Below are 144,179 nucleotides of genomic sequence, written 5' to 3'. Positions count from 1 at the left end.
AACCCTGTAAAACGCTAAAGACGATGAGTAAGTGAGGTATCGCATATTTATATTAGAATTTTAGATAAACATCAGACATCTTAAAAGTTGTTTTGATTCATGAACATGCGAAAGAGTTCTTTGATCTATGCAAGAAATAGTTTTTATTCTTACTTATTTTTGCTGATGCAAAAAATTATCTGATTCATGAGCTAAAAGCTATGATTCGATCATCTTTTTTTTTTTTTTTTTTTTTTTTACCCCAGCTAAAACTAAGGGCAAAAGCTCTTAAAAGCTCATAACTCTCGTATGCTCAGCCCTGTGCTTAGATTGAATTCGTCTTTGCTTGTAAATCAGTTTTGAAACTGTCAAATTAAGTAATGTAACTGTAAGAAAGCATCAAAAGCTGCCTCAGAATTGATAATATACATCATACAACACATACCCTTAGGGAATCATTTTTCAGTCACAGAAATATAGGCTTTTTTTTTTTTTTTTTAGTTTTTTTTCTGTCTACAGTACATGCAGAAGTCCAGGCAACAAAAAATGTGCAACACAGAAGTGCACACAGTGTATTATCCTCATGGTGTAATGAAACAGGGAACATTTTACACATAGATACACTAAATATTCAATATGCAGTTCCCAAAACTCTCTTTGTTCCAGTGGTAATCTTACCCGGATACTGTACCTAGGAACTGCTGCTGTAATCATAAAGCCGTCTATTTCTGTGCCTCCCCAAGGACTGCTCGAATATACTGTAGTTGCATACCGAACAAAGTTACCGTAGTACTTTATTCTACCGTACCAGTGTACTGTGATCATTTGCAAACTGGTTTCACTCAGAAGACGATGGATTCCCTTGTCAGTCTAGTTCCTTCAGTGGGTCCTGGGACTGCCCGGTTGCCTTTAGGTAAAAAAAAATAAAATAAAATAAGAATTAAATAAAAAAATATTTTTTGATAGGATCATAAATCACTGTTTTTAAAAAGTATGCATACACATTTATATTTTTATCAGATAAAAAGAAACACCTGCTAAATACAATTTCATGCCATTATGAAGTGTTTATAACTATTTTTTAAATCAAATCTTTCATTGATCTTAATTGTTATTTAGATAAAACTTGGCCAGATTTTACATGAAAAGACATAAACCTGAAAAAGTGTATTATTCTAAAATATTATTTAATTATTAGACAGTATAACACTGAAAAATTGACATTTTTGTGCATATATAAAACCATCTCTACAAAACAGGTAAAGTTAGCAAATTAAAATTTTTAGGCAAGCAAGATTTACTTCCATGTTGCATAAATATCAAAAGTAGCTTCTTTGGCACACACATTTTGTGTATTATATATGTAACATAAAAATAATAATAATAATAAAATCAGCACCAATACTGTGTTTAGGTCGTGTAATATGATGTGTCCAGCAGAACAAATGTAAGAAACTTATACTTAACTTATACTTAAATATCTAGTTTATTTGCTAATTATATATTTTAAGATTGTAACATAAAAAAACTCCATGAATACTCCAAGTGGTTAGTGGTTTTGCGGCTAATTGATCAAATGTGGTCATGTGATTATTGTTGCTACGTCTGATTGGTGAAACAGTCATGCGGTAGATCCACTGGTAGTGATGGGAAGTTTAAATCATTTTAGTGACTCAGTTCTTTAAATCTCGTTCATCAAAATGAACGAACCTTTTTATGAGTCATTTAGTTCATTTCGTTCTTTTGATAAGAAATTAAATAAAATGTTGCATTTTCAATAAACAGACCCCCAATACATCTACTGTACATACACAAATTTTGGCCATAGTTTCAGTAATGAAAATATTACAATGCTGTTAAGGACATATTATATATAAACAGAATGAGTAGCTCACCTCTCATATCTTCCAGTCTGAGTCGTTTGTTGTTTTGAATCTATTGCACCGCATAGTGTCTATGGGAGTCACTTTCTGTTTCTGTACATAATCTCCAGAGGTTTTTGCGATGATTTGCACATGCGTGCCCAGTAGAAAATGAACGAATCACTTTACGAGACTACTCGTTCTTCTGAGTCATGTTAAGGATTCGTTTAAAAAGTTGCATTTCTCTGGCAAAAATAAAGAGTATCTAAAGTGTCGAATAAATGGTAAGAAAAGTTACAAGTCAAGTATTATTATTTTTAAGATATAGGTTTTTATAAAATACTCTCAATATTCTCAATGCAGTTTTTTTTACCAGGCAAAACTTTAGGGCAGATTTTGTTGAAGGGGAAAAAAAAAAAATCCAATTCAGAAGTAAGCATACTGACAGATGTTTGCTAGTGTTGCTCATTTCAGACACCCAGGATGTCCTTCTCGGAGTAGTCAGTTCCATAATTCTGTTCACTGAATAAAAGAGAGATTTATATTGAAATATTGTGATCATATCGACATGCCCTGTCAAACAGGCACATGGCGAACCACCACACGTCCAACAAAATGCCTTACAGCATTTTTAATAGTGCTTAAAATATCAAAGAGAAGCCCAAATCAAGTTGTTGCTTTGGAAAACCGGTTATGTCAGGAGCATTTGATGTTTTATTTATAACAGAATGTAAGTAGCAGATTAGCATTAAAAGTCTTGGGAACTGCAGACTATAATGACACACTCTAAAGATTAAAGTAAAAAAAACTGCAGAGATTAAAGGAAAAAACCTGGACCCTGACGCACATTAAATTAGTTGATAATGAGATATGTGTGATGTTGCTTAAAAGTGTGTTGGTTGTACTGCAGAAAGAAGTATTTTTTTTTACCAATTAAAATTTTGCTGAGTCTTGCAGTCTTATACTAAGACATATTAGATATTGACTATTTGATATATTTTTACTTGAGTGGTGTTTTTTGCAGTGTGCAAACTTTTTTTTTATAAAGTTTGTGATTGTCTACAGTACCAAGCTGAAGTAGCACAATTAAAATAATTTACGGAAAAATAACTTTTAGCTCCAAAGAACAAAAAGAGCTTCTTTTCTCACTTTCTATTTTCCAGCAGTTTAATGTCAACTTAATGAGAGCCCTGATGTCATTAGGAAAAATGTCATCTTAGCAAGTGGAAATATCTTGCATATAGTTGTGGTGTTCTAGCATTTCCGATTACAGTCTAAATTGATATTAAATTGTTAAAAAATATTTCTAGAAGCATTTGCACCGAATCAACCAGCAAAGACTCATTGATAGGCATGATGACATTTATGCCGGCATTAGAACGAAAGTTAAGTGTTAGCATCCTGATCGAGCATACTGTTAAAAGGTAAATTATGACAGACTACAATAACTGGGTAAAGAGCTGCTGATTGTTATCTTTAGGTAGATAAAGATGATATAATAACTAAATTGCACTAGCTATATCCGCAGATTGCCAAGTTCAGTTGCCGGTAATGTAAGAAACCATTATCCAAAATGAAAATAGAGCTGCCAGAGATTTTATGTATGTAAACATTGGCTAAGAATTTCATTATATAATGCATCTTAACTTGTTAAAATCTTACATTTGAATTTTAAAGTTTACTTTTACCTTAATACTTTTATCTTAATAATTAATACATTCATTTTAAGCTACTGATTTGTGCTGCTCAGGGTCATGGTGGATCCAGAGCCTGCCATGGAAATGCTTGGCAAATAGAGAGATACAGTACGGAATATGAGCAAAAATATCAGAATATGTTTTTTTTTAAGTTAAGCTTATTTAAAATGCCAACAGAGTTTTCTCTCTTAAAATTTTCCATATTTTGCAATGTGTCATACATATCTTAAAATAGATTTATATCTTTTTATTTCTCATCATTCTACACACGATGCTGCATTGTGTTTTGTTAATTTATAACAAATAATAATTAAAATATCCCATTTACGTAAGTACAGTATTGCCCAAGGGTTTCTCATCTGCCATACACGTCCATTGCCCAAACCCCAGCCACTTGTCTCTAGCCCGGTTAAAACGGAATTGTCGCGTCAGGAAGCGCATCCGACATAAAATTTGTGTGTATATTGCATGGTCTGCTGTGGCGACCCCTAAACAGGAACAACCAAAAGACTAACAGCAACATAAGCATTCAGACCCATTATAGTTGGTTAAAGAGCCTTGGGCAGCAATGACAGCCTCAAGTCTGCTAGTGAATGATGCTACATGCCTGGCACACCTTTCCTCCATCCAGTCCTGATCTCAGCCACAAGCCAATTCAACATTTGGGCCATTAAAGCAGTTCCTAGGACGCCTGCGTTTCAGATGTGAAGCATGTCGAGCTTAACCAGTTTGGATAGGCAACTCAAGTTTACCGCCATTTTTAGGTCTGTCCACAGATGTTACGTTTGAAAAGTTCCACTGGAACACTATATAAATTTAGTATATACACATCTGTAACAATAGCAAAGCTACATTTCCCCCGTTAGTTTAAATGTGGTAACCTGTAGCTGTTTATTTGCGCTAATAAGCATGCTTTCAGTACACACAGCACCGCCACATCTTTTATGGTAAAACCACTTTACGAATCTAAAAGGAGAACTGCGGTTTCAGTGCAATACATCTTTATCAGTTGGAAATTGGAAGTGCTACACTGTACACTTAATAAAAGTAAGTGTAGCTTTTATATATTGATTTTATGTCTGATATAAAATAAGGTTGTAAATGTATTTAATAGTATTTATGGAGTTTAATACAAATATACCATTTTGACCATTATTTTTAATATATATATATATTTTTGGTGCAACTTCCACCTTTTATTTAAGTGAAAATTATTCCCTTAATTTAAATATGTTGATTCTCCAGTGTAGTAAAAGATTCTTCTACATTTTTTTTAGATCATAGAGCACAGACCATTTTAGGCCATATTTTCCAACCTGTTAAAATATTCATTAAATCATGTTAAATCCTCCTTTAATAGTATGTTTAAAATAAAAAATCAAAGGATCAAAGGTGTTCTTCCTATTTCTTATGCCTGTAACTGTGTTCTGCACATTCAGCATCAGTAAATGTTACATCATTATTAGAAATAAAAAAAAAAACTCTACGCGAACCGTTCTTTTATTTTTACTTACTTTTATGCCTTTTTTTTAGTAACAAGTTTATTCTGGGTGGCACGGTGGCTAAGTGGTAAACAAACAAAGGTTTGATTCCCACCTCGGGATCTGTGTGGATGAAGTTTTCATGCACACCCCCGTCTCCCTGTGCTTGGTGGGCTTGTTCTGGGTACTATGATTTCCTCTGACAGACCAAAGACATGCAGATTAGGCTTACTGGCATTCCCAAGTGTGTGTGCTCTGCGATGGATTGGTATCCCGTCCAGAGTGTCCCCTGCCTCATGCCCTCCTGGGATAGATTCCAAGCCCAATGCAACCCTGTATACAGGATAAAGCGGTATACACAATGAGAAGGGAACTTTATCCTGATGAGATTGAGCTGGATCAGGTTTCAAGAACACTGACTGATGCACCCTTAGTAGCATGCCAGTCCATTACAGGGCATCATGCATGTGCACTGTCACACATTCGTTCAGCCTAGATACAGTATGATCAGTCTACCTATGTGTTTTTGGACAAAGGAACGACGCTTGAAAATGCAGAGGTAACTAAAAAAGATGAGAAGAAAACACACACAGAGTGAGGCATCTCACAGACAGTAACCTGAGCTCAAGATCAAACCTGTGCCCTTGGAGCTGTGAGAAAGCAAAGCTATCTATTGCACCATCATTGTTGTGAGGATATTAAAACAGAATATATGATGTGTGCCCACTTTTATTCTTTTCTAAAGCCTTGACTTATATCTATCATAGTTCCTATGATGCCTGTTATATTTAATGTCTCTAACTCTCTCTCTCACACACACACACACACACACGCTGCGTATGCCAAGTGTTTACCAGTGTCACAGTCCATTAAGTCCTGGAGGCCACTGACTAAGCGATTGGCAGATACGCTTTTCTGACTTAAGGCGAGGATGCTGTTAATGACACAGTCCATTTCTGGTCTGGTGATTAAAAATAAATAAATAAATAAATAAAGTAAAATGAAATAAAATAAACAAGATGCGTTTCTCATCTAATGTGAAGCGTGACTGGAATGCAAACCAGGTGTAACTTCATAAAACATTTGCTGTGCCTTAGTACAAGCATAAAAGTTAACATTTTTAACATTTTCTCTTCTACATAGCGGATCTCATTTGTAGACTTGTAAGTATTAAGAGATTCAACTGCATGGAATGATGTTCCATATATCCTGCTCGCTTTTATAACATCAATTAAATCACTATTTTAAAGAACTTTCAATTTGTTATAAATCAAAAAAGCTTTATCTGGCCTGTCCTGCTGCGCTCATTGGATGTGGAGATAATGAGAATGCGTGACAAACTCAGTGTTCTCATTAGAATTCTGTCTACATGAGGACATTTGTCTTGATAATATACTATATACAGTACTAAGGCACTGTGAGTGAATTAATTGATGAGAGAGGGGGGAGGATAAAGTTATAGTAAGCTATGGTAACTTTATAACCGTGATGAGCAGAAAAGAATCCCATAATGCACAGCAAGCTGTATGTGAATGAGCTACAACAGCAGAATGTTCTCGGATACTTCTGTAAATCTCTGAGTTATATGTCGCATCTTGCTGTCGTCGAACAGACATTGCACTTCTTCTTCTTGCTACAAAGGGATCCTTTTGCAGCCATAGTTGTTTGTTTACGGCAATAGAGTCGAATAGTTATTATATCCTCTTTTAAGTCCCATGCCCTGCCTATTGTTTCCTGGACCACCTCCACAAGCCGTCCTGGGATCGGTTCCCGAGCGCTGACCGATTGTGTTCTTACTGACCGAAATCAGCTGGACTCAGGGCCGAGTGTTCCCGGACCTCAGTGTGAAAGCGCCTTTATGTTCCCAATTTTGTCAGGCAAGCAGTAACTTGACACTGCAATGGCTACAATGATCTGATGAATCATAATCTCTGCTGCAGCAGCTAGAGGTTTGCATCGGGTATTCGGTGTCAACAGCAGAATTCCATGGATCCGACCTGCCTTGTGCAGGTTGTTTGTGGTGGTGTAATGGTGTGGTGGAGGTTTTCCTCGCACACACCGGGCACATTAATAAAAATCGAGCCTCATTTGGATGCGACAGCTTGGCTGAGAATTGTTGCTGGTCTCGTGCATCTCATTATTTAAGGATTTCCTGGAGAAAGTTGCAAATGTAAAGCTTAAACCATCCTAAACGCTCATGAGGGTGAAGTCATACCGCATTAATGCAATGAAACACTCATTAGGAGCTGTGCGCGAACCAACAATGTAATACATTCTGACAGATTAAGTGATTTATTTCTGTAATGTGGACAATGCAGTTGTTTAGGATAATACCAATTCTGTCAACATTTTACAACTAGTTATGACAAATATGGAAACAATTGGCTGAATTCATCTTTTAGTGCGAGTTGCAGTCATTGTTTTTTAATTAGGATTTAAGATTATGATTAATGATAATGAAGGAACATTTCGAATGAACTGAAGCACATTTTTGTTTTGTTTTTTACCTATGGATTATTTTATCCAATTTTATTATTATTTAAGGGTGTTCAAGTCAAACCGGGACTTGTGATGCCTGTTCTCCCAAATGAAGATGTAAAACCTCAAAACATTTACAGACAACCACAAGCGCAGTGCGGTGATGAGACTCTTAGCCGCAGTAAAACATTCAAATGGTGCAAACATTTTTTAAAGAATGCTATATGAATAGTTAAAGTGACTCGAAGCTCACTTCAGTCGTTCCTGTGAACATTAAGTGAGGAGAATCTGCCTGCGGGAACTGTACACACAATCATTCACAAACACCACTTGAAGTAACTTGTATGGGAGTGATTGTCACATCCCGTATACAGTCCTAACCTCAGCTATAAGCAATTTTAACATTTGGGCCATTGAAGGAGTTCCATGACATGATGCAAGCAATCTGATCATGGCTCTGGGCATGCTGTAAAAACTTTCTACCTTGATGGTATCCAAGCACTAGTGAAACTCTGTTATAAGTACATTAGTATAGCAGGGGATTACCGGTTTGACTTGAACACCACATGTATTTAATGTAGTGAAATGACATACACAGACTTATAATATTTAAATACTCGAGTGTGCATTTCATACAGTATGTGGTACATGAATGTTACCGCGTTGCTTTGGATAAACTAGCATACACATATTGGTTTTATCTCATTCTGTTCTTTTTAAGTGTTTCTTGTGTTTGTTTTTAGAGCCTGGTTTGCAAAAAAATCTTGGATCATCTTAACAAACAGAAGGATAGTATTTAGTGAGATGTTCTACTGTACATTAAACAGTGCTCTCTAGCACAATCGCTGTGAAGAATAGTACTGCGTGCTTTACACAGGAGTCTGTGGGTGTTCAGAGCGACTAGCGTGTATCCTTCTGTTTTGCATGCATATGCAGAAAGAGCAAGAGAGTAAGTAAATGAGGCTAGGCTAGACATTTTGAAGTGGCTCCGGAAGTGTGTGTATGTGTGTAAGTGTGTGCATACTTGATTGCTGAGAATGACTGACGGCTGATATAATTAGCTTGGAGTGAGAACACCTGCAATCCTCAAGATTGCAGTCGTTCTGTAAAAGTCAACAGGGCATCATCGCTGTAATCCGGCCAAAGACTCCGGGATGCTATAAAAGACGCTGCACTTTCGGCTACGATGTATAGTACTGTACGACTCGTAAAGTAATATTCCTTGCCGCATTCAGAATTTTGCCTTAAAGTGCACAAGGTTGTATCTAAGGCCTGTTAAATTGCTCAAAGTATTCAGGAGTTAAAAGCATCTGAGCAGTAATGAGACTAAAATGTTTAACTGTTACAGACGGTGCGAGCATAGCAGTTATACAACAGCATGTGCTTAGATAACAGCTGTGAAAATCATAGAGGTAGCATCATCCGTTTCTCTGAAACAGTAATGTCTTTTATTTATTTTTAGCCGCAGTACTGTTTTCTTGTTAGAAAAAAAATTATTCGTATGTATAGGTCGTTATAGAAGTGAAAATGTGAACATGAACTGCATGCTGCAATAGATAATTGGTCTCGTGGTGTTAAAACAAGTGGCTGCCTATAAATAACCTAATATTCATTTTGACATATTGCAAAATAGAAAAAGATGTTAGACCTCAACTTTAAACCTGGGTAGGATTGGAATTTAGGTAATATATATACCGTACTATGCAAAAGTCTTGAGCAACTGCCATTTCTTCCTATTATGATCCCAAAAAGACAGCCTTTCTTGTATTTTTTTATTGTAGTCTACAGGAATAGTTCCCCCACAACACTTTTTTGGCTCTCATTTTCAGCCCAGTCCCTGTACCTGAGCAGATTTAGATCTGTCAGGTTGGATACACACCTTGAAGGAACTTGCAAAATAACGCCAGCATGATTATTACATTATTTTGACATTTTACTTTGATTATGATTAATGAAGCAATATTTTGTTTGGAGTTTTTTTTTCTTGCTTGTTGCCCTTATAGTTCACTGACATGCTTTGTACTAACCATGTGCTAAACTACGGGTGACCGTATTAACACAGTTAAAATAATAATAACAACAATAATAATAATAATAATAATAATAATTGATGTGGGCTAGGTGGATTAGAAGTTCTAAACGTAGGTTTTGATTCATTTTTGATTAACTGCCCTAATGCAGAATATTCTTGTTAAGTTCTTTTATATTCTTAGATCTGTAAACATACAGTAGACTGAATAGCAGCAGAAATCCTGGACAAATTAGGTCAAGTTTAGTCACATAAGAGTTAGTTATGGCAACAATAAGTGTATTATGGGCCAAAAGTGGCTCATTGGTAAACAGCCGGTCTTTAACGGGTTTTTTTTATTATTATTTTTTTTTAATGGCATTTTAAATGTGGGCCAACACCATCCCAAATGCAACCAGTGTTTGTGTGGCATTTCAATTTTGGGATGAAAATGTCCCAGCTGTACACTCTGCTCTGAAATACAGTCTCATCAAGCCAGTGTTTTTGCAGCCAGATTGGGATATAGATGGGCCCAGATGAATGAGTAAGCAGGGGTCATTATTGAACGTCACTCATTTGCTATCAAGGGTTCACGTCCAGAGACCAAGCATGCAGAACTCAGTTTTGTTTTGTTTTTTTGTCATTTTTGTGTTGGCTTTTGTGCCAGTTTAAAGCCATTATCTTGTTGAAAGATCAAAGTTTTAACCTTACCTCCATCACATGATTCCAGCTGCAGCCCCTTTGATGTTTTGTGAAATTCTGGTGCTGTAATGCATTCATGCAACCTTAAGAAACTTTAAAAAGTGTTGCCTCGTCTGAGATCCTCTCTGCGCAATGCTGATTTCATGTGTTCATATGACGACTGTGGGTTGGTTATATTAATTCTGGAGTTGACTCAATAATGGACTGACAAAAATAATCAATAAAAAGGTCCTTACAGTTAATTAAGCATATAAGCAAAAGTTTTTGTTTTTTTTGTGTGTGTGTGTGTGTGTGTGTGTGCGTGTGTGAGCAGGACCAGGTGTTGTCCCTCTGTTTCTAAGCACTGTGAAGGTGAGCGCTGTCCTCCCACGCTTGTTTCTTCTGAGGAAAGCTCATTATCTTCATACTCCTTCCAATAAAACACAGGTTCTCAGCAGTACTGACACCGCTCGTCTGTTAGGAAAGCACTCCCGATATACAGAGATAGACTTGCACATCAGCAGGTAGTGTGTTAAACAGTTAGAGATTTGTTTTCATGTTTAGTTGTATATACTGTACATTATGCGGTTTGAGGGTTTATCTATTCACTTTGGTTTCTTTATGTCTTTCGGTGTGTTGGAGCGAATAGAGAGAATTAATAGCACAAAAACCCATCAGGACAAAGCGGTAAAGTAAAATTATTCAACATCAGTGATTTTTTTTCCCCCTTTCTCCGGTTGCCTGAATTGTGTCTGCACGATTCTAGTCTCAAAGCCTTACAGGTGCACGGTAATTCCCAATTTGCTGCTTTCTGTTTGCATTATTTAAATACACATTTAAATAAGTTATATTTACTATTGTAATTTATTGGCATTTCTAGACAATGCTGAATGGATAATCTGAATGAATGAATGAATGAATGATGATTTGTACCTTTATTTGGACCATTCATGCTGATTAACATCTATTCGCACAAGGTCTCAGACGTTGAGATCTGAGAACACCCTCGCCAGAGGGCAACAGGGCTGAGCACCTGGGGAGGGGGGGGGATCTCCTTATATGAGGTCACAATAGGACGGAAAGCTATGCTTTTGTTTGTACACACAGGAGACCCATCTGAATGTCTATTTGGCATAAAAGGTGCGCTTAAAGAAATCATTTCGCATGTGATACACGTGAGGAGCCAGTGTTCTTCTCTTTTGCGCTGGATTTACCCTGCACTATGAGTACTGATATATTGAACTGTCGAGCGAATGTAATTTGTCCAGCGAGAATTCGGACAGCACTAAGAAATAGTCAATGCAGCTGCTGCAAATGTCGACTGAAGTCATGCTAAACTGTCATGCTGCTGTGTGAAAGAAATGAATATTAGATCAATTAATATCGGAGTGACATTTGAACACCGGAGAACATTAAAGGTCGAAACAGATGCTGACATGACATTGGTTTCATGTGGCTATTAAGTCCGTGACGAAGTAACCGTGGCAAGCAAACAAGGGGGCGGAGCTAAACACAAAATCAATGCTGTCGACATAACCCTAATAAACAAATCGGCGCTCTGTTAAAATGTTTTAGAAATGATTTTGCCAGAAGACAAGTTGTTAATTATATTTTGGCATGATATGAGAATGTAAGCAAAACAGCATTAGTTTATTTTAGAACTGTATTGAATTCCTTCAGGTGGGAGAGAGAGAGAGAGAATAAGGGAGTAATTACTTGCTATTAATTGAGTGTTCAGGCAGATAAGCATTTTTTAAACGGCGTTCTGTAATCAGGTGCCTTAAAACAAACACCGCTTCACCCTTTAAACACTATTGCTAAGATCTATGTATCATATATATATATCATATACTGTATATATATTTATATATATATATATATATATATATATATATATATATATATATATATATATACATGCACACAAAAAGCAGAGGTTGGATATCCTCATCTGACACCTGACAGTCAAACATCTACAGTACTCAACAAAGTACAGTGTGTGTGTGTGTGTGTGTGTGTGTGTGTGTGTGTGATAGTTCTGGATAAACATCAGTAAAACAATTGATCCGGTGTCTGTGTTTAAGATCCCTTTTCCGAATGCGTCCCACATGAGATCACCCTCACTGACCTGTGTGTGTTAACTCTTTCAGTTACCTGCTTATATATTATAGAGTAATCAGAAATACTGTATCCAGAGTGCTAACTAGCTGTTCAATACTGTAAATACTGTTCTGTGCAATAGCAGTGAAATACTGTACAGTATTCTGTCTGGTGATGTGAGAAGCTGCAGCACTATCAGCACTTGTAAAAAACAACTACGAAAGTTTGCTAAAAGCCTGTATAGAACATATGGTCTTTTTGACTTATATTGAATCTAAAAACATGCATTTTTAAATTTTGTTAAGTTACAGTATGTATTGTGTAGTTTCGTATTGCATGTTGCAGTTTTTATTGTCAATAATTCAGATTTTTTTTTTATCTGTTATTTATTGTGTGTCTTGATTTACCAAGGGGAGGCAGATACAGAATAACTCAAAACTATAATCTGATATGATGTATCACAACCATATCACTTAAGTGATAAATAGATGATAGATATACTGTATAAAATGATAATAATCCATTTTTATAAGAAGCTATAATGAATTTGTAATTAATGTTGTTGGTTTTTTAAATCATAATAAATTATTTCTCAGTTCAACTCTGGAATATGATGGGGAGGAAAGTGTTCATAAATTTCAATTTATGTCCCAGTGAAAGTAGGTGTGGCCTCTGTGTCTGTCAGTCCCAGTGAAAGTAGGTGTGGCCTCTGTCTCTGTCTATCCCCGTGAATTAGGTGTGGCTTCTGTGTTTATCATTTCAATGAGTTTTGGCTTCTGAATCTATCAGAAGGAGTTGTCGTTTCTTTTTGCTACTAAATTCCTACACAGTCCTGTATCATATCACACTGAAACCACTGTAGATAGAATGATATTGAATTGTTGGCTAGTTTAAATATATTTTTCACACATTTAATTGCCTCAATTCACAGCTTTTATTTGGATTTGCACTGTTATGTAAATAACGTAGCTCCCTGGGTATGACCTCTCCCACACACACACACACACACACTGTATATATAAAAGCTGGACATTTTACAGATACTGTATACGCACATACTGTATACATCTGTTTCAGTGTCATTGGCTTGAAAGTTACAGTTTATTTTTTTTAACAGAAGGGGGATTTGACCCTGTCTGCTCACCCGCGGTTCTATAAATGTAATTCTGCTTATTGATTTTATCTGCCAGATGATGATATTTGCAAATTTCATAGCCCATGACATGTCAACATCAATGTATCTCAGGCGTTGTTTACTTATATTAAATAAATCAATTCTGTTATAAGATCTCAGAGTTTTCTTGTCCGTCATGTTTAACGCAGCATAATCATAATTTTATTCTTACTTACCGGTCTAACTTTTCAAAGTTTTGGCTATGAAATAAGGACCTGAGATTTTGCATTCATTTATTTAGTGCATGCTTTGATCCAAATCACAGAAATAAATGAAGTAGAAACATTTAGTGAACTTTTACTTGGACCACATATTAAATATTAAGCATACACCATGTTCCCTGAAACCCAAAATGTGCCTAATCAGAAAGCTCAGTCTAAAGTTTCCTTCTTCAGTTTAGGTTTTGCTTAGTTTAGTTTCCTTTAGCCTTGAGTTGAAGTCCTGCGTAACCTGTATAACAGAATCAACACACTCCCTCTGACCTGATCACACCTCTTTTCCACCTCTTTATCGTTTTTGTGACATCGGGCTTTAGCAAATCACACTGTTGTTGTTATTTTTTCCAAACTCTTGATCTGTGTTAGAGCAGCTGCTTTTCCTCCTTGTGAAATGATTCGCCGTCCCTGTTGCTGTGGCTACAAGCACTTAGCTGTCGTTCTGTTTCCTTACATACGATTGACATTTCATTCAATGAGCCTGAGGATGGGGACACAGAGACATGAAATTAGTGCTCTGTGTATGCGGATGTCTGTGTATGTCATTATGCCATCAGTATTTGTGGGTGTAAAGCGCAATTTATTTGTATATATGTGCGTGTGTGTGTGTGTGTGTGTGTGTGTGTGCATGCAATAATGCCTACATGAGTGAGTACAAACCTATATGTGTGTCTGTGTATGCATGTAGTTACGTCTATGTGAGAGAATACAGTCTGTTTGTGTACAGGTACAGTGTGTATGTGTGTGTACAGTGTGTGTGTATGTGTGTGCATTTAGTTACGTCTACGTGAGAGAATATAGTGTGTGTGTGTGTGTTCCTCTAAATGCAGTATGTCTAGTTCAGAGAATCAATTACACCTTACACCAAACTATTAATTAATTGTGACTTCAGCAAAAGTGTTTTAACACGGTGATGCTTTTTCAAGTAGATCCTCTAGTAGGCAGCATGTTTAAATAGAAGTTGAACAAAATGAAGAACTGTCACTCACTTGAAGTACCCATGAAAGTTACTGTAGCTAGCACCTGCTGTCCTTATTTGCTTCAGTCATATTTGTCATTTCAGCCCTCACTCCCTGCTGTTTTATTTTGTCAGTCTAATTTAACTAAGATGGTCTAGCAAAACCTCACAGGAAGTATTTTAACTTTGCTGGTAGGACTGTAAATCAGAGACAGACTGCTCAATTGATTTAGCTTGATTTTTTGGAAATTAGATTTTCAGTTCAATTCTATTCAGAAGCACTGCAGTTTTCTCATTTGTCTCAACTATAGCTGTATTTCTTACAGTTTTTGAAGTATTAAAACTACACAAAGTATGAAATGCTGTGTAACTTATGTTGGTGGTTGTTTAAACAGACTGTCTCGTACAAAGCACTAATCTTTAACACAAAAAAGAAGAAATGGTACAAGCATGCACAAAAAATAAATAAATTAATTAAAAAACTATGCTATCATTTTAAAGTTTATCCATTTTAGAGCATTTTTTATGTTTGGAAGTTTACCTGGATTAAAAAAAATTGTGAATGGATTTTGAATTAAAATAAATACCGTATGATTTCATTAATTGACCAACAAATGATCAGGTATCAGCATAAACGATTAAATCGCATTAACTCTGTTTCCTAGCTTACATACGAAACTTGGTAGCTGCTGGTTGTGCATTTAAATCAATGTATTTAACCAGGCTAACAATGCTACAGTAACAAGTAAGGAATAACATGGCTTAATGCTACTCACATTAATCAGCCTCCTTAAGCAGCTTAAACAGTTGTTTCTTGTTTTTAGACATATTTTAGGTTTTTGACACTAAATTCTGTGCATAAAAATGAATACAAGGATGTTTTAAACATTAGCGATGGCTATTTTCATGTCTATGGTTATTTTGGAGCTAAATTCAGCACTAAGGCAAATTATGTAAAGTTAGCACAGTAACTCTAGCTAGCTATCTGACTAGCTAAAATATAGGATGGATAGCTAAACTATTATGTTTTATAAGTGAAAGAATGTAAAATACACATGGATAATAAAAAAAGGGTGAAAATATGTGGAATTACACCAAACTAGTTCTTATGATCTTTTAATGTTTAGTTTGGGTTTTTTGTATTATTTTGTGTTTGCAACAAACATTAACAAAATGTTTTTAATGAGAGGCTAAATGTTAGCCTGTTCTCTCTCTCTCTCTCTCTCTCTCTCTCTTTCTCTCCTATTTAATGTTTTTTTTTTTAAATACAATCACATAAGGAAGTGGTTTGAATAAGCCACAATTCTGACCAGAATAACTAAAGAAGAAGGAATAAATGACAAAACGTGTATGTTTTACTCACCAGCTTGCAACAAACAACTTGCCTGTTCAGCAAGAACAGAAATCTTTTTAGGTTACTCAATAAAACATCCTTACTTTCATTTCTTTCTGTGTCTGTATCTGTCTTTTTCTGTTGCGCATCTCCAACTCGACTCAATAATGATGTTTCATACATTTTTGACAAAATACTAGATTTTATATGGACAATTTAAAATAACTTCTTCCGTAGCCTAAGGACAAAGAAAACATTAATGCAGATGTTTGTATTCCGTAAGAAACAGCTTCAGTCGTAGTGATATACCAGCACATAACCCGAGGAGATTATCTGACATCCATTGCTCAAGCCCCGCCAAACACTTTAAGCACTGCGGAATATTTTATCTTCCAAGTGAATATGAAACTTTATCAGACACCGTAGATAGTTGTGTACATTTTGATGACAGGCATTTCTATAGCTATTACAAATCATAATAATGCACCATCGCATTTAATTGTTTTTTTCATTTCTACTAGAGATGGTATAATACCGCTGCAGTCCATTTGGCAGAAAGCTGCCTACGTTGAGAGCACTTTCTGCTGTGTTTGTGCCCCTGAGACAAAGTTTGTCTCATTCAGTATAATGACAGCTGTCTTCTAACTGTGAAAACAAAAAAGAAAAAAGGGCCCTGAAGCCGTTCCCATAAGAATGACAACAGCTCTGCATGCCTTGTAACTAATTCAGAAAGTGCTGTCATGTTGTTTTCGTAATTTTTATTTTTAATTTAGTTATTTAAATTAAATAGTTGTACATATTCAAGATATACTATATATTGGCCAAAATCAAGCCCTGTTTTGATAGATGTTGTCACTGAGGGCCTCTGGACCCCCATGCAGGGCCAAAATATTTAAACCAATATGCAAAACAGTAATAATTTGTCTGTCAGGCACCGCTCTGATAAAAAAAAAAAAAGGAAACTGACATTTACATGATTTAATTAGGTTGTTAACATCAGAACAAAGAAGTTGTGATCGTAAAGGCTTGGTAACACCTGCCAACATAACAATAACAGCCCACAAATGTAATAAACCACACATTTAATACAAATCTGCAGCTTTTAATGTAATAATCTCACAAACTTAATACATTTCACACAAAGGTAATAGCAATACCTACTAGCTTTGTACCTTTGTTACATTTGTGGGAAAAATCTTCAGGTTTCAAAATTGTAATATCTTCCCACAAATGTACTATTAAATTTGTGGGAAATTTATTACATTTACAATACAAGAAAGTCTGGCTCTTTGGAAACAAAATATGAAGAAATAAGAGTTTTGCAGAGTACCGTATATACAGTACATACTGAGAAAAAATATAGAATAATTTAATGTAATTTAATTTAAATAGTTAGACATTCCCTCTCTTACTCTCGCTCTATACAGTATATTTCACATGTAAAGTGTTTAATTTTAAGCTTTAGCATGAATTAGTGCACCAATGCAGAATTGTTATGGAGAGACAGTCAGTGGCACTGCTTAGGCATTTACTGAATGTTTCTTTTGATAACAGCCAACACATTCTCCATGGGGTTCAGGTCATGGCAAGTTGACTGGCCAAACCATTGTTAAAAGTACTATACAAATGGCCTAGAGCCTGTTCCAGCAGACTTACTGTAGGTACACATTGAACAGGGCACACAATTTGGGAAAGTCAGTTGGCCTAATCTGCACGTTTTTGGACTGTGGGAGGAAACCCACAAAGCATGGGGAGGAACATGTAGAGGAACTCCATGCACACAGACCCAAACTGGTAATAGGACCAGGACCCTGGAGGTGCTAACCACCAGGTCACCATGCCGCTGAAGCTGAATTAAATTGCATTAATTTGGCCGATTAGCTGGCTTCTAAAGCGAGAACAGTTAGGTTAACACATTACTGTAAGTTGCTGCATTGTTACTGCTAAAAAAATGCATTAGTTATACAGTGTACTTACTTAGTTTAACTAAGTTTATCATCAGTTTGGGACAGAATCAAGAGAATCAGGAAGTGAAGACAGGATTGGAACACTTCCGCTCGTCTTTTATTTATCCTTATTATATGCTTTAGAGTGACTTTACCTTATACACACTTGGTACTGTTTTGCTTAGGCCACTGCAAATATAATAAGACATTCATGCTTTGTTTTTGTTTTTTTACACTTTCTTTTTTTATTTACTAACTTTCTTAGGGCCATAAATGTTTAGAAAACGCCCTGACACTGACAGTTTTCATTAAATGTGTGCGTGTGTATATGTGTGTGAGTGCGTGCATGTGTGTGTGTGTGTGTCCATGCACTCATGTGAAAGGGGCTTTGCTCTAGCAGATGGAACAGTGCTGGGAGCAGAAGGCAGAGCTCTATGTGCCCCTTTCAGCTGCTCTGATCCATGATATAAAAGATCAGAGCATTAGCGGAGGCTAGCACAGAGGATTGAAAGCAAGAAACAATTTTGCCAGACTCTAATGTACAGACAATTTTTAATAATAATAATAATAATAATAATAATAATAATAAATGCATTGTATTAAAACATTTATAATAAAAACATGCCATTAAAAGAAGCTATACATACAGTATTATTCAGCTATAATGTTCTTATTTAATTTATTAAGTGTGTTTTTTATGATGTAATAGATTAAGTAAGATTAATTGTTCTGTAACACTAATCTATATCTTGTTTATTATGAGCAATACAGTATAATCATATTTTGCATGATTCCACTGAAAAACAAAAAGCACAACAACCATTTAATTTATACAACAAATACAGATGAACGCACACTCACGGTGGCACAGTAGCTTAGTGGTGATCAATGTTGCCTCATAAGTCCAGGGTCGGAGATTCAAATCCCAGTCGTATGTGTGTGGAGTTTGCATGTTCTCTCTGTGCTATGTGGGTTTCCTCCAGGTGCTCCAGTCTCCTTCCAACAGTCCAGAGATACTGAGATGATGAATACTCACATGAATACTTGTGGAAGGTTGGAACCCTGCCTTGTGCCTAAACCTCCCTGGGATAGGCTTCTTTTTCTCCGCGACTTTGCATGGGATACATGATGGATGATCAATCTTAAATGAAATCTTAAGCTCTTGATTGGTTTAACAGGAAGCGGTTTTTCATATCCACATTCACACATCACATTCAAAAGGAGGCAAAAGTTTAGAAGGCAGAAACTCCTTGTTGAGGAATTGTTGGTGAGTGTGCAGTGTGCTTTTGCAGGTGGAGAAGAATCAGATAGTTTACAGTAAGTATTTCTTTTTACAAAGTTAAGTTTCCAAGTTCAGGCGTCACACATACTGTACATAACTGCACAGGAAAATTCTTTATCATTCGCTCTTCCATGCTTTTTTTTAGTAGGCAGGGTGCAAGGTCAGATATTATACAGATAACCTGGCAGAGCTGGGGGTCGAACTGCCGACCTTCTGATCAGTAACCTTAACACACTGAGCCACCACCGCCCCAGATAAAAAGCTATAAAACTACAGAGATACGGTCGACATGACTCCTAGAGATGAGATTTGGTTATGTTTGTTTCTTCCATATACTATTGTACAACCATCTCTAAATTTTCACTACCAACAGTTCAGTTCAGTTTTAACTCCTGGCAGCTATACATCTTAATAATTTAACCAAAAAAAAAAAAAGGAATCAGTTCTGTTTATAGTTTTTGGGCTAAATTGTGTTTTGGGTACAAATGCAAGCATATACAAAAATTATATATTTCACATAGACGGTGTGTATTTTTTGCCCACTCCTTATCTCAGACCTTGAGGATTTATTTATATATGCCTCAATTGTGGCATGTTTTTCTAACACAAACACACACACACACACACACACACACACACACACACACACACACTTCTGCCTCTGTTCCGAGTGGCTGAGCTGCAGTAATGACACTGACAGAGTGGAGATTAGGGTTCTTGGCAGCCATGATGGTTAGGACACAGCAGGCTGGAGTCTACAAAGCCAAAGGAGCTTCTTCACACACACAAACACACACACAGAAATGATATCACTCTCTCTCTCTGTCTCTTACTCGCATTCGTTTACCTTGCTTCCTCTCTCTCTCTCTCTCGCCATCATGCATATACATGGAGCGTGTACTATATACAGACACATAGAATTCACGTAGTTTTCTTTGAACACATGCTGTAATTGTGTGTTTGTGTGTACAGTACAGTATGTGCTCTCCAGATGGCAACGCAATATACACACACAACACACATACTGTTCATACATAAGTAAATATATACACACCCACACACAAAGTCAGATTCACAGGGATAAGAATGTAAGGAAACCCCAAGAAGTATAAATGATGGCGTAATCCTTCTCTTCCAGTATGACTTTCTCCGTGAATCTGTCTTGGTTTCTACCACTTTTTTTCAAGTTTTATTCTAGAATGTTTTAAATATCATCCACACAATGATCGTGCTTTATAATGTAAAAAAAAAAGTAGCATTACATAAAACAGTTAAGATTTTAACCTTTGTGTTTTCGAGCTTTATGTTAGTCGTGTGTTTGAAGCAAGCTTGGAAATGAGCTGTTTAGTCGATGTTATACTGTTGATTCATTATTAATGTATTTTATCAGCCAAGTGAATAAAATAAAACTGATCATCCACTATATAACAGTAAACAGGTGACAGGATCATGGGCACCCAAGGCTCACCCATGCCACTTATGGATCAAAGGCCAGCTTGTCTGGTCTGATCTTACAGAAAACTCACTAAGAAATGTCAGTGTTGGCCATGATTACAAAAGCACTAGAACAACCAGCGCACCACAGCAGGCAAAAGCCCAAGGTTGCAAACCCGGTCTGCAAACTTTCCCAGATCTCGATCTAATCAAGCACCCATGCTACAGTATGCACCGGACGAACTGAAAGTCTGATCTACTGTATTTTTGTTGTTATGGTTCTATTTTCTTGTAAACATCCATCCATCCATCAATCCATCCATCCATCATCTATATGGGCTTGAAGCCTATCCCAGGAAACTACAGGTATAAAGCAGGTCACACCCTGGGCGGTGTGACGACCCATTCCAGGGTACAAGTACACTCATTCTCACAATCAATCATGGAGGCACTAATCAGCCTGATCTGCATGTCTCTGGACTGTGTGAGGAAACCAACCAAGCACCCACCAAACTCCATGTTCAGAACTGGCGGTGAGATTTGAACCCTCAGCCTTGGATGTGATAGGTGATTGTGCTAACTACTATGAAAAGATTCTTCAGCGTCAGCAGAATCAGAAGGAAATTCTTCAGGATAGAGGATTTTAAAGTTGCTTAGTAACAAGCTGCATTTTTTTGTCTTATTAACTTCAAGAGAGATAAAAGCGAATATTTTATTTATTTCATTATTTTTAAAGAAAACTTGTTTTGCAGACATTTCCCAACATTAAATGTAACGTAAGAGATGAAATATGTCATCCCTTGATACATTTTTAATACGTGTTAACACTGACATATTGCTGTAGTATTAGACAAATTAAACAATATACTGTAGAACATGCTTTTCTTAGGAAATAATCGACGTCTGTATCTTACAGTAACACTCGGCCTTGAGCCACGTCACAACCCTTGGCCGTTGATTATATTCTTATAAAAGCAATGCCCTATATGTTTCACGGATTAACTATATAAATGATAAATAGGCTCACTCAGGCTTTTCTGTGCGGCAGATCTTTCCGCTTTAGTCTCTGCTGAAGGTCTCGCTCTGCGTTTCCACTCACATTCTTTCACTAGATCTCAATAACTCCCTTTTCACTGACAAGTTATTGGTTTACAAAAGTGAATCCTCCAGAGAGAAACTTTAATTTATGACACGATTATGACGAGAACAGGTTTTTCATCTTATATACAACTATTACAACTTCATAGCCAGACATAAATGTGTTGATGCTGGATTGATATGCTGTTACGATTAACATTGGGCTTCTACGCCATTGTCCATTTTTCTTTATTGAAGCACTGATTCATCTAGGAACATCTTTAGTCTAACTAGGGACTGTAAAGTCCAATGGAGACCATTGTATTTATTCCCATTTTTCCATGCGTGGTAGCACCTCCGGTCAACATTCCGGACAATTTGGGAACGCCAGTTGGCCTAATCTGCATGTCTTTGGACTGTGGGAGGAAACTGGAGAACCTGGAGGAAACCCACCAAGCACGGGGAGAACATGTAAACTCCATACACACAGACCAGACGTGGGGTGTGAACCTAGGACCTGGAGGTACAAGGTGACAGTTCTAACCACTAAGCCACTGTGCCACCTACTGATTCAATACTCACTCACTCATTCATCGTCTTTACGCTTTATCCTGTATTCAGGGTACTCGTGTATTTATACTATATCTGTGGTTTTCCTATTTCAAATTCTGTTCTCAAATCTTTTTTTTTTTTTCAAAGTGAAAGGAAGTTCAGATGGGCAGCTTTTAAACATGTCAACAACAAAAAAAAAAGTGGGGCATGAAATGAAACCCTTGGGGAAGTAGTGTGGCCTTATAGAGAAGATGTGTCCAGATGAAGAGGAAGCAGTGAGGCAAAGTGGCAGTCAAAGGAACAGGAGGGGTGAAGTGCGAAAAGGATAGATAAAAAAATAAATAACAAAAACAGGACGGCCCAGGGGTTCTAGTGCAGACAGGGTCCTGTGATGCGCGCTACACTTTATAACCACTAACCACCAAAGCAGAACGGATAGAGGGGACTCTTTAGACCTTTCATACTGGAGTGTGTGTGACCTTGCTTATTTTGAAACTCTCTGACTGATTGCTGACTTGCTCTACACAGCACTTAAATGTATTTCATCCACTCGTTTATATATATATATACAGTACTGTAGCTGCTGTGCATTTTAGTTTTTTTTTTTTTCTTTGTGTAGCATTTTATGTAATAAAATAAAATCCCATCATTTTCTAGTAGTTTGGAGTCTTACTGCACAGTATATCCTACAGTGAAAGGTGAAAAGATGAAAACTGTGCCACTCTCTTACATAAATAAAATCATAAGGCAGTGGTATCATGATTTTTACGAGAGGTGTTGAAGTCGAACCCGGGGCATTTGATTGAGACTCTAAGAGAGTAAAAACTCATTTTATTTCTCCATGTATATAACCACTTGCTACACTAATGCACCTATCCAAGCGTGTTCGCTAGTGCTTGGATACCATTAAAGTAGAAAGGTGTCTCAGTATTTCAGAACCATGATTAGCTGGCCTCCCAGGAACTCCTATAAGGGCCAAACATATGGAAATGGCTTGCAGTGAGGTCAGGACCATATTGAGATAACTTCCTGTAATGTGCAGGTGGTGTGGTGTGGTGTGGCAGTATGAGGCTGTGCATTGTCCTGCAAAAATAAAATAAAAATAAAAAAAAAAGGATGCCTTTGGTGATCAAAACCGACTTTTTTATTATTATTGTTAAAGAGAAGGGTCATTAAGGAGTTCCTGGGAGGCCATTGTTTCAGCAGTAGGTATAATGTGAAGCTGGGAGCCCGATCATGACTCCAGCGTACTGAGAAACCTCGGTAGTATCCAAGCACTAGTGAAACACTACATCAAAAGACATAATCAAAAGACCTGGTTTGATTTAAACGCCCCATATATAATATAAACCTTGCAACTTAGAACAAAGGCAACATATCACATGGTAATACTTTTCACTTTTTTTTTTTTTTTTTTTTTTTTACATATAAGCCTATTAAGTACAAGATATTCGTTATAATTATATAACTGCTAGATATAATTTTATACAACAGGTAGCTTCGGTTCACTAATTCAATTTGTACACTGGGATATTCCAGTGTGTTTCTTCTACTTCTCATGTGTGTGTTAGCCACATAAATTTCCACTTCCTAGTTCAAAACTACAACATCCTAACCAGACAAGGCAAGAGAAACCTTTAAGGAAACTACTGTAACACTTGTCTTAAAGGTTCCTTATTTCTTTAACAAGTTAACACAGATCCCACAGCTCTACCGAAGTGTGAAATAGCTGAAATAACTCTCAGATAATGTATTTATTCGTACCTCAATCTCCCTCTGTTTTACTCCTACTTCAAATACGCAGTTTCACTGTCTATAGCTACTGCTAAGCAGAGTTGATTAAGTGTCTTCTTATAGGATGTTTAATTTATTAGTTACAGTAAGCCTTTATTTTTCACATATACAATATTGCACAGTGAAATTCTATCTTTGCACCTGGAGCAGATAGGGTTATGGGGCCTTCCTCAAGGGCCCAACAAGGACAACCTGGTGGAGCTAGTGCTCGAACCCTCTGAGCTACTGTCCACTGTCCACTGTTTGTTCGAGCCCTGGCCAATACAGAAAGGGAAAAGGACAAAAACAGAAAATGTTTTTCCCCTCATGGTATATGTTTGTACGCACAGACTGGAGACTCATGTGAATGAATAAGTTTTTATAGTTGTTTCCCTTTAAAATATAAAATCTGGTCAGCTGAAAATGAAAAGGAAGAAAGCATAGCAATTCTATCAGCAGCACCTTTAACTGGAATGTGCACACCGATGTGATCCAGCCTTCTTGTCGAATATTTCCCGTATAAACTGTAAATGTAAAAAGATGAGAATACGCACAAATAATCTCGGTACATTTATTTTGTCACATCACTGAAAACCTGTGCTGTAAACATTCCACTATATTGACTCAGCAAATCCGTCTTCATTCCCGAGCGTGCTGTTATAAAACACCAAAGCACGCACAAACCAAACAAAAAGTTCCAGTGTGTTTATAAAATGCGCAACTGAAGATTTGTTATAAGCATCTGTATTTCTTATTCCTGACAGCCGGAATGTTTGGAACAGGAATTTACAGATGTTACAGATGTTCACATGCTGCTTTTTTTACAGTTTGTATAATATTATAAGATTATACATAAAAAGTGCTTACGTAGCTGCTCATTAAACAATACCTGAATTCGAGGTAGCATGGTCAGCAGGTTGTAGACTAGAGGTCCAGATGTGAGTAACCACCAGCTGTGTGCTTCCTGTATATATCTCCATCTTTCCAGGGGGTTATTGTTCCCTATGGACTGGACAGGGTCTTTTTATGAATATATGAATATAAGAAGGGTCAATATTATATGATGGGCACAAATGCACACAAGAACAGCAATGAATACTTGTCAAACATAAATTTTTTATAATAGTGCATCAAGTTTTTTTTTATTATATATTGATTTATGACATTGTTACAATTCCATATAATAAAGAAATGAAAACATGCATATAGCCTAGTAATGTTGCTTACAGTAGATATATCCTGTTTAATATGCTACATATCGAAAGAGTGTTTTGATTTATAATATCAGGTCATCACATCATTACATAAACTTTAAGAGATCATAGAGGCCTGGGAATACAGAAATCTGGAAACCAAGGGCTCAGTAAATACAAGAGCCTAAAAATATTGCACCCTAGGGGTCCAGGGACATGGGTGCCTATAAGCTGGCGAAATATGTCAGACTGATATTATAACAAGCTAGGGATAGAGAGCTCTAGGATTATAAGTACTGAATAAACTAGGGCTTGGAACATATTTGGCCATAGGTATATTCTGTATGTTCCTGGAATATAAATGTCCTGGAAACTGGACCTAAGAACAGAGCACAACAGGAATTTGGGACTCTTGTTATTATCATGTCCTGCAAGCATGAGAGTTTGTTGGATAAAAGAGAAGTGGGACAAGTACTTGTGAAATATAAATAAAAGGGACATATGCTTTAGCACTGCTAGTTTGGGTGAAATATCACTGTGTGTGTTTCCACCCTGTGAATCCTTGTTGAAATAAGGCACAAATGTAATGTATATTTTGGCAGATTTTTGGTTAATCACCAACTAATGATCAGTCAGCTTACATATGATATAATGTATAAAGCTTTATATATATAACTTTCTAATTCTTTCAACCCTAATTAATAATAGTACCATACTGTACATACTGTATGAGCAGTTTGACAGCAAAATATTTGGCTTGCTGTAGCTCTGAAAGTGCTGATGCTTTGATAGCGCTGATGTCATGTTGTTCTTCTAAGTATTATTTTTTTTTTTGCCTCTGGGACTTTTTTGGGGGGTTTAACATGCTCAAAAAGTCATAAAAATCAGCACACAGGTTGGAATCTGCTGCCATTTGGACGCCTCAGCAGCTGGGCCTTGGGCATGGCGCAAGGCCTTCACAAGAGATTTTTCTGCATTGCCCCTATACACTGGCATGAGAAACCTGGTACACATTTGAACAACTTCCTCTGTGCATGTCATGGGCTCTACTCAACAACAAGGCAGGTTATTTTGGGTTGTTTGCAAAATGCATCCAATGGATTTTGATATACTCCTCCTAGCAGAATTATATGATTGTCACCATATCAGGGCAATATGATCTTAAGACCTAGTGGATGCAAAATTGCGAAGGGATTTTTGATATTTTAAATAGTTTGACCATGGTGATGCCTTAAACTTATGCCAAAAAGTGGCTATCAGTGGGGAGTGGCTACATAATATTGATTGACGTCACATTGAGTGCCATCATAGTGTGATGCTTTTATTTCCCTAGCATCCAGTCTTTTTTTAAGGTCTCAACATGCTTAAAAAGCACACAGGTTGTGTGGTGCATCTGAGCCGCGATGCGCTCAGGTGCTTGGGCCCGATCAAGCAATATAGTTGCTACAATTAAAGCGTTTTTATTACTATACAGGGCTGATCTGGCTGATCTGTCAATGTCTGTTTGTTCTGGTTCTCCTTGCTGTGTTTGCACTGTCATTTGTGCATTTACTTCTCAAATATCGCAGCCTTAGTGTAAACATTTGTGTGTGTCCGTGTTTGAGTGAATGACTGACTGAGATCTGTTTGTCGTCAAACTAATATGTGTGCTGTTCTTTACGGTCAAGAAGTTTGATGGTGGCTTTACAATTTAAGGGTGTTGAATGCTTTAACTATGCATTTATTATGGAAATTTGGTTTGTGTTTGTGTGTGTGTGTGTGTGTGTTCATTACACTAGGCTCTGCTAGCTTCCAACATCTCAGCTGTTTCTATTTCCATCTCAAAACACAGCGCATGAGACGCATAAGCAGCACCCTGTGACTCACCATAGTGTTTCTGCACAGTATATATGTGTGTGGGAGAAAAATGCATGTCTGAGTATATGTGTGTGTGTGTGTGTGGAGGGTGGTGTTTGTAAGAGGTCAGAAGAGGACACTGTTGCTGTAAGCATAGGACTAAAAGCGATGCAACTCCGGTTCAGACAATGACCTTCATTAATTTGCAGTTCCATTCAGTATGCATTAATATCCCTTATTGTGCAGATGTGTGGGAATGCACATGACTCCAGCACAGTGCGTTGTGAAGCTTAATGAATTCCAGGAGCCTGAGAACGCTAACGGGTTTATTCTTCAATGGTCCGTTTCAGAGTAATTACCACTTTGCCTCCTCCTGATTCATCTGTGCATTTCGTCAAATTAGACAGGGTGTGGATTTGCATTGGAGTCGCTCCAACAGCTAGGAATGGAGTTTGTGTGTCTTTGTGTGTGGGGGTGGGTGTTTGGGTTAGGTGTAATGCATTGCTTAAGTATTTTTTCTGAATGGATCCCCGTTCTTCCTTTTATTATTGCAGCGTATGGTGTACAGTTTAATGATAGACACTGATTGACAAAGCTTAAGTTTAGTTGGAAATGCAGCCATAATTATCAATTAATATTCTGTGATTAGTTTCAGTAGCAGTGAGGGTAATAATTGTGGCCTGAATGGTTACAGAGGGTGAGATCTGCTGTCTAACCTCCAACCGACAGCTATGGTAAGCATTATGTGGATCTCCTATGCCGCAATGTCTTGCAAAAGCTTATGACTTATTAGAAACGTTTCCAGTGACGACTGCTACACTCCTGCCACTTTGTGGGACTGGGTTAAACCTGTACAACACGGAAAAGGTATACAGTGATGTCCAGGTTGATTGCAATCACTTTCGCTGGAGTAATACTCTATGCTTCTATGTGATAAGCACATAGTAGAGACACGTTACCCATTCAGCCTCATGAGCATACAGGCACTCATGCCATGCTTCGAGATGGCATGTGGCATGGTCGGCATTACAGTTCATCTCAAAAGTCTTCATTTAGGTTGAGATCAGGGCTTTATGTACCGTAGGCGGCTTGAGTTCCTCCATACCAACCTTGGTATATCATGTCTACCTTGACCTCACAATAATAAATAGTGATGCTAAAACACGTTTGAGCCTCTTAGTTCCAGGGAAGGGAATTTGTGATGCTACAGAATGCAAGGAAAATCTATACAGGCATGTGCTTTCAAAGAGTTTGAGAAAGGCTCACAGTGTTTCCCACAGGTGTGAAATATACTTGTGGTGGTTGCCAGCGGAACAGGCATGCATTACTGTACTTGCCAGCACAAAAGTGGTGTACTACATACAACAAATAACCCGTTAACACAATATTTTGATTTATTTTATATTTCTATTAATTTCACACTTCAGAGATCCAACCTACTGTACTAACCCTCCCTGCCATCTATCCATATGGAGAACATGCAAGCAATATATTGTGTATTCAATATTTATACAAGATTTTTAGTGAGTATCTGTGACGCTTGAGTTTTAAGTGTTAATCTTGCTGGGTTTCACCCGTTCACTGTGTTTCTCTGCAGAGCATGTGCGATCATCAGTTGCTTCTTTCAACAGCAGCAGGTATCCATGGCCTTTACGCCCCTCAGCAGAATAAACAGGTATGGAAGCGGTGACGTGAGATGGAACTGTCCGCTACTTATTAATCGAGCATGCATGTGGGGCAAATATACAGTACTTGGCAGCCATCAATGTTCTTGGGTAGCCCACCCAAGTATACTGTACTCTATGTATGGGAAACCCTGGCTCGGGTGTTTGCAAACTTGATGTTTGGGCAAAATCCCACTGTTTACTCTGGAATTATCTAGCTACAAATGCTTATTGTCAAGCAGGTACTTCTCCTACTCCTAAAGTGATTGATAGCAAAGGTGCCTTGCTCCCTTTAGATGAGCTGTGATGAGTTAATGAGCTCCCAGTGGGACATCATGATTGGTGCTCAATGTAAATGGGGATTTTTCGTCTGTACGATGGATGATCATTTAGAAACATGGCAGTGCACCAGATCCAAATGATAGAGCGCATAGCACTTTCCACCTGACAGCACTTTTATTCAGGAGTGTCTTTTGCACTGCTGGGTCGCAGTCCTGAACCTGCATTTTACTCGACAGGACCACAATCCACAGATGCAAGTTAACAGGCAGAGAGTGCCTAAGGCATCTGCTCCACTACTGAGAGCAAGCAGGACTTTGTGTTCTGAGCACTGAAATCTGTACGAAGCGAACACAAACAGCAACATAGGCAGAACTGTGTACAGTAGACAGCGAGGCAAGTCACAAGCCAGCCAGTGCATCGTGACCTACTGTAGTGTGGACTATAGTCAAGAGTGAGCAGAGCTCATCAGCAAAGCGCTTCATGTTTGCCCTGGCCACTTTTTTTTCTGGATCAAGGACACACAACTTCTGGGTAGACATGTCTCTCTCAAATGAATGTTTTCAGTTGTGACAGGACAGCCTAGTAAGTGAGCTTTTTCCCATAAGGCTAGCCATACAGTACAGTAGGTAGGCCAAATGAGAAGATTCCATTCAAGGCACCATCTCTCCTTTCTGACGAGACTGTCTGAACAGATAAGTACATGGTGGTGTCTCAGAACCCGTAGTGGGCACTCCAGGGCTAGATACACAACCCTTAGTCCCAGTTTGTTTATGTGTTCTACTCTCACAATGCAGCACCACACAAACCGTGTGCCTCCATGGTGCTGCATTTGCTTCCCAGCCAGCGAGGTGTCCATGGTGACTCTCCGAAATGGGGCACCATATCCTTTTCTTTGTAAAAGAAAATCTAACTAGCAAGTTAAGACTTGTGCCCTTTTTCCTTAAGACAAGAATGTGTCTTCGACTGTGGTTTAGTAGAAAGCTGATGACCCACTTCTGATAATCTACCATCTAATACATACGCACGCGTTTCCTGCCGCGTCTTTCCAGTTTGTGCTTAGAAACTGTGCAAAATCACAAGCAGAGGTCTTGTTGTGCATCAAAAATAAATACTGGAGTAGGATTTTTCCAGGCAAATATCGAGTTGCTAGGCAACTGTTGTTGGCATCAGATGCAGGAGTTGAAGTGAAGGAAGCGTTGTGTGGAATAAAAAAGGACAAGATACGTTTTGGTGTAGTGCCAATTTTATCAGGTTGGGATTCACCAATTATTGATATATTGGATTGCAATTTGCTTCGAAGTGTTTTCTGTATGCGAGATCGGACGTAAATCAAGTCGTATACAGACTGCAGCTTATCTCCTTTCCTATTTCACTGCAGATGTCAACATCACCACGGAAGGTTGTGCATACAAGAACAAAGTTACTTCGCCCACTCAGGTTTATATCTAATTGCTTTAAATGACATTTTAATAAAAGTCAGGTATTATTTTTCTGGGTATCCGTCATATTTGAGGGGCATTCCCACGCAGAGCAGCAGGGTTTACGGGAACATGTTGCACTGTTTCAGTTTAATGTCAGCAGGATGGCTAAGGCTAGAGCTGAGATACGCATTTCGGTTTTGTTCCTATTTCGATGGCTTCATACAGCAGTAAATCATGGCGCAACTTTTATGGTTTTCATCAATATTGTATTTACTGGAGCGGCCAATTTTATTAAACAATTTTTTAAAGTGGAATTTTATGCTTATAATGTTGAAATGAAACCGTCAACTTTTCCTGACAGTGTCTTTCATTGATAAGATGTCCTATACTGTATACAGTACTGGTCAAACATCTGGGACAACCATTATTACTTCATATTTAGTTAGCATAACGTTGGCATGGTGGCGTAGTGGTTAGCACTGTCGCCTTGCACCTCCAGAGTCAGAGTTCGATTCCTACCGTGAGTCTGTGTGCATGGGGATGGCAGGTTCGCCCCGTGCTTGGTGGGTTTTCACCAACTACTCTGTTTTCCCTCCAAAGACATGCAGATTAGGATAACTGATGTTCTCAAATCACCTGTAGTGTTGACTGGAGATCCAACCACAGTCGTAAAAATAGGAATAAATATAGTGGTCACCATTAGCCTCCATTGTCCCTAGTTGGACCACAAAGGTTCCTAGATGAATGGATCAAAATAGAATAAATTAAATGGCATATATTAAAATAAAAAAATGTTTTACTTTGACAGGCTCCAAAAATACAAATTAAAAATTTTATTGTTTTTTTTTTTTTATGTAAAAACCTCAGCAGCAACCTCCTTTCCCGTCTTGTCTGTTCCAATCACTCAGCATTCAACATCACCAGTATACTAATCCCCTGTCTAATCATCTGTCGTCATCTGCACCTGTTTCTCACTGGTTCATTCTTTAAGTTAGATGTTCATGCCTGGTTCATGCCTTAAGTTATTATTATTATTATTTTTTTTTTTAAAGCTTGAACGAGTCATAGGTCACTGTGTGGTTTAACAAACAAAAAACATTCCTCTGAAACTGCTCAGGTACTGGGACTGGACTGAAAATGAAACTCGTCAAAAGTGAGACCCAAAAAAGTCCTCAAGGAAGCCTAAGAACGACAGTATTCTTCAAGACTACAATAAAAAGATAGAGTCTGTCTCTTTGGAAGCAAATATGAAGAAATGAAAGGTGGCTTAAGATTTTTTAATCAGCCAGAGTGCTTAAATATAATATACAGTACATACCATGGCAAAATATAGTAGTTAACCTTAAATAAGTGTGTATGTTAAAAAAAAAAATCAAGTTTAAGAATGTATGATTTCCAAAGTTATGCTTTAAATTTCCAGAGCTGGTAAATCCTCAATAAATGTCTTCTTGATTTTCCATTAACACTCTCTAACATGTTATAGTCTCATTATTACAAAAGCCCACTTGTCCTTGCATAGATATTATGAGCTCTGTGAATGTAGGTTACTTTTTAAATTATTAATTATTATCGAAATTTCAAACTTCAATTACTGCCACAGCATGAGATATCTAGCAATGTGTCATGCAGCTGCTTACAGCTGGAAATGTACTGTGGTTACTGTCTATGTTTAACTTTCTCTGTTAGATCTTGGAAATTCCTGTTCACTTAAGAAACGCTGTAGTACATTATAACAAAAGCTCTAATACTGTTATATGCTTTTCAGTAAGCATATCAGGTGATTAAGGATCATTATCCCCCCCCCCCCCACCATGAATAAATATTTTGCCTAGCCTCCTCTTGAACACAATACATGGATAAATAATATACTTTGCAGTGTCCATGATAATACTATCTTTGTAGAATATCTGAAATAATGCATAATGTATAATGTACCCACCAGGCTGGAGTTTCATTGTTAATCTGAAGTACTTAAAAGTATGCAAAACATTCACGTGTTTATTTCCATTCATTTTGTCTCCTCAGATGTGAAATCAGTTGTAAATTGACAAGCTGTCACAGGGTCACACTGGAAATTTGTCACAACAGACCGTAGTTCATCATTATTCCACCGTGCGACTAACGCTAATTGGATTTCAAAATCAGGTTAATGGATATTCATCATTAAAACAGTCACGCTAGCATTGTAATGAATTTAGGGATTCACCAGTCAGAGTCACATCACTGCTTATATACAGTATATAGTCTAAAGTAATAGTGCATAACGTTTGATAAACAAAACGCATCGATGCATGGCTCCTCAGGCTTAATCAGTGATATTGTATAAATAATTCCAACAATTAAATTCTAGTGCCATGGACTTTACTTTATTATTATTATTAATATTTTGCATTTTTGTCACACTTAAAAATGTAATGGGGGGGACAACCTCTAAAAGTTTAACTTTTGTCATATCAATCCACAGAATTTGACTCAAAAGTCTTAGATATAATCAAAATGGTTTTTTTTTTTGGTTTTTTTTGGCAAATATAAGTATCTACAGGCGATTATTAAAAATTTTATTTTAATTTTGTTTAATTTTTTGCACCAGCTGCCACTGATTGGGGACAATCAAGATTGTTTTTTTGGCAAATGTGAGTTTGTGTTCTTTTTGGTCTGCGGTGGCTTTAAAAACATTAAACTCTCCCATGGATGCATCATTTAAAATTGTATTTGTTATTTACTTGGGTTTAATTCCAAAACTGATGTCTACAAAATCTATAGTATCTATAGCAAAAACCGTATTGCATAAACATGGTTTCACACTGACTTTTTGGGGCAACCACCCTTTATAGAGCACTCACTGAAATACATAAAAATGTTTTTTCACTTTTGTGATTTTTATTTTATTTTTTCAAAATTCTTAATAAATTAATCTCTTAATTTGGTGATTGGATTACTAATAAGGATTTGTATACACCAGGCCTGTCTAGGAAGTACCCAGCCACGTGATCTGAAAAATAGAGACATTTTATTGAAGAAGATATGAGAAACACCTTGGGACCACACACACTCCTCACAGCGTCTCTTCAACTGTTCGAAAGAAAATCCTTTGTTGAAATTGCCATCGGCTGCCTTGTCAATTTTTCCCTGAATCTCATCAATGGTCTGAAATCTTTTCACTTTTAATTGTGATTTTAGTTCTGAAAAAAGCCAGAAGTTTCAAAGCGCCAAATCTAGGCTCCAGGGGGTTGAGTCACCCGGGTGATTGGATGCACTCATTGCATCGTCCCTGAAAGCTTTCTGAATCATCTGAATAGTTTCCATGGAGGAATGTTCAAACTTATCGCGAAATCTGATGCAGAGTCATTTTGTACGACGGACACACAGTACACAGACTCACTCAATGGCATCTAGCGCCCCACTGACTAATGCCGAGAAGTCATCATTGTTCACTCATACGCGTTCCAGTCCACGCTCCTTTGCTGCCAGGTTACATCCATATTCCACAAACCTTGCTCGTTATATTTACAATGGCTAGATACTTTCTGACCATTTTTATTTTTAAATAAATGTGTCTTTAATTTTGTCCATTCTATCTATCTATCTATCTATCTATCTATCTATCTATCTATCTATCTATCTATCTATCTATCTACAGTATCTATCTATCTATCTATCTATCTATCTATCTATCTATCTATCTATGTGTCACATGATGTTTGCCATCCATCCATCCTATTCTTGGTCATTTTTATCTATCCATTTTTTTATATAAAGAAATGCATTTATATGTGTCCAATTATGTCTATCCTTCTATCTATCTATCTATTCATCCATTAATTTTCTTATCCATTCATCTAGCCATCTGTCTATTTTTTTCCCATGCAATAATTTTAAGTATATGGTGATTTTATATCTATCTATCAATCAATTTATTTATTCTTCTTTTTTATGTCCATTAATTTTCACATTCATTTATTTGGCTATATGTCCATTTAATTCTTTATATTGACCTGGATTTCAAACGTGTGATTAATGCTGATCCATCCACCCATCCTTTTATGTATGTCTATTAATTTTCCTATCCATTCTTGCATCCATTCATCCCTTTACAAATGTATCTATTTATGTCCATCAATCCATTCATCCATTTATTATAATTTTTTTATTCAAAGCCATACATTTAAATAGCTATACATTCATTTCCATCCATCCATCCACCAATTTATGTATATTTTAGGCCATACATTTTAAAAGCTATTCATTTATGTCTATCCATACATTTATTCAGCCATCCATTTTTCCATCTATTCTATGCCATACATAAACACAGTTATCCATTCATGTCTGTCTATCCATCTATCCAGCCATCCCTATATTTATATTTTAAGCCATACATTTAAATGGCTGTCCATCCATCCATCCATCCATCCATCCAAATATCCATTCATCCATCCTTCTCTCTGTGTGTTTTTCAATCTATCCCACTGTGTGTTCAGAGATTTGCTGTGTAATACCCTGTAATTTTGGTTGCCAGGTGACTCTAACGTTGCCAGGCTTCACTGTGTGTTCAGAGAAGAAGTCATGTGGGAAGGGGGGATGGAATGGTTATCACATCTGCTCAGCCTGCTAAGGTATGACTAACCCAGCTCTAAATATATAGCTGATGCTGGCTTGACGGTATTTGTTTAATTAAGAGCAAATGAAAGTCCTGATTAAGCACTTAATTACCAGTTAATTACGGGCTCTAAATAGGTGACTTTATAATCCACATTGTACTTCAGATTCATTCACGCATATAAAAATCCAATCATTATTTCTTATTGTACCGCTGTAGTAGTGTCATATAAAAAATTACAGCATTGTATAACTGTTGTGAGGCCTTCATGACACCATGTGGGTGGTGTAAAATCATTTGTGCCCTATTATCACTGCAAGGTAAATATTAAATGTACACACACTGAACCAGAACAAAAAAAGGTATAGTGTTAATAGGTAGCCAGGATAAGGAACATCGTCACATCATAGAAGGTCTAGATTAGTAGCGACATCAAGTCAAAGCATTGTACGTGGTGCCACAGAGGTACTGTAGTATTATCAACATAACACTCATATGCCAATATTCATATAACTCATATGTTAATATTCCTTTTTTAGTTTTCATTGATAAACATTCATTTTCATAGCAATTATAAAAGATGGTTAAGATGTTAGCCTAGCAATACATTTATATGACAAATGGAGGTTACCTGCGGCTTCGTCTGCGTGCAGATCCTGACAACTGCGTGCTACCATTACCTGCGAAAGGAGTGTGCGGTCAACTCGCTGCCGCTCCTCTCACTGCTCCAATGGTGCAGTATATCAGCCCTGGCGCTGTCACTGTAGACACTCCGCAGTCTGAAGCGGGGTTTCAGTAGCTATGAGCTTGGGCTAAAGTCCCTGTTTTCACCATAGGCGATGCAGCTACTGTTACCGGTGTGTATATATACAGTACTGTATATACAGTGTGTGGGGGTCAGGGGTAGATCAGTGGTTAAGGCACTGGACTATGGTTCGGAAGATCCCAGGTTCAAACCCCACAACCACCAAGTTGCCACTGTTGGACCCTTGAGCAAGGCCCTTAACACTCAATTGCTCAGATGTGTAATGAGATAAAAATGTAAGTCGCTCTGGATAAAAGCGTCTGCCAAATGTAAATGTGTGTACATAGATGGTGCACATGTATTTACATAGTTGTCAAAGGACACGAACCGCTAGAACTACACACTTTTAAGGTTGGGGTTTGAATCCAGCCTCAGGTGTGTTATAAATTTGCAATTCTTGGGGCACCGTGCTTGGGTAGTGCAGTTTTTAAAGACATGCAGTGTAGCCTCATTGGTGCTTCTAAATTGATCTGATTGGGTGTGTGCCCTGTGCTTCATTGGCACCCATCTAGGTTGTTCCCTGCCGTGCTTGGATAAGCAGTATGAGCAATGGATGGATGGATTGATGGATGGCGAAAAGGACTCCGAAGATACAAGTAATTTCAGGAGAAGAAAGACCCAGATCAAATAATGACTATGGGAACCCAAACCATGTAAAAACAACTAACAAAATCAGATCATGACAAGAGACACCTGGATGTTGTAATGACGAATGAGACCCAACTGGGGTAATGACAAGACAAAACAAGATTGGGTAATAATGATGGAGAGCCAAGATTAGGTGGAAACATAGCAGACTTGGGCAAAGGAAGTACGAGGGAAAGGGAGATATGCCAAAGTGGATAATAGCTTGGAGGATACAGACAGGCCAACATCTTGGGATGCTTGGATCAAATAAGAGGAGATGATAGACCGACAGTATAGTTGGGAAACAAGACTGGGTATTAGCACGCAAACGTTTATCTAGTCAGCATGAAATGAGACATAGCACATGTGTTTCATAAACGTTGGGCAGCTCTGTGTTAACCAGTACTGCTTTCAGTTTCTCCCAGTACAGTTCATAATATTAGTCAGTACCCAGTATCTTGGTGCAGTGGGCTAGTTGACATTCTGCTGAGCAGAGTCCAAGTGTGTGTGTGCAGAATGCTGGTTTGTGTGAGAACTATACAGTTCTTGCTGCCAAGGTCAAGTGTGCTCCTGTTAAAAGAATAACTTAAATACCCACAAAAATCCAGCTGTCCAATATAATTATATTTTTGGATGATTTCTTCTAGTTTATATTATTACTGTTTGCATTTCTCCCGATCTACTTTCATCTGATGTGATCTGACTTGACTTGATCCGATCTAGTGTGTGTGGGAGGAGGGGATATTTGCAGTTCAGACGACGGCATCTAATATAACACCTTTATTGGGATGCAATGGCCTTTCCCCCTCATACACTGTATATATAGTGTATGTGAGAGCATTCTGTGCAAATATGAGAACATTTTGTAAGAATGTAAACGTATGTTTTGCAGAAAGATAATGTGTGCATAGGTACAGTACATGGCACAACATGATGGATTACTGTATGAATGTGAGAGCCATTTGTATTTAGTGCAATGGTGAAAACATAAACGTAAAAGGTTTTGTAAATTTTTCAGTAAATAACATTTTTGTTGCAAATGCATGACTGTGGTAATTGCATAAATTTTAATTTTTAGTCAAAGTCAAGTGTTTTGATTAAATGTTTAAAGGAATTCGTGGCAGCATATTTTGTTAAAAATGGGGTAGCATTTTTTTGATGAATGTAACATCAAAGGTTTTATGGTTATTTCTTGAAACTTAATTTTGACTTTTTAATGTAAGAGTTTGTATGAATGTAAAATCATTTTGCACATTTATTTTAAGTAAATGTGAACATGTGAAATAGTGGTGTAGTGGTTAGCAATGCAGCCTCACACCTCCAGGGTCAAGGGTTCGAGTCCCATTTTCAGGCCATGTGATCCCCATGCACATTTGGTGAGTGTGAATTCATTGTGTGATCACATTAGAGTGTTTAGTGATAATATAAGGGCATTCGTGGTAAATGTGCTGGTAAAGCTTGGGTAATGACCAACATGGCAACACCATGGATGTGGAGAGAAAACTGTGTACAGGTACGTATTATAAAAGGCATTAAAGAGCTCTGGAGGAATATTTTTTTTGAAGGAGTGCTTAGGCAGCGTACATGACCAGTTTTGCAGAAGACAGCTTTACGGTCACCTCTACTTTGTAAACTCGATTCTGATTCCCTTATGACAATTCTGTATGATTCTGCGGTCATAAGAGCATTCAGTGTTTACCCTCAGACTTATTACATTTCCAATGCTTCTCTAAACATGAATAAAACATGCCATGGCTCTGCATATCGCTCAACCACACGCAAACAAAGCATTTTCCACTGCTTCTATAAACTATCCTTATCGCACGCATCAGTACAGCCTGACAGTTCAGACTTTACCATTCATTACAGCAGGAAAATCAAAGTGACTGTCACTTGGCCTGTGTGTAATTTACCCAGCCTGTGCAGTGGTGCTTTGTGTCCAGGACTCCATTAAGGCTCACCATTAAGAACAGGTTTGAGAGAACTGGTATTAGAAAAAGGGTCTGGTTGAAGAAACCGGTGGCTCTATACAGTACAGTAAGTGGAACAAATGGACAAGTTTTTAATTAAATATGTCGCTCAAAGGCTTGTTGAGTGATGCCTGGGAAGCTGTAGCACTACAGTATGGCATGCACTAAAACCAACATGAATTAAGATTCTATGAATTCCAACCATTATTAACTGATATCATCAAAAGTGTTGTTGAAAATATAAACGTTATCATCAGGATATTAATATCAATTTAGTCCTTGTAAGAAAATATAAAAGAATTCTATACAAGCACAAAATTGTGTTGAATGTTTTGAGTTTAATTATATACTGTACTATTCGACTCTAAGGTCATACTTTAGTCATTTGACTTTTATCTGTACATAAAAGGATTCTTCATTTTTGTAGACAGTAATGAATCACAAACAAGTCTTAGTCACATACATCTGTTACATTTAAGCATTTGGCAGATGCCCTTATCCAGAGCGATTTACATTTTCTTTTTATCCCATTATACATCTGAGCAATTGAGGGTTAAGGGCCTTGCTCAAGGGCCCAACAGTGGTAACTTGGTGGTTGGTGATTGAACCTGGGAACTTCCGAACTGTAGTCCAATGCCTTAACCACTGAGCTACCCCTGCCCCCATGTTAACTAACGTTTCAGCTAGTGCAGGTGTTGAAGACATCGCAGGAATGCTAATATTCCACACAACAAGACAACCTCAAATGTGATTATAGCTTTTCTACAACAGTTCCACAAACACCATTTATTATCAACACACTGTGATTTGTTACTTTATTTAATGCTATTTTACTCTGCCAACACAAATTCTTCCACAACTTGTGGAGCTAACTAACCGCGACTAACGGAGCTAGCAACCCGCAGTCAGTGTAATTACCAGGGGACAGTCCTGTAAGTTTCTCTTTATACTGCCACTTCATTCACTTTAGAATATCTGTTCGAATATTTAAATCTTAAATAGTGTTACTGTAAGTGGAAAGCTAGTGTGCTAAACTGTACAATCCCTCGTCACACATACAGTATCAAGTAGTGCCCTTGATCTGGCGTTAGAGAGGGTGAGATGTGATTTGGAACAACTTGGAAGCAAGTATTGTGGATACAGTGTTATTTCAGAAGACATGACGTTATTAGATGTGCATTCCTGCTGAAAGTGCCTTTGTGGCTGCTTTTGAATGTGCGTTTTGGCAGGCAGCTGCTCTCTCTTCTTTTCAATACCGTATTGACCCACTCTTACCCATGCTGACGACTGACAGTTGTTGTAATTAACGGTTGTTAGGACACCAGTGATGCAGAATGATACATATAGTTAATTATCTCAGTGGCGTTACCGTCCATTAACACCACTTATGGAATGCCTCTTGTCCAATTAGATTGCTCGGTTGGAACTGACTATCTAATAATGCTATAGTTTGCTAATTGAATGTTAAAGTCATAATTGAGTTCCAAATTAAGCTTCAACTTGTCCATCCAAACTGTGGATGCACCTCAACAGCATGTTACTGCAAAAGATTTATTTTATATCCTTAACTATTTATTTTTTGTTTTTTGGGCCTCAAGCACTAATAACATAAGCAGCATCATAAAACACATGGTAATCATTCTTCTGCTTACATCTGATCCTGTATGAAATGTAATTATCTGTAAAGTAGTTTATATGGACGACCAATTATCGGGGGCCAATATCTAGTATTTCTACTCATTTCTCTGGTATCGTAAATTTTTGTGATATCTGGGTGGGTGCGTCTTTGGTGAATTCTTTTTGCAAGTTAGGAGAGGGACAGAAGCTGTCTCACTGGGGAGCATGCTGAGCAACTGTGCTTTCTGCCCCACAATCTGGTGCTGCTGAACTGGGACCTCAGGTTTACAGTAGCATATTTGCATGCATGGCTTAAAAACAGGCATCAATCTGAGAAGTTGATATTTGTATATGGTTAATGATCAAAATCATAAATATAATATTAAAAATAAACCACTAAAGACGTACTCTACCTTTCCACTAACAAGAAACAAAGCAAACATGGCCATTTATGTTCTATGATCATGTGCAACTTGTTGTAGTTGAGATTTCAGCAAAAAGCGACAAATGAGCAGATTTATCGAATTCATAAGAATAATGTGCCACATGGTTAAAGTCTGAATAACTGCTGATCAGGAGGTCCCCTGTTCCAGCCTCGACGTTGCCGAGCTGCCACTGTTGAACCCTTAAGTCCTTCACCCCAAATGCTCTGATCCAATCAGGTTTTGAGTTGGCAACTCTACCATATACCGTAAGTATAACTACCACAAAAAACTATGCCTATATCTCCAGGGTGGTGGGGTGTATCTGTCGCCTGATGTGCTGGGTGGCACAAACCCTATCCTGTGATTCCTTAGGCCAGACTTAAGCCATGTGTGGTCCTTTATTTCTCCACTCATAACTTAAGTTCCTAAAAGGTTCCATACAGTACAGTCGATCCCATGTATTGTTTAAAATGCAAAGGTGGAAGAAATTGTTTCTTTCCAGTCCTTTCTTCACTCTCATATACAATCCCTCATTAAATCTGTATCGAATTAAGCTTGGAGAAAAGAACAAAGGTTGTTGTTGGCGTCACTAAGTTCACGTAGCTACAGTAGTTTAGCCAGCTTTCTTTGTTAAGAAACGAGCAGCTTTTTGCTTGCTATCGCAAACGTAAGAGAGCGATCCACTTCAAACAACGTTATGTCGTTTTTTTTTTTCTTTACAGACTAACTAAAGCTGCGCGATGCAATTGCACTGTTGTTATATTGCTTTTTTTGACCTATTTGAAAATTGGGAACAGATACCAAGATGAAGAGGAAAGCAGTAATATTGGATTATATGGCTATCATAGCGTTCCAATTATATCACGGTTCCACTACTAGTTTCAATTTAAGTAGGGGAATAAAAACAGCTGGTGCGACTCTGGCTGTGTGTAACGCTTGGCATATAATGAAAGCGAGCGAGAGATGAGAGGATGCGTGAGTCATGGAAGGTGGACAGGATTATTCAGACATTTCATTTACTTACACACACACAGACACAAACATATACACACACCTGTCTCCTTTATTGGCATATGCTCCTCTCGTCATAAGAGTGCACAAATGGGAGACCGAAACAAACAACATCTGCGGAAGGTCTCCCACTGCCACCAACACACCATGCCTGGGGTTTAACGTCCTGTTCAGTCGTCTCGGCTCTCATCCGTGTCCCCATAGTGTTGCTTATTTTAGGCAGCTTGTGATCTTTTCTTTTCTTTCCGCCCTTGTGTTAAACTCCCTTGTGATTTTCTGCGCTGTTCTACCACTTAACAGCACAAGTAAAGTTTGTTCGACTATTTCGTTGGTAATTGAATCGTCTGTAGGATAGAATTGGATTGAACCTGTTGAGTCACAATAAAATGTGAAATTAACCAGAAGGTAGGGTGGTATAGTTTGCAAACCAGTTGTTGTTTTTGTTAGTCTTACAACCCGTAGAGGGTTCACCAAAGCGAACCATGCCAATCCACACAAACAACTTTATGTGGCACAGGTTTTACGCCAGATACCCTTCCTGACGAAACCCTCCCATTTTATCCAGGCTTGGGACCGGCACTGCATCCAGTGGCTTGGGTTTGGGTACTGGGTTGGAATTGAACCCGCTGAGTCTACCACTGAGCCACCAATACCCAGTTTATATCCAACACTGTAACATTTAAGGACCTAAACACATTAACAATTTCCCATTTCATCATTTTAGCAGTGCTTTCAGGATTGGCTCCGGTAAGGATAAAGTGGCTAATGAGGATAAATTAATGAATGAATAGAAAAACAGATAAATAAATGGATGAATGAATGAATGAAAGACCAATTCCCTGTCTCCTCATAAGCTTTTAATGCTAAAATGCTTCCATATGTTATGTAATAACTAAAGTACATTTCGCAACCATATATCGCTGCATTTGTAACAACTTGGATAATTAGTTCACGAATTCTCCCACCTTTATGCGAAACATGCACGTAGGTGTATTAGCTATGCAAAATTTCCCATAGTTTCAGTTGTGTGTTAATATGTGTGTGTGTGTGTTAATGTGTGTGTGTGTTAATGTGTGTGTGTGTGTGTGTGCCCACGCCACCTCACACTCATTGTTCTTGATCAACTTTGATCAACCTTGACGAGAATAAAGTGTTTACAGAAAATGAACAAGTGAATGATGTAAGCAATGATCAGAAAACAAGACAAATGGTAGACAAAACAAATGGTTTATAAGACTCCCAGGGCTCCAGATGGTGACTGAAATGGTTGCCAGTGTGCCTGATGTTTTTTTTTTTTCTTCTTTTATTTGTGACTAGTTTTTATCCAGACAGTCGCTAGTGGCAACCATCCCACAGGGAAGAACGATAAAGCATGCAGCGATCTTTAATCCTGTTATAGACTCTGTCCTCCGCTGTGTCTGCCTGCCTGGCACGAGGGTACACGAGTGCGCGTGACAGTACAGCAGGGTCACGTTCAATAACGAGAGCGCTTGCGACTATAGACAGTTTCTCAGACAGTTCAACTGTCACATGTTCACGAACGTTTCACAAGCGACCTTGTTATTGAACGCAGCCTCGCTGTACTATCACACACAATCCAGGACTCTCATGCTCTGTCCGGAGTGAATGCACCTGGATGTTCAAGAGAACTAATTACTGTAGATTGTATTTTCTGATTGTTGGTACATTTCTTAATGATGGGAAGTATTTCTTTCTTTTCCTTTTTTAATCCCAGCAGCTTTTGTAACTCATCCAGTGCTGTGCTAACCAATGTGTCTGACGAAAAAAAAAAAGAAAAAAGTAAACTCGTTTCGCTTGGCTTTCCATTAGTGATGGGTCGTTCATGAACGATTCGTTCTTTTTGAACGAGTCTTTAACATAACCCAGAGGAATGAGTAGTCTCGGATTTGTTCATTTTCTACTGGGCGCAAAGCATGGCAAAACCTCCATAGGTTATGTACAGGAAACAGGAATGAGTAGGTACCTTCGAGTCTTTTGGTAATTTTGGTGCAAATTGTTCGTTCTTTTGTCACATGACTCCCATAGATGCAGCGCAATAGATTTGAAAGAATGAACGACTCAGACTGGAAGATATGAGAGGTGAGCTGTTCATTCTGTTTATTATAATATGTCCTTAGCTGCATTGTAATATTTTTATTACTGGAACTATAGCCAAAATTTGTGTATGTAGACGTGTTGGGGGTCTGTTTATTAAAAATGCAACATTTTATTTTATTTCTGATTAAAGGAACGAAATGAACTAAATGACTCAAAGAAGGATTCGTTCATTTTGATGAATGAGAATTAAAGAACTGTGTCACTAAAATGATTCAAACTTCCCATTACTACTTTTCAATGAGGCAAACAATTTTTTATAGGCCCCTGGACGTACATGCACCTGCAAATACAGTATGTGCGGCCGACTCGCCGAAAAAGCTTCACGTGTCGAGGCAGATTTTTTGCAAAAGATGGTTCTTAAAGATGACCATTGATATACTGACTAAGTCTATCAGTTAAGATTCTCACGTACAGTCATCCTAGCCGGTCTCAGTATTCAGTCATCATTAGCAGTTAGTTCTAGCAAGGCACAGCCATCTATCTAAGTTTTTTTTTTTTTTTTTTATCCCGGTTTTAATCAGCATGGCTACATGAGCTCACCAGTTTGTGCTCTATGTCATTTCAGGTAAAAGTATATTAGGTAATAGATTGGCAAATATTTTAAATTTACACAAATATAATATACTGTGGAACAGACCTGACTCACAGCAGGGCTTCAGAAAACCCTCAGACCCCAGAGCATTTAAAATTTCGGCTAAAACTTTGATTTGGCTCCTGAATGTTTTGTATCTTGTTGCCAAGACCACCTAACGATTTATATTTTCCTAGAGCCCGGATTTCAAAGTTAAGTATATTCAGCATCCAGCAAAGTTTGAATAAGGAAAAAAAAAATCTTTAAAATAAGAGAGAAATGTTAAAAAAAGATAATTTCCTATTCAAACGGCAACTAAACATATCGCTAAGCGCGAACTGAAAAGTACCCTAATATACAAATAAGCATACTTGACTGGATCTCTGGAGACTCTCAGCCTGCTACAGCACTCAAGCAGAATTAAACGCCAAAAGAAAAAAAAAGCCTTGAGAAGCAAGATCGTGAGACCCTACATCTGCCAACCTCTTTAATTATAGAGCTGTCATAACAGGATATGCTTTTCACCAGAGACCATTTAAGCATGAATGCATAGGTTTGATGAGGAGCCGTTTGGAGACATAACGTGTTGTGATTGGTAATGGCGAAGCTCTTCTATTTAACAGTTTATACATTTAGCTAAAAGTAAAAAGGGCCAAATCCTGGTGACCTAGATGTCGGCGTTGGGAAGTGTTTAATTATTGACACATGGTATGGTATACTGCGGCCAGCGAAGCAAGCATTAACCTCATTAAAAAAATCCACTATAGATTTAGATTCCTTAGGGCTTTAAAGTGTCGCAGAATTTACAGAACGCTGTGATTATGAATCACCTTTTACACTTTTTTGAGTTCCTAATAGCAGGAGGGTCTGGTCAATAATCCAATAAGCACTTGTGGTCTGTGGCTGATAAAGGCTTAGCACCGAGTTACACAATACAATCCTGCTAATAAAAGACAACAACAAAAACAAAAAAACCTGCCAAGTAGCCACAGGAACCTCAGGTAACAGAAAACAGAGTCATGTATTTTTAGTTACTAGGGGGGAAAAAATAAGGTTAGGCAAGATTTAATGGAAACTGTAGCAGACTTCGGCTCTTTAAACCCTACGAAGCAAAACCATTTCGGCAGGTCGACATGATGTGGCTACTTTTAGAGACTTGCCATAGATTAAAATGGCTTATCAAATGATTGCAGTTTTTTTTTAGATCCATTCATTTAGATGTTATATCCTGGTCAGAGTTGATTTGAAACTCAAAAGCACTAAGCATGAGGCAGGAATACAACCTTTCTGTCCAAACACGTATTTTCCAAGGTGCCATTCAAATTCAACATTTCACATTAGGGCCATTAGTGTCATGAGTCCATCCACTGAAAAACCTACACTAATGAGAACATGTGAAATCCTCCACACCTGGGCTTAGGATCGAAATAGCGACCCGGTGCTGTGCAGCAACAAGACTGCACCTTCATGCCACCTTAGAAGTCCAGTTTGCGGAATTGTTGCTAAATTTATTTATTTTTGGTTCAGAGACATGATTTACCCTACTGTGTCAAATGGAGGGGTTGTGAAGAGAATTATGACAGACAGGACAAAATGCAGAAGGTGAGTGAGGATGTATTAGATCACAGCAATATTAGTTGAAATATCCAGCTGCTAGACATGTCTCTAATATCTCTCAAGCCCAAAGGGGAAAGAATGATATGTGCTTGCTTAGAGATACATTACCGCGCTCGCTTTTTGATTATGCAGTTTAACTGATGGCGGTCAGTGCCTGTCTCCTTGCACCTCCAGGTCCTGGGTTTGATTCCCTCAGTGGGTCTGTGTGCATGAAATTTGCATGTTCTCCCTTGTGCATGGTGGGTTTCCTTCGGGTACTCTGGTTTTCTCCCACAGTTCAAAGACATGCAGGTTAGGTTAATTGGCGTTCCCAAATTGCTATAGTGAATGCGTGTGTGAATGTTGATCGGTGGTCCTACCACAGTCGTACAAAATGGGAGTGAATACATTGGCCACCATTGGACTACAGAGGTTCCAAGTTGGACTACAGAGGTTCTTAGATGGATGGATGAAATGAAGGAACTTAATCAATCTTTTATTGCCTGAATCGATAGATCAGGTTTCGGATAAGAATCAATTTACACTTTTTACTTATTTAGGTGGACTTTATCATGGCTGACCTTACGAACCAGCTTCCTAACAAACTGGGATATGAGAAGTAAAGAAGTTTACTGTGCATTATTGTATACAAGGTGGCATGGTGGCTTACTGGTTAGCACTGTCGCCTTGCACCTCTTGGTTCTGGGTTCGATTCTCGCCTCGGGGTCTGTGTACATGGAGGTTGCATGTTCTCCCAATGCTTGGTGGGTTTCCTCCGGGTGCTTCGGTTTCCTCCCACAGTCCAAAGACATGCAAATTAGGCTAATTGGTGTTTCCAAATTGCCCGTAGTGTGTGAGTATATACTGTATGTGTTTGTCCTGCGATGAATTGGCACCCCGTCCAGGGTATGCCCTCAGTCTCCTGGGACAGGTTCCAGGCCTCAGCGACCCTGTATACAGGATAAAGCGGTATAGACAATGAAAAAGGGAGATTAATATATATGTGCCCCTAAAAAAAAATTAAGAAATATAGCTGCTTAAAACAAATCAAACAATATAATGTAGTACCATTGAATTAAATCAAATCAAACCCCAGAAATCTAATAAAATTGGATCATCAGATCTACTTATGATTCACAGCTCTACTTTAGTAACAAAGACCTTAAAAAAAAAAAAAAAAAAAAGGCCATACCCAAAAAGGCAAGGTCAGCACTGGTGACATACAGTACGGTGTGCGGCTGTGCGCACGAGGCAACTAGCATTTAATTTACTTTATCTGACAGGAAGGCTGTGTGGATTCTTCATCCCGCTTTGATTAAATCTGATACGAGAGAATAATAACATTAATGGCTGTCATTAAGAGTTTGGAATGAAAGTGTCCTCCCGTTCATTACGTGTCAGGTCTGTTATAAATCTAAGAAAGATTAAGCTTGGGGAGAGGCACCAGTTGAGTAACGGATCTCTGTTGAGTTTCAAACACACTCCTCCAGCTCACACTACGGCTCCATCAATCCACCTCTAGCCCAGAGCCTGACATGGGAAAGATGATGCAGAGCTGCTGCATCAGCCAATGCAAGTGGAATCTCTCTCTCTCTCTCTCTCTCTCTGTGTGTGTGTGTGTGTGTGTGGTCCTTTCAAACGTTGCCTGATGCTCGTTATAAATAGGTCTCATCAATCACGTGCTTGTCCTTCACTCAGCAGCAGTTCGCCTAAGGGAAGAACATCCACGCCATTAAAGCGTGCTTTTGATCAAACACACATGTATGCAGGATATAATTATAAATGTTTGTCAAGTGAAAATACATGGACTGGTGGAGCTGAAGTTATTTGACGAGGAACAATTGTATCACCTTATAATCACTAGTGGGCGGGGGGGGAGTGGGGGGCAATAACTTATGTTATGCTGTAATCGTTGTTTAAGTGTTTAAGTTTAAGTGTAGTCCATGTATTTACACAAATGTAAGATGATGGCATCATGTACTGTATCATGTCTGCTTAAACAGTTTATGAAACAGTACAGTATGTGTTAAGCTTATTTTAGCTTTTGTACGTGTATTTGGACACTTATGGACACTGCACACCTGCACATTCATGCACATTTACATATTTACATATTTCTATTTCATTTCTTTGCTCGTTGCACATAAGTCACTTTAAATAAGACACTTTCATGCATATTTGCACACCCCCTGGTCATTTCTATTTAAATTCCCACTTCATTTCCACACAAAAATTTCAATATTTTGCTACAGAAATAATTTCTTCTTCATATTTGTACAGCTAGGTTTTCTTATATTTTTCTTATATTGTATATTTTGTCTTCTATAGATATATAATTCTTATCTTAGCTAAATTTATTTTCTATTTTATTTCTTTTTTTTATTCATATTTATTTCCTATTAATAATCTTTATTTCTAGGGTCACAGTCAGGCATTTAAGCCTTTCACTGCATATCGTATGTTTTTGAGAATTTAAATTTAATTCATTACAATATATAAAAAATTACATACTGTAAAAAATTGCCACTTTTTATATATTGAGAAATATATATATACAGTGGAACCTTGGATTGCGAATAACGCGGTATGTTCTGCAAGACGAGCAAAGATTTTTTTAAAAATTTGACTTTGAAAACGATCAATTCTTGGTTTACGCGTACTGAGAATCATGTATCACGCATGTGCTTCTTGTTTTGATACCGAGCGTCACGTGATCACAACTGAGCCAAAGGTTTTTCTCTCTCTCGCGCTGCGGAATTATGGGTAATCGTCTCCCCTGTGCGCATAAAACATCTTTTATTTTGTGTCTGTATGTGTGTGTGTGTGTGTGTGTGTGTGTGTGAAAGTCATCCTTTGACGTGCGCATGTACTGTTTATTATAACACACTAATGGCTAAGTTGATGTGCAAATTCCCAGATAACTCAACAATGTTGTAGCTTCCAGCACGTCTGCATGTTCATTTTCAGGCGTTGATGGCATTCGGGACGAGCTTATTTCAGTTCGCTGGTATCGTCTAAATTATGTGGAAAATGCTCTCATAGCCAGTGGCACTAAAACGCTGCCTTGAAGAAGAAAAAAAAAGACATTTTTACAGCTACATTTATTCATTTGCCAAACACCTTTATCAAATACGACTTACAAGTAAGAGAGAATCCAATTCTACCGATGAGAGTTTAGGGTGGCTGCTCAAGGGGGAAAGCAGTGGAGTTACAGTCCTGATGCAATGCTGGAGTCAGAATTTAAGTAAATCTGTAAATCCAATTTTCAAAAAAATGGATATGCATCTGTTTTTCACATACAAGAAGGCCACATTTTTTATATAATGAGTTTTTATTATTATTATTATTATTGTTATTATTAATATTTTATTATTATTTATTTTTTTAAATGCTGTTTCTAGACACCGATCTATTTGCATGTGAAACTACCATGCATCAATATGTTCTGGCCTAACTACAAATCCAGCTTTACTCTTCACAGCATGCATGCTATCATTAAAAATGACAATTTATTCCCTTATTTTAATGCTACACTTATGAATCATCAAATAAAGTGACAAAGCAAAGAGAATTTTTTGAATTTTTAATAAATAAAATATTTCTGCACATTTTGAGGGCTTTGATATTTGGACAGGGCCGAGGGCTCGGGCTTAAGCAAAATGCCTACAGTGCGGCCTGAATGTATTAATAAGGAAACAAGGAATGTAACGTTTAGTCTAATATTAATACAGTACATGGTTTGTAACTTAAATACAGAAAAGCAATTTTGGCACATCATGCCTCATTCATCAAGTGTGCTGGAATCTGTGTGTTCCTTTCAGTGTGCCAGTGTTTCTTTTGGAATAGAGCTGGGTTCATATTTCATTTATTTAAAAATAAAATAATAAAATAAAATACAAATATAAACAATCTTTTGTGACTTGACCACATTTGTGGCTTGCTGAATGGATAAATAGATAGATGCTTGGACCATTGGATGGATGGATGGATGGATGGATGGATGGATGAAGGCAGATGGATTTATGAATGTATGGATAGAAAGAAGAATAGATGCAGGGTAGATGGATGGATATACTGTATATGTAGATGCATAAATAGATGTATACTGTAGATACAGGGTGGATTGATTGATTGATTGATTGATTGATTGATTGATTGATTGATTGATTGATTGATATGCAAATGGATAGATGCGAGGATAGGTGGATGTATAGATGCATTGTTGGATATGTGCATGGTGGATGGATTGATGAAAAAAGATGCATGGATAGATAATGGATGTATAGTTGCAGGCAGATGGATTTATGAATAGATGCATAAATATATGGATGGACTGAAGGATTGATGGAAAGATACAGATGCAGGGTGTATAGAGAGATAGATGGATATGGGCATAGTGGATGGAATAATGATAGATGGATGGTTGGGTTAGATTGAGGGTAGATGCATTGATGGATGAAGAGTATTGATATCCATATAGTTATGAATAAACATTTGAAATGTGACTTTTAGTTCCAGTTGGCTTGAACATGCGTTAAACAGTATTGTACTCTATTGTAAGTTCAATATTTAAGAAAAATGAATATTTAGTCGGAAGGGGAATAATGCTATTTAAATAGAAAAAATGTTTTAAATGGAAGTGAGCACTTTTGATGCTTTATTTATTTCTGTATATTTACACTCCCTATTGTGCGTGCCCATTAGGGGGAAACGGCAAGAGAAAGTCAACAAAGGCCCATTAAAAGCGGTAGTGGAACAAGGTCAGGGTCATGTTTCCCTCTGAGTGAGTGCAGTCTGTTATTTTACACTTCAGGTGTCTGAAGGAAGTTGAAATAAAGTTTGAGGCCTACCGAGGGCGTTTTTCCCATTACACCTTTCCCAGCGGAGGAAGCCGTGTTTATGGGGGAAATTACATTTTAGCCCCTCAGACAGATTGAGTTTTCTCATTCTGTTGAGTGCCGAAATCATATTTCACCAACTGCACGCACACACACCTATGCTGTTCTCGCATCACGCTCTCTAAACGTCTCAATCCCCATCTCGGCCCCTGGAGTCTGGTTCTTTCATCTGCTCTTTTTTTTTTTTTTTTTGCTGTTTAACACTAGAAAACTTGGTGGCGTAATGTATTCACAAAATATTCATATCAAATGCCCGCGATGAAAGATATTCTCACTGAAAGTCTTCGGAAAACAAAACATTATGATGCTTAAATTCAGGGATATTTATAACAAACATGAATACGCAAATGAGCATTGGATATGCAGCGTTACAAATTGCAGCTTTAGCCACACTGCTTACTCACTTCACCTCTTATCATTAACCTGATCGGTACACGTGAGCAGCGTAAAGAAATTCTAAAATACACAGCTCCATTGTGTCACGCATTTTATGCATTGAGCAATTAGAGTAAACAGCACTGCTTTAAATTCGGCCCAATTGTTTAGAGTTTTATGTGGATCTTAGGCAACCCATGAAATGTGTATTTCTGTGAATCATAAAAAAAAAAACATTTGGTGTGTTAAAGTCCTTAATAAAATGCACCAGAATTTTAAAAGAAGAAAAAAAACGCCATTAAATTTGTTTTAGTACAAACAAAGAATGCAATACAATAAATGTTTATTACATATACACAACAGCAGGAAGAACATGCTGATAAACTGAATGCATAATTCTGCATTATTATCATTATTTACGCTGATATGTGGAAGCACATGGTGTTTACGCTGGAGCTGGTGATGGAGAAAATGTCCCACCTGTGTCGTCTTAAACCCTCAGGTCTCTGGTCTCCCAGGAGAACGTCACCATCTTTACTGACTCCCACCTGCTCACCGCAACCTCGCAAACAACCTGTGTTGTGCAACAACCCAACAACAGATCGCTCAGCTGTGTGTCAGTGCTCTAACATTGGATACGGTTCTCCACTCTGCATTTGAGATTAATAAATTGATTAAATAAGCAAAAACCATTAACATTCTAGTTACTGTCTAGGAGCCCTGCTAAATAATTCTTAGCCTTTATGTTCTCATTCTCAGGCTTAGTTTCCCCTATTTGCATTATACAGTATCACTTTTTTAATAGGCGGCACGTTGGTCTAGTAGTTAGCAGTCTTAGTAGTCGTCTTGCACCTCCAGGTTCGATTCCCCCCTCGGAGCTGATTGGCGTTTCCAAATTGCCCATAGTGTGTGAATGAGAATGTGAGTGTGTGTGTGTGCCCTGTGATGGATTGGCAGCACGTCCAAGGTGTACCCTGCCTCGTACCCTAAGTCTCTTGGGATAGGCCTCAGGCCCCCACGATCATTTATACAAGATGAAGCAGTATAGATGCTGATCATCATCATCATCATCATCATCCAGCCACCACCATACTATATGTAATATCATATCAAATAAGAATTTTGTTTCATGCCTTTTATCGGACTCTAATCTGACCTCTGAAATGGCTCACATGTGCACATCAGTGTATTTGCTTGTGCCATCTGGGGTAAAATACGTCATATTAGTACGTCCTCTCATTTATTTTAAACAATGGATGTGGTTTCAGCGAAAATACAGTACTGTATGCTTGGGATTTTGCTCTGGAGGCTGGCAAGGAGTTGTTAACCAACACAAAACGCAAGAAATCCAGACAACTCGCTTTAGCTGTTTTGCCAGCGCTAAAAGATGACATCAGTCCTTATTCAAGTTGCATGACCTCATATCGCATATGTATCTGTGTCATATATGGCAGAAAAATGGGATTTGATTCACTTTAGGCTGGTAATGTGAATATACTGTACTGTAGCCTCTGATCCATTGAATCTCTGGCTGAGGTACTTTACTGTACGAGCACTGATTGACTTGCCAGTTCACATCTAAAGAATCATAGGTAAGACTGAATTCTTTTAAACATAGTACAGTATATTAATAATAGTCACTCAGGTTGTCCCTCTGTCCATGCGTCCATATGAGAATCTCTTTAGCAAGCCATCTTAAGAGTGAGTGGTCAAATGTTATGAAGATTTATATGCAATTATATGATGGCAGCCAGCAAGTAAACTGATTCAGTTTTGGAATTGATCCAAACAGAATGAAGGTCGCAACAAGGTCATATGCAGGTCCTACTTAATATAGTGTGAGATGTATCATACTGTCAATATTTATCTGCAATATTCGGCATTATTTTGACGTCTTTGTTTGCGTCGTCAGGACAGTCGCAGTCAAACACTCACGCTGGGTATTGAATGTTCTTTAATTTATTACAGCATAGACAGAGTATTGACGTTTTCAGCCTAATGCTTTGTGTCATGGACGGTACTGTACATCTGTTACATTGAGGAGCAAAAAGTCATTAACGTGAAAGAGTTCTATAAATATCTGTCCGGACACACAGGATAAACTTACCAAAGAGACGTCCTGGGAGATTTAACACTGTCCACAAGTGGCATCATAAAATCGCCAACACTTGCGAACTAGCCTGATCTGTGTAACTGTATGTACTCCATTTCATGTTTTTTATAGTGCTTTAAATCGATTAAAAATGTTAATCTAGTTAATCACAGTCATTGCTTGTGGTTAATCACGATTAATCTCAATAAAAAAAAAATGTTAAATTAAAACCTCTTTAAATGGGACCGGCAGTACATGCAGTGCCTGCCTAGTATGAGGGTGTGGCAAACCCACTTACAGCGGGGCTTAAACCCAGGTCCTCAGTTCAAAAAATCACTTGCCTTATCACTAGCCTTATCAGACATCTCCTTATCCGCGTTAAATGTGCCATTATTACACACATCCGGGAAATCGCGCTGTAATTATGGAAAGCCATAAGGGTCAAACTTGCCCATATGTTTAATTTGTGTTAAATAGATAGCAATGCATTAAAATTTCTAGATTAATCACATGCGTTAACATGTTAATATTGACACTCCTAGTTTTTAAAATAATTGTAAACTTTTAGTATCCAGAGTGAAAAAAAGTGGGGTAGAAATGGAAAATGAAATGATATATGTAGTACTAAAATACCAGCAAAATTTAAAAATAGTCAAAATGGTGACATAGATAGATAGATAGATAGATAGATAGATAGATAGATAGATAGATAGATAGATAGATTCATTGATTCTTTTTTTTGCACCATTACGACTAATACTTTACTTATACCCTGTATTAGTATTAGTCGTAATGGTGATTAAAAAGTGAAAAAAAGGTAATAGAAAATAATATTGCATAATGTGATAAGTACAATAAGTTGGGATGAAAAACAGCTGAAACGTTAGCCTTAAAAATCTTGCACATTTGTGAAATTGGAGTGGTCCTATACATATAGACAATGTATATACAGACATTGGAAATATATATATTGTATATTCAAGTGGAGTTGAATCTGCAAAAATAAACTGTATATACTGTACAGTATGTGTGTGTGTGTGTGTGTGTGTGTAAGTGCATGAATCCTAACAGGCTCCTAACAGTGGCAATGCTTGGTAATGTTCAGTTCTTAAATGGCTCTGGGATAAAAGCCGTTGTTAGGTCTGTTTACGATGTGATGTGATGGATGACAGCAGTGGTCCTATATACATATACATATAATATAGCAGATAGTGTCGCTTCTTATTTGCGAAAAGTTGTACCTCAGCCACTGCAATCTATTTGAAATCTGTTAATATAATCGTATTATTGAAATATTATAAAAACATTACTGTGGTTTACTGCATAGACTCGGTTCCTAAGGGGTTTTGAAAGTGCTGATTTGATGGCCAAGGGTATCGACCTACCTAAACTCACTTACTAATACTGTATCTGTTATATTATTTATTATATCCATAAAGACAACCCTTTTTCCGTTATCACCCTTTTTTTTTAAATGTCCATGTCCTTCATACTGCATCATATAAATCTTTAAATTCCTTAATACAACAGTAAGTTGGATAAGAGGCAATCCATGAGTGACGATATAAAGTATATCAGCACTGGGATGTTTAACTATATGTATCACTCACATATGTAACGCTTCACAGCCAATCTAATAATCATTAACCCCTGAAAAAAGGCTTGTACAAGAAAGGGATTGTACACCTTACAAAGTGCACTAGCTTTCCATTTTATGATATTTGGGATTCGACCCTGGAGCAGTAAGTTAGCTGATATTCTTAAGTTGAATTCAGAGATATTCCTTTTGAGATAGGAATTTTGTACAGATTGAATAGTCAGCACCTTGCACCTCGAGGTCCAGGGTTTGATTCCCACATCGGGTCGGTGTGCATGGAGATGCATGTTCTCCCTGGTATTGAGGGGTTTTGTCCGGTTTCTAAAGACATGCAGATTAAACTTATTGGCGTTCCCAAATTGCCTGTAATGTGTGAATGTTGACCCGAGATCCCACCATGGATGTACAAATGGAAATAAAAACCAGGATCACCATTGGCCTCCACGGTCCCTAATGGGACTGCAGTGGTTCCTAGATGGATGAATAGAAATCATATTAGATATAAATTTTCCCATTTCAGACAAAGTGCTTGCTGTAAATGTACATTTTGTTGGTTTGTTATATAACAAAATGAAAGTTTAAACAGGATAACCTTGTCTTCATATGACAGATTCCCAGCCCTGGTTCTGGAGTCCCCTCTGTCCTGCACATTCTAGTGTTCGTAATACAATCTGAGTCATTCAGTCAGATATACAGTATAAACAGGCTTCTCCGAGCTGAAGTGTGGGAGTGTTTGAGCAGAGGAAACACTACAATGTGCAGCACAGGAGGGTTACTCCAGGCACCTGTACCTTGCATCATGGTGTTATTTCCGAATCATGGTGTATTTTGTTGCTGAAAATATCTCAGTCCTCAGATGTCTTGTCACTTTGTCTCCTCATATCTGCTCGTTTGCTTTTGTCTTTTGCGCGCGTTTTGTTTATTTAATAAGACCGCTTTTACTAGATTTGGGATAATACTAAGCTCAGCATCAACTTTTGCGTGCTCAGCCCGGTTTCACTAATGAACATGAAAAGAGAAAGATTTATCGAGGATGTGAAAATAAATGTTGCGATACTATTGCTATAAAATCTGAAGAGGCGGCCTCTGTGAATCACACTGTGCCTCCAGCATCACTACAGAGAAAGGTCACCTGTCACTGCAGCTCATTACAGCAGAGAGACAGGGAACACACACACACACACACACGCAGACACACATGCACGTACTCTCTCTCTCTCTCTCTCTCTCTCTCTTTCAGATTGCCTGTGGTCTAGTAATGTCAGAGGAGAATAAGGTCAAGTTTGCCTCCCTGCAGCAGAAGCGTGTTAATTAAAACACACACACACACACACACACACACGCACACACACACTACTGCATTAGTGGTGATTACAGTAGCTTTATAGAAACTATGCAGGTTTACAAGTGTGTGTTGCTTTTTTGATTAAAGAGTTATGAAGTGAGCAAGGACTTAAAGTCTAATTCATTTCAAAAGCTCTACTAATTTGACAAATAGACCCGACTCAGCTTAATGACCATGAGACGTGTGCAGACGCTAAGACGCTTAAAATATTGTTTTATTTTTGCAGCTTCATCAGCTTGGACGGCTCATAAAGAACTTTCCGCGGAAGCGTTCTTTGAAATCTTCGCGCGTTTCGCCGAATTTCCTTTCGACATCGAAATGTTTTGTTGAAATGCACCACGCTAACGGGATTACTCTTCAGAGGAGGGAAAACTTACTTCGCAGTTGTACATTAATTGCCTCTTAATACAATTTAATCCCCCAAATTCTCAGCTTATTCAATTTATTCCACTTCAAGTATATTATTATTATTATTTTTATAGAATGTTATATCTCGTTGTCACATTGAGGGACATGAAATTAAAAGTAAAAAAAAAAAAAGAAAGAAAGAAAAGAATAATTGTTTTTATGACTGACTCAGTTTTCATTAATGCCTAAGTCTCGTACTTTCTGCCACTGTCAGGACAAAAAGTGAGCAGACCTGTCAGCTTCTACACAGTGATTTTCTCCATTAACTCAAATTAAAGGAACACGCAGAACATCACTGAGGTCTTCAAATATTCAGAGATATCCTTTCTAGATATATGAAGAAATAGATACTGCAGGACACCAGATACCAATATTTACAATTATATAGAATATTCTTAGTGTGTAAATTAATTTATAAAATGTCAAAAGTCTGGTATATTGTATGTGTTCGCGTGGGGGGGGGGGGGAGGGGGTGCAGAGGAAATGACTCTGTCCGGGATCGCAATGATAAATAATGTCTGTCCTGTAAAGCTGTCCCGTTAGTGAATAATTATAATTTTGGAAAATCCCTATCCAGAGGTTATAGTCTAATACAGCTCTGAGACTAAATGGCGTCTGTTAAACACGCAGTAAACACCATGTAGCGCTGTTCTCCCCCAATGTCTTCCTGGGCTTCCTTTAAACAAGTTCAGCTGACCCCGCTTCAAACCTGTGTTTTTTTTTTTGTCTTTTACATTGTATATTTGTGCCATAGCTGTATAAGACTTACATTGTTGGATTTACAAACAAATCCGACTTACGAACAAATTTTAAACTTACAAACATGCTGCGGAACACATTTGTAAGTTAGAGACTTACTATATCTACATTTAGATCAAATACAGTAAACCCTCGCCGTACAATTTTAATTCGTTCCGGTGGCGAGTTTGTAACTCTAAATTTTGTATAGCAAAGAGCATTTTTCCTATAAAAAATTTTGTGAATGAGGATAATTCCATTCTAGCCACACTTAAATATAATTCAAAAAATTCCAACATTTTAATTAGTTTTTGCATATGAAAACACTCAAAACATTTAGAAAAGACATAATAATGAGATAAAATACAAAATCTAAAACATCACTTAACCTTAAATTATCATTGTTTCTTGCCATATGGAAACAGTACCATTAAAACTTTGACAACTTCCAGACATTTAGAACACAGCACAGTACACAGAACACAGTATTACAACCGATTAACAATGGATTGTTTCTTTTTGAATTTCCACTAAAATGTGGCGCCCATTTTTTTCTTGGTACCATCCTCGGTAACTTTCTTTGGACTCATGGTGTTATATACTCACTAAATACATTTCTCTACTCACGCAAAGTTTCGAACAGCTACCGAAGATGCTTTGCATATCAAAGCAAAATCCAGTCAAAATCTTGTTTTATAAGTTGAAAATTCGCTAGCCTGGGTGTTCGTATGGCGAGGGTTCACTGTATCCGTATACATAAGTTCTGAAGCTTTACTTTGCTCATTTCCTATGCTTTGTGTACCCATGTTTATTTAATATCACTCTCTATAGGAAAAAAAAAAACGGAATTTGTGAATAATACCCCAAGTTGGCTTCTGTTGCTGTTCGAAAGACATTTACTCTGTTGAGACTGAAGGGTTCACTGAGTTTTGTAAAAATAGAAACAGCACCATCACTAGAAGCCAATAGTGCAGAACATGTTTAAAAATATGCATCGGCTATACTGCTTTATCCTGTATACACAGTGGCAGACAGCCTGGAGCGTATCTCAGGAAACCCCCCCAACAAACACACACACACACACACACACACACACACACACACACACACACACACACAAGGCAGGGTACACCCCAGGCAGGGTGCCAATCTAACTCAGGGCACATATACACACACTTATTCACACACTACAGGCAATCTGAGAACACCAGTTAGCCTAATGCATGTGTTTGGTCCGTGGAATGAAACTCCATACACTCCCGAGGCGCGAATCAAACCCGGACCCTGGTGGTGCGAGGCCACTGTGTTAAACGCTAAGCCACCATGCTGCCTCAAATCTATTTTCTCTAAATATCCCTTATTAGAAAGAACCATTTTGTGCACACTCTTTCATAGTCAGTGCTGTTACTATTCTTACCACCTACATACCACTCACCTCCTATATACATTTTTTTTAAGAAAGAAAGAAGTGTATGTGGCTTTTTTTGCACATTTTTATGTGCTATGGCCAGTTTGCATCTGTTTACAAGTTTATATTTACAGGTTGAATTTATAATATATAAGATTTCTTTTATTTTTTCACTTTATTGTATCAGTGTGACTTTGAAACTGAGGTACAGTACTTTGTAAAAGTCCTGAGTCACCCCTCATTTGTTCATATTAAATGACATTAAATGATGTAGATTAAATTGAAGAAATTGGAACAAATGTTTTATTGCGACAGGCTGCAAAGTGCCTAAAGATACATTTTAAAAAATCTGATGTTTATGTAACAGCATCAGCAGCAACCTCGTCTGCTTCAACCACTCAGCATTCAGCATCACCAGTATACTAATCACCGGCCTGATCATCTGTCATCATCTGCATAATCATTTCTCTACCAAATAAGAACATTTTCTAAAAACACATATGAAATATAATTAGAAAATGTTTATATACAGAGTTAGCCAAAGCGATGTATACACTATTAAAAAAAAAATATGTAAATCAAATTTTTATACAAAATTCATTGCTTTATGTTATACTGTATATTGATATATAAAATAACATTATGATAATAATTTGATAATATTATTGTCATTTTAATACAATATACATCATACTATTTTTCTTTTCCTGAAGTGTATATACTTTTTTTAGCTCACTCTGTATATACAGTTCAGTTTTTATTATAGTAATAAATATAATTAGCAAGCGGAACACGCTTAAAAACAATTAAGCTGCACTTTACCTTTAAAAAGAATCACGACAGTGTTTCTGTGTAGAGCAGAGTGAGTGAGTGAGTGTGTGTGTGTGTGTGTGTGTGTGTGAAGGCAAGAGGAGGAGGGTGTGTGTGTGTAAAGGAGGGGTATGTGTGTGAAGGGACACGAGAGAAGGGATATGTGTGTGAAGGAACACGGAGTCAAATTACGTACCGCACACACATAACGGCATGCTGACCCAGGGAGAGAAAGAAAATGGATCTTTAACCTCTCTAATCAGACTTTTATTTGCTTTACACGCGTGCACACGTTACAGTAAACACTACATGCATGCTGTACACACACATACTGTACAAACCCAAAATAAAATATATTGCACACACGTGATCACAGTGTTGTAGTAAACAGTACACACGCGCACGGATGTTGATTATACCAGTCAAAACAAGAAGCGCATGCGTAATACGTGATACGCAGTACTCGTAAACCAAGACTTGTTCATTTTCCGAGTCAAAATTTAATAAAAATCATTGCTCGTCTTGCAAACACTTACAAACCGTGTTACACGCAATCCGAGGTTCCACTATATATGGTTTTACAGTTAAACCTTTTGTTTTTAATTTTCCTCAAAGAACCTTTTGGTTACCATAAAACCCAGTATATAAGTGCATTACAGTTGTTACCTAGTTGTTTTCTGCTGTACAGTGGAATGTTAGACTCAGCTGTGTCACATCAACAGCACTGTGTGTGTGTGTGTGTGTGTGTGTGTGTGTGTGTGTGTGTGTGTGCATGCTTCTATGTTGGATTCCTCTTACACCTGCTCCCTCCTGCTGATTAAACACTCTCACCTTGACCCTCTGGGAATGTAAGGCTGGTTTAATGCGACCACAATAAAACACACACACACACACACACGCACACACACACACACACACACACACACACACACTGTGGAAGAATAAGGAGTGTGAGTGGCAGTTTTACATGAGCGCTCTAGCAATGCTGTGTCCTGTTGTTCTAATTAGAAGCTTCCTGTTCCAAAAGAACAGCTGGTGATGTGTGTGTGTGTGCGTGTGTGTGTGTGTGTGTGTGTGAGATCATGAAATTCGATGAATCTAAGTAATTTTTGATGATTAAACCTCTTCTCAAATCAGTGCTTTTTAACTACATGTGAATTATATTCAGGAAATAATGTATAAAAATCATGCATGTAATTCCTAACGCATAAGGAGTAAACGCAGGTATTCCGACTGTTCAGAGCAGGGTGTACAATATATTAACCTGTCGGGAAGCATATACTGTATTGATACTCGTGTCCCTGGAGTTGACTGAATTACACCGTGAATTATACGCTAAAGTGACACGTTGCCGTCTCACGTTTACAAGGTCCTCTGGTTCAATCATGGGCTTGGGTTGCTGTCTGCATTGGGGATTCACCTGCTCTCCAAAAAATATGCCAGATGTGTATCATGAAGCCCTGACATAGACTGGTGTCTCTTAACCTGTCTTGCATTTATGTGAATAAATATGAATGAATGAACATTATCTGATGAAGTACATCACTCACTCTCTCATCGTCTATACCGCGTTATCCTGCATACAGGGTCACTGGGAATCTGAAGCCTATCCCAGACTTTGGCACAAGGGAAGGTAGACCCTGGATGTGGGGTGCCAATCCAACGCAGGACACACACATACAGTACACACACTCACACGCTCATTCACACACACGCCAATTCTTCATGTCTTTGGACTGTGGGAGGAAACCGGAGCACCCGGAGGAAACTTACTGGTGCTACAGTAAGTACTTTCCCTTTAAGACGTCTGAGCATGTGATTTAGCTGGACAGTTGCTTGTGAAAAAAAATTAAGTAGGGATTAGAATAAGAGACTATTAAAAGACTATTTTTTTTTACACAATAATAAAAAAAAAAACACTGCACAAGGGGGCCAATCCATCATAGGACACACAATCACGCACACACTCACATGCTAACATTACGGGCATTTTAGAAACACTTGTTAGCAACATGTATTTGGACTGTACAGTAGGAGGACATAATGATCACGGCTGAGGTGGCTCAGAGCCCACTCCAGTTTTTCCCATAAACATTCAGCGAGTGGAACGCCTAAGCCTTGGAAAATCAGTAAATAAATAGACGCATTTGTCTGGAGAACTGTACACACAATCATTCACGCCACTTGGACATTACAGGAGCTTGTCTGGAAGTTATTGCCACATCCACAGTACAGCCCTGACCTCACTCCAAGACATTTCCACATGTTAAAGGGGTTCCTGGGAGGCCAGAGTTTCAGACATGAAGCAGGCAGTCTGATCATGGTTCTGATACACTGTGGAATCTTTATAAATTGATGGTATCAAGTGCTAATGAAACACTGGAATAAGTGCATTAGTGTATTAGGGATTATATAGAGAAATAAAGGCAGTTTCTGTCGTCTCATAACTGTGTTCTGTTATTCTGCACAATCAAAAGTCCCAGGTTGACTTGAACACCCCTCATGTTGTAGAAACAATAAACAGGATTAAGGGACAATAAGGAACAAGCTGGTGAATTGCCCCATGAGTCCTTACTGTGTGGTGAGAAGGTGTAAATTTCTCTCAGGTAGTGGTAATCTGAACTCAGGTCAATGGGAGTGTGCATGCTGGGAATTTTGCCCAATTTGTAGTTAGTGTTGTGTTCTGGGAATTGTAGCTGTGTGGATGTAACATATAACTTTAAGCACCTACTTTAGCTAAAGGTCATGTGAGTAAAAATCTGCTTTTAATTGCATTGAGCACTTTGAAAATCACAGAAATTGAGCATGGTGTGATTTAGGAAGTAATATGCACAGTGTGCACTGAGTGTAAATGTGTCGTACTACAATTTCTCAGCAACCATACTCACAGCCATTAGCTGTCTTTAGATATCACTTCGGGCACGGTGGCTTAGCGGTTAGCACTGACGCCTTGCACCACCACGGTCGAGGGTTTGATTCCTCCCTTGGGATGTGTGTGGATGCCCTTACGCAAAGAAAATATATTTCTCTATATATTAAAAAAAATTGTGTCCTGATCTACTGGTAAATTGAAAATATTTTATAATGTTAATATTTCTCATTGCTATACTAACTGATATTACCTAATAATTAATGGAAAAGAAAGATATTCAAAAATATATTCATAATATTGTATACAGAATAATACATTGTATTTCATATTGTAAAATTGTATACCACTTTTCATATATTGAGAAATATATTAAAATATACACAAACGTATATATTAATGTATGTAATTTTATATTCAACAATATACTTCATAATATATTGAATTTAATTAAATATATACTGCATATTTATTATTTTATTATATATATATTTTTTACAATATGCTAGCCAAAAATTGCAAAATACTTTAATACTTTAACGTAAATGATATTACTCAAGTAGAAGTAAAAATACTTATCCAAAATATTACTCAAGTAAGAGTAAAAAAGTATTTAGTAAAAAGATACTCAAATACTGAGTAACTATTTCATCGTCATGAATATATGTTTTCTTTTTTTTAGGAAGTATATAAGCAGCCAGACAAAAGGATAAAATATTGTACAAATTTTTACATTTTCAAATAATGAAATAAATGTAATAAAATAAATGCATAAAACCAAATATCTTTACAAAATAGTAAATTAGGAATAAGTAACACACATTTTCTAATCTCACTTTTTTCCCACAATATAAAGCTTCTGAAACAAATACCTACTGTGGGTAAGATATCTACTGTATGTGTGAACAGTGTAAACTAGTTCCTGTGATATACTGTACAGTATATTCAGTTGCTCTGCAAATGACTCAGCAGATTTGAATAACATGTGTACAAGAGGTCTCACTTTACCATAAACTGTAAATCATAAAATGTAAGAAACTTATATTTTTTAGCCTCTAGCTTATTTGCTAATTATATATGTTAAGATTGCAAGATTAAATAAAACAGGTAAACTAAACACGACATGTTTCCTTTGCTGTCTACTCTGGCATGTGTGTTTGTGTGGTCATGTGGTTATTGGTACTGTGGCTGGTTGGTCACACGGAGTCATGTGATTATTGTTGCTCCGCCTGATTGGTGAAACAGTCATGTGGTAGCTTCACCGGCTGCAGTTCTCTGGCAAAAGCAAAGAATGTCTAATGTGTAGAATAAATGTTTAGAAAAATAACAAGTTGAGTGTAGCCGAATGTAGCGTAGCATTAGCGTAGGGAGTAAGAATGGCATTTCTTCTTCTCAAATTTATTTAAGAAAAAGTAAAAATTATATGTTGTAAAACTACTCATATAAGTAATTTTTTTTCAAGAAGTTACTTAAGTTAATGTAACGGAGTAAAAGTAACATGTTACTCCCCACCTTTGCATATGCTTAATGTTAATGTAGTTTCAACAAAATGGCCTTTATAGGCATTAATCAGAGCACACGGACAAAGTGAAAGTGTGTGTATAATTCTTAAACATGCATGATGTTTCAATAATGTTTCAATAAAACAATTATTAATAAAACAATTATTAAAGTATAAATATATTGTTATATTGTCTATATTGCAATATATTGTACACAGACACGGTCCATTCATATATTGCAAAATATTAATAAATATAAGCACTAGTTTCCTATATATGGAAATTTATTATTTTATACAGTATATTGCATTTCATTTTACAATATATTGCAAAAAAATTTTTCTGTTAGGACAGGCATGTTCTCCCTGTGCTTGGTGGGTTTTCTCTGGGTACTCCAGTTTCCTCCCACAGTCCAAAGACATGCAGATTAGGCTACTGGGCGTTCCCAAATTGCGCGTAGTGTGTAAATTAGCATGTTGTTGCGTGTGCCCTGTGATGGATTGGTACCCGGCATTGTGCCCCAAGCCTCCTGGGATAGGTTCCAGGCCCCAGGGACCCTGTATACAAGATAAAGCTGTATACTGTAGACAATAAGTGAGTGAGCGAATTATCACTTCTTTTCATAGATATAATTTCTACCTTATGAAGATTTAAAGATTTCAAACATGTTTTGCCTGAAATCTACTAGTGGATATTTATAAAGATGTCTGGTTTTTCAGTCTGATCATAGGATTTTAAAGGAGACAAGACACACAGACGGTATTTGTAGTAAATTGGCCCCTGTAGTGAGCTTGAATGTGTTTCTTCACAAGTTGTAAAAAATCTCTAAAAATCAGCAGCAGTTCCTGTTCCGTCCTGGTTTCACACAACATCTCTCAGCACCGTGTGTATGTGTGTCTGTGCGTGTGTCCCGAAATTCTGCTGAGGGTTGTGATATTTGTGCTTGTGAGGTCTCTTTGTGCTTTCCTATTTCAGAAAGTGAAACCCCTAGACACTTCATCCTGCATGAAATATGAGACACTTCCATTTCCCCTGATTTCCAGTAAACTCCAAGACAGAGAAAAAAGACTTTTTTTTTTCATGAGCAGATCCCATTATTTCTACCTTTTATATCTTCAATAAAATCCAAAGTAGGCTGGAATTCATTGTTTAATAGGCAGGAATTCAGAAGGAACATAGCGAATAAAGTGTGCCATGCAAAAAAGTTAGAAAATTTGAGCCGTAGTATAAAAATTGCTAAATGAATGCGCCATTATGGGAACTATTTCAGATGTCCATGCTTTAGATGTTTCTCTTGTTGCTAGGTAAAGGGCTGTGGATAAAAATAGCAAATGTGCTCTATGTATTTATTATGCATTGCTTTACAAATTACAAGTAACGCTAAAGTCACTAATGTTAATATCAGTCATGTCTTTTAACGTTTCTCAGTGTGTTTAGAGGGAACAGCACAGCGAGTTTGTTTTCAGTGAACTTGAGCCCAACTGCATGCAAGTCTATTAGCAAAGAACACACACACATGCACGTAGTCTGCAGGCATAATGTTAGGCTCATCACATCACGAGTCACTGTTTTATTTTGAAGACGAGGCCAGCACCAGAGAAATGTCAACCTCACTATAAGTACTGTATACGCAGCACATGGACAGAAGTGTTTTGCGCAGCTTTACATTTAGATTTAAACGCTCTGACTGACGGGGTTTTTTTTTTGCACTCTAATTGTTTACCTGCTTTCTGAGTCATGTGCTCAGTACAGATGTGGTGATTAGCGGCACATAACACTGAATTAATCAGCTCAGGCTTTGTTTATGCCAGCATGTTTATCAGTGGCGTGTTTCGGTTTTCCTAAAGTGACACTGTAAAGTGTCTCCTACACTGGGGAAAAAAACACTGCCTGTCACTTACTTATTGTGTATGTAATTAATCCTGACGGTGTAACATTCTATCCCATAATGTATCTGCTAACACATTCACTATACCGGTTAATCCTGCATACGGGGTTGTGGGGGCCTGGAGCCTATGGGCCATTTGGGAACACCAATTAGCATGTCTTTGGACTGTGGGAAACCAGAGTAGCTGGAGAAAACCCACCAACCACAGGGAGAATTGCAAACTCTATGCACCCAAAGGCAGAAACCGAACCTGGCCGAGAATCGAACCCGGACCCTGGTGCAAGGCGACAATGCTAACCACTACATCACCATGCCGCCTATTTGCTATCACAATGGACAAGAAGCAAATTTTGATGCAAAAATGATCTTTTGGGATTTAAAAAAAAAAAAAAGCTAGTAAATGAGGCGGCACGGTGGTGTAGTGGTTAGCACTGTCGTCTTGCACCTCCAGGGTCCCGGTTTGATTCCCGTCTCTGTGTGTATAGGGTTGGCATTTTTTCTACGTGCTTAGTGGGTTTCCTCCGGGTACTCCGGTTTCCCCCCACAGTCCAAATATATGCAGGTTAGGCTAATTGGCGGCCGTAATGGGTGAGTGTGTGTATGTGTGTGCCCTGAGATGGATTGCACCCTGTCCAGGGTGTACAGGTACCCTGCCCTGTGTCCTAAGTCTTCTGGGATATGCAGGGTAACGCGGTATAGAAGATGAGAAGATGAATTTGCTTTGGTGTCTGGCATGAAAACAGATCGCACTAGGTATAGAAACAGTTAAACCAACATGTGGTGGTAAAAACAGTACGTTGTCTAAGTATGTCCAAAACCATGCTAGCTATGTTTGATTTTTTTCACATGCATCTTGTAAACGTCACGCAGTGATCAATCTGTTGGCCGGCTACATGCTGTACAGTATACTCCGTCACTCATCTCTTTGTTATCAGATACCAGCTGTTGAAATGTCAGTGATGCTCCTGCGGTTGAATCATCATCATCATCATTATAATCAAAAAGATATTATTTACAACATTATTAATAACAAGAAAGGTAGCTGACTTGAAAGAACTTAATGGATGACAGAGACTTATAGGGACGATGCTGATGATCAAAGTGACAACTCCTTTTTCCGTTGTAAACGTATCATTCTCTACAGCATGATGTTTTTCATGAGTGAATTGGGTTTTAAATGTTGCCGTAGGCAGGGACTCTTTTGGTTGAATTTGGAATGACAGCTTTAATCCCGATTTTCTTTCCTTTTTCGCTTTTAAATGCTAGAATTCGTCACCGTTGGATCTGCAGACATATTCAGTTCACAATCGTCTGTAACGTGCGAAACAACAAGGGGCGTTGAAATCAAACCGGGACTTGTGATAAAATTTCTCTTGAATGAAGGCGGAAATCTGATTGACATTTACAGAAGACTTCAAGGACAATATGATGATAAAACCTTTAAATAGTGCAAATGTTTTAAAGAAACTGTACATCTGTGAATGACATTCCTGTGAAGGCCTGAATATCACTTGCACATTACAGGAATTATTGCCACATCCCCCATACAGTCCTGACCTTACCTCGAGCCATTTCCCAATGTTTGGTGCATTAAAGGAGTTCCTGGGAGGCCAGCGTTTTAGACATGAAGCATGCAGTCTGATCATGGCTCCCGTGTAAAACTTTCTACCATACAGTAATAGTATCTACACCCTCGTGAAACACTGGGATAAGTGCATTTCTGTGGCAGGGGGTTATATAGAGAAATTAAGGGAGGGGTTTTTACTCTTATAAATGTGTTCTGTTATTCTGCGCAATTAAAAGTCCCGGTTTAACTTGAACACCCCTTGTATATAAAGGGTGACGCAAATGTCTGGATACACAGGAATTTTTCTTTTAGGAAATGACATATTTTTATTTTTATTCCAGACTCAACATGGTTTCAAACCTAACAGTAGAAGATGAAATAGAACCAGATGTTTTTTTTTTTGTTTGTTTGTTTTGGGGGTTTTTGGGGCCCGATTCAAAAGCTTAATGTTGTGAAAAAAGTGAGATTAGGAAATGTGTGTTTCTTTTCCCTTAATTTGCTAATTTCTACCCTAGAGGGGGAAATCTTCTCTCTATGTAACAATATCAATTCTTACTGTATACTTTAAGAAATGTTTAACGTTCTTAAATTCAGTGTATACGCAAGTGCCACAAAGCTGTTGATTTAAGTAATTTATCTCTTTTAATACATTATAAAGACAAGCCATAAGAAAAAGTAGACAATAGCAATGAATGTACTATAAGAATGACCTCAGGAGTGGAGTACTGTACAGTATGAACATGCTCTGCCAGTGCATATGTAAGATCTGTAAGTTCCATTCATTGTATATTGAAAATATTCATTATGAAGTGGGTGAATTATTAAATTCAGGTGTTTCAGTTCAGCATACACCACCTGCCAGAGTGCCTAAGAACAAGGTTAGTCCTGAGCCGAAAAACACACCTCAACATGAATGCTTTGGCAAAAACACACAAGCCTTAAGAGTCCCAAGGTCCCTCTCCATCTGTCACATCACAGATCTGAGGAATGGTGGGGATGGAGTGAGTCGCTCAGGAGTACAGTAATCCTTTCAGCCTGTGGTGAAGAAAGAGAGAGAGAGAGAAAGAGAGAGAGAGATGAGGTGATTGCTGATTGTAGTGGAAGCGCAGGTGTGCGGAGCGTTCATATTTTCCGGGGGAGAGTATTGCCCCGCAGCGAGTGTGTAGTGCTCTCTATTCTAAACCAAACGCTCGACTTGTTAATCTCTACAGAAGTGTACACAAATACTAGCAAACACACTGTCAGGCCTAAACACTTCACTGTCAGCGAGGAATCATTTCTAAATGCCATGATCATGTGTGCAAATGGGTTTCATCAACACGATCCTCAGATCACAGCCACTGTCTTTACCATGCGCTTGGTGATTTAACAATCAAGGATTGTGTATTTATTACTGTACGATTAATGTGTGATGATAGCCAAGTACACAATTATGGAACAAAAGAAATGAAACCCAAGGGGGCTGAGGGTCAGTGTTCGAGCCCTTTCACCATGAAGTCTCTAACTTCAGCCGTTTTGGAGAGATGATTTTATACGTGCACCAAAATCCTTTAAATTTTTTAGCGTTACACTGTCCCGCTTCAAACAATAATAGTAAATAATAAAAAAAAATCTGTAGTGTCTGTAACCACTTTAAATTCATGTTGCAATAACAATTTAGCATTTTAGAATAATAAACTTTTTTAGGTTTATGTCTTTATGTAAAATCTAAACTGGCCAAATTTCATCTGAATGACATTTAAGATCATTAAAAGATTTACATTTTAAAAAGTTACGGACACTACACCTAGATGAGACATGTTTTAACACAGATGCCACGTTTTGGCTGAATTCGAGTTTGATGCTGACTCAGGCGTGGACATACCATTGGTAGGTGCATGAAGTAGATTCGGCCTCAATTACAAATCATTTTGGATGAAAGCCTGCGCGGATAAATGAGTGACGGTAAATAAAAGCCGTAATGAGCAGCAGGCAAACTGAACATGACGCGTATAGGGAAGGAAGCAGAGGCAGTTTTGCCGAAGTCCTTTCTACCTTTTCTGCCCCCTCCATCAACCCCTTTATCCCAACCATCTCTCTTTTTTTCCCTTTTTTTAAGAGTCTCTTCTCGTCTCATTATCCGAGAAGCTTCAGTCTCGCCATCTTTCTCTCTCGATTCTAATGAAAAGCGATGGCTCATTAACATCCAATCACAGCAGATCAAAGCAGGCCATCTCTCTTTCTGTCTGCATCTCATTCGGATTTTTCTCCCCTTCTCCGTCACTATCCCCCTCTCTCTCTCTCTCTCTCTCTCTCTCTATCTCTCATTTGCTCTGTTTCATTTGCTCCCTGTTTTTCTTCTCTTTTTTTTCTGTTCTTTTTTCTCCAACTTTCTTGGTTTAATTCAATACAGTGTAGTGTAACATTATTTATGTGACAGAACAAAACTGACACAGTATCTGGGGGACCGTTAAAAATGTTTGCCTTAATAAGCATCTCTCTCTCTCTCTCTCTCTCTATCTCTCTCTTAGTCTTTGCTCTCACTTTATTGGTCTGTGCTTCTACTATTTTCTCATCTTATGTATTTTTTTAGATTGCAGTACTTAAATTAATTAGGCAAATTAGTCATATTAAAGTCTGTAAACATTTGTAACAATAATAATAATAATAATAATAATAATATAAATGTAAATATTTACAATTAAATGATGATAATAAATAAAACAACAGTAAAGGAACAATAGCATTTTTTATTTTATTATAAATGGGTACCGTATCACAATGACAGCAGAACTGTGTGTGTGTGTGTGTGTGTGTGCAAACAGCTCCATCTGTGTGTGCTGAGACAGCAGCAGTGAGGTAGATGCGCTCAATGTGTGGACTGACAGCTCGTCCCACTGAGACACAATATGAGTCAGCATGAACTCTCACTGTCCTGACAGAGTGTGTGTGTGTGTGTGTGTGTGTGTGTGCACACTGAGACGGATGAATCATCGTCGAGGGGAGGGTTGAAAGTGGAAAGCAATAGAGTAAAATAAGAATAAAGAAAGCAGGACAGAAAAAAATAAACAGAGGGGACGGATTTAGAGGGAGAGGGGGAGAACGGGAGGACGATCCAGAGAAAGAAAAGAAAAGATGGTAAAGAAAAGGGAGACAAATGAAGAAAGGCGATAATTCAGTGAAGTTGGATTTATTGCACGAGTTGTTGTCCATCAATAACGCATTTTCCATCATTTTGTGTTGTCGGACAGGTATTATAACTCGGAGATGCCACATCCGTCCACTCAGGAGACGCCGATCGGAACCGAAGCGTGCGTGTGAGCAGATAATCTCCATCTCCTCACCTGGTGCTCTGATCTCCTCCAGCCATTTAGCGAACGACTACACAGCAATAATCTCTAATCTAACACGAATCTGCTGGACAGAACGGCATCGACCCATGCTGGTCTCACACCTCGTGTTCTAGGTGTCCCATGCCATGCTGGTTAAAGTGGACACGGAAGGACAATCCAAAAAACAAATAAAGACAAAACTGAAAAATCCAACACACATCATTCTTCATCCATTCCCTAATCGGCATTATTTGCTCCTTAGTGCCCCACGCCAAGACGATCCAATCAGAGGACAGACAAGAAAGGATCGGAGACAGCTGTGTCCATGAAAGACAGGAAAAAAAACAGATATCCATCCAAGCATCCATTTTATGCATGATGTCCATCAGATAATTAAAGTGGACATGGATGAATAGCGAAACCAAACACACTGGGCAAGCAACCTCATACCCCACTTCCTCTATTCCACTATAATGTCCCTCTAGGTCTCATAAACAAACAAATTTATGAAAAGAAGACTCATATAAATGCATGACTTGTCCTTAATCAACTCAATTTAAAAAAAGAGCAAGCAACGTCATAACTGCAGCTTTACATAAATAAATAAAAAAAATAAAAATAAAATGAGCATTATGATGTGTACCTAGCCTACTTTATTTTTAGTTTTTTTTTTTTACAATGTCCACATTAACATGCATGAGAACAAATTCGCCTTCAGCACAAATCATCGAAACGCACCAAGTAACAAGAACCATGGCTGGCCCATAGCAGTCGCTCATTCCTGCCCTCCTTGTTTTATTGACTCCATGATGTCCAGTCCTAACTAAATTAGGCACATTTTAACAAACGAGCCAATAAAAAAAAAAAAAAAACCTGCACAAACTATTTGTATTCACTCCTCAATGTCCCCATTGTGATCCTGCTGTCTTATATTGTCCTCTTTGTTGTCGTCCTCAAAGAACTATCTTGTCCCTAAAAAACAGCTTCTCTGCAATGTCCCCGTGCTGATCAGAGCCGTCTCGGACGGACGACAGTACAGCGAAACACACACCCGTCTCTGCATCCTCCGTTATGTCTTGGTGTTGTGAGTGAATTGAACGTGGACGAGGGACAACATGCGGTTGTGGACAACATCATGGCGCTGGGTGGCGTTGGTGCTGTTGGCCTGGGCGATGCTGCTCTTCTTTATGGGCGGCCATCTGGTGCGTGAGAGCCAGCACACGCATGAAACCACACACACGCGACGAGAGCTCGCCAACATCCTCACCAAACTCGAGCGCCTTAAACAGCAGAACCACGAGCTGCGGCGGATGGCACAGGCTCTAAGGTAGGACAGTGTTCCAATGTAAATGTTGTTGTTCCAAAGATAAATCCTTGATCAGATGTATAATCCTGTGACTTTATATATAACCGAAAGTCTTGATATTAAGTAAGTAATGAAGCACAGTGTATTTTGGGGGTTTAAATATTGTTTAGCCAAATCACATCCCTGAGCAATTTACCAATGAACCACTTCTAATTACATTATGAATGGCACATTTAATTTGTTTATAGTGACATTTAATGCACCAGCATTTGCAGTTTGTTTATTCTTTTTTTATTTTATTAATTATCTGAAAATGTTCATTAGAAGGATCAAAGTAATAACTTTACCTCTGAGTGTTACAAAACACTGACACTGGAGACGTTACCATATCTATCTATCTATCTATCTATCTATCTATCTATCTATCTATCTATCTATCTATCTTTCCAATCACCTTCTAACAGCACCTCAGATTAGAGCTGTTATGAGCATACATAGAGCTACAGAGCATAAATAGCAGACACATCTCAATCTCAATTGTTCCTAAGAGATTATTGCTTATTTTAGATGCCTTCATGCAGTTTTGAAATATAAAAAAATTACGAAATACCATGGAATTTGGACGTGTCCAAACTTTTGACTAGCACTGTATATACATTTTATACAATAATAGTATAACATAGTTTATTACTATTTTTTTTACGCAAAATTAATCATATGACCAATTTTGACCCTTATGGCTTTTCATAATCGCAGTGCTGTTACTCGGCTGTGTGTGATTATGGTACGTTTAATGCAAATACAGTGGAACCTCGGATTACGAGCATAATTCGTTGCAAGAGAGAGAAAAACCGTTGGCTCACTTGTGATGACGTGACGCTCGGTGTCAAAACAAGAAGCGCACGCGTGAAACATGATTCTCGGTGCTCGTAAACCAAGAAAATGCTCGTTTTTTAAGTTAAATATTATAAAAAATCGTTGCTCGTCTTGCGGAACACTCGTAAACCGCGTTACTCCTAATCCGAGGTTCCACTGTAATAGGATGAGCAGGTGTGCTGAACGTTAAGCTTCTAGATGGAAGTTTGGTTGATACCAAAGTTGTATGCTTGAGCAAACTTCAAGGAGAACTATTGAAGAATACATTAAATATAACATGTGGGAGTGGTGGCTCAGGCGGCTACGGCTCTTGGTTGTCGTTTTTCAGATCTGAGGATCCAGATTCGAGTCGTGCTGTCAGTGTGTTGCCACTACCCATCCACCGCTGGTCCCATTTGAAAGATTTTAATTTAACATATGTTAATGTGGGAAATACTATAAAATTACCTAATCTGTTTCCAAGACTGCACGTATAACAGTTTTACAGAATGTTTGTGTTGTGTAGTGTGATTGCTGTCGGAATGAAAGACCAGTGGTAGCGCTCCGTCCTACACTGTGGGTGTAACAATCTGCTCCAGTAGAAGCTGCTAAGGATCTCCACAGTCTCATGCAAGGGATGGGATCAATTCTCACACACTCACTCACTCACTCACTCACATATTCCTTGTACTGCTTGTCCTGTTCATGACCACAAGAGACCTGGAGTTTATCCCGGGGGACTCAGGGCAGTAGGCAGGTTACATCAGAAATCATGCTGTGTAGCCACGTTGTTAGAACTGCTTTTTCATTAACGTCATGTAATACCAATCAGATTCGACAGAGATGTGATATAAACCTAATTTATCAATGCAGCTTAGATGTACAGTATATATTTAGATTTCTTTTGATTTTGTAACAGGAAATCTGGCAACCCTAGCCATAAACATTACAACTGTTATTATAAATTATATTGAGGTACTGCTTTATAAACATTATTATAACGTAACATTTCACGTTAGTCCCAAAGTGCTGACAACATACTAAAAAAACCAATCCATAAGTCAAGACAATTATGTCTAGTCATTAAATTAGGAAACAACGCCAATGCCAATGTAGCCTCAGTAGCTCAGACAGCATGTGAGTCACTTTCATCAATTTTATTAAGTGATGATCCGGTACAGTGCATGGCGCAGTATAATCCCTAGGGTTCGGCATGCCAGAGTTGGCTTTCTTGTGATATATAGCCTTCTGCCTTACCTTCATGACATCAGGGCGGGGGGGCACAGGTGCACGATATTCTGTAAACATACTGTAGCAGTTTCCCTGTGTGAGGTGCTTGGCGTTTACAGTCATCTGGGTACAGTATAGGGTTTTATATTAAACTTACTTGCTGTTTTCCCTGCCCCTCCATTTCATCTTCTTCATTTTGGTTAGGACCTTAAGCCTGTTTCGGTTTGTAGTCTGTTGATTTGCTGATATGCTACGAGAGGCATCATGTCAAACCAGGAGCCCCTTTTGAATATAAGCCTTAAACCGATTGACCTTTACAGAATATTTCACGCACAGTATAGTGATAAGACTCTTAAAGCGTAAAACATTTTTAAATGGTGCAAACGTTTTAAACAAGACTATACGTCTGTGAATGATGATTCTAACAAAGTGGCTCGGAGTCCAAAGCAGTTGTTCCCATGAACGTTCAGCGAGTGGCGCACCTGATCCTTGAAAATCGATAGATAACTTGTTCCCAGCTTGCAGAAGAGGAATGTGGGAACTGTACACACAATCATTCCCTAACTCCACCTGCACATTACAGGGTCTTAACTAGGAGTTATTGCCACATCCCAAATACAGTTCTGATCCTCCTCTGAGCCATTTTTACATGTTTGGGCTATTAAAGGAGTTCCTGGGAGGCCAGTGATTCAAACGTCAAAGCAGGCAGTCCAGTCATGGCTCTGGTGTACTGAGAAAACTTTCTACCTTAATGGTATCTAAGCACAGGTGAAACACTGGGATAAGTGCATTAGTGTAACAGGGGATCATATAGAGCAACGAGGGAAGTTTTTATAACACTCAATCAAAAGTCCAGGTTTGATTTGAACATCCCTCGGAAAATGGTAAGAAACCGTATTGAAACTTGACCCGTTTTAATACACTTATCGAGAGAATGATGAGGTTTCAGTATTGATTGTTGATACGGGATGTAATGATTGCTTTGTAAGGGCAGATTTACACACAGATATATTCCACACCTGACTGAAAGGTTAAGATTAAATCTAAAGCATGGTGATGGGAACGCTTGTTTCATTGGCTTAAACATTTACCCACTAGCATGGTGGATATAGTTCTGGTGCTGAAATCATAGGAAAAAAAACGTATTATTATTATTATTATTATTATTTATTGTTATTATTATTATTATTATTATTATTATTATTATTAATAATAATAATAATAATAATAACAATAATAATAATAATAAATTAAACGTCTAGTCAGCTTTGGATTTTGAAGCTTATCTCTGTGTCTAATGAGAACCAGATATTTCTGCCCTTCAACTGTCCTTACATACTTAAACAGAGTGCACACACTCACTCACTCCCTCTCTCTCTCTCACACACACACACACCCCACTGAGAAGCCTGTGTGTACATCACCCTTATCAGAGTGTTACGAGGTGTAATGGAAGCCGTTAGCCAGCTGTCCGTCATCTTTAAGCCATTGGCTTTCTTCTTCTGGTGTGCACACACACACACACACACACACACACACACACACACACACACAAACTGCAGAATAGTGCTGACAGGCAAAAAGCTCTAGCATTTTGAAACCCTGCCTATCCGGTTGTGCTCACATGCGCCTACAGTACAGTATATACTTTGTAACCCTTGAGTTAGCCCACTAAGTCCTCCTGTGTTATAAAGATATCTTGTGATTCAGCGATTCGCCTTGTGTTAGGGTGGGACACCAGCAACTCTTCCCTTCCTTTCTGTTAAAAAATATTGATATTTTCTGGAGGTACATGACAAGGTCAAATTTCTGCAGTTTTAAGCCATCTATATATACTGTACCAATCAGCCATAAAACCATCCGTCAACTATCTTTGTAGGGTGGCATGGGCCCACACAGGATAAACCAGGGAACTTTGGGTACAAGGCAGGGAATACTCTGGATGGGTACCAACACAAAAACTCACACACTAACAGCAACTTGGAAATACCAATCAACTGTGTCAATCAACCATCTACTGTGAATTTCTCTGGACTCTGGGAGGAAACTAATGGAGAACATGGAAACTCCATGCACGCAGGATCACAGATGAAATTCTATCCAATGGGGTGCAGGCCAACACTGCTGACCACTAAGTCTTAAGATATAAACCTTATATTGTGTAGCTCCCCTTTGGACTCCACAAGACCGCTGAAGGTGTGATATGGTATTTGGCACCAGGAATTTAGCAACAGATTCTCGCTAAGGTACAGTAGCTTTCAAGGTGGAGCCTTCATGGACTTGTTTGTGGAGCCCTATCAAGCAGATTGAGATCTGGTGAACAACTAGTCCAAAACCTTGAAGTCTTTGCCATGTTCCTCAGACCATTCCTGATCTGTTCTTGGTTCTGCATTATGCTGCTGAAGAGACCCCCAATTTTTTACTTTTAGGGAATACCATTGGCAATAACTTAGGCGTACTTTGTCTGTAGCAATGTTTAGGTACAGTATGTGGTACGTGTCAGAGTAACATCCAAACGTACAGTACAGTATGTCAGGACCCAAGGGTTCCCAGCAGAACACCGGCCAGAGAATCACAGCCTCTGCCAGCTTGCCTTAATCTCATCGCGCATCCAGAGTGCTAAGTCTTTCCCACATAAGTGATTCAATCAATGAGCCTTGGACAGCCATTACTCTGTTGACGATTCACCGGTTGTCCTTCATGTGACCCTGTTCTAACCAGTGCATAGAGGGAACACCACAAAAACTGTCATCTAGCATTCACCCTTATTTTGACCCTTATTAAAGTCATTCAGGTCTGTACACTAAACTCTCAGCTGCTTATTTTTCCGGGATTGTAATAGGATAACCAGCGTCATTCACTTTATCCGTCATACCTATTTTACAGTGTGAAAGTATATGCAATATTGTGTTTATAATGGGACTGTCAATAATAATGCATTGTTTAGAAATTTCATGCAGTAATATATATATATATATATATATATATATATATATATATATATATATATTTTTTTTTTTTAAGTTATTTATTTATTTATTTATTTATTTTTAAATGTGGGAACTATTTTTACAAGCAGACATGAAAAGCCAGATGTGGGTGTGGTGTCTCAGACCCTTGGTTATTGATTTTTACATCTGAGGATCCGGGTTCAAGCCCCATCGTCGGTGGGTTTCCACACCTGATACTACCCGTTTGGGAGATTTAAATTTGACATTTGTTAAATCTAAATTTTTGAGATATTATAAAAACGCTTAATCTGTTTCCTCTAATCGGTTTGTCATGCAATTCTTCATTCCAACACTGCACATTTATGATACAATTAAATCTGAATATTTAAAATTTTGAATCATTTGACAGCATTAGATAATAATAATAATAATAATAATAATAATAATAATAATGACCAGTTCTTATGATCTCTCTCTCTTTTACTCTGGTATACTGTGATCCTAACATAGTGAACGGCTCTCTCTTCTAGCACACTAACAAGTATGCAAGTATGCAATCAATTTCATTTCATCTACAAATGCGCATAGTTGGATAATTTATTCTCACATCTTGCCAAATGGTTCTTGTGTCAGTGTTAAGTTTTCTCTTTCCATCTGTTCATTGGGCAAAAATACTCAGTCAGGCAGAAAAACGTTTAGGCTTTTTTTATCTGATACACGATTCTTATTCAGAAACAGCTATAAAGCATGCACAAACCAAAGCGGTGCTTTATTTATGCCAGTGCACTTCCTTTAGTAACACCATATGTCTAATAGTTGTGTAATACAATACAGTGCCACTATCTGTATCTGTTGTCTGTGTAGTGATCCAAATATCTGTAGCTGTATTCGTATTAAATCACAGAGTGGGCCAAAGTCTGAAGTGTAAACCTTAAATACAAAGGGATCTCAGGATGTGTAACCACGCCTACATCACTCTACCATCATTGATTTCAACTAAAGAGCTGTGCATGACTGTGCATGACTGTTTTTTTATGTATATATTTTTATTCCTCCTAAATATCATTGGTTCTTCCCAGAATGTAAGCCAAATAGTAGCCTAATTTAGAGTACGGTGACCCTGACTAATCAGTAACTTCAAAAGGATTCATAAAGGAATGGTTTAAATCCTACACACTGCACTGTACCTTTATATCTGACAGCTCACTAATGGTCACCTGAAAGTAAAAACCTCCCACTCAAGTGTTTCTCTAGACAGGTCTCATAAATATTAATAGATATAAGACTATAAGACATACCAGCATATTCATAGCACTTGTGGAACTCCGTGTTCATTATTTTAAAGTGACAACCGGAGTGGTGTTAAGATCAGTACCAAGATCAGTACTGTTTATTACCAGAAACGACAACACGGTCTGCACATGGATGGAAGATCATGCACTGCAAGACCCCATGTAGGAGACTGACATACGATATTATTGTTTTAAAGAAGCATTGTGGTCATTAAGCAACTAAGTGAAACAAGTTGACTTGAAAGTGTTTCAAATATGTTAAGAAGTTGCTGTGCCTTGTGAGATCATAATCTAGATGCACACACATACAGTACCCTTAACCAGATGCCATGTGAAAACGTTTTAATTCTAATTCTTATACCTCTTATTCATATCTGTATTCATCCTCATATTTACTGTTTATTATAAAGAATAATAAAAACCCCATGACGCCTTTGACTGGTAACTTCCATCTCTTATGACCAAAACAACATTTTATAATTTTTATTTTACATTTCACAACAGTTTTTATCAGGTTTTATATATACATTACCAGTCAAAAGGGATTTTTGATGCTGGTAAATCTAAATGAAATTGATCTCTGCTGCAGAGGTCTTGGTTTCCTAGGAAGGTGTAATTTGCAAATGCACTTGACAATGCTATACTTGCAAGAACTATTCTAGGAAAGCTGACCTTCGTGTCTTAACAACTGACTGTTGTTGTTGGTTGTTAGTTAGTTATGTGTGTTACAGTATTTCATAGTTTTGAAAAAAATCCAGTATCGTTCTAGAACATGGAAAATAAATCAAAACTTGTGTCCAAACCTTTGACTGGTACTTTAAACCAGACTTAGACTTTTTAATACTGTTGCACAGTACTGTATATACAGTAAATGCTCTCCACCAGTTTTTCACATTGCTGTTGATTAACTTCATGCCACGCTTGGCACAACGATTTGAGCATCTCAGGTATTGATGGCTTATGACATCCATCTTTCACTTGATAACATCCCACAGGTTTTCAGTAGGGTTCAAATCTGGAGATTGGGTTGGCCATGACAGGGTGTTGATCCAGCTGTCCTCCTCCCACATCTTTATTGACCTGGCAGTATGGCATGGAGCATTGCCTTGTTGGAGAACATAGAGCAGAATATTCTTGCAGGATAACCTTGATTCATGCATCCTTCACAAAGACAACTCTCCAGCTTCCAAGACTCCAGCCTTACTGAAGCACCTGAAGGTCATCATTGATCCTCCTCCACATTTCCCAGTTGGTGCAAGACACTGTGGCTTGTAGCCCTTCCAGGTCCTTGTCTAAACCATAAGATACCCAGGTGTTGGCCAAAGTTGAAAATTGGACGTATCACAGAAGATGACCTTACAGTCCAGTTCTCCATGGCCCAGTTCCTATGGTCTTTTAAAAATCCCATCCTGGCCTCCTAATAATCAAGGGCTTTTGTCTTCAGCCATGCTTTTTTTTTAAAAATCGTCCTCAGCTTCCAATTCACCCGTCAGCTTCAGGTTGCCTTGTACATTTGTTCTCCCCAGTGTCTGCTGCTTGACCTTGTTTCTGTGTATTGTCATCTTTGAATTCTGAGGATGGAAGCAACCTGACGTTTACTGCATCCCTGTGCCAGTAAAGCCAGGTCTGAACCCTTCTTTTCCTGACTCAAAACTAACTAAAACCAAGTCTTTTGGCATGATCAATGGTTATTTTTAATATTCCAATTACCGTTGAGGTACCTCTAGTGCTGGTCTTGCCATCCAGCTGGTCACAATCCAAGCGGAGAGTCATGATCACAGCAGTCATTTTTTTTACTTTTCCTCGTTAAATAAGATGTGATTCAGGTGATCACCTAATCAGTATGTCATAAAGCAGAATGAGGTATGCTTGTGCTGAAATTTAACAGACACAGTAATGAAATGATTGCCATACTTGTGAGAGACGCTGACTTAAGAGGAAATTGCAGTGCAATGGTTTCTCATTTTTTCAGAGATATATATACAGTATACTGTATATAAAAGGAAAACCAGCATGATGGGACTGAGTAATTGGTTTAGCCATTATATATACTACCTGAGCAAGGGGATACATGGTTAAAATCTCATCAAGTATGTAAATTATTAGAGGATGCTAGCAGAGTAACAATGGACTTTAAGTCAGTTTTAATCTGGGAGCAGGGGAGTCATGGTGGATTAGTGTTGCCTCAGATCTCCAGGGTTGGGGGTTCAAGTCTGTAAGCTTGGATTTTTTTTCTGGGTACTGTTGTTTTTCTTGAAAGTCCAAAAACTTATTCGTTTAATTCAATCAAAATGTATTTGTATAGCGATTTAGCAATGGTGGTTGTTGCAAGGCAGCTTTACAGGATAAAAATTATACGTAAGTGAATTAGAACATATAGACTCAGTTTCAGTAACTATCAGTTTGTGCATGATAAGCAAGCTAATGGTGAGAGTGGCAGGAAAAAAACCTCCGGAGTTGACAAAAGTAAGAAACTTTTAGAGGAACCAGGCTTAACAGGGAACCCAACCTCATTTGGGTGATATCTGATAGCATAAGATAGGGGTAGAGCGATAGTGTCTATCCACGTTTCAGCCGGCACATTGGATGTGGGATACTCTCCACCCTGACGCTTCTTCTGCATTTAAATACATCAGGACTCACACACCTCCACGCTCTGGCCAGGCTTAACCGTGAACCCTCCAAGATAGGGAGTATCCAGTGCCCAATGTGCCGGATGGCACGTGGACGGACCATATCCCCCTATCCTTATCCTATCGGATATCACAAAAACAGGATGAGTTACCTGTTGAGTCTCAAGGTTTCTTCCCATAGTCATCTGTTGTATCTGTGGCAGTTAATTACGGTGTCAGGTTGCCAGCTCGATACCTGATTGTATCGATGCACTTGGCGGTGAAGGGCCTTGCTCATGGGTCTGTTGGCCTGGTGATGTTAGGGCTTAAACCAGGGACCTACTGACCAGCAGTCCAACTGTCCATACTGTAGGTTTGCCAACGTGCCTGTAGTGCATGATTATGACTGTGTGTATCTAGGATGTCCCCTGCTTTGTTCCCCATGTTCCCTGGTCCCCTGGCCCCTGCACAGGATTAGCAGTATTAAAAAAAATTATGATTATCCGAACCATACTGTATGTGCCTCAATTTCCATATTAAAGTTATAACTTTAAGAGCAAAGGCAAAGGTGTGTTGCTAAATCATTTAAATTTCCCAATTTGTTAAAAAAGTGTATTTTGTTATTTTAATGGATTAATCTAATTTGACTATTTATTTACACAATCCAGGATTACTGAGCGATGTGCAGTCCTTGAATTTCTCGAATATACACACGGTTTAACTCTGTAACTGTAGACCTATGCAGACATTTTTAATATTCATTCCCATAATAAGAAAAGCTGTAAGTCACTGAGAGTACGAACTCTAGGGTACTTCAAATGACCAGAGGAGGGAAGGATCAATGTGTGTTCAGTGTAAAGGACTTGGTCAGGGTGTGGAGGTGTGTGAGACCTGAGCGTAGAGTATGTGTTTAAATGCAGAAGAAGCGACAGAGTGATGGATGAAGAGTAAAGAGATTGAGGAGATGCCAAAGGGAGAGGAAGGAGGGTTAAGGGAATGATAGCAGGAAGTGAGAGATGGATGAGACAAGCCACAAGGGAATGACATGAGGAGAGACTGGCTCTGATCATAACTACATCTTTCACTGACCTCTTAGGGTGGAGAGAGAGAAAGAGAGAGAGAGAAATGCCACATAAAATGACATCTGATTCATGAAACATAGTGATTTGACTGCAAATGATAAATCAGCCCCAGCTGTGTGAAACAAGCTTATTTATGTGTCATGTGCATACGAGCCGCCCCTTATACAATCCACATGAAACGCGACGTAATTTATGCAGAAGTTTTTTTGGTGGTTATGAGCCAGTAAAAGGAATGCATTCAGCCGAAGCTTGATCAGAGGAAAGAAGTAAATGGAGAGGAGAAAATACATTTCAGAGACACTAAATCTCATTACCCATCATCTGTTTTATGTTTCCACATGCGTAAGTCTGTTTATCAAAGTTATTAATGCCTATTTTTCCCTGCAATTGATCTTATCATGCTGGTGATTTTGCTCTTGATTACTGTATTTATCTGAAAATCTGAAATTAATGAATAAGAAACTATTAATGGAAATTGCCTTCAATTGTTTTAAAATCATATCGGTTCATATCAGGAGTGGAAGTACTGTACTGTATGTTGGTACGGTCTGCAGTTTGGGAAAGAGGGGAGAGCAGCTGCCTGCCAAAACCCACATTTAAAACCAGTCATGGTAGCACTTTTAACAAAAAGAAAAAAACATTATTTGATAACATTTTGTGGTCTTTAACACTCACTCACTCACTCACTCACTCATCTATATTTATACAGGACTGGAGCTTATCACAGGAGACGGTGTGGGGCATGAGGCGGGGTACACCCTGGATAGGGTGCCAATCCATTGCAGGGCACACACTCATACACACTCATTAATACACTACAGGCTATTTGGGAACACCAGTTAGCTTAATTTGCATGTCTTTGGACTGTGGGAGGAAACCGGAGAACCCAGAGGAAACCCACCAAGCACGGGGAGAACATGCAAACTCCATTCACACAGAGACAGGAATCGAACCTCCTAATTGTTCTTTCATTACTGCTAGTTAAAGTGAGCATGAGTCTACTTACTTTGTCCATTGGTAATGCGAGCTACATGTGAGCTATCTAGCTTTTAACATGAGGCTACATCCCAAATTCCTCCCATTGAGCAAGGACACTATTTGGTGTTTGGAACTGGGGATTCCACAGCCTACAGAGCGTAGTAGTTTTCCATTTAGCTCTATTTGGGAATTTTTGTCCCCTGTAACAATTGATTGGCTATTAAATATTTATATTTATATAAAGACGAATAAGTGGAGGCATAAAGAGAAACTTACGAGATTTACAGGACTGTCCACCACCGCCATGGTTTATTTCTCTCATTCTTTATCTCTTTCTCAGAAAATGGAAAAATGAAAAAAAAAAAGAGTTATAGATAGATGGATGGATGGATGGATGGATGGATGGATGGATAGATGGATAGATAGATAGATAGATAGATAGATAGATAGATAGATAGATAGATAAAAGTACTGCAATGTACTGCTCAGCACAAATGTGAACTCTAGTAAACTTTTCGTGAACAGAATTACACGATCACCTTGCATTACATTCTCCTTTAAATTTCTCCAGACTAAGGACTCTCAGAAGACAGCTGTCCTTATGCTGCCCTCAGAACCGGACAGATTTTATCTCGGGGGCACAAGCGCTGTGTAGGAAATTGTGCCTACCTCGGCAGCCTTCTCCGGACCGGGACAGTCCATCTTACCATCTTAACATCTTAACCGTGTTTTGATGAAATAAAATCCTTAACTCAAACTCATTCCCTCCATCCTGGCGTTTAGCTGCATCAGCTGTTTCGCATGCACGCGCCCGGGAGCACCCACCCAACCGCACACATAAACACACTGTGGCCCAGACATTCCCAAACGCTCTGCTTCAATGTAATAATCTGGTCATACAGCACTATTTTATTCCCAGCAAACCTCCGGCACTTTTGCATTTCCATTTATATATGTGTGTGTGTTAAGGAGAAGAGCCAAGCACTTACTTTAAAGTGTGCCCCTAGTGTGTGTGTGTGTGTGTGTGTGTGCACATGTGTGTATGCGCACACTCTGCAGTGCTATCAGATCACACATTCAACATACATATGTATAAGCAGCAGGTTCTTCATGGTACCTGATTGAATTTTAACGCGACCTCTCTAGCAGTGGCAACATAAAAAAAAATGTCTGTCTGGAAACACCATATGGCATTCCTTCACACACATTCATACAGTATCACAGCTGAAATCAAAACCGTAAATAACATTTTTGTGGCTGTAGTCCTTCACCAATTCCTGATGTAGTATCAGGATGTCAATTTTAAGTCCATGTCACATGTCTGTTCGTGACCTTTTCACACAGCACTATTGAATATTGTGGATCTGATTGATCGAAGGTGTTGATTGATTTTTTTTTTTTCTGACTGTAGTGCTGGCTGCAAGACAAATCAATAGGTTATATCAAAGAACGCGTTTAAACTATAATATCATCGAGGACATGTATTGAGGACACTTAATCTAAAGGTAAAAGACAGCAAGGACACGTCCCCTCCGCACCAACATCGGTCTCGTTTTTTTGGATGTCCTCTGCTAATCCCGCAGGTCACTTCCTCTTTAAACTAATTATAATTATGGATATTCACTAATTAGGAAGTCTTGCCATTATTGTCGAGTCATGTGCTCCGATGTTGACTTCTTCTCTTGGATATTACTTTTTTGTTATGTTATTTGATTACTGTTTTAAATAATTTGGGCTTATACTTAATTCTGTGAAGCTTTCTGTTTACTGGTTGTTAACCAGTAATGAAATGCTCAACATTTTATGAGCAAATAAATTCTCAGTCACAGGAGAGCCTTTAAAGCATTACAAGTGTTTTATCGTCTTATTAAGATAGAGAAGAAAATTAAGGCTGTTAAGGGAGTGAGTGTGTAACGGTGTTATAACATACTGTAAGTTATAACAAGAGCTAAATACTATCTTGGAATACGGCATATTGCTGGGAAATAAGATAGATGAAGCATGTTGTGAAATGGTGTATATTTAGACAAAATGTCTTCCATGTCTTTGGATCTTCTTGACGGTCAGTCGACGGGCCGGGCTGGCTGAGGCTGAAGGAAAGGAAGCGGTCGAGCTTAGACGTGAGCTCCTTCTAGGCTGCTTGCCCCGTTTTGGGTGTTTCGCTTAGAGTCTGGAGAGTACAGGAAAGAAGGCAGATTGAAGGGACATGCATCCGGAACATCGCACTCACTCTAGACTGGAATTCGGAGCTTCTTTATTATAAGGGGTTGACAACTCCGGAACAGTGAGCGATTTCGTGTTGCCAGCCGTGGAGATTGAAGGCGTCCTGTCCATTGCTCGTAACGGAGCTGGCCGTGGTGCTGAATGCTGAACGTCGTGTTTTGCTCGAGTGAGGAGCTGGCACACTGTAAGAGGTGCTGGCTGTAAGCCCACCATCACTCTGGGGTTTACATGGGATCAGCTCCTGCCAAGATGAGGATGACTAGAGCTCCCATAGTTGAGGTTCAAAACCATTCTTCAGAAAAGCTACCGAGGGTTTTTCCAGTTCTTTTCTTTTTATACAGTCAGCAATAATTACTTGCACCATTATGATTACATGATGACACTTTGCCATGTCGTTGGAGTGATGCAGCTGCTTTCCAAATTGACATCTAGTGCTCTAGGTAGGATGGTAGAATGCTTTATTTTCACTATTAAACGTAGTGCACTTAAATAGAAAGGATGAAGTGGTTTGGCCCTAAACTGTTCACTGAATTCTTATTTTTTCAATATTCCAGTACTCCATGTTAAAGGTACATGACATGACATTTTGCAGCAACTGGATTTAAATGTTAATAAGAAAAGTTTCCTTTTTTTTTTTTTTTTTTTTTTTGTGTGATTAAAGCAATAATGCCACCTACTGGACTGGAGTTTGGAGCAGAACATTTATAAACCAGCATTTATATCACATCGCTTATTAAATACTTTTAATACTTTTAAACCTGCATGAAATATAGATGTACTGTACAGTATGAGACAAATCAGACAGCAATTAAAACTGCAAGTCCTGAAAAAACTAATCGAATCAAATTAACAGCCTTCCTATGATTTTTCTTTTTTTTAATGAACTTTATTAATCCCAGAGGGAAATTGCTTCTTCACATATCCCAGTGTAACTGGGGTCAGAGCACAGGTTCAGCCATGATACGGCGCCCCTGGAGCAGTTAGGGTTAAGGACCTTGCTCAAGGGCCCAACAGTGGCAACCTGGTGGAGCTGGGGATCGAACCGCTGATCTTCTGATCAGTACCTCAGTGCCTTAACCCTTGAGCTACCACTTACCCTCTAAATGCTATTTGCAATACAGTATGTCATAGCTAATCTGTAGAAGATTAAGGCATGTAATGTTTAGGATTGTATTAAGAACAATTATTTAACTCTTACTCACTCATTGTCTATACCATTTTATTCTGTAGTCAGGGTCGCCAATGCATTGCAGGGAACACCAGTTAGCCTAATCTGCAGGTCTTTAAACTGTGGGAGGAAACTGGAGTATTCGGAGGAAACCCACAATCATTTCAATTTGGAATAATTTGGTTCAGGAATGTTTGAAAGCCCCCTACCATGTAATGGACATTATTTATGTCTGGATATTCATGTATGTAAATGCAAAGTTCCTACTCACTGTATTTGCAAAAGAGATATCAAATATAAAACACTGTTCAGCATTTTGCTGAAACTCACTGCATGTTCCTAATTCTGATAAAAGTCTGTGGTCCATGCAAGCTCATTTCTCCAGCTAATGGATATAATTTTTATCGACGGCTGAAATGCGTCCTCATTTGTACTCTAGGAAGCAGCAGGGTTTGGGAATGATTAGCACAGAACACATTTACAGCATGGGGTTGCATCACGCCACCATGAAATCTATGAACCTGTTGGAGCATGTCACAAACATATCAAATGAAAATTTTTATTTTTTTTTGCAAAAGTCAATACGAAGCAGGGATTTATTATTTTTTTTCTCTGGCTGTTAAATGAGAGGAAACAAACACTGGGGCTGTTATATCAGCCGCCTTACTCGAAAAACAATAAGCCCAGACACATATTCTGCATAATGTTACCCCATTGTTATGTATCCATGATATCATATTGTTCTTGCTATTTATACATTATTAAAGCGTAATCTGTAGTGGACCATCAGCAGTGGATATGCGCGCACGCGTGTGTGTGTGTTTTGAGGAGGGCAGAAACATTCAGTCTGTAATAAACAGACATTCATTAAATACTTTGTTGCAGATTTTTCTGTCTGCCCCTCTGTCCTTCCAGTCCCTTTCTTATTTTTCAAGTTATTCTTTCATTTGCTCTTTCTTTTCTCTTTCCTGGTGACAGGATTATGAACACCCAAGGCTCATTTATGCTTATGGGGACCAAAGACCAGCGGATTATCTGATCCCACAGAAAAGTCACAAAAGTCACACTTGATAGAAAGGCACCAGAACACTAACATAACAGTGCATAACAGGCCTATATTAGTATGTGTGTGTGTGAAAGAGGTAGGTATAGTTAGCGAATGAAATGCTTACCGCTGATTGGACGAGACATCTGTCACTCAAGATATACAGGAAGTAGGAACTTGTTTCTTTTTACTTTTGTTTCTTGTGTGTTCTGCTTCACTTTAAACTATGATGACCGTGAAGTGCAAAAAAATTAACAAAACTGACTTCAGGGCCATATTTGAACCCACAATAATGTTTGCACATTCATACACACACAAATCTACCGCTACTACAGTACTTCCTGTATATCTTGAGTGACAGATGTCTCGTCCAATCAGTGGTAAGCATTTCATTCGCTAACTATACCTACCTTTTCCGGTTTGTATCGGACTGGCCGAGAAGTGCAATACAAATTAACAAAACGGAAAACAAATTAACAAATTCAAAACCAAATTAACAAATCCGAAAACAAAATAACAAAAACAAAAACAGAACAACAAAACTCCCCCCCTCCAAAAAAAAAATAGTTTGGGTTTTGTTATTTGGTTTTTAATTTGTTGTCCGTTTTGTTAATTTGTATCGCACTACTCGGCCAGTCAGATATTAGTTATTTTGTTTTTCCGTTGTGTTAATTTAGTTTTAAATTTGTTATTTTGTTTTGGGTTTTGTTATTTTGTTTTCAGTTTTGTTAATTTGTTTTGCACTTCAGGGCCACCGTAGTAAAGCCTTCATAACGGCTTTAATAGGTTTTGCAAATGCACTTGACAATAACGTCCTTGCAAGAACTCTTTTAGAACAGCTGACCTGCATGTCTTAAAATAACAATGCCATGTGTGTTGTTATGCCATATGTGTTGTTTCATAGCTTTGAAAAAAATTATTTAGGATTGTTCGAGAATGTAAAAAAATAAGTCCAGTACCAGTCAAAAGTTTGGACACACCAGACAAAATGTATTAATTAAAAATCTATAAACAAATAAGTTCCTTTTGATTAGATATGGCTTTGATCTGTATCAGACATTTGGATAAAAAACATTAAATGTTTTAAAAAAATCACAAAGATACTTATGCACAGAATTATTTTAGAATAGATTTTATTATTTTTTTCATTATTCTTTACTATATATTAATAATTCTGTTGAAAAATAGTAGTTTTTTCTTTTGCAATGTTTACCTTAAAAAAATAAGAAAGGTCACATTTATTTAAAAAAATACAGAAAAGAACATTTAAACACAGAGATACATTACAATACACCAGTAGAGATGTGTGTTCTGCACTTTAAGCTGCATATTGACTAAAATGGTCTTTAAAAAACCTGATTGAGAATAAAATGAATATTCTGTTAACAGGGAGATATATGGATTAATAACGATTTCATATCGGAGCAAGTAAACAGTCTGAAAGGCATTAATACGCCCTAAATAATAGAGTCTGTACTACAAGACATTTATAAGTATATAAATAAAACTAGATGCTGTTAATTGCCTGGAGTTTAGTAAATCAAATTCAGTTTGTAATCTGGCGCACTTCCAATGTATTTTTTTTGTACACCATTTTTGTACATAACATGAGATTTATTGCACAGAATGCAGCCTAATTGCTCTTAAAAACAACTCCAGACAGCTCATTCCCTCTCAGTCTCTTTCTCCAATCTGTCTCTTTATGGCCGAGCCCATAGTACGTGAAAATGTAATAACACGCTGTCTAAGCATGCCAATCCAGGAGGTAGCAATATAAACCTGATTGTAAAGACATGTTGGCCAGACAGAAGGCTGAAAAAAAGTTGTCACAGACCGTATCACACTCTGACATCAAACACAGGAGATGGGTGATTGGCACGATTTGGTCTTTTTATGGTCGAGAGTCAGCATAAGTTAAACACTTACTCGCTCATCTTTTATACCGCTTATCCTCTATACAGGGTCGTGGGGTCCTGGAGCCTATCCCAGGAGACTTGGGCCATGAGGCGGGGTATACCCTGCATGGTGTGCTCATTCACACATACGATCACACAATCAGCCTAACCTGCATGTCGTTGGACTGTCGGAGGAAACCGGAGTACCCGGAGGAAACCCACCAAGCACAGGGAGAACATGCAAACTCTATACACACAGACCCCAGGCAGGAATCGAACCCGGTACCTGGAGGTGCATGGCGGAAGTGATAACCTTTGCCACCTAAGTTAAACACAGATATTGGTAATAAAATACAATATTAAATTGTTAACTCAAATAAACAATTATCCTGCCTTTAAAAATATATACAGTACTACCTACACATGGGGTGACAAATGAATCATATTCAACCATTTTCAAAAGTTCAGTTCCTGCCTTTGTGTCTGTGCACAGGAGGTTTGTACAATATGCTCTCCCCGTGCTTGGTGTGTGTGTCCTCTGAGTACTCTGGTTTCCTTCCACAGTCACATGTAGATTAGGCTAAATAAGATAAGTGGCATTTCCAAATTGACCACAGTATGTGAAGGAGTGTGTGTGTGTGTGTGGATAAGCGATAGAGACAATAAGTGAGCGGGTACAATTAAAAAAACTTTTTATCCTTGACATGTTTACGTAAAAAAAAAAGTGGGAGTGTCAAAAGAATTGGTCCTTTAAATATAAAAATGTAGCGTCACAACATATGATATCTATTTGTGAGACAAAATATTTCTTAAATAAAACTTCAAAAATCAGAGATCTGTGTAATCATTCTATACTATAAAAGTTTTTTTTTTGTTGTATTTAAGTTCAAACTTGAACTGGAACACTCATGCCATATGAACCTTTTTTATTGCCTTTTTGATTTATTCTTGTTTGACACTCAACAGCATGGTGGTTTAGTAGTTAGCACTGTCGCCTCGCACTGTCTGGGTCCGGGTTTGATTCCCGGCTTAGCTATGTGTGCATGGACTTTGCTTGGTGAGTTTCCTCTGGGTACTCCAGTTTCCTCCCACAGTTCAAAGGCACATTAGGCTACAGTAATTGCTGTTCCCTAATTGCCCGTAATACATGAATGAGTGTGTGTGTGTGTGTGTGTGTGTGTGTGTGTGTGTGTGTGTGTGTGTGTGTGTGATGGATTTTGCATACTCCCCAGGCCTTCCCTGTCCCTGAATACAGGATAAAGTGTTATAGTCGATGAGTGAGTGAGTGAGTGAGTGAATGAGTGACAATCTGAACCACACAAAGTTCTTATCACATTAACGATTGAGATACTGTATGGTGCACGGGCAACACTAACAACAGATTTTCTAACCATCTTCAACTTGGAAGAATTTCTTCAAAAGGTGTGTTTGCAGTGACCTAAAAAAGAGTTTACATGTGGACGGAAGCTTAAAATACACATAAAAGCACCCTCGTTTTTAAAAATACCTGTTTACACATGGACCAGGCCTGGCTACAGTACAGTAGGTCTCCTTTCTGAAATGCATATAAAACTCCTCAGAGTTAATCTTAAAACTAGTCTTAGAAGGGTACGGAAAACAAATGCAACTTAAAAAAAAAAAAAAAAAAAAAGGTTTTCCTAGGGCGATGCACATGAGACAAGCATGAGCATGTCTTATTTTCTGTTGTTGTCTTTTGTCTTCTGAAGCTGCCACCATTTGAGAGTTCTCTTATGCATCTTAAGGCTTAAGTGCATTACTTCAATTTGTAGGTCTTTGTGTAGGAGTAAATTGATTTATAAGAATTTAGGGCACTCATACTCTCTCTCTCTCTCTCTCTCTCTCTCTTTCTCTCTGTGTCTCTGTCTTCTGTTTGATTTATATTTTAATCTTTTTTTCATGCCGCACTGTGTCCTTGTGTGTCACTTGTAAATCAGACTTGGAGATAATTACTGTATCTTTACACAATTATCCTGAAAGAGACTGCATGTGTGTGTGTGTGTGTGTGTGTGTGTGTGTGTGGTTTTATCTCTTTATAAGAAGCAGATACCAGTGTGACAGCATGTACTTATTAAAAATCAAAAAGAAATTCTGAGGTTAAGGTTAGGAGTACGCAAGTGTATATACCGGCCGTATCTTTATTTAGTTACCGTAACACGCATGCAATTGAAAATACCCGACAGAATTACAAAATTGTAACAGTGTACCTCTGTGTGTCCTCCCTACAGGATTCCTGAAGGACAGTCCGTTAAACCCGTCTCTGCCGGTCGGGTACGGTTATTAGAGGAGCAGCTACACAGAGCCAAGCAGGAGATCCGCAACTATCAGAGAGTGTTTGGAGATGGTAAGCTCACAAGAGAGACGACATCAAGCCCACATTCATGTTGGACACAAATGAAGTTTTATGCTTTACTGTGATACAGATCTGTTTACTTTTGGACTATGTGGAGACCAAAAAAACAAAAAAAACAAAAGCAATGTTTATTTCCTCTTTTTCTTTAAGCAGACTCCCAGAATAAACACAGAATACTGTAGGTGATGATGTAATCCATGCAAATTAGAACATAAAATGTTTACAGCAGCTATTTTGGGTTTAAAATAAGCAGTTGATCTAATCTCCTATTTTTTTTTTCCATAGAGGAAAAACTTGCGGCGTGAATTTCTTAATAATATGGCTCGAAAGAAAGCGAAACGTCTACTTGCTAGAAAGTCAAGCGGAGGTATGCAGTGGTCAGTGGTTCCATTCCCTTTAGTCACTAGTGATCAAAAAGGATGTGTGTTTAAATCCCAGAACTGTCAGAGTCACTACATGTCTCCCGAACCAGAGTGTTAACCCTCCTCTTTGCGCTTACACTGGAATCCACTTCAGTTGTGTCACTCTGAATAAAAGTGTCTGCCAAACGAATACATGTAAATGTAGGAAAAGGAAAAAAAGCGGCTTATGTTCCATCAGAACAAGCACTCCATCTGCCACTAAAAGGTTTTTTTTCGGGGTGAATTTAGAGGATGGGACATGGTCGTCGCTTTGAGGCTGCTCTATAAATATCAGCTCCCGTAGTCCTGAGAGGGAGGGAAAAGGACAGGACGGAAGAGAAAGGAAGGAAATACCTGCTTCTTTAGATCTCAGCCCACACTGCTCAGAGAGGTGACCTGCGTCACAGTCCCACGGCCTTAATGTCTCCTTGACATTGTCCTGTTTTTAGCACCGAGTGTTAAATCTAACACCGTCTCATTCAGGCCATGAGACAGGAGGTCAATGTTGTTGTTGTTTTTTTTTTCTTCTAATTGGATCACGAGTCCCTAGAGCATTAACGTCTTTGGTAGCATTAACGCACTCCCCAGATAAAGGCCGTCCCATTGGGAAGGCATGCTGTGTTTCTGTTTGGTCAAATTTCAGAGCATGTATTATTCCCAACGTAATCCCACCATTGTGTTGACCAGACCTAAGAAGCATTGACGTTTTTTTTTGTTGTTGTTTTTGCCAAGCATGTCACTTCAGTGGAGGAGAATGTTAAAAAGTGTAGCTAAATGGCTCTTCACGTCATGTTTTAGTTGCATTCGTGGACATGAATCTCTAATAGTTTCTTTCTGTGATCAAAGTTGGGTAATTAACATGACAATTACCATCGCTGCTAATGTAGCTGGTTTATACAGCTGACTGTTATTTGCCTCGCTGTACTGTTAATACAATCCCAATTAAAATCTTGTCTGAACTCTAAGACAGGCAGTATTTCAAGTTTCTCTTATGATTAACCTGCAGTTAACTAAAGTTCTGCACATCATTGATCCGGGTCCATGCACTAAACGGGATCCCATTCTTCAGAATGAGCTGGAGGTAATAAGGGGATTTTCTGCTGATAACCCTAACAGAACACACACGTCTGGGAAGGTCGCCTCGATATATCACGTCATATCGGCAACATGTAGCACAAAGAGCGTTTGCTAATTGCCAATGGCAATTAGTCGCCGTGATGCTGGCATTTAATCGACGATGCTTGGACAATGAATGCTGACTTTAGACTTTTGTTAACTACAAGCTTTATTTATTTACGATGGCTAAGGGACTCGGTATTGCCCAGTAGTAGCAACCTAGCGGTGACAGGTCTCGGACCTTCTAACCTCTGATCAGCATCTCAGAGCCACAACTGCTTGAGCCACCACTTCTAGTTAGTTGGGCAGTTAAGGCTCCGGGTTGCTGATTAGAGGTTCGAAGATCCGGGACCCAGTTAGTTGCTTACAACACATTAGAGAAGACGGTACTCATGGTTGATGTAAACCTGCATGCTTTAATAGTATAAAGGACAAGAGTAATTTTCTGCTCCCTGGGGTTTCCCAATCTAAGCCCATGCACTTTCATTTCACCTGTGAGTACCATCTTCTCTAATGTGTTGCAAGCAACTAACTGGGTGCCCACCCACACATACCGTATCAGTGTTTTCAGTGGGGGGCTGACTTAAAAACGACCTTGCTGAGATGTTTGATGAGCTGGGATAATAGAGCACTACACATCAGAAAACATCCATCGATGCTTGCCAGATGTCATAAATAAGAGGCCGACCTGGTGCTTTCAGGCCGACAACAACGAGACGTGCAGCATGTGTGCTGTTAGAGAAGAGGCTTTAATTTACATTTCACAATCGTCACTACTGGTTTACGAGGTTGTGGATAAAATAATTCAACACTTTTAGAGCTTGCTGTCGCCTGCCAGGGTGCAGAACACATTATGGATTTCTATGGCTGCCAATCTCAAAAAATAACCAGACCTTTTATTTACTGTATGATGACCGCTTTGGCTAAAAAACATACTGTACAGTGTAAAGTCGGCTTTGGTCTCACTTTCTAGCCAGTGCATTGACCCAGTAATCTGTAGTCTAGTTAGGTTGATAGCTGCAATTCATATGCAATCTACAGTAGTAGTGTGCAGGGGCACGGTTGAGTGTTGGGCCCTTGAGCGAGGCCCTTAACCCTCAACTGCTCAGATGTGTAATGAGATAAAAATGTAAGTCGCTCTGGATAAGAGCGTCTGCCAAATGCCTAAGTGTGTAATGGGTTAGCACTGTCGCCATGCATCTCCAGGGTCCGGGTTCGATTCCCGGCCATGTTCTCCTTGTACTTGAAAATGAGGCTAATTGGCATTCTTAAATTGCCTGTAGTGTGTGTGTGCCCTGCCATGTAATGGCACCCTGTCCAGGTACCCTGCCTCGTGCCCTAAGTCGTCTGAAATAGATTCTAGACCCCCTGCGAATTACTTAAGACGACTGATCAGGTCATGGCAGGCATGATGAGGGTCTTGAGACACAGGGTAGGCAGGGTACACCCTGGGTGGAGTACTGATCCATCACATGGCACACACACTAGACAATAGCCTTACCTGCACGTCTTTGGACTGTGGGAGGACAAGCACCAAGCACATGCAAACTCCACTCATACACACACGGACCAGAGGTGGTACTCAAACCCTCAACCCTGGAGGTGCAAGTCGCCACTGCTGACCACTACAGCACCATGCTGCGTCATCTTGTCCCATTTTACTCCCAAGTCTTGTCTTAGGTTTCATACTTTACAATTCCTGTGGTCTCCAGAATTATTATGGTCGCAATCAGAATTCAACAATGTGTGTCCTTTATGAGAGTGTAAACCCGGCTTACGGTACTATATGGTCACTTAAATGTATGCAGTGATTATGACAAAACGTAGATTGTGTGGATTTTCGCATATTCTCCATGAGTTCCATCACACCTCCAGGAAATATGCAAGCAGGTGGATTAGCCATGCTAATGCTAATTTATTCGAGGTATGAAAGCATGTGAATCCTGTGACAGACAGGCATCGTACAGTATCCAGGCTGTCTGTATTCTTCCTTCAAACCCAGTGTTCCCACGACAGACATCAGATCCACTGTGACCCCGGCAAGGATAAAGTGATTACTTCACTGCAGTCAGCTTAGTCCAGCAATATCAGTGTCCTACTTTGTAATATAGTTAGAAGAATCCAGTGGGACCAGGGGGGAAAAAAAACACATTTCTGTGAGTCTGTTTGCAATCTCGGTTCCGACCACAACACTGTCCTCAGATAAACCATTAAATTGGCAAGTGATAGCGGATAAACAGATGTCGAAAGCGCCGCATGACGACGCTGGAAGAAGGACGAGATGCCTGCCCGGGTTTAGATAAAAAAAAAAAAAAGCTGCTCGGTGGCAGAGGAGTCTTCAAAGAATGTGGTCACTGAAGTGGATGATTATTATGAAACACATGATGAATTCGGCTGCGGGCAGATGATAACCCGCGGTAACAGATTCCTAACTATACATTTCCTGACTAATTGATGACATTAGGGACACGCGTGCAATCAAAGCAAGAACTAAGCGAATCAGGACAAGACGTCAGACCTCAGAAGGAACAGGGTTTTAATACGGTGTGTGAAATTAATATTAATTGCTTCTCTCTCTCTTTCTCCATCGCTCCCTCCCTTCCGCAGTAGGCCCGGGCCGTGTGCAAGAGGACTACAGGAGGAAGGTGGAAAGAGGCGTGAGGGAGTTTTGGTATTTTCTGCGCAGCGAGGTGAAGAAGCTGAGCCACGTGGATCCAGCTGCGCTGCAGACGCACACCGACACACTGCTGCATGATCTCGGCCACCAGCAGAGGTTTTTAAACGCACGCAATTTCCATTACGACATTTTTGTACCTAGCGCAATTTGTTAAGACAATTCACGAAATAACTGTATGATTGCGGTACGATTGAACGTTTGTTGCATCCTAGTAGGACTGCAACCTCGCTGATCCTTATCCAGATCATGACATCGTGTCGGGAACAATTGAAATATTTTCTTTTGAAACTTAATATTTACCAAGGCCAAAATAAAGCCAGAGAAGTCTCAATTGGAAACGCAGTAAATGCCCAGTCGCTTTATATTTGGCTTTTATTTCCAGGCTTTCAGTGATCCAGAGAATCATTATTTATGGCAGTGCTGGCAGAACCAGTTTTCACCAGAGGACATTGTATATTACACCAGCGGGAAGCAGGCAGGGAGGTACTAGAGGCAAATTGGCAGTTTTATTACTCTTGTTATTTATTTATGCTGAACATTGCTGTTCGAATTAATGTTACCCTAAAACAAACAAACAACAAAAAAAAAGAGTGGCCTAATGTGCTAAATTAACAAGACGGGCTAAAATTTGCTAACTGCAGGTTCTTTCAGCGAATTGTTCAAACTGGTCCTTGCAACACAATCCCAAAGCCACCGAGATCATTTATTAATTCCTTAGAAATAAATAGTTTAATTACAACAGTAGTGCTGGAATATAAAGGGATTGTACAGTATTTTACTGTGTTTTAACAAGTTAACACAGGTCTAAGAGCCCCCTCAAATTGTATCTGTTAACAAATTTCACCCCTTCTTCAAGTCCGCCGTTTCTCTGTCTATGAAAATTAGCAACTGCTAAGCCCCCACCACCCGCACCCCCACCCCCCACCCCCCTCCACCTCCCAGAGGCCAGCAGAGCTGAGTATTGAGGAAGGAGAGGAGGTCTTCTTATATGAGATCACAGTGGGTAGAAATTTAATTGGTTCATCCAAGCCAACAATAGGACAATAGGTAAAGAGCAAAAAGCAGAGAATATATTTTATATGGCGACATGGTGGATTAAAGGACCTCCAGGTTCGATTTGTGTCTCAGGATGAATAGAGTTTGCATGTTCTCCACATGTGGGGTGGATTTACCCCCACAGCAGATCAGGCTAAATGGTGCTCCTAAATTGTCCGTAGTGTGTGGATGTTGACTAGAGGTCCTACCACGGTGGTAAAAATGGAATTAATACAATGGTCACTATTGGCCTCCATGGTTCCATGTTGGTCTACAAAGGTTCCTAGATGTATTTATCATTTTTAATTATTTTTTCTATTTAAGTAAAAAAAAAAAATACTCAAAAATAAAATGTGCATAATAGGTCCTCTTTAATGACAAAGTTAACAGAGATTATAGAATTTAGGTGTTATCTGCATATTCCTTTATTGTTCCTGCAAGAACTCTGGCTAATCAGACTGATAATGGATTGCATTAATTTAAAATGCAAAAAAAAAGTTTTTTTTTTTTTTTTTTACTTGCACTGCAATTTAAAGGTGACATGGTATGGTTGGTATGTCTGCCTCTCTCTCTCTCTCTCTCTCTCTCTCTCTCTCTCTCTCTCACTCCCCACATGGTGATTTATTGATTAATGGGAAATGGTGCACTAATTGCCCCCATTAGAGCTGTAATCAGTGTTCAGAGATGGCTGGGCACTTTCACAGTCTTTTGCCGTGCTACTGTAGCATTGCTCATCCTGCGAAAACGCTCCAAGAAACAAATCCGCATCAAATCTGCAATTTTCAATGTAACATTCTCTTCGTTGTAGTTATTTTTGCCTAGATTTTTATTACATGGGGCTATACATGAGTAAATAAGACATGCTCAGCAGGGCACGCTTTCTGTTAGATAGGAAATATTAAAAGGATGTTCCAAACCCTAAACAGAGTAATAAACAATAGATACAGAGTAGGGAATGGATTACACATTATAAATTATTCTACAGCACATTAGCAGCTGCATTTAGAGAAATCTATTCATAATGTACAAAATATGGCTCATAAACATAATGAAAAGCATGCTGATGTATAAACGCAAACAAAAGCACTGTCCCAGTGTTAGACTATATTGTATTATATAAATTATAATGCAGTTTTTTTTGTGCGCCTGCAGCTGCTGCAGTACACTTAATTAACATAATTAACAATAATTAGCTATGTGTATGCTAAATAACAGTATTTTATTTATGTGTTGTGTTTTTACAATAGTCAGACCTGACCCTGTATATATTTCACTCTCTATGAAGTCCGTACTCACGTATTATTATAATTGTGATTATAATTCCACATAATGATGTTGGTAATGATTTAAGCGCTTGTAAACTCTTAGAATATCTCATAGAGCTCTAATAATCTGCTATGTGTAATGCCTTGATAATTAATAATCATATTGTAATGCATGTGGAACTTTTGGAATTGGAATGCTGTACAGTCTTAATAACTAACAGTGATTTTAAAATAAGTATAAAGAAAATATAATATTTATTAATAATTGATAAAACTATATATTTTAAAATGTTTGCTTGCAAACATGACACAGATATATATTTAGTTTGGAAAATACTTGAATAATTGTACTTCTTTACTACACTCGAGTATTATTCCATTCTATTTATATTTTATTTCAGTATAATTAGGATTGTATTCTCATCCTCAATTAATCAACTTAATTACATTACCAAGGAAAAATGGGTTTTGATTTGGTTCAGCATTCAGTCATTTCAGTTTCCCATCCAAGGCCCATGAGTGTGAAAAACTATCATGGGGTGTGGCAATTCATCATGTAGTGCACTTTACTTATGCAACACACACGGATGATGCTATAGCTATCTGTGTGTGCGTTAATATGGATAAGGCACAAGATAGATAATGTTAAACTTGAGGATTTAAAAAAAAAATAAACCTGGCCCTACCTCAATAAAATCTTTTGATGTGCTGGAGTAAGCAAGAAGACATATAAAACAACTCCATCTAATTTGAAAAGGCGTGTTGAGGTCAAATGAGCTCATTTTCTAACAGTAAATTGCTATACACAGATCAGCCATAGCACTTAAACATCCTGCCTAATATTGTATAAGTCCCGCTTGTTTCACTAACTCTGAATCATTAAGGCATGGACTCCACATGACCTCTGAAAGTGTGCTGTGGTATCTGGCACCAAGGCATTAACGGCAAATCCTTCAAGTCCTTTAAGTTGCGAGGTGGGGCCTCCATGGATCAGAGTTGTTAGTCCAGCACGTCCCACAAATGCTTAATCAGATTGGGGTCTAGGGAATTCGGAGGCTGAGTCAACACCGTGAAACCTTAGTCATGTTCCTCAAACTATTCTTAAATGATTTTGCAGTGCGGCAAGGCGCGTTATCCAGTTGAAAGAGACCACTCCCATCACCGAACAATACAATTGGTCTACAATTATTTTTGGTTACATGTCAAAGTAACATCCACATGGAGGCCAGGACCCAGGTTTTTTTTTTTTTTTTTTTTTTTCGGCAGAACAATGCTCACAGCATCATGCTGATCTTTGTCAGCATGCCTTCTTCCCATAGGGCCATCTCTTCCCAGGTAAGCAAAGCTCACACCTGGCCAACAGCATACGGTGAAAAAAACACACGATTCGTCAGACCAGGCCATCTTTTTCCATTGCTTCATGATCTAGTCCTGATGGTTTCAGCTTTATGCAGTGGACAGGTTGGTCAGCAAGGTCACTTCGATGAGTCTATGACTACACAGCCTTATACACTGCAAGCTACGACTTCTAACACTGTCATATCAAAGAACTTTTTCAGCAAATTGTGCTGCAGCAGCTACTGATTGGGATTGGTCCGAACAGGTCAACCTGTGCTTCCCATGCAGATTAATAAGGCTTGGACACCTAAGACACTGTCACAGGTTCACCGGATATCCTTTGTTGGACTACTTTTGATACATACTAGTACCTGCACACCAGAAACACCCCGTTTTGGAGATCCATGTTTTTAGCCATCACAATGTAGCTCTTAGTTGCTTCTTATGCTTCCCCCTTTTTCCCATTCATTTTCCTCTAACATGTTGACTGACTGTTCACTTGGTGCCTAATGTATCCCACCCCTTGACAGATGTTAATATAAGGAGATAATCAATTTTATTCCCTTAAACTGTCAGAGCTTTTAAAGTAATGTCTGACTGGTGTATTACTGGGGGTTTTAACATGAAAACCTTTACTTATGTGGTTTAATGACGGTGGTGTAGTGGTTAGCACTGTCGCCTTGTACAGTGGGTCTGGGTTCGATCCCCAGTCAGGCTCGATTCCCATCTCTGTGTGCATGGGGTTTGCATGTTCTCTTCGTGCTTGGTGGGTTTCCTCCTCTGGATTTCTCCCACAGTCCAATAACATGCAGATTTGGCTAATTGGTGTCCCCATGTTGCCCGTAGTGTGTGTATCTGTGTGCCCTGCGATAGATTGGCACCCTGTCCCGGGTGTACCCTGAATCGTGCCCTAGGTCTCCTGGGATAGGCTCCAGCACCCCCATGACCCTAAATAATTTTTTATTATTTCTTTTTCGTCAGCAAACCTACTTATTTATACTTAAATCATGATTATTTATACAATTTTGTCCTGCATCTTGTATAAATTTTCTCTGTTCTGTATTTGAGGCTCCAGTTATGGAGACAGACAAACCCTGCATCTAATCAAAGGCGGCAAATGATAATTAGGCAGTACGCCCCCAGCAGACGGCCATGTTGGCTCTTTACCTGAGAGCAGATGGAGCTGTAATTCAGCGTGCAGGTGAACTAATCTGTGATGAGGTGTGTTAAGTGCGGGTTAGATGCTGCTGGAATCATGAGAAACACACACAGGACAGCAATCCGATTTCTCGCTACCGTTCCCACTTGTACCTGGATTAGAGTGTGTGTAAGAGAGAGAGAGAGAGAAAATTGATAGAAGAAGTGTGTTTCTCCTGTATGAGTATATAAGTGGGTAAATCCACACTTATTGCTTTAACTGGAAATCTCAGTCGTGGTGTAGAGAATCAACATGATGAATTGGATCAGTACACACATGGGTGATAAATAAAAAAAAAAGAAATGATGCCTCTGCTCTGCAGTGCAGGCCTTTATTTATTTTGCAAGAATGCTTTTGGTACACTTTTCCCTTTGGTGAAAAGTGTCACAGCAAATCAATATGAGGTTCTTTTGACTGATTCATCTTCATCCCATGAGGAAAGATTTCTATCCTGATCCACAGGCCATGAGGGTTCACTGAACAGAAGATGATGTAAATAATATGTGACCATGTCAACCCATGTCTTGCTTCTTTGATCTGTCCCTTCCATGTACGTCTGTAAGCATTTCCTGCCAAATCACGTTTTGTCAATATTTAAAGGACAAAAAAACTTAAATCTTAACTTTTTTATTATTATTATTATTATTATTATTATTATTATTATTATTATTTAAGACTCTTGCAGTTGGAAGGTCTCATAGTACATAATTCAGCTTCTGGTAGCTCTTATATGGAAATTAAATAAGACAGATTTGCAAAATCCAGAGTGAACTGCTTATAATACTGTATGCTTTATAGAAAGTCAAAGCAAACTTCCTATATGACACAAAGGAAGGATAGGAAGGTATCGCTAACTCCTGAATGGTGGTCCACTATTCTACTGAAAGTCGAATACACTAGTCTCCTAAAAGAATCATTAGAAAGAAAGATTGTCTGAAAATGTTTCCTGTAAATATTTCTGAATGTATATCTTATTGTTGTACATATTTCACATATCTGTACTTTACTTAAATAGCTTTATTAGAGGACACTTTTTTTACTTTTACTCCACTACATCCTACAGCAAATATCTGTACTTTATACTGTACAACATTTTGGCATGGCATTGCATTAGATAACCAGCGGCGTGTATAATATTTGCACCAAAAATGCTTTGTTTTTTCATAAGCAAACATCAAACATCTGCTTCAAACAAGTCAAAAACCTGCATACTGACTGGGCGTTCAAGTCAAAACAAGACTTTTGATTGTGCAGAATAACAGAACAAAGTTATAAAAATAAAACCTACTGTACCTCTATTTCTTTATATAATCCCCTACTACACTAATCCTAATGTTCTACTACTGCTTGGATACCATCGAGGTAGAACGTTTGGTCAGTACGCTGGAGCCATGATCATACTGCCTGCTTCATCCCTGAAATGCTGGCCTCCCAGGAACTCCGTTAATGTCAAAATCAGAAGCAGAGCAGAGTCGGAGAACAAAAAAAAGGAGAGAAAAAAAGGGGAAAAGAGAGATTTTTGTGCTACGAAAAACCCTACTGTTAATACAAGCTCAAGCGTTTGATACTTTGTACTTTTAGACAAGTAAAATTGTAAATAAAGCACCTCTACTCTTACCTAGGGTATCTTTATTTTTACTCAAGTTCAGGATTTGTGTATTTTGTCCACCACTGGCCAAAGGTAATTCGGGAAACAACTGTTGTGAACTGATTAAAAAGACACGGCATGGCGGCGTAGTGATTAGCACTGTGGCCTCTGGGATTGGCTCCAAGCCTCCTGCGACCCCTGTACAGGATAAGGGGCATGGTGAGTGACTGAGAGTGATAAAGAAAAAAAAAAAAAGGAGTTTTGTGGCCACATGCTGTGTTTGGAGGGAAAAAGAGAAGCATTTGATGAAAATAGCATTACTCCAGTTGTTAAGCACAGAAAATCTATTATGTTTTGGGGCAACATAAGCGCCTGTCATGAAACACTGCAGGGTAGATGGAAGAGTGAGTTCCAGTAAATATTAGCAATGTCTAGAAGCAAATGTGACACAGCAAGTCAAGAAACTATAGCTGAAAAAAGATGGGTTTCAACAAGATGACAGTGATCCAAAACGTACATCAGATTCCATTATATACTACTTCAAAAGAATGTAGTCTGAAGCTTGTGGAATAGTACTCACTGAAACACCTTCACAAGTTATGAAGGTAGAGCTCAAGCAAGACAGACCAAGCGTAGCTCAGAACTACAATACAAGCCCTGTTCTTTAGGGAAAAGTGGGTGAGGAATCATTATATATAATAAAAAGACATCCACTGTAGGTGGCTACAAAAAAAGAATTTGCAAGCTGTTCTATGTGAAAAACCTTTACATTTGCCACAATATATAGTTTTAAGTTACACAACAAAAATTAGGTGTGCATTAATATTTGCATTAAAAAAAATTCTTCATAAGCAAATTCAAAGTTTGTGTCAAACAACTACATACTGAAGGGATGTTCAAGTGAAAAAACAAGACTATTGATTGTGCAGAACAGTGTTGGGGGACTTTACTTTTTTAAAGTTACTAATTACATTACAAAATTACTGTCATTAAAAAGTAATAAGTTACATTACTGCGTTACTTTCTGATAAAATTAACTAGTTCAAGTACTTTTCCAGTGCAGATAATGAAAACTCCTTTGTGATTCCTCATGCATGTGGTTTTAGTCAAGACCTTCATTATTATTCCACCATCATCACTCAGCGAAGTTTGGCCCATAATCTAATACCCCTATCTCACCTACGCGGTTTCGCGCGGTGGCCGTAAGTATGGTTCATCATAATTCACTGCGAGTTTTGGCGCTGTGATTAGGTTTCCATCAGCGTCGGTCCTCGCATAGTCAAACCGCATAGGTAAGATAGGGGTATAACAGCAGGAATAACAGAGGGGGGCGGGTTATTGGGGCAGGACTTGTAGTAAGACTTTCACACACACAAATAACTAATAACTAAGTACTTACAGTAAATGGCGGACCTAACATCAAAAAAGCAACTTTGTAACGCGTTACACTCAACACTGGTGCAGAATAACAGAACACAGTTATGAAAATAAAACCTACCCTTTTTTCTCTATATAATCCCCTGCAACTCTAATGCACTCATCCTGGTGTTTTATTAGTGCTTGGATACCATCGAGGTAGAAAAATTCCCAGTACACCGGAGCCATGATCAGACTGCCTGCTTCATGTCTGAAACGCTGGCCTCCCGGGAACTCCGGTAATGGCGTGAACATGTGAAATTGTCATTATATGAGGTCATGTAATGTGCACATGGTGTCGGTGAATGGTAAACTATTAAAATGTTTTACTGTGGCTAAGAGTCTCATCACTAAACTCTGCTTTATATTCACTAAATGTCATCACAAGTCCCGGTTTGACTTGAACCCCCCCTCCTATAACCATTAAACGATTGAAATATTATACATGCCCATACAAATCATAATGACGTACCGATGTTTGGTTTTGCATGTAGTGTATTGCTTTATTATTTGGCAAATTTGAGTTACTACACACTCAATGAATGACTACATTAGCATAATATTTTCCTTTTTTTTTTTAAACGAGATATAAAAGGAAATTGTTTAACCCAGTCTGTTTATAGTTCTCTGCTCTAATATTTTATTACCCACTTTAAACAGCACTATAGATTGATTCAAATCACTGTTTTTTTTTCTGCTAATGGTCTCCCACAGTGAAAGGTTATGAGAACAATACAACATGGCCCATAATGATTAAATATGTAAAAGACTCTCTGAGAATGTCCATCAGGCTGAGATTTACATCTGTGTTTAAAAACTCTCTGGATATGTGAGAAAAACAGTTAAACACACTGCGGAACAAAAACATTTTTTCAACACAAAAAGCATCTGCTTATAAAATTTGAGATGTCATGAGGGTGAAGGAAGAAAAACATTGACAAAAGCATCCCATAATAATAATTTTAAAACAGACACTCAATAACACCTGTAAATTATACTAAAAGTACTCCAGCTGCCTATGCACAGAGAATGCCAAAACAGTGGGAATTTGTGTTACAGTATTAGCAAAGGCTTTTATACGTTACAGTAAATGTCTGGCCCATTAAAATTAAACCTTTATTTGTCACATATACATTATAGCACAGTAAAATTCCTTCTTTTCATATCTCATATAGTTACTCTGGGGTCAGAGCGCAGGGTCTGGAGCACATAGGGTTAAGGGCTTTGCTCAAGAGCCCACAATGGCCATCTGGTGGAGCTGGGGATCGAACCGCAGATCTTCCGATCAGTAACTCAGTGCCTTGGCCCTCTGATCCACCACTGCCCATGACATAAATCCTGGGATTTGTGAGCACTGGAAATTAGATTTAGGGTTAGATTAAGCCTTTTATTCATTTAACTTCCAGTTTGTTTATTGCCAAATCCTTAGTTCTAGGAGAAATGGTATTATTACAAACGGCCAAAACGTGGTATTGGTGCTAAAAAGTGTCTTACCTAAGTAAAAAAGTGAATTTTTAGATAAGGTCATACAACTTTCATAATACTTAATGCTTCTTATCTCCTGATACATGCTTAATTTTTTTTTTTTAAATACGCATACACATTTATATTACCAGATATTTTCTAAATACAATTTCATGCCCTTTTATGTACAGTAGTGTCTGTAACTTTTTTTTTTTATTCAAACTTTGAGATATTTAAAATGCAGAAAATACAGTTATATTAGTTTTTATAACAGCCATTTTAGAGTGATTAAAGACTGGCAACTTTTTTTATATTCAGATAATTTATATAACTACAGAATATATATACTACAGACAGTAATTCCTGTCCAATCTTTTTAATTAGATGTAAAATAATAAAAAAAAACATAGCAAAAACTTGAAAAATCCTTGCATGCCTAGGTTTTATGTTGATTATTTATGTGGATCATCAACCACAGTGTGCACAGTACAAATTGTATATTATATTATACTATGCAGGTCCATCATGACAGATCTTCACTATTTGAGTCAAGCTGATGGAGCAGGAGATTGGAGGGAAAAGGAAGCCAAGGATCTGTCCAATCTGGTGCAGAATAGGATTTCCTACTTGCAGGTACCCAAAATGCATGCTGGGAAATTGGGTTTGTAAATATGTTTAAAATAATAATAATTATTATAATAATAATAAGATAGTTGGCATACTTGGTGTGTGGGGTGAACTATAAAGCCAGTATTTGCTAGCAATTAGAAGGGTATTAATTTTTTATTTTGTGTGTGTGTGTGTGTGTGTGTGTGTGTGTGTGGCACCAGAGTCAGCAATGTTAATCATAGCTGTAGGCTGTGCTTAGGGGCTGCCACCTTTCTCTCCCTCTCCTTCTTTCTTTCTCAATCATTACTAATTCATCTCTCATCTCATCTGGTGTGTCTTTCCATTCCCAGTGGTGTAGAGTGTTATCTGTGCCTCTCAGAGTGCCTTCAACTCCTACAATTTTCCCCTCTCTCTCTCTATCATAACTAATTCATCTCTCGCTTTTCCAACTTGTCTCTCTATTTCTCTGCATAATGTTTTATCTGTCTTTCAATGTCTCTATCTTCTTATCCTCCTCCCACTCTTTCTCCTCACTCTTTATTTATTTGCAAACAGTTGGTGTAACCATGCTTTGCTGATCAGGATTCTAACGGAAATATATATAATGTCCAATTAGCGCTATAAAAATGATTAACAAATCTAATAAGCTAGACAGACGGGTAATGAACTAAAAATATATTTTAGTGGGCTTATAAAATCATGTGTTAGTGACTTGATGGCAATATAGCATGTACAGTGTACACCAGTAGCAGATCACACACACTTTTTTTTAAATGGAGTTCCACCCCCTGCATGGAGACGTAGGGTTTGCTGTATTACGATTCAAGCATCCATAGGGATAGAGTTAATGTATTCATGGTTCCGTCACTAATGTTAAAGTATATTTATACGAGGTGGTATCAAAAAGTTTTGAGACTAGCTTTGTAACACGGCAACAGATGGCAGCACAATACTGCACACACAGTGACAGGAAGCAGCGACCTTCATAAGTCAGTATGCCAAAGGACATCGTATTGTGTACATTGGGAGCTGTGCAACTGGTGCTATACTGATTTTGTGCATTACCACGTATGTGATTTCATCATGGACAGCAAGTTAGAACAAAGAGCGAATATGAAATTTTGGTTAAAACTGGGCAAATCTACCTCAGAAACGTTTGACATAATTCGGCAAGTTTGCGTGCATTGAGCTGTTTGAGGTGTTTTGAGTGGCACAAGCATTTCTAGAATGAAAGGACATCAGTGGAAGGCGACGAGGGATCAGAAAGACGTTCAATGAGGTCAAGCCCTAAAAATGTCTAAACCTTCGGCAACATGTGCATGATGATTGCTGGAGAATATCTGTGGCGCATGAATCTCGAAAGCTTTTTGATACCTTTAGTACACTTTGTTAATGTTTCATCAATCAGTTAGTGATTATAAGCTAACAGTATACAGATGATTTCTGACAGAACTTTAATGCATAATAATAATATTCTATAGCTCATTACTAAAAACAGGAAATCTATAGTGTTTGAGGTAGTAGGGGGAAAATAAAAATGTTTAATAGAGAAATAAAATAGTCCAAATGTCCCACTATCACATATTTCTTTTGGTAAGTAGTCTACACACCATGATGCTAGAAAGGGGAAAAAAGATAAGAGCTAAATTTGCACATATTACTGTCCACTTCTGAAGCAAATATTGCTGTCCGAAGAGATCATCTTCAGTCCAAACAACTTCGGCACCATTTGCAGAGCAGAGTGTGGAGACAATAACTCTGGCACAAAGGCTAGGTTCAAACAGAAGAGAATTTATTCATGACGTGTGGGAAGAGAGGCACGGGGGACCATTGTGCATGCACACGTTGGGTAAAATGTGTGGAGTGGTGGGTTTGCACTAGGGCAGAAAGTGTTCTAGAGTGTGGACTTTTTATCATATAGCTTTGGAAAGTGGGTCAGTGAGGGATATTACAGACAGGGAGAGAAAGACAGGAGAGAGTAGTTTGGTTAGTCTGCTAACCTCCATCTGTCTGTTTGCAAATTGCAGACCAAAAGGAGTGTGTCTCAAGAGTGACTGGGAGTGGATTTCATTAGGTTTTCAAAGTTTTTGTTAGCCAACCAGCTAGCAAAAGTAAACAAGACAGGAAGTCTGTGAGGATTCTCAGTTTTCCACTGCTAATGTTCACTCTAGTCAGCTGAGCCATGAGCTAATCTGACTGGATTTCTGAAATGAAATCACAGTACAAGGTGTTCATTCTTTTCACTGCTAATTGTGTTTGCCTACCTAAATGAAACTAGCCTATAAATAATTTTTAAGAAGGTATTTAAGGTGCGTAATTTCATATAAATGTATTTAAATTTTAGGATTTTAATAACCTAAAGCTGCGCTAGTAATGCTAGTCAGCTAGCTAACCACTAAACTGATAAGATTTGTATTTTCAATTGTTTAAAGTAATACTAGCAAGTAGCATAAGCTAAGTTGACAGGGTGCCTGAAAACGTTTTTTGATGTTTAGATTTTTTTAGCAAACATGATTTATGTGTCAGGATTATTAAGGAACAGTGTTGGGGGACGTTAGTTATTACCAAATACATTACAAAATTACCATCTTGATAAAGTAATCAGTTACATTACAGCGTTAATTTCTGATAAAAGTAACTAGTTTGAGTACTTTTCTATTGCAGAAAATGAAAACTCCTTAGTGATTCCTCATGCATTTTGTTTAAGTCAAGACCTTTATAATTATTCTACCGTCAGCACTCAGTGAAGTTTGGCCCATATTCTGTTAACTACTAATACCCCTATCTCAAATACGCGGTTTCGCGCAGTGGCCGTAAGTACAGTTCATCATGATTCACCGCAAGTTTTGTCGCTGTGATTATGTTTCCATCTTTCCGCGCGTCATTCCTCGCATAGTCAAACCGCATAGGTGAGATAGGGGGATAACAGCAGGAATAACAAAGGGGGGTTGCGAGTTATCGGGGGCGGGGCTTGTAGGACGACTTTCACACACACACACACACACTAAGGGATTGAGAATGACTGCTGTTTGGCTCACGGATTACATAAATATTCTGAATAAAAGATAACATTTTTTTTAAGGTAATTTAAAAACTAAGTACATACAGTAAATGATGGACCTAACTCGTTAGATTACTTTGTAACTTGTTAGAGTACAGTACTTGGATTATTTTTTTGGTGTAACCATGTAAGTACCCAGTTATTTATTTATGTTTTTAAAATGTATTACATTTTACACACTGGATTATTACTTAGAAATGGTCAAAATGTGTGTTTTTAATTTTGTACAGTATACAGATCCTAGAACAGAAAATTCTTTTCAGTGAGTTTTCTGTTTCACACATGACAAAGTGAACAGGAGTTTTTTGAATTGTGGTTAGTACAGTGTCAGCTATCTGTCTGTAATTAGCTATAGAGAATGCCCTTAATAGCTTGAACTGAAATATTTAAGGGTTGATATTCATCAGTTGATGTTTTTAAAGCTCTGGTTAAATCATACAGTATCAAGATTGCACATTGCTGGTTCTTATTTACACATAAATTAGGAATTAGGAATAACTTTAAAACATGGACAAAACAGCTGCTGCTGTAACACACATCACCTCATTTTATACTCTGTGGTTCACTCATACTGCTGATTTCATATCTATGTATCATTTCCCTCTAATAACCTTTTTGTTTAGCCCATTATGTATACTTTTTACATTATACATAATATGTACCTTTATTATTATTATTTTTAGATTTTTCCATGATTTCCTTCCTTAGTGGTATCCAATTCTCACTCAAAGGACAGCGCTTGCGTGAACACACAGACCCCCATGATTGGCTGTAGAAAACACTAAGTGTCCGCCATCACACCTCCGCAGCAGGAGGCTACAGCATCACCCAATAATTAAACTTGTGATCTCCGGATGATATGGCGAGCACTTTACCACTGCTCCACCCGGGGACCCATTTTATGTCCTTTAATTTTATATTTTGGCGGCACATGGCTTAGTGTTTAGCACTGTCGCCTTGCACCTCCAGGCCCTGGGTTCAATTCCTGTGTGCATTGAGTTTGCATGTTCTGCTTGTGCTTGGTGAGTTTTCTCTGGGTACTTCTGTTTACTCCCACAGTCCAAAGACATGCAGGTTAGGGTAATTTATTTCCCAAATTCGTTGTAGTGTGTGAATGTTGTAAAAATGCCAATAAAGACAATGTTCATCATTGGCGTCCATGGTCCCTGGTTGGAATACAAAGGTTTCTAGATGGATGAATTTTATATTTTATATATATTTATTCCATTTTTGGCCTTTCAAGCATTTTACTGCATATTAAATTTGTGTATTTAAATAAAATTTTACTTTATATATGAGGAAATTTATATGTCTTTCAATATGTGAAAAACTTTCTGAATTAAGAAGCTTTATGTAACCGTAAACATAAACACTAAACAAACACAAACTTCTCTGTTTGTTTATGTGGATTGCTATTTAATTACCGATTGATTTCTTTTGGGGTTTTATTTAACTCTGTAATAATGTTAATTTCATCTTTAAATAAGTAATTAGGTCTCTCTCTCTCTGAAACATTTAAACACTATTCAGATTCCACTGTTTACCCCCTCACTCTCACCTCCATGCTCTCTCATTCTTTTTTATCATCTCACAATGCATTTTATGTTCATTTTATGTGAATTGCTATTTAAGTGCGATTGATTATATCCGTAGTTCATTTAATTACTTAATCTTTAAATGTAATTTCCCTTAAATTAACAGTTTATTTTCTTTCTCTGTATCTTTTTTTTAAATCCTTATTCCTTTTAGCATTGATCTTTAATTACTCATCAGTTCTATTTGGACTTAAATTTCTGGTACCCATCTCATCCTTTTTAAATACCCTCTTCCCTAATTAATAATTAAGACTCTCTTCTGTCTCTCACCTACTCAGAATCCTCCAGACTGCAGTAAAGCGCGCAAGTTGGTGTGTAACATTAATAAGGGCTGTGGTTACGGCTGCCAGCTGCACCATGTGGTTTACTGCTTCATGATTGCATACGGCACCGAGCGCACACTTGTACTCGAGTCCCACAGCTGGCGTTATGCTCCTAATGGGTGGGAGACCGTGTTCAGACCACTGAGCAATACCTGCACTGAGCGAACAGGAGCATCCAACGGACACTGGACAGGTGAGCATGGGGCTTGACTACAGGGCAAAGAGAACAAAAAGACAATTAACATTACTCCCCTCCGAGCTGGGGTTTAGAGCTGATTGAAAGAGTTAAGAGGAAACTAAATTGCATTGGTAATAGGTGAGTAAGGGTGAGGATTCTAGTGGTTAAAGGATGGAGATAAATAAAAAGACAAGAAGGTCAATACATGAAAGTAAAAGTCTGAAAAACAATGACCACCCACGAGCATCCAGGAAGAAAAGTAAAGTGGATAATAGACAAATAAATACATAATTAAATAAATAGCGGGAGAAAAAATGTAAAAACCCACCTTGTTGATTTAGCACTAGACACTGGAATGGGAGACAGGGTGCTAAAAAAAAAAAAGGATGCTTCAAAGGAAAAAAATTGTTTAATAAAAAAGTTTAATAAAATCAAGCAGTAACACTCCAGCTTTAGTCTCAGATGTAAAGAATCTAAGTAGGTCATTGAAGTTGTCATCTGCATTGCCTGCGACAGATACAGTGAAGCGGGCACCATAGACCCACATCACCAGCTACCCCATGCCCCCATCAACTCCCCCTTACCCCACATTTAATCTTTAATTTGCCTGACTTTCATATTCATATAGCCCTTTTCTTCCCAAAATAATAAATAATACGCCTTAATATTATTGCCGATGTATTGTGGGGATATTTTTTAACAACCCCACAGTGTCATATTCCTTTTTTTACAACAGTTCTCCTACTGACAAAATGTGTGATAAGACTGTGCTTGTGTATTCTGGTTTTGTTTTTTCAATTTCCGCTCCCAAAAAAAATTATTTCAACAGGGTTTAGAGTCAAATGTTGCCAAGCAACAAACACTTTCCTCACTCCCTAGCGAAGTTGATTGAGAGACTGTTTGATGATTAATTCGGAGACTTAAATGAAGGTAACCGTTCATGTTATGTTGCATTATGTGCATTCCCCCTGAATCCTCATCGACAATGTTCGAATATAGCTTTTCAAAACCACTGCCCGTAGTCCGGCTAGTTCGCATTGAATGAATGGAGTGTTGACGTAATTCAGTGGTTGAAGTTTATCCAAAGTGAGTCAGTGGAGAGAGGGATGAGCCAGGAGATCCACACTCATGGAATGCCCCTCTCTTGTCCAATCAGAAAGTAATAAATCAACCAAACATTTTGTATTAAAAAAAAATAATAATAAAAAAACATGTATGCAGCGCCCAATACAAATACAGTTTTTGGCCAGCAGGTACAGTCAAATTTGGCTAGCACCCCGTTTTTAAAAAGTTTCAACATCCCACAGTAACTTGTATGCATTCAATCATAACTTGTATGCAGAACATAACACTGTGCAGTACAGTGTGCACAATGCATGATGGGTCGCTTCATACGCTTTCCTTCTTACCCTGATGCACTCATCACTCTAGAATAGGGTTGATCTAGACTCGTCAGACCACATGTCCTTTTTCCTTTGACCAAAGTCCAATCTTTATGCTTGTAGCCTTTTTCTTCCCTATGACTATCACTAACAAGTGGTTTTCCTATGGCCCCACAGCTGTGTAGTCAAAATCCTGTGAGTCCTCTTTACTTTACAGTAGACCTATGTGCATGTGAGAATACTCTTACATCTCCTGTTTGTTTCTACTATTGATTTTTTTTATTTTTGACTTAATTGTTTGATTTTTTTTTTTTTTACAATGAAACTTTAACAAGTGTTTAAGTGTTCATGATTTTTGTTATTTTTTAGTGACTTCACACAGCTTTTTGTGCAGCAATATTCTTTCAGGTTTTAATAAGGTATTTATAGAGATGTTGGAAAACTCTTAACCAATTTTAAAAGTCATTTTTGTCTCGTTTTCTTTGCTTGATGCAGGGCAACAATTAATACTAAATACTAAGAAGAAAAAGAAGAAGAAGAAAGGAAAAATTAAAAAAAGGAATAATTTTTTTTTTTTTTTTTTTGCAAATTTACCCAATGACACTTTTTTTTACAGACTGAAATGCTCTGTTAGACAGAAACACACTTTTATCATTGGTCAGTCTATTACTGTACTTACAGTAATCACTGATTTATTCACTCAGATCTGAGGACATTGAACATCTCTCATGTTGTGCCCTAATGAACAAGACTGCTAGAGGAAATACTTATCTGAAACACTTTAGCTTGTGGATAAAAACATCTCTCTCTCTATCTCTCTCTCTCTGTCTCTCTCTGAGTCTGTCCGTATTCCTTATATAAGCCTTATGTAAGTATGGTACTGTAGGAAGGGGATCATTTTCCCCTTTGAAAGTTTGATGCTTTATGTGGAGGAAGTTCTGAGCAAGCTCACTGCCTCATTCATGAAGCCTCGTGTGTTTCATTAGCTTGTGACTGACATCAGGAAAAATGGTGCTGTTAAAGATCTAAACACTCCGATTCGTTCCTTTATTCTCGCGCAATTATCAGCTGTCCTGTTGACTGCGGCTCATCCAGAAAGCCGCGCGACAACGTTCACCGGGTCAGAGCACATCTTACCCATTCCTCAGTTTCTCTCACTGGCTTCCAGTAAGCTGTAAACTGTCACTGCTTGTTTATGAAGCACCCAGGCTCTATTCCAACTGTCAGCATAAATCTGCAGACAAACAAGGCAGGACATTGCATATTTATTATAAATATATTAAAATATATTAAAATCTTCTTTTTTTTTTTTTTTTTTACCAAGTTTTCTTGTCTCATGCAAGCCAGTTGTTTCAGTCCTAGTTTAAAAAAAAACCTGGACATGTGTGGACTTCGTCTGACGAGCCACAATAAATTTAGTTATCTGTTTGTTTTTATTCAATTATTTGTTTGGTCCTTTATTTATTTCCCTGTATGCTATTGTTTGCTTGAATTAATCCAGAGGAAAAAATGAAAAACTACAACCCGGACCTGGAGCAACATTATAGTTGCTTGACTGTTTCCTTGTTTAGAATATTTTCTGACTTTTCCAATATGACTAGACACATCCTTTATATATAACTCAGTCACTCTCACTCATTCTCTACCCTAATGGACACGTGGCGTGAGGGGTACACCCGGGATGGGATTCCAGTCCATCTCAGGGCACATAAACACACACAGACACACATTCGCTCACGCACTACGGGCAATTTAGAAATGTCATTCAGCCTAATCTGCATGTCTTTGGACTGTGGGAGGAAAACGGAGTACCCAGCGGAAACCCTCCAAGCAGGGGAGAACATAAACTTTACACTCACACACCCAAAGGTGGGATTCGAACCCTCAACCTTAGAGGTCAGAGGCCACAGAGCCAACTTTATATTAAACATCGCCCACTAACAAAACTTCTAGAAGTACACTACTTCTTCTAGCTTAGTTTCACCTGGATGTATGAACCATGTGTGAAATCGCATTTGGTTCTTTGTCGTTTTTTCATTATAAACACGCTGAAAGACCCTGATACATCCAAGAATCGGATGAATTGCACATGCAAGTTATTACATGAATGACATCAGCTGCAAAGTGAACAGAGGAATCAATATTAAATTGTGTCTGCTAATTGTTCTCAACAGACATACTGTGTCTGATTTTAGAACAGAGAGAGAAGAGAGAGAATGGACCGTGTGTGTGTAATAATACATCACTTGCAGTGCAACATAATACCTAGAAAGGGTTCAGAATATATTTAAAAACCAAACCAAAAACCGCAGACTGGACAAATTCAAATGTTTAGAAGATAGATGTCAAGAAAATATATTTATTTTTTAAAATGTAAAAAGTCTGGCGGCACGGTGGCTTAGTGCTAAGCATTACCGTCTTGCACCACTAGGGTCCCGGTTCAATTTTCACCTCTTATTATATTCTCACTGTGCTTGATTTGTTTCCGGTTTCCTCCCACAGTCCAAAGATATGCACATTAGGCTAATTGGTGTTCCCAAATTGCTTGTAGGGTGTGAATGAGCATGTGAGTGTGTGCATGCGTGTGTGCCATGCGATGGATTGGCACATCGTCCAGGGTGTACCCCGCCTTGTGCCCTAAGTATTCTGGGATGGGCTTCAGTTTGTGTGTATAGAAGCAGTATAGACAACAACAATGGCTTGCAAGCACTTCTAATATTTCACTATTAGTTCGAGCCAGCTCTTTGTTTTAGAGAAGAATTTCTTTTAATCGTAATTTTTTTTTCCTGTAAACATTCTTTAAGGAAATGCAGCTTGGTTAGGTTTATATTGCAGGCATCATTTTTGTTCCTCCCTCAGGTGGAAGACTATCTCCTTCTGATTCTCTCTCCCTCTCCCTCTTTCTTCAGAGGAGGGGACACTGTGTATATTGAATAACCTTTTTAATCAGTATCAAGCAGATTCCTCTGCTCCTAGCCAAGAGAGAGAGGGCGAGAGAGAGAGACTATTCTATTACATGTGATTGAGTGTAGAATATAAATTCCCACTGAGGTTTATTATATACTGTAGATAAACAAAACCTAATCATGAATATATACATCAATTCATAAACATAAAAAAACTAAATAGCATGATTTTTTAAAAATTTATATTGCAGTAGTGAAGTATAGTATGAAAGCGTTCCTTTATTTGGTAGAGAGCTTCTTTTCCTTTGTTATGACCCAATCAGAAAAAAAGTGTATATATGATTTTAGCATTACAAAAGCAGTTTCCAAAGATTTTAAAGAAAGAAATGTAGCCTCAAGTCTAAGAATCTTCAATTCATCATTTATTTACATGCACTCATTCATCTCCATTAGCTGCTTCACCCTGGCCAGCGTTGCAGTGTGTGCAGAGCCTATCACAGGAACGCTGGGTGCACTGCAGGCTCACACACACACACACACACACACACACACACATGCATGCTCAATAATTATTAGAAAAAATCATGAGCTGTCAGTCCACTTACTGGTATGTTTATGGGATCTGAGAGGAAAGAGGACCACCAGGGGAATCATGAGAGGTGAAGATGTGAAACTCCACATAGGCTCAGGATCGAGCACTGAGGCCAAATCTTACTACTTACTGATATTTTTAACATTTTAGAGCAATGCACTGTGATTCTTACACCTTTCTGTCATAAACAGGATTAACTCTCTCTCTCTCTTTCTCTCTCTCACTATCTTATACACTTTCTATACTGCTTATATTGTATTTGGTCATGGGGGGTCTTGAGCCTATCCCAGGGGACTCGGAGCACAAGACATAATACACCCTGGATGGGATGCCAACCAACCTCAGGGTGCAAGCATGCACACACTCATCCACATATTTGGAAATGTACCTGAAAGAAACCCACCAAGTGCAGAGAGAACATGCAAATGTTACCAGCATTACCTTTTTTTTTTGGACCAGCATCCACGCTTTAATGAGCATCGCCTGCCCATGACCCTGTCGCCAGTTAACCTGTTTTTCTTCCTTGGACCACTCTTGGTATGTCTTGACCACTGCACACCAGGAATACCCCCAAAAGACCTGCAGTTTTGGAATTCTGAGCTCTGACGCAGTCATCTAGCCATCACGATTTATCCCTTGTCAAAGTCACTTAAATCTTTATACTCGCCCATTTTTTTTTCTTCCAACACATCAGGGACTTCAGGGACTTCCAGGTGCCATTGTAACGAGATATTCAATGTTGTTCACTTGGCCTGTGTGTAAAGTAAATATTCAACTCAGCTTACTTTTACTCAACCAGTAAGCAAGCAAAAATATGTGGAGTTTCTATCTCTGGAGCGAACTGATTATAATGATGAGAGACAAAGTCACCTTGGCATGAAATACTCAATGACTTCTGAAGCATCTTTCTCTCAGCATGCTTCGAGCATGTGGGTGTCTCTCTCTCTCTCTCTCTCTTCCTGTAATTCAAATAATTAATGAATTCTGCTCTTTTCAGCTGAGTGTGTATATGCAGATTAGCGCGGCAGTTAAATAGTATGCGGGTCAGCAGCATTGTACGTTTATGAGTACAGGATGATGTATGGAGCTTCTTTTCTCTACAGTCACTGTATAGGTTTTATATTCTCTCCCCTATTGTCCCCATGAGACAGGATGAAATAGAAACGTGACATCGTACTATTGTGTATGGACGACAATATTCACAATATTTAAAATATTCATCAATTACTTTATTGTCCCTGAACAGTGAGTAATTCAGATCTATGCCAAGAAACACTAGGGACAGCTCCAGAGACAACACAATAACCTCAGTTGGGTAGAACCCTGAGCAGAAGAATTATTACATTCAAAGAACAAACCATGAATTGATATTGAGGTTTTATATATATTTTTATACACTACAAATATAGAAACAGTTAAGACTGCAAATTTAGTATTATTAAAATTTAAACTTTTTTGTTTATATTATTTAAATTTGTTATCAGGCTATTAGTACAAGGGAAAATATTTATATTAAAGAAGATTTAATTTTTTAATTAAAACAACAAAATGTAATCTAAAAACAGTTTCTAAATGAAAAAGACGGTGTCATGTTGTTTAAACAGAAAACATGTAGTATTATGTGTTTTATTTAGAATTGTTAAGAAAAATGGATGGCACAGTAGCTTAGTGGTTAGCGTTGTTGCCTTTGCACCTTCAGTGTCTGGGTTCGAATCCTGCTTCTGGTCTGTGTGCATGTTTTCATGCTTAGTGGGTTTTCTCCGGGTAATCTGGTTTCCTCCCACAGTCCAAAGACATATAGATTAGGCTAATTGGCATTCCCAAATTGAATACTCGAAGTATGAGAATAAGTGTGCAACTGTTTTTTTGGATGGACGTATGACGAATTGGCACCCTGACCAGGGTGTACCCCACCTTATGCCCTTAGTCTCCACGACTTTGTATACAGGATAAAGTGGAGTAAGTAAAAAAAAAAAATACAGTACACTAGACTACAGTACATTACCCATCATCTCCAGGACATCACATGACCCCACTAATTACAGAATGCTGTTTTTGAATTTCGCCCTTACGAGCAGTGTATTTAAGCCCAGGATTTAGTTTGCTCCTGTGTCTAGCTTGTGTGTTGTATGTTACCTGCTCTCCGAGCGTGCTCTCATTTGCCCCGATTCTGTAGTTTTTTTTCCTTTTCATGGTTCATGCTTAGACTCCTAGTTTGGTTACTTGCATACAGTATGTTCTTTTGTGTTCTGCACGTGCCATCTATTTTTTTTCTCCCTGTCACTGACAAATGGCTTTAGTTGCTCTATACAACTCTGACGGACTGACCAGCTCTGTTCCACATCACGCTTTAAAGCTCATAAATGTCAATCTTTTAATAAGCTGAATATAAACAGATTTATTAGTAAATTATTTGTACGGGCAGTTCCACAAGCGATTTGGTTTTCATGGAAATCCTGTGAATTTCAAAGGGGAAAAAAGGACATATCCTGCTTATACTCCATGTGTGATCAAGATACACATGCATGTGCAAAGAAAATCAGCATTTCTGAAACTTTTGTAAAGCCAGCGGAAAATCTTTGGTTCAGTTTGGCTTACGCAAACATTTCCACACAACTTTCCTAAGACATTGATAAATGAGGCCTAATGTGAATATTCTGTTCCCTCTCAACGTGGGTTCTGAGGAGCACCGGGTGCTCCTAGTTGTTCTGTCGCTTTATGTTGTTTTGTTTAAGTTTGATATGGCACAGAATTAAAAATCCACTTATCAAAGAAATAAATAATTTTCATTTTATTTGTTTTACATCATTATGATTGTTACTTAATATACTTATTGTTAAGTAAATAAAACAGGGGTAATCCAAACCTCATATATATATATTAAGTATTGGGCTTTTTTCCTATTTTTTATGAAAATGCAGTATGTTTATTGTGTTTGTTGTATTGTGTATGAATTTATGAAATTCATTTAAATTAATATAATCTAGGCAATCCTAGAAAGTAATAAGAATTCTGCAGAAGCAATAAGAATGCTATTAATTTGAGCCAACCCATATCGCTCCTATAAACCGTTTGTTTAAGTGTACTGATTTCTTTCTATGTACATGAATATCTATCTCTTCTCTCGCCCCCTAGGGGAAGATCATGATCGGGATGTGCAGGTGGTGGAGTTGCCCATCGTGGACAGTCTTCACCCCCGACCCCCCTACTTGCCCCTGGCCATCCCTGAGGATCTGGCCCCACGGCTTCATAGGCTGCATGGAGACCCCTCCGTCTGGTGGGTGTCTCAGTTCGTCAAGTACCTGGTCCGTCCTCAGCCGTGGCTAGAGAAAGAGATGCAGGAGGCTGGCATCAAACTGGGTTTCAAACACCCCATCATCGGGTCAGTGCCTTTCTCTTGTAACATTGCGTTCATTTACACCAAAAGTAGATTTTTGTGAAAATTATGACGACAGAAATATTCAATGATAAAACACTTTCAAATAAAAAGAATATTAAGTAAAGAATAAAGCATGCAATTTTATATGGTTGTTACAGGTGACCAATCAAGGCAGCACACTAAATTCAATACAAGTTGTTCAAGTCAAACCGGGACTTGTGATGAAATTTCTCAAGAATGTAGGTGTAATACTGATAAACATTTACAGAAGACTTCAAGCTCAGTATAGTAATGAGACTCTTAGATGCTGTGATGATTCAACAAGTGGAACGCTTGATTCCTGAAAAAAAAGACTCATTCAAGAACTCATTCAATCATTCACGAACTCGGCTAGGAGTTATTGCCACATCCCTCGTACTGTATAGCCCTGACCTTACTTCAAGCTACTTTCACATATTTGGGTTATTAAAGGAATTCCTGGGAGGCCAGCGATCATGGCTTTGACATACTGAGAAATTTTTCTCCCTTGAAGGTATCCAGTAACTAGTAAGATAAGTGCAAAAGTCCTGGTTTGACTATAAAAACATGATTTATATCTTTTACACTACAGTAACTTCTTAACAATTATAATTTAATAAATAATGGCATAATACTATACAGTTTTACTTAATGTTGTGAAATTACGTTCTATTATCACTTACACTTACATTACATTACATTACTTACATTGCTAGAAATATTCCATTCCTCAGTGGGCTTTCTTTCTTTTTTTTTTTTTTTGCATAATAAAAACTGTTGTAACAAAGTGCTGATGTTGGAAACTCATTCCATAAGTGCTTACACTTACAGCAAATTGCTATCAATGATTCTCAATCTCATCATATCAGTGATGCAGGACATTTTATTTAATCTGTTGATTATTAGTCTTGGATTATATGATGCATCCACCATTCAAGTAACTGTGAATAGGCTGTTACCACTTGAACTGTCTTATAGTCAAGATAGTTTGCACAAAGATTTGAATGAATGCAAACCCGAGTTTTGCCCACTCTTAAAAGGACAAACAAAAATAACATTTTAGGTTTATATATGTATATATATATATATATATATATATATATATATATATATATATAAAATGTTATTTTTGATAATCAAAGTTAATGTGTTAATGGTATATACTGCAATATATATATATTTTGTTAACCTTATATATATATATATATATGTTAATGAACCTCAAGTGCCCATGATCCTGTTACCAGTTACTTGGTATATTTTTGATAATCAGAGTTATTGTGTTAATGGTATATACTGCTATATATATAATTTGGTACAGCAACACTTTTTTAAACACTTTAAATCAGGTATTGTAATAATGCACAGTAAGTTACAACCTGGATGTTTTCCTGACAGGCGATTGATAGGAGCTGCCAATCAGACTGCATGATATTCAGTTCTGGAGTAAAGTTTTACATTAAGCAGATGTCCTTGTGCAGCTCAAGGTCTTTAATATGGAGAATACACAACACTGTGCTGTAATTAGATTTATACGGTAGGGGTCTGGAACAAGATTACAGGATATTTTATCTACAGACATAATATATCCCTCAGTACTGTAAGATATTTAAGCAGTGCCACACTAGAGGAAGCTAGTGAAGCTAGCTAGCCGGCTCTGAAATAGTCATAGGTATAAAGTCATGGCATGTGCTGATAATTTATACGACAGCACAACCTCGAGTGTGATGTTGCGATTATATGTTAGTAACTGTTGTATAAATGCAAATAAACAGTGCAAAATGTGGTTAAGGGATGCCCCTTGAACAAAACATGCTCCTTGAGCTCTGGCCACTGGGGGCTTAGCTCTACATGTCCTCTGTGGGTCTGCTATGGTGTCTGGCACCAGGATGTTGTGTGATTCAGGTTGCTGTGAATCGGATTGGTTTGTCCGGGGCCTTCCATGGGTGCTTGATCAGATTGGGATCATGGGAGTTTGGAGTTTCTTGGCCTGTCTGGGATTGGACCCGGTAGGCTGGCCCTTGCTCCCACAAGCATTAATGAACCTTGAGTGCCCATGATCTTGTTACCAGTTACTTGGTATATTTTTAATAATCAAAGTTAATGTGTTAATGGTATATACTGCTATGATGGCTTGGGATCCTGACCTAAAAGATTCACCATAAACACCGCTTCATACCGACATCTACCAAATGGCCAAAGCCATAAATGACATCATGAGTGGAAGCTAACTGCTGTACCTTTGCAGTGGAATGCAAAACTTGAAGTACCAAAGTGAAAATCCCTCATTCTCAGACACATTTAATCTTCCTTATTCTGCCCTCTGCTCAAACCGCTACATTTTTTTCCTGCTTTGATCCTTAACCTTTTCCTATTCTCTTTTTCTTCTTTTATCTCTATTATTCTTTCCTCTCTGTGCTATTCATTTTCAACCCAGGCCTCAGTCTTCATTGCTACTCCATCATTTCTTGCTCCCCCTTTCAAGCACTCACTGTCCTGCTCTCTCTCTCTCTCTCTCTCTCTCTCTCGGTCTTCCTTTGCTTCACTTGGGACTGGAGTAAAAAGATGAGTGTTGGCCATTAAGGGCTTTCAGGCTCCATTCAGGCTCCAACTGCTATGCCGAGAGCCGGGCAGCAATATACTTTATGGAGTTCAGAGAGTGATGTACTGTTCTATTTTTCATGATTCTCTCACTTCCACTAAGTACAGAGTTTGGGTTCAAAGGCTGTTTGAAGAAAGGACAAAATTCTGGTATATTTCATACATCTCATATTCTAACACTCTGATCACCACATAAGGATTTAACTTACTTGGATTTAACTAAGAAAATCTGTACCTTCCATTGGATAATGACTGCAATCATTAGTACGTTTCAGGTGGGACAATCACTTAAACTCATAAACATCTAGAACTCACGGGTATAATTAATAATGAAAGTAAGAACATTTCTACACAAACAATGCGAACAGAACTCGGGGGATTGGGACTAAACAGCTGTGTAGCATTAAGAAAAACTCTTATCAGTGAGGGCTAATTTTAAAAAAAAGCTTCCATTTGCTAGAGGGCATAACAAATGAACTGTGGAGCTCTGGAAAAAGATCATGTTGTCTGATGAGTCCAGATTGACCCTGTTCCAGAGTGATGAGTGCATCAGGGTAAGTAGAGAGGTGGATGAAGTGATGCACCCGTCATGCCTAGTGCCTACTGTCCAAGCCTATGGGGCAGTGCTATGATCCAGGGTTGCTTCAGTTTGTCAGGTCCAGGGTCAGCAACGTTATATGCTCAAAAAAATGGCACGGACCAGGATTCCTCTGGCGTTAATTGGGAAAAAGAGAGTGGTTTAGGGAGTATGAGACATTATTTTCACGCATGGATTGGCCACCACAGAGTCCAGGCCTTAACCATATTGAAAATCTTTAAGTTGTTCTGGAGAAGACTTCACACAGTGGTCTCACTCTCCATCGTCAATACAAGGGTTTGAAGAGAACTTAATGCGATTCTATTTACGTAAATAAATGTTGTGGCATTGCATAAGCCATAAGGAAAAATGTGTGTATGTTAGATTTTAGACCACAGTGCTACTTAAAGTGATACACCGATCACGGTTGCTGAGGAAATAGATTTTTTTCTATGTTAATTAAGGCTTAGTACAAATGAACCTGATGTAGCCTATTTATAAAAACAAGGTGGAAAATCAAAAAGGTTTATGATGTGCTGTGCAAATAAATAAATAAATATATAAAGAAATAAAGTGCAAATGTGTTTGTTAGAAGCTGGCGAGATGAGGGAGTATTGATCACTAGATGCTAAGCACCTCTGTGTAGCAAGAATCAGAGTTTAATGAAAGACATGAAGTGAGAGAGTAATACATGACAGAAAGATAAAAGGACGTGTCTGGTGTGTGGGTGAGAGAGAGAGAGAGAAAGAGAGAGAGAGAGAGTAGCTGAACAATCCTGGAGCTTTGTCACTTCAGACAGTGAGAGAAAGTAGGAGAAGCTACCCAACCTCACATTCCTTAAAGAATGACTAAAGACAAAAAAAGCATTATTTTAATTTCTAGTTAAAAAGCTTTTTATTACAGAGAGTCACGACTTACAAACGAGTTCCGTTTCAGGAGCATGTTTGTAAGTCCGATTTGTTCTTAAGTCCGACAAAGAGAGTCTTCTACACCTTTGACAAGAGTGTACAATGTAAAGCATACCAATCCACTTGACTAAATCTGTCCCCTGTCTCTAGTTCACTATAGAGAACTGACCTTTATGTTTATGCTACTCCAAAACATACTTTTCGACTTCAAACTCGAATACAGTGATGCCAATTTGCATAGATCAGCCGCGACATTAAAACAGCCACAACATTAAAGCCTTGAACCTTAAGCCCCATATTGTGTAGATTTCTTTGTGCTACTGCTCTGACCCCTTGGGGCATGATTCTACAAGACCTGTGGTGCTATGGTACTTGGCACCAGGACATTAGCAGCAGATCCTCTAAGTGCTGTAAGTTGCAAGGTGAGGCTTCCATGGATTAAATTTGTTCTGCACATTCCATGGATGGACAATCCGATTAAAATCTGGGGAATATTAAGGCTGGAACAACTCTCTGCCTGCTAAACTCCATACACGGTGTTCTGATACTTTTCCATCATAGCCAGCATTGGCCTTTTGCATTGGCCGGACAGGCTAACTTTTGATGCCCACAGGCATGGATGAGCCTTGGGTGCCTATAAACCTGTCACCAGTTATGGCTGGTTGGTGTGCATTATAATTCTGTTTGTTTTTACTTTGATATCGTGATATGATTTCTTTATTTAATGTAAAAACTGAATATAATAAATACATGGCAAAGCTTTAAGACATTACATTGTGCTCTACCATGCATGGACTGGTCATCGGGAAGCTTGCAAATTTTCCCAGTGGGTCGGTCTTGTGAGGGCTGATCTTTTGTCCCCCGCAACACTGCCATTATAGCACCTGTCTACAGAAAGGTCATTTAAGCTACAGCAACATGGCTGGCGCAAAAGCTGACACAGCTGGCCCAGTGATGCAGAAAGGGTGCACCAATCAAAAAGTCATAATGGACTTTACTAGATGATGCTGCCAAGTGTACCAGGAAAACAGATTGAGTTAAGCTGTGGTGTTCGCATTGTACTCTGTAAGGTATATGATATTCGAAATCTAGTTTAGCAACAAAAATGATTATTTACCCGACAATATAAACAAACAGGTGAATATTCCAAGAATCCCAAAGGATTGAGGAAGAGGGAGTAGAAACTAGCACAGAAATAATCTTATGTTCACTATTGCACGTTATTGAGTGATTAAGAACTACAGTAAATTAGAGTACACTGCAGCACATCTTTCATATGATTAGATTAAACTACTATGTTTAGGTTCATTGTTGCATAAACAATAATACACTACATATTGTATGTATTGGTCAGTGTAATATGTATCTGCTGAAGCTAGTGGGAATGTGGTTCTGTTATACCATTCGGTAACAGAACTTAGACTTAACAACTGATAAAAGTATATTTGTGTTCAGAAATAAACTTTTTAATTGATGACCTGTCTCAAAATATTGTGTAATGGACATTTTAAATTAGCGTTAAATGTGCAGATTTTGTCGCTCTGCCCAGCGGCGACAACAGAAACGTGTCCCTTGGCGATGCTACTGTACATCCATCCATGGCGAGAGCCTAGAGAGCATATTGGCTGTGCTTTTTTTTTTAAGTCGCAGCAGTGACATACTGTTCATACTCCCACATTAATCATAGTGACACTAACCAATCATTTACATTACAAGATTTCAAGCACAGTATGGTGATGAGACCCGTAGCTGCGGTGAAATATTTGAATGGTGCAACCCTTTTTAAAAAGGCCGTACATCTGTGAATGATGTGTCCGACTGAGGTGGCAGGTGTTCCTGTGAATATTCATCAAGTGCAGTTTCTGATCCTTGGGAATTAAAAATCAGTAGTTAACTTGTCGTCAACTTGCGGAAGAGACACGTCTTTCTATTTAAACCATGCCAACATTTTTTTACAAATACCACTAGGCGTTTTTGCCACATCTGCCATACAGTCCTAACCTTGCTGTAAGCAATTTCCACATGTTTGGGCCAGTCAAGGAGTTCCTGGGAGGCCAGAGTTTCAAACGTTAAGTGCATTTGTGTTACTGGGGATTATAGAGAGAAATAAAGGGAGTTTTAAACTCTCATAACTGTGTTCTGTTATTCTGTGCCATTGAAGGTCCCTCATAGGTTTGTGCTAAGTAGATCATTTCTCAAGATGTGTTTGGTTAAATTTTTTTTTTTTTTTTGTATCTTTTAATTAACATTCTCTCTCTCTGTGTATGAGACTATGTGTAGTTGAGTACAACCGTGTCAAACCAGTGTGTATTGTGTGTTTGCAGTGTGCATGTGAGGCGAACAGATAAAGTGGGCACCGAGGCGGCGTTCCACCCCATTGAGGAGTACATGCTTCACGTAGAGGAACAGTTCCAGCTTATGGCCCAGCGCATGCAGCTGGATAAAAAGAGAGTGTATTTGGCAACTGATGACCCCTCACTGTTACAGGAAGCCAAGACCAAGTGAGTGATCTGGCCAAGTGAGGAGTGAGAGTTAATGCTTTCTTTAGGTATTTCAGTGCAATGATAGTCAGACAATGTGTATGTGTGTGTGTGTGTGTGTGTGTGTGTGTTTGTCAGATACCCCGATTACGAGTTCATCAGTGACAATTCCATCTCCTGGTCAGCTGGACTGCATAACCGCTACACAGAGAACTCTCTCAAGGGAGTCATCCTGGACATCCATTTCCTGTCCCAGACTGACTTTCTAGTCTGTACATTCTCCTCACAGGTATACACACATATGCACACACATGCAAACACAGTGGCTGAACCCTCCAACCCATCTGTCACACGAAAAAAAAGTGCTTACTTATTAAGAACTGCGGTTAAAAAGTGAAACCACAATATGTGTGACACCCTCTAGTGGTTGGCTGCAGTACAATGTCTAATCCTATCCAGACCTACAGTACAGTACATTCACTTGTCACTTTAATAGAAACACCTAGGGTTATACCAGCTTATTTACAGTATGCAGTTATTTAATTAGCCAATCACTTGGCAGCAGCACAGTGCATAAAAACATTCAAATGAGGGCAAGAGCTTCAGGAAACTTTCATATCAAAATAGGGGAAAATGTGATTGCTGTGTATATTTAATGATAATAAAATAGTCTGAGGCCATCATAGGCACAGGCTCACCAAAATGTTAAATTTGAAGAATGGAGAAAGACAAGTGAGGAGTCTGTGCCCCAGATTCTTGTTCCTGGCCGGCAGAGGAGGAATCTGATGTGGTCTTTTGCTGTTGTCACTTTTTCATCTCAGTGTTTGATGTTTTGTGTATTCTGCAATACTTTTTTGCTAGGCAATACTTGACTTACTACATTCTTCCCAGCAGCTTAAACCAATCTGGCCATTTTCCTCTGACCTTGCTTAACCAACAAGGCATTTCCACCCAGAGAACTGTCACTCAAACGATGTTTTTCATTTACACCATTCTGTGTAAACTGTACAGACTGTTGTGTGTGAAAATCCCAGGAGATTAGTTTCTGAAATACTCCAAAGCAGCCCATCTGGTACCAATAACCATCCTGCAATCAAAGTTGCATAAATCACACTTTTTCCTGTTTCTGATGTTTGATGTAAACATACCCAAAATCTTTTTTTTTACTTTTTGCGCTGCTTTATATATATATATATATATATATATATATATATATATATATATATATATATACACACACAGAGAATACCTGGTTGGATACCTATATATATATATATAAAGGGAACACTTAGTCCCAGTTATATTATATTATATAAGTATATATAGGTATCCAAACAGATATTCTCTGTGTATATATATATATATATATATATATATATATATGTATATATATATATATATATATATATATATATATATATATAGGCCTATATGAGGATGGTTGCTGGTTGCCAGGCTGAAGAAGAGGAACCAGAAGAGGTGGTTAAAGCTTAGCATCGACTCTTCTGCAGCAGCCTGCACCGTGTAGGGGAGTTTTCAGCACAGTTGGACTCTAGAAATGTAGAGAGATGAAACAGCTGTGAGACCAATGACAGCAGGATGGTGGAGAGCAATATGTTGCCAGCCCAAGCAAGTTGAGGCACCCTAAAAATCACCAATTAACAGCACCTCAGATTTGAGCTGTTATAAAGTCTTTATAAAGCATACTGTACGTAACAAAAACATTTTGATCTGTTCAAAAGAGATTATTGCATATTTTGGATGCCTTTAACATAAAAATTTATCATGGAATCATGAAAAAAAATAATGGAATTAGAAAGTGTGCCTCTAAACCTTATATATATATATATATATATATATATATATATATATATATATATATATATATATATATATATAGTATGCGAAAGGTCGGGTTGAAGGTTTTTTGCTCCACAAAAGGAGGCAAGAAGATCAGTTGGCATTCAGGAGAAATAAGTAAAGTGCTGGGCTAGAAATAGCCTGCTGTGAGTGCCATGATGTGTGCCCCCTTTGGGCTTTAACGTCAAGGAGTGTTCTTTACCGCTGAGCAGTTTGCCGAGGATCAGCCACTAATGGAAAGTGTTTTCTGCCCCAGCATTTTGGCTTTCAGTTATGGCCAGTTTACTGTGCCTCGACTTCCAGGATCTGGTTCCGGACTCACACCACAGCCACAGAAAGGCGATAGCAACGTCTGTTTCCTCTTGTCAGATATCCCGCCAGCACTGATGAATGCCTGCTTGGCATGGGCTGTGATAATTAATTTTATACAGCTTTAAAATGTCCTCTTATTGTAATATACTTTAATTAGTTCCTTATTTCTTATTCTGTATATTTTTATGTTTCTGTTACATACAAAATGTTAATATTACAAATTATGCATAATATATATATATATATATTCTTTTTAATGCACAATGGTTGAAGTCTGTCTCACTGTGTATCCCAGGTGTGCCGTGTGGCATATGAAATCATGCAGACTCTTCACCCAGATGCTTCATCATACTTCTACTCTCTGGACGACATCTACTATTTCGGAGGGCAGAATGCTCACAACCAGATTGCCATCTATGCACATCGGCGGCGCACTGCCGAGGACGTTGCCCTGGAGCCTGGAGATGTTATTGGTGTTGCTGGAAACCACTGGGACGGTTACTCCAAAGGACTGAACCGCAGACTGGGGCGCACTGGCCTCTATCCATCTTACAAAGTGAAAGAGAAAATCGAGACAGTGAAATACCCCACCTATCCCGAGGCAGACAAACTGCTCAACTCAGAAAATAGAGGGAAATAGACTGAAAGAGACAGTAAGAGACTTTAAAAACACAGGGAGGCATGAAGAGACTGAGACAGATAGAGACAAAGACAGGATGAGAATAATCCCAAAGTATTTTTTTTCCTGTATAAAACCGATAAATAATGATAAAGGAGAGAAAATAAGACAATTCACAAAGAGATACATGCTGTGAATGTGTGTGTATGTGTGTAAGTTACAAAAGATGATGTCAAAAGACACGGAGACAGAGATAGAAAGAATAGCTGGAAAGTCATTGAAAGAAACAAAAGGTATGCAAAGAACAATAGAGAAAAAAAATTTAGATCAAATTATTAAACCTATAGAGATAAAAAAAGAGATATGTAAAGAGACAAAAGAAGGCAAATAAAATGAGACAGAGACAAAAAAGATAGAAAAAGGAGACGGAGATACAGAAAATGACAGAATTATACATAAAGAGGTTAAAGGGGAAGAGACAAGGACAGATAAAAGAGAATGGAGGAAAAGCATGCCATAAAAGACACAAAATGAGATTTAACGCAAGAAGCAGGAGGATGGAAAAAGACTTCGATACACACAAAGACAGAAAAAGATAGACACAGTAGAGAGACATCAGCGACAAGGATGGAAATAGAGAAAGATGTAAGACAAATTTAGACTGAGAGAAGGACAAGAAGATTAAGAGAGAGAAAAGACCCAGGAATTGAGATGTTGGCTGACATGGAAAAAGACCAAAAAAAAAAAAAAAAAGACCTAGACAACAAGAATAATCAACTTTGGGACTCGGGAAGGACGGACAGCGTAAACATTTGGAAGAATGGACACATTGAGGACAGTGCTGTGTGTATGTTTATGTGTATTTTTACTCATTGAGAAAAGATGAAGAAGAATATTCTGATGTAAAATATCCCAACTATCCTGAGGCATACAAGCTGCAGATTACAGAAACAACAACCTATACCGAGTCTGCTGAGACGGGATGGATAATGAGACGTAATCCACAGAGACAGACCGAGGATACGTGCTTGTGTTTTGACTTAGCGCAGCCTCCTTAATGACTCTGTATGGCAGGAGGTGGAGTGCGTTTCTCCGACTGCAGGCTATTTGGACTCGGCAACAGCTGAGCATGATTTACAAACCCACAGCTCTGCCTCACTTCATGGTTTTATTGTTATTTAATTGTCCCAGGGTGGTTTTAAGTCATTTTTAATCTTGTCTTTTAATCTCTCTTGCCTGTTTGATCACTGATCACGATGAAACTGGGGAAGAAGGCGAACTAAGGAGATAGAAAGACATAGCAAGGCTAATTATTAGGGTGCTTCTTATTTCTTTAATTGTACTTCATTGTTTTATTTCCTTGCTTCTTAGTTCCCACCTTTAAGGATTTGAGGTAAGATTGCAAGGGGGAAAAACAACAACAGAGGAATGGATGCCAAAACACTGTGCCATGTCAGATATACTATGAATCAACACGAATTATTGATGACTTGTGGTCCAGCATGTTTTCACCTGTACAATATTTACTCAGTTATCATCACTGACCTGGTATGTCAGTGCCCATTTATTAACTTTGTAGCCACTGTTTCATTATTGATAGTATTTACGTAATGTTTTGGTTCTTATCTTTTTTGTTTTAATCATGCACTGAAAAAAAGGATTGAATTTATGGAGTCTGAATGCGTACGTTGGTTTGACATGAATGAATGACATTAACTCAGATTGCTTTCTCCATGCATCCATTCACCCAAGCTCAGGATCAAACCAAGGACTCTAGCATTGTGACATAGTTACATTATACGCTGTGCTATTATCATTCATAAAAAAAAAAAATTCCTGTCGGCACTAACATCCTTGTGAAACTTTAAAACATATATTTTGACCACATTAATATTATGAAAATTAATCACAGTCACTCTACATACTTCCAACTAGTGGACTGTATGTGTTTACATGAAATTTTCTATAAACATGACACAAAACTATATATAAAGTATACCGCCTGGCCAAAAACTGAAAAATATTATATTTTGTTGGACAACCTTATGAAATGTTACAATATTTATTTCCGAGTTGCATTTATTTTCAGCCGGGATATTGATGGTGAGTCAAACCACTCTATAAAGTCTTGTCCATCTCAAAGACATTAAGGATAGGACTGTGGCCTTGTTCAAACTGCAGGCAAATCCGATTGACTGTCTACATTGTAATGTAAAAGTGAACAGATCAGACTTGGCTCTATTCAAACTGGCAGCCCAAATCTGACACGCATTGGTTGCTGGAGCGATGCCGGAGACTCGCATGCAACGTTATTTCCTAATATCACTTTTAGCTTTCCCTGTACTGATGAATCCCCAAAGTGCTATCAGACACTTCACATCATGCTCTGTCCAGAGACTATTGTTGTCCATTACAATACTGCGATTAAGCCAGCTACTCTTCCTGAAGACATGGTTAATGTAGCTGTAAGGAAGACTTCAAGGGCGCAGCTTTAGTGGAAACTAAACTGAAACTTAACTGAAAAAGACCTTCCGCTACCTCAGCACAGCATAGCACTTAACTACAAAATTATGTATATGTATATATTTATTGGATTCATTACATTCAGGTTATCAGCTGACCTTATTTTATTGCCACAGATCATCAAACTGTCTCCTTGGGCTTGTACATTGGGCATCATGGATAATAGGTGGATCACTTACCCTGATGTGCCCACTGCCCTGGAATAGGAACAATCTGGACTCATTCAACCACATGACCTTGCCATTGGATGCTGCCTACCAAATTAAACTTCTTTCCATGATTCTACTCGCTAACAAGTGGTCTTCTTATGGCCATGCAGCTGTTTAGTCCCAGTTCTGTCCTCCTTGTGGATGTAAAAATGCTCTCACTATTAAACATACAGTAGCTGTGATTTTTACTGTCGGTTTTTACGATAACACTGTACCAGTAGTTTAAGTCGCTGTCTAATTCACTAAAGTGATTTTTTTCTTTTGCAAGGTTGATGGTTCAGCACTATCCTTCCAGGTTTTATTAATGCACTGGACATTTCTTAACCCAACTCCAATAATTTCAGCAATCTCCTTATTTGTTTTATTTGCTTGATCCAGGGCAGGGAATAATTTCACTATACTGAAACATGGTAAAAAAAATTCCATGACGACGAGAAACGTCTTCTGAGGAGCTACTCGCTGCACTAGTTAGTGTTAGATGAATTGTTGCCAGCTGAAACATATTAATCACTGTAATAATTATCCAATGAAAGGCTCTTAGGTATTTTCTTATGTAAATTCAAACAGCTATTTCTTTTTCCTTCTTTTTTTTTTTTTGGCCAGGCGGTGCATTTTTGTGTAAACTATACATAATATTTTCAGTTACATCTAACCACATATTTTCTTTTTCTGTGTGGGTGGTTTTATGAAAATGTGCACCATGTCACACATGGCTTATGGCACACATGCCTTCCTCCTCACTCAGAATGCTTCTGTGTGCATATAAAGAATTACTAATTAGTCATACTCAGCATTCTTGGAGGCAGTGGAGCAGGCACTCAAGAAGGTACCTTCTATTGACTTCATAATGATTCAGTGGAACTTCATTGCTTATGCCAGGAACAATGGAGATACTTAGACAGGAATTCTGTGCCAAGAAATGATTTTCAATACTAAACACTTTTGTTCAAACAGAAGGCTGATCATAAATGTATTTGCTACCAGAGTCTCTTGGATTTTGTGTTTCATGAGTTTTAAGATGATGTGTTTTAATCAATAGATAAAGAGAAGAGCCATTAACACAATAGTGAGTTGAATTCATCACTCAGATTGCCGGCCAGGTTTATGGAAAGATTCCTGGAAAGCATTGTTTGGGACCTTTAGTTTGGGGGAGCGCATAAAGTAACTATTAACCAAATTCAAATTCTCAATCATAGAGCCAAAGGAATGAAGCTGTGGCCTTCTGATTTAGTTGAGAATTAGGAGAGTGAGAAGGGCTTTTGCATAAGCGGGTGGATGATCAGTCATGGGATTTGGAGAGGCCATGGGAGATTTGTGGTGGCCAAAAATGATCTGGCTAACTGTTCTGTGAGTAGGCAAAAGCGGATAAGAGATTATTCACCAGCTTTGTTAAGCACATGCATAGGAGTGTTGACCTCTACAGGGGAAACTGTTTAGTAATGGTTGGAGCACTTTCAGACTTTTTTATAACCCTTTTGGCATTCCATCTCTTCAGGATATGGTGCTCGATATCTCTGGGGTTCCATTATTTTGGATGAGGTTACTATGGTGGTTGAAGTCATAGCATGAAAGCTGCAGAGGTGGATGGGATTTAGTCTAAAATACTGAAGGGTTTAGACAAGGTTGAGGTGACATGGTAACATGCCTCTTAAAAAATTGCATCAAGATCTAAGGGCAGGGTGCTTGTAATGGTAAAGTTCCTTGGTCTTGCTTACATTTTTATTTAATACCAGTATGGGTGTATTACATTTATAGAATGATATTCGCCAGCCTTCAAGCCAAAGTGCTCTGGAGACATGTCTTTACAGAACTTTTTCAGCTTTCCCTCGGCTGAAGAACAATGGACCAGCTTCTTTATTCTAGTGAGGGGTCATGTAAGTAAGATAACCCAGGGTTGTGTGGATTTGGGGGTACAGGAGGTATTGCAGAATTATGGAGTATTTTGGATTACTACTTCTTACAATCTATTCTGCATACATAAGCAGGTCATGCTCTAACCATTAAGTTAAACCTGTTTGGTGTGGTGAAAAACTCCATGAAGGGAGTTCTGTCTCTTCTGTGTGGTTTACATGTAAAGTAATTTCCATTATGGGAATAATGGGATGCTCAGTCAGGTCAGACCTCATGTCTGGTGGAGATGTTGGGATCTTATTAATGAGTAATTTAAAGTAAATCAAATTAGATTTTAAGTTGATCAAAAAAAGAGTCTACACTGTTACACTGTTTTTTGTGGGACAAAAAGGAGCTCAGTTTGAGGACAGAATTTTCTGTTTATGTCCCTATTTTCACCCATGAAAACAAGCTGTGTGGAGTGAAATAAAAAAATTAGTAGAACTGTTGGAAATGAGTTTCTTGACAATCTGGGAAAACCTCAGAGCAGCGATACTGCTCTGTCAGGTTGAGTGAAGGTAGTATGATGGTGCTAAACCCTGATTATCTCTTGCTAGAGCTGTATGACTCATGTTTCATTGGATAAAGTCTCCATTGCAAACCAAGGCCTTACTTGAGTGATTATATTTCTCAGTCGGCTTGGGAATATCTATAGAGCTCCCAAAAAGAGGTGTAGGCAGTCCCTTGTGATAGAGTAGTCTGGGATCACTTTCTCAATCTAGTGCCAGTTTTAAAGGCACAAGCTAGGTACTGTAATATACTGTGGGTTTAAGAAGACAATGAATTGTCAATTATAGTACTGGGAAGCACCCTAAAATATGTGGAGAACCTAGTTGAACTTAAATTAAATGGAATGGGAAGATATCTGCATCAAGGAGAAATAAAGACTAAGTAAAAATAAATAAAAAGCTCTAGGTAGTGTATAAAGAATTCAGGTAAATAAGAAGTATAAAGTAAGTAAAATGAGAGGACTCCCTTGTGGTCTAGTGGCTAGGGTTCAGTGTTATTTCCACCACAGCCCATATTTAATTCCCGATAAGAAAATTGACTTTTGGGAGCAGTGGGGGCTCAAACAGTTACTGATGGTTTAATGATTGGAAGGTCGGTGGTTCAAGTCACTGTTCAGCCTTTGAGCAGGACCCTTAACCCTGACTATATGCATTGTATCCTGGCTGACCCTATGTTTCCTAAATGGGAACAATTTAATGTTAATCTGGGGAGAAATTATAATTTTGAAACTAGAAATGATAAAAATTGACAACTGGGGGCCTACAAATGAAAAAAAAAAAAAACAAGCACTGATTCTGCTTTTAAACATCGTCTTTTAAATGTATTTTCATTCAGTCATTGTTGCTTTTTTTCACCACCTTGGAATTACATGTGACCTGTAAAAAATTATGGTGGAAAACTGTAGATGATGTGTTTTATAAGCCAGCCAGTTAGGTGGATAAAAAAGACAAGATGGAAATATGATCAAACTACTTAAATACCAGCGTAAATTGCGGAGAACTGTCCAGTTATGTGTGGACTAATATTCTCATAAGCATGCTTAAATTATGTTCCTCTCTTCCTCTCAGTACATGACTTAAACACGATGGAACAAATGGGGAGAATCAGGACTCTTCAATTGTATCAACTTGTTTACTTACAGTATAGATTTATCACTATTTGCTCAGTAGGTTTTTATTTATTTATTTATTTATCCTTTTTTTTTTGCGCAATTACCCAGGCTGGTTAATTAAAAGAAAAATGTGACTATGTTTTGTGTATGCTAAATGAAATTAGCAATACATACTGTATATCAGGCCTAGGAACTAGAAGCAATTAGGAAACTAAGAATCTAGGGAGAACAAAAGAGAACTAGTAAACTAGAAATAGCATATAGAGAGTGCTCAGGAACAAGTTAACAGGTAACCATAGAAGTAGGGAAATAAAAATGAGAATTAAGTTGAAGTGTGAAACAAGAAATAGGAAATTTGATAACCGTACAACAAAAACAATATTACACAAATTGCAAGAGAAAAAGCAAGCATTATTAAAAGAAATGCCCACAAGCATTCATGAAAGACAGTAAGTAGGAAAGCCTCTGTGGCACTAATCAAATTATTGTTTAGAAAAATATGGATTTTTATCCTAAAGTACCCATGTGCCCCTTTAAAAGCTCATGTGTGTTTTTATTAATTTATCTTTCTACTTGCTGTAATCTCTTCAGTATTTCAATCCAAGATTTATATTTATTTTATAATGAAGAATATTCTGAATCACCAGAGAACGTTTTCAAAAGAGATGATCTTTTCCTACTTTATGTTCCACGGTATTGTGTTTGATACACCACAGATCAATTAAAGGGGTTGTAAGGCATTTACTGTGCTTGTTTTGTCCTCGCATTCTTTGCTTTGGATGCTGTTAAACACACATTCTCTCTCTCTTTCTCTCTCTCTTTCTTACAAAACATTTCTATCATTTATCTGATAATGATAATAAATCAGATTTTGGTGTTTGCTCTGCTACTCCACATATTTCCTACACCATGATGTCAACACAGGATTTTTTTTTAATTGAAATTGCCCCCTGACCACAAATCACAATCAATTCAGTCACCTCTGACTAGCATACACTGACTAGCATACACTGACAGACACAGTAGTTGAATGAGCTGAAGCTCAACAAACCTGTGCATAATACACAGTTTTTACACTCTAACCATCGCCTATTAAATCAATTAAAAATAGCTTAGTAAAGGAATGTGTTAATCTCCTCTTACAGTGGTATTTAAATTGGTAATATTGGTAACATTTTTAGGTGGCTGGGAAAAATTATTTTCCATGGGACAATGAGTTTCACAATGCGATAATTTCCTTAATTATGCAATTCGGATTTATTTCGTATGCCAGGGTACCACTGTATTATTTCTGAAATTGCTCCATACTATAGACTGAACGGATCATTAAGAATTGCAATGCTAAGTAAGAACAGAACCAGAAATGCAGCTAGTAAGAACTTATGCTAGGTAGCATTAGCTAATTAGTCATTGACCTTAACTAAGATCAGCTATTGGTGAATGTGGTCACGTGAAAGCTTAGTTATGTAGAGAAATAAAGGTCATAACTGTGTTCTGATAGTCTGCGCTATCAAAAATCTCGCTTTAACTTGAACGCCCTTCCAATAAAGCCAGCACTTCATGCTGCAGCATTTTAACAGTCCAGGAAGCTATGCTAGGATTCTGATAGTGGATTTATAGCTCATCCTTTAATACCACTGACCAAGAGTTGCAGCAAGTTAAGACTGGTTGAATGTGCCAAATCCCATTTATCACAGATCACACATTTACTGACAGAAAGGAGACAGCAGGTATTGCTGGGGGGAACACACAAGACATTCAGTTCAGAACAGACCTTCAGGATCACCTTAAAGCTGTTTACATTTGTCTCTTCTCTTCAGTCTTTATACCAATGACTGAACCTCAAGGGAAAAATCAGTAAACAACGTTAGAGTTCGTCTCTCAGCTCTCAAAACCCAGTAAGTATTTGATCACCCTGTGATTTTGCAAGTTCTCTTACTTTAAAATCATGGAAGGGTCTACCATTTTCAGCAAAGGTGCATTTCCACTGTGAGAGACAGAATCTAAAAAGAAAAATCCGGAAATCACATTGTATGATTTTTTAACAATTTATTTGTGAATTACTGTGTCAAATAAGTATTTGATCACTTTCTTATCAGCCAGATTTCTGACCCTCAAAGACCAGTTATTTTGCTTTTAAATAGTCCATATCCTTCTTACGGAGCCACTCCTTGGTTTTTCTGGCAGTGTGCTTTGGGTCATTGTCATGTTGGAAGACCCAGCCATGACCCATCTTTAATGCTCTGACTGAGGGAAGGAGGTTTTTGCCCAATATGTCACAATACATGGGTCTTCCAGTAGGTGCAGAGGGCAGATGGGGTCTGGATCCCTGGAAGCACAGGAGCAGGATTTGTAGCTCCAGCCATCATAAAGCAGAATCCAGCTGGAGCTGGTCCTTCTCTGGATGCCTTAGGAACCTCGCAGGGTTGGCCTTTGTCTACTAAAGCTGGCACATTCTCCAGATGCCTCGGGATGGGTAGAAAAATACAGAAAAGATGGAGAGAATTAGCGTAGTTGCCATTCAGGATAGGTGTACTGGAGTATGAGGTTATGGGATGAGTTACGCATATGCGAGATTAAAGAGATGCGTCTTGAATCTACTTTTGAATTGGGAAACCGTGTCTGCTCCCCGAACACTGTCTGGAAGGCTATTCCAAGTAACCCCTCTAATGACCGCACAATGTTACAGTATAATGAACAGTACAGGCATGCACGGTTGTGACACACGTAGTGAGACTGAGCATGGGTGACGATTACCCATAATCCCATAGCGGGTGTAAGAGAAAAAGCATTTTCTCAGTTGTGATCATGTGACACTTGGCAGAAAAGGTGCATACATACTGTACAACTTGTATAACAAGCCTTCGCCTGTATACCAAGTTAAAATTTATTTTAGAAATTTGCTCATCTTGCTAAAAAAAAAAACGCAGGTTCCACTGTATATAGACATGACTAACGCAAAATAAGGCAAATAAATTCCATATGATCACGTTTTCATGGTTGTTTCCAGTTGTTTTTATGATCAAACAATAACTGTAAGCACTATATATTTTGCAACATTATATATTCAATTAGTGTTAAAATGTATGAATTTTAAAAGTAATGATAACTTTGGTTCTACATGACGTGTTCAAAGTGCACAGTTTGATGTCTCAAGCCTCTTTTTTTAATCAGCCATTGACCAATGTGGTATTTCCGACACAAATTCGTGCTGCTCAAGATTTAAAGGGTAATAACCAAAGTTAATGAGTTTGTGCACAGAAATAAAACTGAGCAACTGCTGTGGTATCCTGCAGTCACAAGTATTTAAGGCTAAACACCATAAAGATTGTTGAATCAGTTAAAGAGACTCTAGGAACAGCTTCTAATGGTTGCACTATGTTAATGCTTTGCTGTCTGAAAACTCAAGCATGAAAGAATAACTTCCCAGTGGTCCCAAATGTAGCAGGCAAAGGTTTTTTATTGATTTCCAAATACCATAATCCCAATCTTTTTTTTTTTTTCGTATTTTGGCCCACCACGTCAAACGACAGATACTCCCCATACTAGATATACTGTATATCTGTGGAAGTTACTTAAGAGGTCTGTTACTAAAGAAGAACCTCGGTTATTAATAAGGATCAATAACGCATTATATGGTCTCATACAATACATGTGTGAACATTTGGTTTGCATCTGCTTTGAAATTGTGCAGGATCTTTATTAGTACATATTAAAACAATGAAAACTACAGCAGGGCAAAGCTTATTCCTGCAGTTGTGACTTACATTTGATGGATGAGAAGAATCTTACTTTACATTTTATTTTTCTTTGATTGTTTTATCAAAAGCAAATGGATCCACGATACTACTGAGTATATGAAGTAAAGAGCATTGCTCAATAGTTACTTATCGATGAACAATTCGAGAATTTCCGCTTAAGGCCTTCGGGGTATTAGCCAAACATCTTACACACTAAGGCTCCACTGCACACGAATAGCCAGCCTGCCTGCCTGCTGGAGACTCACCTTCATGCTTTTATGAATATCACCTGGATACATCAGTCATTTACAGTAGACTACTTTTTTAGATTTGTAAATAATATCCTGTTCATCTTTTTTTCATTATCAATATGACCATACTAAAGCCATATCCTTTGAATACAATTAGTAGATTTGGTATGTTTTTTTTTTTTTTGTTTTTTTTTTGTTTTTAATAAAATGAAAATGCATGAAATATAAATAAAAATTCCAACAGTAAGGGAAATTGGTTCATTTTATTTTTTTATTCTGGTCTCTTTAGTTTTTCTTATTCATGGCTGTTAGGTAGCAAATTGCATATCTACAGTACATTTAATCTAATTTGCTTTGTGATAATATCTACAGTTAAATCGTACGTTCTATACAAATACATTTTACTGAACATAATGTGGCAGCATATCTGTATCTCACCTTTAGTCACTTTAATGTAGCTTGGTACACAGTACGGTATGACTAAATGTGGACATCTATCACACTCATTGGTTATTACACTGAGTTGGTTAAAAAAAATCAGTACAACCACCTACTTCTAATCCTTAGTTCTAATATCCTTAATGCCCAGAAGTCTTATTCAGAAGTAGCACTGTAAACATTTCCTCTTCCCAAGTGTGTTGGCCTGTTGTTCGGCCTCATTCCACTGCAAAGCTGCAATGTCCTCCTCCTGCTGTGATGACCATTAGTGTGTATGTCTGTGGTCGGTGGGAGATAAACTGTGATTTAGAGCTCTGTTCCCCTGCGCCGCTGTTATCTGCTACGCCGCCATCCCACAAACACTTTTACACTCTCACCCACTGTTCTAAGCCATCTGTCTCTGTCTGGGGGCTTTGATAAAGGTAGGAGTGCCACATGCTGGGGCTCTAGCGTTCTGCCTGTGTGTATTTATTTAGCAAGTTACCATCGAGCTGACCCAAGATGTCTAGATCTATTAGAGGCACCAATAGCTACAGTAACAGAGGAAATTACAGTAACACTATGTGATAAGACATCTTCAGTAAATTAGACACTTCAGTCACTTTTTCTAGTTACTGAAGAACTTCTACTTGGATAGAACAGGCCTGGTGCTTTCGTGAAAAGTCGTTTGGGCTCAAGCTGTCGTCAGGGATTTCAATTTAACAGGCACACCTTTATGACTGCTCAGAATGGTTCTACAGACGCCTTCAAAACCCTTCCATGCTAACAAAAGTTGTCTAACCAAGATTAGAAGAACCTCAAATCTTCCCAGTCAGAATAGCAGAAATAAGAAGAGATGACATGTAAAGAGAAGATGGCCCATCTTTTTTCTCGATCAATCGCATGGATGAGCGCTGCTTCATCTTCCTCAGACAGGCAAAGCCTCAAATAACATCCACTGCACTCTCTTTTTTGCCTAGTAAACCCAATCTGAATTACTTCCCCCACATTTTCCATTTGGTTAAGTCACCTCAACCACAAGCCGGTTCTGCCCTACCATGCAACAACAATAAAACGGTAGGGCTTACGTGTGCTTCCCCTGAGACATGCAAAGCCAGTCACAACTTTTTAAACTGCTGTTCATGATGCAGCACAGGGCAGCATGCTTGAAAGAAAGTGTTATCTTTCCTTTCCCGCATACATGAGTTTATAGTTGCTTGTAATAGGAATAGGCTAGGGCAGTGGTTCTCAACTCCAGTCTTAGAGGAGCATCTGCCCTGCACATTTTAAAGTTTTCCCTTCTCTATCTCACCCATTTCAATTAAGAAAAGGCTCTTAATTTTTATTAAGGCTGTTCATTAGCTGATTAGTTACGTCAGGTGTGCTGGGAGCTGAGAAAACACTAAAATGTGCATGGCAGGTGGTCCTCCAGGACTGCAGTTGAGAACTCCTGGGTGTCACTGTGATTAACAGTCGCACATTCGCCCGGAAGCCGTTTAAAATTTGTTTGCCAAGCGAAGTAAGTTAACTTTTTTTTGTGTGGGGGATTTTTGCATTTTGTGCAAGATTAAGTGAAAACATAGCACCATGGGTCCTAAAAATATCAGCAAGGACGGTAGCAGGAAGAAAGCTGAGCCATTTTGCCAAAAGGAATCATAAATAAAGGTTAAGTAAGGTTTAATGTCTATTTATTTCATATTTTACTTCATTCTAAATGCTATGAATTGGTAATATTGGTAATATTTCTGGGTGGCTGGAACGAATTTACATTATTTCCTTTGGGAAAATGCGTTTCACAATATAAAACTTCCCCCCAAGAACTCGCCTATGGAATGGATTAAATTTTTATGCTGGGGTACCACTGTATATTAATTATTCTATTATTAAGGGGGCACTGAGGGGATCCATTAGCACAGTAAACTATTAGAGATAACAACTGCTATTTTGTGCTTTATCTCAAACGTCAAAAATATATTAATGGCTGCAAAAGTGCTGTTAACTAACATCAAATGATGCTGTTATTTCCTGTGGCATACATTTTAAACACAATGTGGTAAGTGTTCTCATTTTCTCATATGTGATCTATAATAGATTGTTTTCATTGAATATATTAATTATCCATCAACAAAATTACATACACTGTAATGATTTACAGATTCTTTATGATTTAAATTCAAATTGCTTGTTCAAATATGATATTAAACTTACTCACTCACTCTCTCACTCACTCTCTCACTCATTCGTCTATACCGCTTTATCCTGTATTCAGGGTCGCAGAAGGCCTGGAGCCTATCCCAGGCGACTTGGGGCACGAGGCAGGGTACACCCTGGACAGGGTGCCAATCCATCGCAGATCAAATGGTGTTACACTGTTCATGAAAATGAGAAGTACTACAGTACCACTGGTATTATGGGTCAAAAATAAGAAAATCTAATAGGTGTAAATTGATAAAAAAAAGTAAAAAAAAGATGCGATACGGGGCTCATCGGGATGCTGATCCTGCAAGGAGGGGAGTGTGTATAAAGGAGCATGTATGGCACAGAACATGATCACACTGTTTGTCGCGGGTCACTTGGCATTGGGAGAAATAATGTAAAGTCGCAGGATCAAGTTCTGTTAGTAACATAGACGATAAATTAAACATCAATTGATAAATCCTTTAGCTTGAATAAGAAATGTTAATGTTTAAGCTTTGCAGCTGGCAGATATGTTAAACTGAATGAATTTACAAACTTGATCCACTATTTGTTCTACTGAGAAAGATCATTGTACTCTTTCACTATACCTCAAGTTATAGAATGACTCAAAACATCCTCCCACCCGGAGAGGACAACCAATTTTGCTCCCGTTTCCCCATTGGGATTCAAACTCACCATCGCCCTACAGCAGGATGAACATTTTCTTTTCTTTCTTTTTTTGAAGGAATGAAAAAAAGAAATGTCTCTTTGATTTTTATATTGTTTGTGGTCTCAAGTGTTCTGGCTAGCGCCTGGCTTGTATTCTTTAGGTGCTTTCTTAAACTTCAGTACGTTAAGGCAAAAATTGAGGCACAGTACAATGCTTGCTGTATTTCATTTATTTTCAAATAGTTGTAATACTTTTATTACATTTGTCTCTTTCAGTCTATTGAGATTTACTATTCGAACGATCTTGAAACCGCTTAATACAAATGTTCTGTATAGAATGAAGAAGATTGCACTGAAAACACCACAGAAAAGACAGAAACCATTTATTACCATTTATATTATTTATTTATATTTGAGGGGGGGGAAAATAACTAGTTTACAAAGAATAACAATAAAAGAAACATGTAGGCACATGGGGCATTTCGTATTACTGGCAGGTGTAGGAGATTATTGATGCATGCAGGAACATTTCTGTTACTCAGTCCAATTTATATGCCTGTCACAGCATGAGCCTTTGAAAATACCATCTCTCCACTGAATCGAATAATTCACTGGACACAACTCAAATCCAAGTAACACCTGTCACTGCAGAACTAGGTGCAGATTTAGAACTACATTTGTGAGCTGTCAGAACTCTGATGCTCATTATTTGTGTTCTGTACCCGAGTTCGTCCACTGTGTCTATGGCGCTGTCAAAATTAGTGGACCCTCTGCCACCTACAGGACAATAGGCCTTTTGTGGTTCTTTCTAAAATTAAAGACAAATATATAGACAAATATATGGTTCAGTCTTCACTTTTTTTTTTGTCTGTTTTCTTAAATGTTGAGTGAAGGAAAGGGACTATTTTCATGTTTTTATCTACGGCTAGATCAGAATGTTTGGTCAAAAGAGACAAAATGTATGCACACAGACCTGAGGCGGGAAATAAACCCAGGACCTGAAAGTGCTAGAAAGAAGCAAAATTGTCGATATAAAAAAAAGGTTTAAAGCTTGAAAGTTGTACAGGAAATCTATGAATAGAATTTAATAGCTTGTATTTTATTTATTTATTTACACTGGAAAATAATAGACATGTTTGATTATACAGGGTGGGTAAAAAGTAACTAGACATTTAAAGTTGGTAATTAAGTCCATATTTTTAATGCAAATTTATTGAAATAAATTGTACATGTACACTCACTCACTCACTCAACATCTATACCACTTATATCCTGTATGCAGGGTTGCAGGGGGTGCGTGGGGTGTGTGTGTGGGGGGGGTTATCCCAGGAGGATTAAGGCACGAGGTAGGGTACACCCCGATCAGGATGGCAATCCATCACAGTGTATATGTACGTTATTAGGAAAATAAAAGCAAATCTTTACATTTCAACATAGGCAACCAATTTACTCAAACGGTCGAAATGGAGTACAGTACACAGTCTTCTGAAGGAAATAATTTGGGATATTTCTGAGAACCTCCTGAACCCGTGCCTTCAAACCTTCAGTGTGCAAGTGTACACCTCTTTTTTGCATAGAAAAGTCACATGGAGTGAGATCTGGACTTCTTGGAGGCCAATCATGAGGTCCGTGTCGTCCCCAGGCAACATCCTGAAAAGGGCTGGTCTAACCTTGGATGCACGGTAAGAACAAAACGGGGTGGTGCACCGTGTGGTGGTGCTGCAGTGATACTACAAGTTCTGAAGCTATTAAATAAAGCCTAGTTAATTTTCACCCAAGCTCTGTTTAAGAAATGTTTAATTCCCACACATTTCTCCATTCAGGTCACTTGGTGAAATTTAAGCTTAGCTAATAGAAATCTTCTGGATGGCCTGGGTGCCAAACACTGATTTTGACATACCAAATGTTTTGGCTCTGTCTGCAACTTCATGATTATTGTTCCATGTCAAATGCAATTTGCTTGCCTACTGAGCCAAAATCTTCCAAGTTCTAATGGACTGCACTTTAGTTCGGCTTCATTTCTTTCATGCCCTGATTTATTAAAGGCAAAAAAAAAAAAATTGTGCAACATGACTTACAAACTGATTTATTATAGAGGACAGACCTTCTCAAATGAGGAAAAACTGCAAGGGTGTAATACAGAATGCGTTTTGTCATCTGAGATCAGTCATTTACATTGACAAAACATCTACAGCCAGGAC

General features: G+C 38.2%; 1 protein-coding gene across 1 annotated transcript; it reads left to right on the top strand.

The window, feature by feature from the left end:
- The first annotated feature begins 71,499 nt into the window (after positions 1–71,499).
- On the top strand, positions 71,500–135,444 carry fut8b (fucosyltransferase 8b (alpha (1,6) fucosyltransferase)). The gene is made up of 9 exons (XM_053488542.1): positions 71,500–71,901; positions 91,458–91,573; positions 95,707–95,872; positions 105,599–105,713; positions 110,624–110,861; positions 118,862–119,108; positions 125,534–125,710; positions 125,828–125,978; positions 128,157–135,444. Exons 1-9 carry the CDS (start codon positions 71,690–71,692, stop codon positions 128,499–128,501), a joined length of 1,767 nt encoding a protein of 588 aa, XP_053344517.1. The 5' UTR covers positions 71,500–71,689; the 3' UTR covers positions 128,502–135,444.
- The last annotated feature ends 8,735 nt before the right edge of the window (positions 135,445–144,179 follow it).

This window comes from Clarias gariepinus, chromosome 27, assembly GCF_024256425.1.
Source record: "Clarias gariepinus isolate MV-2021 ecotype Netherlands chromosome 27, CGAR_prim_01v2, whole genome shotgun sequence".
Classification (NCBI taxonomy): Eukaryota; Metazoa; Chordata; class Actinopteri; order Siluriformes; family Clariidae; genus Clarias; species Clarias gariepinus.
Note: the sequence above shows the minus strand (reverse complement) of the source record. Positions and strands in the feature narration are given on the sequence as shown.

Bases quoted from the DNA above. Each gene is read 5' to 3' on its own strand.
- fut8b (XM_053488542.1), top strand. From the start codon at position 71,690: ATGCGGTTGTGGACAACATCATGGCGCTGGGTGGCGTTGGTGCTGTTG. The intron at 119,109-125,533 runs GTCAGTGCCTTT...GTGTGTTTGCAG, and splicing joins TTCAAACACCCCATCATCGG to TGTGCATGTGAGGCGAACAG. The intron at 125,711-125,827 runs GTGAGTGATCTG...TGTGTTTGTCAG, and splicing joins TTACAGGAAGCCAAGACCAA to ATACCCCGATTACGAGTTCA.